This window comes from Biomphalaria glabrata, chromosome 7 (genome assembly GCF_947242115.1).
Source record: "Biomphalaria glabrata chromosome 7, xgBioGlab47.1, whole genome shotgun sequence".
NCBI lineage: Eukaryota > Metazoa > Mollusca > Gastropoda > Planorbidae > Biomphalaria > Biomphalaria glabrata.
The window spans coordinates 3,749,486-3,883,744 of record NC_074717.1 but is presented as its reverse complement, the minus strand read 5'-3'; the positions used below and the strand labels follow the sequence as shown (position 1 = coordinate 3,883,744).

Here is a 134,259-nt window from a genome sequence, read left to right as displayed (position 1 = left end):
AATTTTAAATAGAAAGATTTATTTAGAAAGCTTACGAAAAGCCACGTTCAAACTTCGAATATATCAAAAGTAGTAATCTTATATGTATGAAATTTCTCGAGAAAGCGTTTGGCGGTTCAGTACATATATAGAAAGTATTCACCGGCTTGATCATATAGATTCTAATCATTCTTATCTTATTTCTCAAAGGATTTTCTCTACTTACGCCACACCTTTGCCTTAGATGATAACGTCCTCTGTAGGATAATTCCTACCCAGTCGCCTCCCCTGTTTCGTCGCACCTTGGCCAGAGGACTTAACTTTGATGCGGCCTGCGCAAGATAATATTGACCTCCCCTACATACAAATAAAACCAGCTATACTAAAAACTATTTTTTTTAAATCATCCAGCTTCACAATAAAGCTAGGACGTTTACTACCTATATACATATATAGCCACATTTCTCTACAAAACTATGCCCGGATTTTTCGTTAACCCCTTGCAACAAACGTTCAAATCTTTTAACCCCTTAAGTTCATTCCCCTTTCTCTGACTAGATTTGTTTTTATAATTCCGTGTCCTCTATGCAGTTAAGTTCATCAGAATGAAGAAAGGGGGGGGGGCGGACAATTTATAACTAAACATGTTTATATATGAAATAAGTGCTAAAAGTCAAAGCCTTAACAACAACATTACAGAACGGATTAGAAGAAAATATTTGGAAATAAAAGACTGGATTAAATGACCAGGATATATATAGATATAGAAATTTAGGGAGACTTGGCAGAGTTTAAGTCACTGGTTAGCACGCATGATGTACTAGATTGACCCACGGATTCATAGGACGTAATTATCTTCTTTGAAGTAACGTCTGTAGTTTATAAGATAATGTTGGTCCAAGCCCTACCTTCATCGACAATTCCTTTTAAGATTGAACATGATCAAGATGATCATTGCATACGTTAGCTTGCCATCTCTAAAGAGTAGAAGGTGTCACGCGGTCAACTGTTTGAATTACCAGCTTGTGACGGGACAGGAGAAACGCAGTATGGCCACTCGGAAAAGAGGTGGGGGGGGGAGGTAATTCAGCATAACGCTTCAATCTGAGACTATAAGGCATGGTTGTGGCAAGGTGGTGGGTGAAGCGTAGTGGTCAAACATGGTGGAAAAAAAAAAGGGACTCAAAAAAAAAGTGATCTTGGGAAGGTAAATATAATTGCGTCGACTTATTATCCAGAAATTGAAGTGCTTTTGTTGGTTTATAAAAAAAAAAAGATTATGATTACGTATGTCCTAAGCGTCTCTTTTTTTGGTCAATCTAGTCAGGCATATCAATCAAGAATTTAATCTCTCCCAAGTCGTTGGTTTTCCTGGCTGATTCAGGCAACCCACTTCATATTCTAATAGGACTAGGAAAGAAGGCGTACTTGTACACATTTGTTTTTTGTATGGAACAAGAAATGTGCCTTTATCTTTGTTTCTTCCTGAATGATATATAAATACAAAACAGTCATTTATTCTTTTTATGTAGGGCCTATGTAACTGGCAAAGTACAAAATCTGGCTTTCTATAGAAAGCCTGAAGATTCCAGGCAAATTAGGAAATGATTTCCTTATTTACAACTTTGCTTAGGCATTGTATGGACGTAAAGTTAAAGAAATGACCACCTGCAGATCTTGCGATCTTTAAGTTAGATAAGGTAAAGGTAGCCCAAATGACCCATGGTAAACGAGGGTGTCGTGTGGTCAGCACAGCGACCAACTGCCGTTACATTTCCTCAACTATGGTACCCTTTATAGGTGGGTTTACTCAAAGGCGCCCTAAAATTATGGAAATAAAAAAATACCAGTCGAACGGGACCCATCGTTTCGGAATCACTATTTTAAATTGAGGCTAATTAATTTAGAGGATTATTTGAAACCTAAATTGCAATTTGTATAGGCTAAAGCTGGTATATAAATACTGTTGTTCATCTTGTGATTTATTTTGTCATTTAATAATATTTTCTTTATAAATAACTTTCTAAATAAGCTGTTCTCTACTTTGATCAAACGCCTAGGCAAAGTAGACAATGAGAATCCATCTTGCACTTTGCGGTAACATATAGGCCTATATTACTATCAAGAAAATATATTCCATTTTTTAAAGACATAAAACTAATACTTTAGTTAATAATAAAATAAAAGTTTTAATTAGAACAACTTTATAAGTTATTATTGTTTTTAATCTGATAAATAGACCTACTATATCTATCTCCAACAAATAGCTCTCCAGTAAATACCTTATCTACATGCTTTTTAAAAAATTACATTTCCATCTTGAATGATAGCGTTATTTATCAAAAAATGGCAAAAAAAAAATAAATAAATATCTATCTAGATCTTTTTAAATTGTATTAACTGCATTAATAATTGATGTTAACATGTTAATTACTTATAAATAATCTCAAACTACTAAAAAGAAAAATGTTTTTACCTGCCGTCATTAATGAAAAAACATAGACTTGATAGAACGATAGGTATTTGAATGCGTGATGCCCAGTGACGAAGGACAGTGTCCAAGCCTGTCTTTTATATTTCAATAGCCATTTTGGGGGCAGGGGTCAAGTGGCTATCCGCTGGCCAATGTGACCAAGAAAGTAACCACCTCACTACAATAAAAAGGTGATTCATTTAGACTAATGAATCTAACATTAGGCCTCCTACTTTTGACTATATCTATTTTCGTATCATTAGAAAGGGATCGAGATATATTTTGTTTATGCTCGACAAAAAAAAGATCCCATGTTTCAGGGTGGCCCATCAGGCACAAAAAAACTCTATTTAGGAATAAGGGACACAGTGGATTCCGGCTGGGTTTTAGCAGAGAGAACTTAAGGAGCCGATGTGCGAATTCTCTCTATGACCCAGTATTTTTTAGTTAATTATTAAGCTTCTGTTGAGTACGTGTCCAAAATTTAACCTCAGCACAGAGGCGTAGTGAGCGAAATGTACGCCAGGGACAAGGTATTATATTGGCGCCAACCTCCCCCATTTACCATGAACATATATACAGGACCGGCCTTAGGCCACTTCAACCTATGCGGCCGCAGTGGGTCCCCACAAAAAGGGCCCCGCACTTTCATAGGTCCCGCGCTAATGCTAGGTTAAATTATTAGCTAATATACAACTTATAACAGGGTTTTCGCAGCGACCCGATTTTACAGGAGCTCCTGAAAATCTCCTTAAATTGCAAAATGAACGAAAAGCCCTGGAAATCTGAAAAAAAAATAAAATCTACTGACAAATAGACAAACTTGAGTAGATTGTGTCTAAGCACTTAGTTTTCAATTGCCTGGAATTTGTGACGCACTCGATAAATTAGCTGAAGAGACTAATGATGCGATAATTAAAAGTGAATCCGAAACACTGTATGAAACATTAAAACAGTACAAAGTCTTAGTGTCACTTGTGTTATGGTACGGCGTGCTCTTCCAAGTCAATTTTGTGCGTAAAGAACTGCAAGGTGAAACAGTAGATTTGAGCACTGCAACGGATTCGTACAATTCAACAGCTTGATGACTTGGCTAAAGAAACTGAGAATTGATGGGTTTGTCTTGTTACAGAATATTACAGATATATATTGACGAAAATTGGCAGATGAAATGGGATCTTTAAGGCATATTCTACCAAATACCGCCAAACACAGGTAGAAATTTTAGCTTATCCGTTCACCAATGAAAGATACACTGCTTTCCCAAACTACTTTGCTGCACTCAGAATATTTTTAACAATACCCGTAACTGTGGAATCTTAAGACTAAGACTAAGACTAAGACTGCTTTATTGATCCTTACGGAAATTGTTGTGATTACAAGGACTCGTTTCTCATATAAAGACAACACAACAGAAAAATACACATAAATACAACAGACAACATAAAGAGTACATTCAGCGACTACACACAGGTATCTTGGTGCATTTCATGTTCCCTGATCAATGAGTGGCGGTGATAGAGTCTGACCGATTGAGGTACGAACGAGTTTTTGTACCGCTCCGTTCTTGTTTTGATTGACAGCAGTCGCCCACTTCGCGACGACCTGGCGTAGTTCTGATGGAGCGGGTGGCCGTTGTCTTCCAAGATTTTTTCGATTTTTCTTAGGTACGTTTGTTCAAAAAGTTCCTTTAAATGTGGTAATGTTGTGAGTGTAATTTTTTATGCTTTTTTAATGATGTTTTCTAGACGTTGCAACAGTTTAGATGAGGCGTTGCCTTGCCAACAACTTATTCCGTATGTTAGCAGATGACAAGTTGAATGATTAGGCAACTCTTGTTATTGAGTGTGATCTATGTAGGAAACAAAATTTTGATTATATACTGTATGACTTCGCAAATTTCTTAAAGTAAAGTTAATTTGATCATGATTTTGTCCTTTTTTTTTCTCTCTTCTGTTTAGGATACCTTAGCTTTTTAGCTTTTGACTTCAGTTGTCGATCTGTATACATCCTAGGAATCCTTGGGCTTTTGCCTCTTTTCTTTGCCTCCTTTTTGGGCGTTGCCTCTTTTTTGGGGCTATTGGCCTCTTTCTTTGGCTTTTTTTTTAACAAAAAGATACATATTTTATTAGTAAGCGTTCAAATTATTATATGGTATGATGTCGTCAATCAGCTCCAACGATATAATGATATCGACAACACTTTTGATATTTTTCTGTGCTTTCTTGTGTATTGTCAGGGATAAGGTTGTTGGTAATTTTTAGTTCATTTGGTATTTTTGCTCTTTCTCTATAGCAGTTTGCCTCTTTTTTTTTAACACTACGCTTGACCTCGACACCTACCACCTTGCATTCAAAGAAATGTTTTATTCTGTAATCTCAAGCTTTATTCAAAATTACCCCCCCCCGCCCAATATCCCATTCTTTTCTAAGTGGTCAAGCATCGCCTCTTCTCTCTCTCCCCCAGCTCGGGCTTTCTCCACCACGTGGTTCAAACCCTATAACACGCGACTCCTTTCAACTTGAATAGGTTGCAAGCTTATGTAGTAAAGTCTTTAAAAAATAATGAAAGTCTTGCTAGGGCCAATATTATCTTATCTTATAAACTATAGACGTTACTTCAAAAGAGAAGATATTTTTTGTTACGTCCTACGTGTATCTATGTGTCAATCTAGTCATGCATCTACTCAAGCCGTTGGTTTTCCTAGCTACTGAGGTAGCATTTATACACATTTATCTCTTATTCTCCAATTAAACTAACGCAGTTCCCTCACAAGGTGTGACCTCTATACCGTGTCATATGTCAAGATGCTGACATTACATCTATCGAATCTGACTGTGGTCTGTTGAACTCAATGTGATGGATAAAACAAATAAAGGGGTGAGGGGTGTTCATCTCTAATTCTGGAGATATAACCACACATCTAGACAGACGTCTGGTCAGGGTGAAGTATTTAAGGAATAAGAGATAACTAACCCACTCACATGTCAAGACTAAGCACAGAGTACAAAATAATGTTCCAGCCTTTGTTGCTACGTATGTACTGCACTTTTATAATTAACAATGTAAAGTTTCAATTCTATTTATATTAACACGTTTTGTCTTTGGTGATAAAAGATGTTCAGTGCTTATTCATATATTTTTAAGCACATTATTATTAATTTATTTCATCCTTGTTATCTTCCCTTTCTAATCCAAACCTTTTCCTCTTCTCGCTAGATTTACACTACCACATTGGCAACCACGGTGTCATGTTCCTTCTCTTAGTACGAATGTCAAACCACATTAGCTAATCACAAGTTTACCCTTTGTCTATCAGGCTTGTTGACTCAATCTCTTTGTGTGAGACAATCTGGACTAGTTTCATCTTGCGAGGCAGCCAGACTGTCCCTTCCCCGTTATATAGACCCCGAGGGCACGTCACGCTTGACCAGGTGTGCGTAATACCTCATTCTGGCAAAAGAGAGGGAAGAGCTAATCTTGACCGGATGTCACATTACCTATCTTGGCTTATCACGTGATATATCAAACGCTGTTCTTCCCAATCCTCTGTTTCCGGTCAAGCTCAAGCTTCTCCAATGGCGTGCAGTCGTCTCATTTACATATTTCATTCCTTGTGCTCCCTTATTCTTGTTCTTTTTCACTTGGACCTTAAGGTAAGAATCTATTCATTGCTAGACGTTTTGTAATTTGATATATACTTAAGACGTGCATTGTGTATTTCTCACTTGCGTAAGTAGGAAACATAATTATTTCATGTGTGCAAATTTCATTGCATTAACTTATGTCTACCAGTGTGTTAATATTATTATCTGTAAACAGTGGCGTCACTAGAGTTGGTGTCACCCAATGCGGTAAGCTTGGGGTTTCACCCCCCCCCCCCCCGGAAACAAATAATCTGTCCTTTGAAAAACAACAACCTTCTATTGTATAATTGATTGGTTACACCCGAAAATGATTTTCGATTCTATTTTATAAAGTCGATATATTTGACATATTATCAATAGTTATTACATACATTAAAATGTAAAATTATTGAATTGAAAAAACTTTAAAATTTTTATTAGAGATTATTTAAAAGCTCCTGCGGAAAGGGTTTTTATTTATACTTGTGTTTCTTAGCTGCTTCCGAAAAAGCTATGGACCTCATTCAACAATCGTACACAAACAACATTTAGCCATTGTTTGAATATTTAACATTGATTAACTGAGAGGAGAAGAGAGAATGAAATACACACACACAACAGTGACGCCAACACACACAAAATAAAACCCACAAAAAGATACCAATATATAAGAAAATATTCTTTCTGTAATTGGTTTAAATTTGACAGTCATTAACATTTTGTGTTTTTTTTTTTCAGAAGCCTGATCTAAATAGCTGATTTTGATAATAGCATGGCTGAAACTAAGAACGAATTTCAGCTTGACGACACCGTGTTATTAAAAAAAAACAGCTTCCGGTTATTCGTCAGAGATTCTACACATAAAACTACACACATCTCTAACCACTCCCTAAGCTTGGCAGTTGTTCAAGCTTGTAATTTTGGCCACGCCCATTTACTCCAATTCCTCGTCCAAGACGGCACGCGATTGGAAGTCAGAGACGACAACGGAAACACTCCACTTATGATTTGCTCCGCTATAGGTTTTACGGGCATTGTGGGTACTGCAGGGGTAAACGACTGTATAGAAAATAGAAAATACGAAAATATAAGAGCTGGGCTATTGAGTCTGCTGAAGAGGTATTGTAAGATAAACTAGGGCTCCAACCTCCTCAGATCAATACACTAGGGCTCCAACCTCCTCAGATCAATACACTAGGGCCCCATACTCCTCAGATAAATACACTAGGGCTTCAACCTCCTCAGATCAATACACTAGGGCTCCAACCTCCTCATATCAATACACTAGGGCTCCAACCTCCTCATATCAATACACTAGGGCTCCAACCTCCTCAGATCAATGCACTAGGGCTCCAACCTCCTCAGATCAATACACTAGGGCTCCACCCTCCTCAGGTCAATACACTAGACTTAGCTTACCTCTTAAACAAGATTAAAAACAGTCTACACTTATGAATTGTTTCTGAAAATGAAAATTTAGCTTCGGCATTTCACTTAAAAGAACTAAAAAATATATATTATTTTGAATATAAATTAGGAAGAAACCTAGAACATTCTTTGAAGAAATTAGAAAGAATCTTTATACAAAACTTCTTTTTTTAATAATATTTTGTTTACTTGAGGTCATTGTTTTGAATGTGATTGGGGTATAAATTAATGTATAAATGTAACGTGTGAGTGCAACTGACTCGCATGGCCCGCCCATGAGTTTGCATGCATCACTAACTCCCTTTATTGTCTTTATTTTAATTAATGTAATGTGTGAGTACAACTGACTTGCAAAGCCCGGGCATGAGTAAGCGTGTATCACAAGGCTTCCTCTATTGTCAAGTTGTCTTTATTTTAACCTTTGTCTTCTAAAGATCTATACATTTCTGTTTACATATCTTCTAGCCCAGCTCAAGTCAACTTCTTGCTCTTCGTTGGTTGAAAACACTTACTGACACTAATTGCATGAAATATCTCCAGGGAGATGGCTTCTGTCTTCGCTAACTAATTAATTCTGACCACTGTTAACAAGCTAGGCGTGGGGGCGGGGAGGAGTGTGTATATGAGGGGAGGAGGGGGTAAGTCGAAATGGGACATTTTAGGGAGATTGGACATTGTCAATGTAAGCCCCCAGCAGACGCGAGGGTTTACGTATAGATTAGAGAGTTTCTTGACATAGGCATTGTGGGAAGTGTTTACACGAAGCTTTGAGAGTTTCTTCGCGAGAAATCCAAAAAGTAGGAGTTGAAGGAGACGAAATAAATATGTTATGTTCAGAGGCGATGTTTAACGAATAAAGATGTATTTATGACATCTGCGTATCAATGGCGTAGTCTTTATGGGTCGAAGTAATCTTTTGCAAAATTACATTTAGTGTAACAAAGTTGGGACTTCAGTGAATGGAAGCCCCAGACCACTATAATATGCAATATATGAATTACAATTTTGTTCTTTTTTTTTTTTTTTTTTTTAAAGGAAACCTCAGAATTTGCGCTATTCAGTTTTAGCTTTATCATCATAGGAATCCTTGGGCTTTATGCCTCTTTTCTTTGCCTCTTTTTTGGGCTTTATATGCCTCTTTTATGGGCCATCTTGCCTCTTTTGTGGGCTTTTTTTTTTTTTAATGTTTTTATTTGTAAGTTACCATAATTCACAAGTATTAAATCATAAACAATTGAAAAGTGATTAACCTAAAAATATAATAACAGTAATAGAAATATTATTTAATATCAAAGACATACTACCTAACCAATGAACCCCCTAAAGACAGAAAAATGATACAAGTATACTCTACTCCAGAACAATCAACCCAATATCAGATATCCCTGACCCCCAAAATCAAACTAGATAATTCTCTACCCTAAAGTCCATTATTTTTCTAAATGTTAATTCCAAGTGATTAGGATCAAACACCTTATTATTATGTAGACATTTGAGCCAGGTAGCCCAAACAAGATTCCTGTATTCGGAAACAATAATCAAGTTAAAGTTATGTATCATTTTATTTTTTAGTTTTGGCAGCTTGTTTAAAATAATAGACAAGTTAACATTTACATAATTGCCACAGTTTGCTTCCAATAGGTCCATTACAGTACTTCTAACTTAAAGGAATAATGGTCATTCCAAATACATGTGTTTTTCGTTATCAGCATTTTCAAGGTGGCATAATATACATTCACGGTCATTTGCCCGTCTTCTAACCATAGGGGTCATCCCAAAGATAAGTCTATAACTGATCTCTCTAGCTTTTGGTGGGATATGTTTACTGTGTAGGTTTATGAATGTGTCCTTGAATTCTGTCACCCCATGAACTCTCCCCCACTTAATCCTATTCACTAGGCTTTCCTGTAACAGCTTTTTAAGTGTTGTGTATGATTCTTTAGTTTTGTTGTGTATTAAATGTTCATTACCAGGTAAAACTCTTGAAATAGATCTGTAAAATGGATGAGTGACTGTACCAAAATAGTGAGGAGTATCATTGTGTATTGGAAGAAGACTACTTAATCTTAAACCATAATAGTAAATTGTCAAGGGAAAGTTTGTTGGGTTTCTAACTACTTGACCTACAAATTTTAGCCTTAGCGACTGTATTTTTGTTTTAACATCTTGCAAGTTTATCCCCCCATCCTCTTTGTTTTGAATGAGTGTAGTGTGCTTAATGCTCCTAATAGTGTTTTTAAATATAAAGCTTCTAATTAACTTGTTCAGCTTGTTTATGAATTTAGGAGCTGGCTCTGTAATGTTAGCTAAATAGACAATCTTTGGAATGACCAAACTATTTATCAATACAGCTCTACCAAATATTGTAGAACCTGTGTGCTGATAACGTTTAATTAAGTTTGAGGCTTTGACAAAAATATTCTCCCACTGGTCTTTACAATAGAACAAAGGATTACAGGTATAGACAATACCACAAATCTTGATTTTATCAACAATTCTGAAAGCGCAATTCTCTTTGAATTTCCATTTCCCTAGTCCCATTACAGAGGATTTATTTATATTTATTTTTGAACCACTAGCTTCTCCGAAAAGTGTAAATTTCTTTAGTATATTCTCAATATCTTGCTCTGAAGATGGAAAAAAAGTTGTATCATCCGCATAGGCTTTGACTTTGATGGTTGAGAAGGAACGACCCGGTATATTTATCCCAATAATGGATGGGTCAGATCTTACAGATTCCAAGAAGGGTTCCAAGCAAAGGATATACAAGAAGGGGGATAAGGGACAACCCTGTCTGACAGACCTTTGTATGAGGATACTCCTACTGAGAGAATGATTAATTATCAATCTACTTGTTGCATTGGTATAGACAAGCTTTATATATCTGATTAACAGGGAACTTATTTTACATTTCTCAAGCACCTTGAACAGGAAGCTATGGCTTACTCGGTCAAAGGCTTTTTCTTGATCTACAGATAAAAGAGACACATTGAGGTTTTTATCCTTACTGTACATGATAAAATCCCGTAAAAAATGCGTCATGCCGTCAATGTTTCTGTCCGGGATACAACAGTACTGGTCATGTCCGATAAGTTGGTTTATGAGTGGTTTCATTCTTAGGAAAATCATTTTTGTGAGAAGTTTATAGTCCGTGTTGAGAAGTGAAATGGGCCTATAGTCGCTAGGTGAAGTGTTATTTTCAGATTTCTTAGGTAAAAGTGTGATGTATGCTTCGTTAAAATTTGGAGGAAAATGTCCCAGTTTAATGGCGTCGCTATATAGCCGCAGTAAGAGAGGACCAAGCAGGGGGAAGAAGGTTTTATAGAGTTCAAATGTTAAGCCATCTGGACCGGGTGATTTATTGTTCTTAGTCGAGTCCAGGGCAGTCCTGAGTTCGTCTAGCGTAAATGCACTCCCTAAAAGATCTTCATCTGTCTTGTCCAGCTGGTTGCAAAATTTTAGAAAATTATCTTGAGCATCAGTATATACTGGCTCTTCACTGTATATAGTAGTGAAGTGTTTTGTAAAAATATTCTTAATATCTTCATAATCATCTACTTTATTCCCCTCACTATCTATGATGTTGCTTATTATTTTACTTGATTGTACATTCTGTTCAAACGATAGGAATAGTTTACTAGGACCTTCATTACTTAAGTAATTTTTACACCTAATCTCAGCACCCCTATAAGTATACTTGTTTAATTCCTCTAGTTTTAAAAGAGTTTCTGTTTTAACGATTTCATCATCCGTATGAAATAATGTGTATTTGAGTTGTTCATATTCTTGCCTCCTACGTCCCTGAGCTAATGTAGATATTAACTGGCTTTGCTGCTTGATAGAACTTTTTAGGAGAGGCCATGTCTGTGTTAAATCGAAATGTGGATCTTGTATATCTTGTAAGTAAGAATTTAGATTAGTAGAAACTAACTCCACGAAAAGGGGAATTTCCAACAGAGAATTGTTAAATTTCCAGTGGGATGACTTTCTTTTAATTTCTTTGTTTTTTATGTCCAAAGTAACTAACACCGCTTTGTGGTCTGTGTATTCTAGTGTTTCTTCCAGATGTGACACCCGACTTATATAGAAATGATTAGGAGCATACACTCTATCTAAGCGCGTCGAGACGGGGTATGACCTATGCACCATGGTGGTGTCACGACCCATAGGTTCTAGTGTCCTGTAAGCATCAACTAAATTAAAATTCCTCTCTATCTCCTCTAAGAAATTGAGATTCGGAAAGGTTTTACGAGAGGGAGGACCCACTGCCAAAGTAGTCTGTTTATCTAATGCAGAAGTTGTGTAATTGAAATCCCCCCCTATGATAAGCGTATCCTCTCTATAATTATTGTTTAGTATATCGATTAAATTTTCATAAAAATCCTGTTTTTCCGCGCTCTTTGCTGGTGCGTAGATGTTTGCAAGTGTAAATGTTTGATTTCCTGATTCTACTCTAATGATTACTATTCTTCCCCTGGTGTCATTAAATGCATGCACTATTTTAAACCTATCTGAGACTAGAAAAATAGCTACCCCTCTACACTCGTTACCTAGGCTAAACCAGCCCTCTTTCAGCCCTATGTCGGATGTGTATTTGCGTGATTTATAATGTGTGTCTATATTTGTTTCTTGAATGAAAATGAAGTCTGGCCTGTATTTTCTGGATAGGTGTACAATGTATTTTTGCTTGTTTCTAAGACTACGTATATTTAATGATAAGATTGTAATGTCTGTCATGACTGGGTGTAAAAGTAAATTTAACCAGTTCTAGTGGTTAATTGTGGGTGTTCCCCCCTCATCTATAACCAATGTGGGTGGAGTCTCAGGAATGTCCAATGCACTAACATCAAGACTCGTGTTAGGAGGGCTTACAACTTCTCTTATAATACGCGGGCTCGCGAAAAGATCCTCACACGAGGAGACAGATAAGCATCTCTTCCTTTTCAATTTTGTCGGAGACCCAGGAGCGGACCTAACATGCTCTTTAGAGCGGAACCGCTTTTTTAGTTTGAAGTCTTCGACACTCTGGGGGGGTTTCAACCTCCGCATCAACAGCTATCTCTGGTGTACTGGCAACAACCGATGAAGTAGCTGCATCCGCCATCATAGATGAAGCCGCGACATCCGACACTTTAGATATCTTCTTTGGCGACACTTTGAAGACTCCTTTTTTTCCCTTCTCTACTATCGTGAAGCCATCCTTCTGCAACCATTTTTCGATTTCCTTCTCCTTGGGATTACCTTCTTTGACCGCCTGTGCATAGCTCAGAGGGCCTGGTTTCTCCTTGGGAGGCACAGTTCGAGCCGGGCCGGCCTTTCGGGTGGGGCACTGATTTGACCAATGCTGGTCCAGTCCACAATGTAAGCATTGTTGCCTACGACCTGGTATGGTGACTAGAACTTTATAAATTTTTGGGTCCCCTTCATACCGTAGCTGAATGTAGTGTGGGATGGGTGCATCTTTTTTTGCTTTGATGAAGGAAACCCACTTGTCCGAAGCACCTATTTTCGTCACCTCCACCTTGGATCCTTGCTCTGCAAATGTTTCTATGATTTCAACGATCTTGGTTTTCGCAATTGAAGGCGATACCCAATGTAGGGTAATTTTCAGCCTTTCTTCCTCTATTGGGAAGATCTCAACCTTGAAGGAAGTCTCACTACCGAAAGACTTACCAACAAGTCTGTCTCTTACTTTCGCAGTTGTTGGTACCAAAAACCATGTATAAGGGTTTTCAAACCTATATAATGCTGTTACTTCAGCAGCTGACAACTTGAGAGCCTCTAAAAGGCTCCCAATAGAAGATTTCATGGCGTTATTGCCAGATAGTTTCAACAGGAGAGTACCCTTCGGGTGGACAAGACCACCCTCTAAGTCCTTTTTTTCAATCAAAAACGTCGGATAAGACATTCTTTGAATGAATGCACAACAATAACAAAAGGAACAGGAAATAAACAATAAAGGAAGTATGACGCGATTGGAACGCGACCGACTCGAAGAAAATAACAAATATGAAGAAGAACGCAAATTTAACACTGCAATTAGAAAATTCAACTATATCGATATACTCCCCTGACAACTAAACACAGGAGCAATCAAAACTCCTAAGCCAGAAACAAAGAGCGTCCAAAATCCTGCAAACAATGCATTCGAATTCACTAGATCTAGAATACAGATAAAGCATCCGCCATCTTGAAAAACACATATATAACCCTACGCCACACAATAACATAATTAATTTTTGCATAAAAATAAACTTAATATCTCAGTTATAATCTTAGTAAGAATAATTTGCATAATTTGTTATTTATATGGTTGGAAAAGTTTTATAGAGATGAAGCTAGGGAACCAATGGATTTCCCGATAATATGTTATTTTTCCCATGAAGCATTGGCTCCGTCTTTGAAATTTTAAAGAATGTTGTTAGTTTTAGTTTAGTTTTAATTATACTTGTTTTCGTAAAGATTTCTAGCTTTCGCTGTAGACACGCAATGATTGTACTCTTTTTGACGTTACTAACGAAAATTCCCTTTTCCCTGAGGGATTATAAAGCTTATTATATTATTATTCCCAATACCCATCCTTTTCTAAAACGAAAACACTCCAGGGAGCAGACGATGCAAATTGGTATAAACTTGTTTCTGTGCATTGGCGTAGCTTGGGTGTGGGTAGGAGGGAGGGAGAATTTGACCCCCCCCCACTTTAGGAGGGCCCCTAATCGAGTGTTTTTTCAAATTAAATATTTTGCTAAATGCAGGGGCCTTCAAAGAGGTAGAGCCCCCCGGGCTCCCAAATGATGGAAAATTCCTAGCTACGCCCCTGTTTCTGTGGTGTTGCCAAGTCATCCAATAGTGTTGCATAATTGGTAAGCTTGATTCGATCGGCTTAAGGCTTTTACCCTTTTTTTTTTCCTTTATTTTACCTGTTCTTTCAGTTCCAAGAGCTTAGTGTAAAATATAAAACTCATTATTCTAATTATTAGCCTCGTCTTGTTACTAAGACATGTCTCTAAAACTTCAAACTTCACTTGCATCGTTTTTTTAGCATAATTCCGATAATTTTTAATTGTAAAAAAAAAAATAATAATAATAAATAAACTTCTCCTTTTAGCCATTTTGTTTCGTTTATTATTTTATTCAACATAATTGCTTGGGATATGAAAAACTAGGAATTAAAAAATGTCTTCGATTGATGAGATATGGCACTCTGCACGCAAGAGATTAAATTCGGTTACATCCGGGTAGTCTGCCTCAGGCAGACGCAGACATCCACTCATTTATTTATAGTTTTGTGGCTTTCCCACGTCTGCGCTCTTCTTATCAGATTTGTTTCGCTAAATTAGTCATAAATGAAAAAAATATTGAGGTCGATCCTAGTTGTTCTCAATTTGACGCCTACCTAAAGAAGGAAGGAGACAGGGGCAGAGAAGCGTGTAAGAAAGCTTAGCAGACGACAGGTGATGACTTGAGAGGATAATTAGTGAAATTGATACTAAAAAATAATTAGCAATTTTATAAATATAGACACCCATGAATGATTAAGACTAAGACTAAAACTGCTTTATTTGATCCTTATGGAAATTTGTTGTGATTACAAGGACTCTTTTCTCATATAAAGACAAAACAACAGAAACATACACATAAATACAACAGTTGTCATTTCTTAATCGTCCGTCAGTAGATAATGGTATTTATTGTTAATATATAAATAATATACAGAGGAAAATTTACACATCAGCTATTTCAGGGGCGTACCTATGAATTTTCCATCGTTTGAGGGCCCGGGAGGGGGGTGGGGCTTGACCTCTATTGGGGGCCCCTGCATTTTTTTATTAATATTTAATGTAATAACACTCATTTGGGAGACCCCACAATTGAGTGCACTAGGGGATTTTCAAATTCTCCCCCCCCCCCAGCTATTTCATGAGGCTGTAAAAAACACAATACAGTTTTTTTCCTAAGTATCTATCTCCTACTATCTCTTATATACTTATCTTATACTATCCTTTACATGTTATATGTTCTAGTATTTCATGTTTGATATTATCAAGTATCTCTTATTATCTTATATCTCATATTTACAAAGCCTGTATCAACTCTGTCAGTCTTTCCAGCTGTCTGGTAAAAAGTTTGAACCCGCACAATTATTCATTAGCGTAGACATTACATGAATCAATCTTAGCTGGAATAAACTGGCCAGTGTGCAGCTGAACATTCCGGGCTCACATAGGTCTCACCAGCCACATGAGAAGGCATAAAACCCCAGTGCACAGCACTCAAGACACCTGGATGACAAAAGTGGCCGTCAATGAACCACGATTTACGAACAATATATAGATTCATGAATCAATTGAATTTACTGGTTATAATTTTTTTAGTTGATACCTAGAAGGGAAATTAATCCTTTAGTATTCACAGACATGGCTAAATATGTCGGGTTTTGTGCTCTTAAATAATTGTACACATTATTACAACTGATCGAAGCAGACAGACAGGTAAAAAAAAGGTCGGAGAAATACAGGAGTTTGTTATTGTGTGGATGGATGTCGCTGTTAGAGAGTCTAATTATAATTGATTTAAATGCAAGTAGGATGAATTGGAAATATACAAAACTAGGAATTGTTAAAGTACATATAGTTGTTCGGTAGCCAGAGAAAAGAAACAATTAAAGGATTAATATAAAACAACAACAACAACAAGGATATATACGGTAGAGCTATACATATATTCGAAAATATATATATGTATCAAGTCTTAATTATTGTTGTTGTTACTTTTGTTATTAATGCTATTGTTGTTGTGTTTATTTATGTTTCTGTTGTTGCTATTGTAGTTATTGTTTTTGTTTCGTAGTTGCTGTCGCTACTATTACTATTGTTGGTGTTGGTGCTGCTTTTATTGATATTGATCTAGTTTTATCTTCGTTGCTTTTATTGTTGTTGTTGTTGTTTAGTGGATGCCGTTGTTGCGGTTGTTAGTTCTTTTGTTGTTGCTGCTGCTGCTGCTGTTGTTGCTGTCACTGTTTTTGCTGCTGATGTTTTTGTAGATTTTGTTTATAAACTATGATCTAGCCGGGGAAAATATATTGTCTGCTTTGATTCTACACTTCTATCCCAGACAAAACGACCAGACTCAATGACCCTCTTGTGATGGGGGGGGGGGGATGTTGTTGTTTGTAGTAACAAGATGTTTCGGTTTATTTCACCATAATGCTCCTATGGAGTGTACGTATTTCTGGTAAAATCAAGAGAAAAGGTGGGCGGATGATTTTGGTTGTGTAGGCTTAATAGATTTTGACGATTCGGATATGATTTTATCAGTTTAGTTCTACTACCTGTTTGGAGCTCTAAACCAACGACCAACTTTCAAAAGTCACGTACTAAGATAAAATGCTGATGGAATAGCTTTGAAATTTTTTAATTTTTTTTTTTTTGGAGGGGTAGGAGTTCTCACATGTGCATAGTCTGACAATACTTCACATCCAGCCTTTACATAATTATTGTTACAAAATCGGCTTGTTTTCATAAGATAAAAAGTAGCCGATGCATCAAAAGCTTTGCAAGCTCTATATCATGAAATCAGATTTTTAATGTAGTTTCGAATTATTGAGATCTAAACGTGACAAACGGAAGAACGGACGGACAGGACAGACAGACCACACAAATCTAGTAACGGTTTTTCTCTTTTCAACTTCACTCAAATTAGCGCTAACCAATGTATATGTGTGCATATATAATTAAAGAATATGTGTTTGAGTATTTAATAATACTCGTGTGAAGAAACAAGTCCCTTTACGTTTAAAGTGCCTTTTAATTGTGAAACATTTCAACATAACATATCTACACGGCAAATATTATATACAGATAATCAACTTCACTAGCTGACTTCCTCTCTTCTTGTTTACACACTCGTCACTTCCCGCAAGTCCCCTATCTCTCCGATACCCAACACTTGACCGTGTGTCACGGTTGACCACACACAGTAACCGTGTCACAACAACACGCATATGTGTATATTTATAGTTTATACATCTGTGTAATAACAAACGTTACTTAAGGAGGAGAACTTCACATTTACAGCCACATATCTCAATGATGTAATTGGCTATTTATTTCCCTTTTCGATATTAAACAAAATTAATTCATTATCATCATTAAATTCACTAAATTAGTTATTTATTTAACTGATTCATGTTTTTTTAATAACAATGTAAAATTGTGCACCGTATCTGGGCTCTCAAAAAAGATGAGCACCACCCCCATGGCCATTACGCTCATGCAGAGATAGATGAGCGTCAGGATTTGATAAAAGTTCACGGGGGGGGGGGGGGGGGGAGAGGGCTCCGAGGAGCGACGGGCCTGGATGGGAATGAATGGAAGCGTGTAGGTCCATTTCTCGCTTCGTATCTGTTTCTCGGGCGCGGAGGAAGCGGAAGAGGATTTGCTCCCCTTGTTGAGCATGGCCCAGTCTTCGCTGCAGTGGAACTGTGAGACGGAGATGAGCCCGGAGCTGAGGAGGTTGCCCAGGAGGGGACACGACAATTCGTTCACTGACATTTCGTTCACCGATAAATCGTTCACGACTTTTCGTTCACGCGACTATTCGTTCACCAGACATTTCGTTCACCCGATTCAGAAAATGCGGACGTTCAACTTCAAGGCAGCTTACATGTCACGGGCTCGATACCCGATGAATGTTGTACATCTTAATTTTTTTTTTTACATTTTTCTATTATATTTGGAACTAATGATAGGGGTTTGGTCTTTAAAAAAATTGCATTTTTAGCGGCCCCCGAAAGTGAAAAAGACATTATTAGTTTTGTGTGAAATGTCTGTCCGTATGCCCCGTTTAGATCTCGTAAACTACAAAAAGATAGTGAAAATTCGACATCACAATAATTTAGATCATTCGAAGTTCTGATGCAACGGCTACTTTTTTCTTTTCGGAAAGCGAAAAATCTAATTTTTTAAATCACTTATGCAAGCAGTTTTTTTCATAAAAATACACCACTTTTATAACTATTAACTATTAAACACTTAAACACATGAGACTCAAAATTAGGGGGGGACTAGGCCTATATGGTAGATACTATTAACACATTTATGCAATCGGTTGTAGATTTTTTGTATCGTTAAGTTAAGTAAGTTCTGTTATACTCATACTATATTTACACACAATATTTTTTAAAGAGAAAAAATCTATTTAGTATGCATATAAGCCAAACCTAATTTAATACAAAAAGTAATCTTGTAAACTTGATTTTCTTGTTACTTTATATAGTATGTCGAATTTAGGAATTTTTAGGCAATCCTCTCTTGACAATTCGAATAAGAGATCGACCCTTTTCTTTTTCGAAACTATTACAACAATGACAAGATGTCAATTAGGCCAGGAATGTAGTGGTAGCTGAGCGGTAAAGCGCTTGGCTTCCGAACCGGGGTCCCAGGTTCGAATCCGAGTGAAGACTGGAATTTTCAACTTCGGAATCCTTGGGCGCCTCCAAGTCCACCCAGCTCTAATGGGTACCTGGCATTAGTTGGGGAAAAGCAAAGGCGGGTGGTCGTTGTGCTGGCTACATGACACCCTCGTTAACCGTAGGCCACAGAAAAAAAAACAGATGAACTTTAAATCATCTGCCCTATAGACCACAATGTCTGAAAGAGGAACTAGTTAGGCCAGGTTCAGATCTAAGTTTACATTCACCTATCCTTTGATCTGCTGGACCGTTGGGGCACTACACAAGATCTGTCAACCTTCTTTCTCCATTCTTATCTGTCATTTTTCTTTGATATAATTTTATTCGGATGTTCTTTCTGAAAATATTGAAGCCTGCCTGGGTGGACCACTTCGAGGGCCGATTTTGAGTTTGTGTTTCCACACAAACTGTCTTTGTAACCTTGTTTGTTTGTTTTGCATGTTAAATGAGAGATTGGATTTTATTTAGTTACTTGCTCCTTGTGTGTGAAAATTGTACGTGTGTTTAGTTACGTTAGGTTAAGTCGTTCCTTAGGACCAAAAATATCACTTGATAGTCTAGAATCCCTGCAGGACGGCAGGGAATGGCAGTGGGCAGGATTCGAACTCGGGAGCATTGTGAAGACATCGCAAAAGAAATGCCACACAACCAAGCAGCCATATGAATAAAGCAGCTGCTAACTATTGACTGATGGCTGAGTGGTAATGAATATACGTCAAACAACAGATTGACTCAACAGTAATGATTGTGACGATCACACTTGCCGGGGATTATATTATCAAACTTGACAATTCAATGAAATGAAAGAAATATCTCTCTGTATTTTCTTAAAACATTTTTAATAATACTTCTTCACCTTTCACATAAAATGACTTCTCAATTCAATAACAACTTGACTTGATATTTCATAAATAAAACTTAAAGATACACGAAACTTCACTTAGTATAACTTCAACTTCAACTAATAAAACTTTAATTAATGGACCCGCTAATATCACAAAACGTATTACTAATCGAGAACTAAGCGAGGACCATCGCTCTACAAGAACTACTACAATGCGAGGACCATCGCTCTACAAGAACTACTACAATGCGAGGACCCCGTCTAACTGACTTTCCCCTAATTCATACTTTCTTTGATCGTACATTCCAGAATCATGGAACCTTCTCAGATCATTATTTTAGTAACTTTGACCTTCTAGAAGCTGACGTGTGCTATTTTTTTCCCTTAACCTCTTTCTTTGATTGGATACCTAAAATTAACTTGTTTACGCTGGACACTTGCACTGGTTTGAACTCGCTTCTAGAAACTGGTCGAAATAGGTCACAGACTTGACTCGTGACAATGATTACTTCCTAGTTAGACTGGTCTCTGAAATTATTCTTGCTGTTTTTTTTTAAATTTAACTTATTTTTAATCTTAAACTTGGGGCGTGAGGCAAAACGCATGGCTTCCTAACCGAGAGGGTTCGAATCTTGGTGAAGACTGAGATTTTTAATTCCTGGATTTTTGTGATTTTCTGAGTCCATTCAGCTCTAACGGATACCTGACATTAGTTAAGGGAAATTAAAGGTGGTTGGTCGTTGTGCTGGCCACATGACACCCTCGTTAACCGTCAGCCATAGAAACAGATGACCTTTACATCGTCTGCCCTATACATCGCAAGGTCCCAAAGGAGAACTTTACTTTTATTAAACTTCTGAGTGGAAGTGAAAAACTTGGTTTCGTTAGAGTTTGAGCATTTCCGATTTTTTAAAATAGTTTTATGAAAAAAGTCATTACCAAAACTAGAACTAGTTTATTGATCTATATTGGAAATTTGCTGTGATTACAAGGACAGTATTAGTCCTAAGAGAATGCAGTAGGTAGAAAATGTTTATTATTCACAAGCTGTGTAATATGTTAATCATCATTAACTCTTTCTCTCCATAATTATTTACCACATTCTGCTGGAATCAACGCTGGTATCGTCAGTTAGGTGTGAAAGAGTTAATATTACTTTGGGAGTTTATTAAATTTCATAATTTAAAAGATTTATGTCTCAAGATTTAAAAAAATGTATAGAGAACGTTGGTACTTTAAAATAAATCTTGGTGAAAAAAATAATGCTAGAAGCATGTAGAAAATAAAATGGTGGTGCATAAGCAAAATGACCACCTGACCATTGACAGAAAGATTTGGTCAACAAATGAGATTTAAAGTGTGTAATTAAATAGTGTTTCTTTGAATTTAAATGAAACAAAACAAAATAATTTTAAAAATGTAAAAAAAGCAAAAGTCTGAACATAATATCACTATAGAAAAAAACTTGTTTAAGACATGTCCACTGAGTATATTATATTAAAAGTGCGACAAAAAACTAATGATCAAAATATGGAACTATGTGCCAAGAGGCAAACGAAACGAGGATATCATTGATATGTGTTGGTTTGGATCTGTTTGGATATTTAACTAACAAGTAGCAATAGTACAATCTAAAAATATTTTTAGTATTATTTTTAAGACATTTCAAAATTCTCCCTCTCTCCCTCTCTCTTGTCATGTAGTCTCTCTCTCTTTTTCTCTTTCTCTCTTTAACTATGTAATCTTTCTCTCTCTATTTAATCATTTAATCTCTCATTTTTATTATTTATTTTCTCTCTTTGTGTTTAATCATTTAGTCTCTCTTATTTATCCTTTAGCCTCTCTCTCTCTCTCTCTATCTTTCAAATCATTTAATCTTGCTCTCTCTTTTAAAACATTTAGTTTTTCTCTCTCTCTTTCTCTCTCTCTCTAATTATTTAGTCTATGTCTCTCTTTCATCAATTATCGCTATTTTTTAATCATTTAATCTCTATTTTTAAATTATTTATTCTCTACTTTTTAATCATTTAATTTCTTTTTTTTTTTAATAATCAAGACTCCTTTTTTTTAATCATTTAATCTCCTTTTTTAATTATTAAGATTCTTTCTCTTTGTAATCATTTAGTGTATATTATCAACAACGACATCTACAACAACAACAATCTGCCAGGTTGTGCGGTATGCGCTCTGGACTGTCTTTCGGTCGTCTTGATGGTCCCGGGTTCAAACCCTACCCGTTTCCATTCCCCGTCGTCTAGCTGAAGGTTTGGACTAGAATGTAGAGTATCTTCAACTCTGAAGGAACAATCAAAACACTTGAAACCTTTACACAAAAAAGCCAACAAAAAAAAAAAAAAAACAGCAACAACAATAAAATAAACAATATCAAACAAAAACAATATCAACATCATCATCAACAACAAAGCCATCAAGAAGAAGATGTCAAGTGAAAACCAGAAAGTAAAGACAGGTGGATTTAAACCTTCGACCTCTTGTGTAGATCATCGATTTCTGTCAAGACAAAGGGAAATGCGTATCTTTAAAACAGGGATAATGGAACTTCCCAAGCAGGTGTCATCTCTTTCGATGTGTCATTGTCAACACCCCACGCCCCTCATCCGATGACGCATTATTTCAATTAGCCCACACAATCACTCACCATTAACATGATTGTCAGTCTCAATCATCATACAAAGTTATTGCACAATCAATATCATTCGCTCTCCAGGAAAAACGCTTTGTAAAAAAAAACAATTAAAAAAAAAAGCGCTCTATGCTTTTAGCACCATTTGGACATTTCTAGCTAATAAAAACAAATATGTTTATACAGAGAAAGAAAGACACAAGAAAGAAATTGCTGGAAAACATTTTTTTTTATTTGGATTTTTAATCTACAGTCTGTAGAAACCAGTGATGGCGGACTTATTATAAACCAGTTTCCGAAATTATAATAACTTCGATAAGCCAACAACAGAATATGCATCCTCTGTTTGGGACCCCTCAACTCCAGAAAACATTAAGAAACTGGAACAGACACAAAATTGAGCAGTGAGATTCATAACAAACGAATATTCACATTTGACTAGAGTAACACCTTTAGTAAAATCACTAAATTTAGAAAGCCTTCAGGACAGAAGGCTCAAAAGTAAAGCAGCAATCATACATAAAGCACTGAATCATATTCTTCAAATACAAAAACAAAATTTAATAAAATACTCAGAAAGACACAAAGATAAAGACGCACTCCTCGTCCCATATGCTAGGACAAATTTGTACAAATACTCCTTCTTCCCTAGTGCTATTAGAGCATGGAATGGGTTGCCTGAGCTAGCCAGGAAAACCAGTGACTTGGCAAAATTTACGTCATTGGTTAATATGAACGACAAGATGCATGACGCGTAGGACGTAATCATCTTCTTTTTTTTTTTTGAAGTCACGTCTGTATCTTATAAGATAAGATAAATATTTTATCGTTTTCTAACCAAATTTAAATTTCTTTCATTTTTTTTACTTTAAAAAATTATAACAGTAAAACCAGAGTTTTCCAAGTTTGGTCAATGAGCTAGTAATTCTGTTCCCAACGATATACAGCAACTGTCAAATTTCTAAGAAAATCTTTAGAGCCGTTTTTGAGATTCGTGTCCTCCCACCAGGTTTTAGGTTTTTGAAGTTTCCACGAAGTTTCCAATTGAATAGAGGTAATGCAAAACAAGATAAACATTTAAAAACTTTTAGAGACAATAACTCCTTTATGCAAATTATTGTTCCCCTCTTAAAAATCAATGAATGTTAGATTAAAAAAAACAAAGGAAACAATTTGTGTACACATGAAAACAGAGAATATGAAAAACAATTCTGGTTCGGCAAATGTGGAGATCTTATACATTTTACAATATTCATACAAGTGCTCCTTCTTTAATAGTGCCTTTAGATAATGGAATGGGTTGCCTGAATCAGCCAAGAAAACCAAAGACTTAGCAGAGTTTAAGTTAGTGATTAACATGCATGACTAGATTGACACATGAAATGCGTAGGACGCACTTATCTTCTTTTTTGAAGTAACGTCTGTAATATATAATATTAGATAAGAGAAGCTTGCATTTGGAAATTTCCGAAAGCGATAGTCATTTCAAAACTGATGCCAAATTTAGAGTCTTTAATTTTTTCTTCAAAAATGATAACTAGAGTACATATAAATGTCACAAAGTCAGTTTTAGATATAAAGTTTTGTAGATCCAACGAGATAATAGCTATCAAATCAGTTTTGATGTCTAAAGCCTCCAGGTCAGGTTAGATGTCTAAAGCCTCCAGGTCAGGTTAGATGTCCCAAGCCTCCAGGTCAGGTTAGCTGTCTAAAGCCTCCAGGTCAGGTTAGATGTCTAAAGCCTCCAGGTCAGGTTAGATAGATAGTTTCACTAATGTGGTCGTGAAGACACGAAGGGAAAAGGAATTGAGCTCGCCATACTGTTCACATAATAGAAAGGGCCTGCCCTCTTTATTTTGCTCTTTCTTCTCCTGAACCGCTTAAAGCTATTGCCCGTAAAAGGGGGGGGGGGGGGTGGTTCGTCGCAATATGGTGTTGAGTAATAATTTGAATGGTAGCCATGGTAACGTGTCAAGTGCGAGTGAGTCCTTAATAGAAATGTGAAGTAGGGGCTTTAAGAGATGATGATGAGTGCACGGTGACCCAGCACTTGACGGGAGGTGAATGCTGTTGAGACACCAGGTCGGTAATGATTTAGGTCAAAGTATTTTGGTAGCAGCTTCTTGGGATGGGATTACTTCCGGCCGAGTACTTAATTCGGTTATTTCCCTTCTTTAACAGAAGATCGGAGTATCACAGTTAAATATGTTCTGTCACGTCTGAGGAGTCAAAGATCTAAGCTGTTTCATAGTCTGTTACAATTTGGCTGCTATATGTATACATTTCACAAATTAGAAATTTCATTTTGTATGCAAAACGGACATATTAATTGACTATAATAATTGATACATAGATGCATGAGAGACATGTCCTAACTTGTCTTTATTTATCCGCAGCCTCCCTCAGGTGTCTGCCTATTTATTTGGCATTGTCTGCCTAGTCAACTGCCTATTGCTTTCGTAGTTAGTGCTAGTCAGCACTGCGATCTACTACTTGGCGCTATCGGCTCTACTTGCCTGCCTATTCGACAGCCCACCTGTCAACTTGTTAGGGGCGACGTCCCTATAGACCCAGAGTCTGTGCGAGACGTCATAGCTACGCCAAACCCTCCGCAACTCACTGGACTTATCCTGCTAACGACGCTTCCCAAGGCAGATCAGCTCTGTCCGCAGCACCCTTGTGCCCACGGTAGCCGGCCACCCGCCCTACTGTGCCCACTACAGATATCAGAACTTTGGATTGAGACTCCACAAGAACTGTATCACCGGCGTCCCTCTATCCGCTAGAGCGCCACCTCCAGCTGCAGAACCTCAAGCCAGGACACAGCCAGCTGCGACCCAAGCAGGACAACCAGCTAAGTTCAGAAGACAAAGTGACATACTCTCTTATTAAGTGCAAGAGTGATGATTAAACATAGTATCAATTAGAGATATGCTGGTGATAACTGAGTTTCCGTAGACAGGCGAAACACTGCACTCATCCTTAATCTTGGGAATCAAAGACATTGCCGTTATTATTGATAATATGAAATCAATGTCACCACAACGTGTTCATATTCTAAGCTAGGATTCCAAACCAAGGAAATTTGAGTTCAAATCTCTGAAGAGACTGGAATTTTAGGACTGCCCTGAGTCCACTCAACCCTAATGGGGATCTTTTCAACGTTATGCTGGCCAGTTTACGCCCTCGTTAACCGCCTCACAGCAGATAGAGGTTTATACCCCGTGCCTCTGGCTGCAATGTCAGAAAGGAAGGTTGCGTTTTTTATTTACAGTAACTAATAAGATAAGATGATGAAAATGGGAAAAGGTACAGTAAATGATAAGATAAGATGATGAAAAGAAAAAAGGTACAGTAACTGATAAGATAAAACATTACAAAGATGAAAGGATACAGTAACTGATAAGATAAGAGGAAGCGTTGAAAAGTTACAGTAACTTATAAGATAAGATAAGACGTTCAAAGGATGAAAAGTTACAGTAACTGATAAAATTAGATTACAGAAATGGTTGCAATGATGAAAAGTTACAGTAACTGATAAGATAAGATAAAAGGTTGAAAGGATGAAAAGATACAGTAACTGATAAGATAAGATAAGAGGTTGAAACGGTGTTAACTTGGAGTTTTGGATCATATAACAAAATGACTCAATCATATTAATTTTGTATCTATAAGCATTAGAATTAAATTATATTTTTTTTGGTTACTTGCATATTAAAATATTAGTGTAAAATAGATTTTTTTTGTTCAAACTAATCATAAAACACATGTATTAAAAAAAAAGCGACACAAAAAAATGTGTTCATCTATTTTATTTATTTTGGGCAACATCAAATTTTCTTCACTTATTTTTCCTGAAAAAAAAAAAAAAAAAAAAATGTAAACCATTTTAGAAATAAACTTCCTAAAGACATTACACCAAATAAAATACAATGAAAACATGAAGAATATAGAACCATGTCATTCCATTTCATCTAGCCAAAGTTCTCTCATTTAAGTCTTTCTGATGACTGAATATTAAACTCTCTTATTGATGATTAATCAAAATCATTTAATCAATTCTAAACTCTGATAAATTTCTAAATATGAATGTACACACATCAACTTATAGGAAACCAATAATTAGTATAAAAGTGATCTCTTACTTTTTACGACCAAATGATTTGAAATTTCCCTTTGAATGACTTTTATTTCCTTTCTTTTCTGCAGCTTCTTTGCGTTCCTTATAAGATGGTCTGTCAGAGAAATAATACTTCAAAATTAAATCAAGTTTCAATAAAAAAAAATCTGATTTAAAAAATGAATAAAATCTAATCAGATCCTGAGCAAACTAACTAAATGCATCATTTACTAGAAGTAAAAAGCTCACCCTGCTCTAAACTTCTTCACAGCAGACGTCTGGACATCTGCCAACTCTTCTTCATAGCCTAACTTTTTAGTTTGTTTTCTTTTCTTTTTTTTCTTGCCACTGGGCTTATCTGCAAAGTGAATAAAAGTTGACATCATTTTGTGAATGAAATCTCATTTGGGTACATGAGATAAAATGATGTAAATATATACATCTTTTTCAAATGAGTGGACTTACATGCTAAATATTTAAAAAAAAAAAGACAACCTCAGCATTCAGTGGGATTCAAACTCAAGATTCTCTGTGAGTCAAGTGCTCTTTATCATATGTCCCCTATTCCCCTGTTTTACATCTTCATTATAATTTTTTGTATACGGAGTTCAAATACACAGAGTATTGACACAAAGATTTAATAGTAATAATAATAATAAGGCTTGTCTGAAGATTAATGAGGAACGCAGTATTTCCCATTGCTAGGCAGTCCCAGTTGTGACCTACATATTTTGTCACATCCAGGGCAAATATAACCATTGTCCGCCGGTGGTCAATATAGATTTTCTTTTTGCGGTCTATGCCTGTCCTCGAAGGATTTTCTTTTGGTCTCAAATGTGTATCCTGCGGCCTTTGTAAGTGACCTCCAGCTGTCTCATTCTGAAGCCACATGCAACCAGGCGCTCTGTCAGTTAAGGCAAGTTGGCACCTAAACTGGTCTTTAAGACCTAATGTTTCCCTAAATCTACAAGTATGACTTAGTCCTAATATTTTAGCCTAATATATTGACACTGTTTTTTTTAATCTAGAAACATGTATTTACTTATCTTATCTTATCTTATATAATACAGACATTACTTAAAAAAAGGAGATCATTACGTTCTACGCGTCATGCATCAAATGCATATTAACCAATGACATAATTCTGCCAATTCTCTGGTTTTCCTGGCTGGATCAGGCAACCCATTCCATGATCTCATAGCATTAGGGAAGAAGGAGCATTTTTACAAATTTGTCCTAGCATATGGAACGAGGAATGTGCCTTTATCTTTGTGTCTTTCTGAGTATTTTTACAGGATTTTTTTTTTGTATTTGAAGATTATGGTTCAGTGTTTTATGTATAATTGCTACTTTACTTATTTGAATTTTATCCATTACACTGACTTCAAATGACTTGTCCAGTGTATTGACTAATATACCCAGTACATTTTTTGGAAAAATGAAAACCTTTCCTACCTGATTCTGTCTGCTCTGAAAATATTTTCAAGGGTTTTGCTCTATGTGATTTCTTAGCAGCTCTGATACTGTACAGCTGAGACTTGGTCAGTTCAAAGTTCACCCTATCCTCTGCCTGCAATAGAAATAAGTCTTTCAATTATTGGCAATTCTAAAACATTATCTAGAAGATTTAACGATGTCTTTTATTACAATGATAAAATGTATTTAAATTAGCCAACCTTCCCCCCCTCCCCCCAAAAAAAAGTGGCTGAGTGGTTAAGCACTTGGTTTTTGCATCTCGAGTCCTGGGTTCAAATCTTGGTGAAGACTGGATTTTGAATTTCTGGATGTTTAGGACACCCCTGAGTCAACCCAACTGTAATGGTTACCTGACTTTAAATGGAGAAAGTAAATTCAGTAGGTCATTGTGTCACATGACACCCTACTTGTTAATCGTTGGTTGAAGGAACAGATGACCTTAACATCATCTACCCTACAGATCGCAAGATCTGAAAGGGGAACTTTAATAACATTCATACACCATGGCTTGAACAGCTACAAAATTCACACCAAGACAATAAATAGAAATCTAAACAAATATAATCAAATATGAAAAAGTATCTAGCCTTATAAACATTTTAGACAATTTGTAACTTTTCAAAGTAAAAACAAAAACCTAATTATATTATTTACCTTTAAACTAAGCAAATTTTCAGAGAAAAACAAAACTGAATAAAAATTCATCCATAAATAGAAACTAGCTCACAGTTGACAAAAAAAAAAAAAATATAAATTGCTTGATTACCGTCAATTTTTTCCTAGTCTTTTTAACTTCTTTAGCATCTCGTTCAGATAATCTTAGCTTAGCTGTGAAAACAAATTAAGGACTATTAAAACTTTCACTTCAGGTGCAACAATAAACATAAGCAACTTACTGGGCCAGAAAGAGGCAAGCATGCGAAATGGTAAGACACTGTAAGGAATTTAAGGCCTAATATTATATTTACTTAAAGTTTATCAGTCACTTAACAAGGTGCTGTGGCCAAGCGGAGAAAGGTTCTTGACTTTAAATTCCATTTATGACTGAGATTTTGAAATTTGGGATCACCTAGCTCTTATGGCTATTTGTTGGCAAAGTAGAGAAAGCTTAAAGTGAGTTGGGTAATTATAACCCTAGAAGAATCTTGTCAAAAGTGGTCCCCCCCCCCCCCAAGACTGTCCACAAAATGACTGGATTACTTTATTAGCACAAATTTTGTTCTTCTTTTACCCTTTTCCATCTTTCTCTCTTTATAACTTTGGAACCAGCCCCTCTGTTGGCCTTCAGTATTGCTATCCAGTAAATTTTGAGCTTTCTGCATTTTGTTTTCCACTGCCCTCATCTGACTTTCTTCTCTCTGTTCTGATTGGATGGCTTTAATGTCCTCCTCAAGTTCTGCTATCCTGTTCCTGAACTTAGTGATAACATCTGGTGAAATGAAAGAAAATGACCTTTGAACAAAATTGTAAGTATTGATACAAATTTAAAATATGATCCTGAAAGCCTAATATTTAGTTTCTATATAATATAATATTTGGTCCATATGTGACATTCATAGAAAATCAAGAACCAAACAAAATGGTATTTCTATCTCATGAGGTATTCACATTTCTGGTAAATCATGGCTATGAGGTTTGCTTAATTTCATGAGAAAATGAAATGTGTTTAATAGACATCCTTGTAAATCATAGTAAGGAGGTTTGCTTACAATCAAGAGACTTTATATCATAAATAAATAAAAGTAATAGGATTACATCATCTATTTTCATTAAGAGTTTGAAAGCATTAAACTAAAAGAAAGTATATTCTACACTGTGCTTCTTCAGTGTGTTCAAATAGAGGCATGCCTGAACTCACACGTGTGTCATATCATTTAGGGAGACAATATTACTCTCCAAAGCAAGTCTTGATAATTATTTTATATTAAAACAATGTTACCCATAAGGCTAATGCTCGGAGATAAAGTTTTCTGTTTTCTAAAGTTGCAGTCTATTAAATAAAAAACCATAACCTGAAGAAGGATAATAAATAAACATCTACCTTGTGGTATTATTCTTGTCTTCAAAGGTGTCTTTGCTTGTTTGACAACTTCTTTCAGAATTCTTCTTTCTTTCTCTCCAACTAGAGTGACAGATCTGTTGAAAGCAATTATAGTAGAATAGTAAATTATTTTCTAAGCATTGTCTTTGTAATTCTAATGCCACGGAAAAACATGAATATCACTATTTATATTCCAGAGATTAAACATATGTATATAATGGAATAATGGTACGGATAGAATAGAATGAGATAATATATTACATTGGTAAAAATGTCAACACCCAGATACGAATGAAAACAAAAGGTCAATACCATACAGAGAACTCGGGAGGCACAGTGGCTCAGTGGTAAAGCGCTTGGCTTCCAAAGCAGGGGTCCCGGGTTTGAAGACTGGGATTTTTACTTTCAGGATCTTTGCGGCGCCTGAGTCTACCCAGCTATTATGGTTACCTGACATTAGTTGGGGGAAAGTAAAGGACAGTTTAAGGTGGTTGGCCATTGTGCTAGCCACATGGCACACTGGTTAACCACGGGCCACAGAAACAGATGACCTTTACATCCTCTGCCCCATAGATCACAAGGTCAGAACTTTACAACTATATATAGAACTGTATGGCTATCATAGAGAGTGCATGTTTGTAGTGGCTTAAGATTACGGATGAAATCATCAAGTTGAAATAAGACAGACAAGTGCCTAAATAGGGTTATATGCTGATGACAGGAGTACAATTCAGAGAGAAGTGACAGAGTGTGTGTGTTGTGTGTAGTTTTTAAAGTAGTTCAAGTACTGTGTCAAATAGCTTGACGTTTTATTTCTTTGTGTTTCTACAAATGAAAGCGTGGTCAAGAGGCCAAGTGCGCTTGAACTTGGCTTGGCTACCTAGAAGGGGGCTCGAGGTTCGACACCCGACTTGGGCAGAGCTGTATTTACTGAGCGCCTAAAGGCAGCACGGAAAACCAACTCCTAGACACCCCTCCCCACCACTGGTCCACAAATGAGCTTGGACCAAAAGAACTCTGAGCATGCTATAAGCATGAAAGTAGCGCTACGTAAAAGCTATGGTAATAATAGTGTCATATGTATAAAGTTCATTTTTATTTCTAGTAAAGATTATCAAGTTCTGCTCAAGAGTTCTGTATTAAAAAAAAAGTATTATGCCTACAAAGGTTTAGCTGGACCAGTTGTCCGGAGCTACAACCCTATGACCACCCTACATCACAGTGGCCCTGCTCCCAGAATACAGCACATAAAAAATGTTCTAACTTGAATCTAGCAACTTTCCATTCATGTTGCTCTAAATGAAAGAAATAGTAGCTACCTTCCACTTTTGCCTGCTCTGGCTGTCCTGCCCACACGATGGATGTAATGTTTGATAGTGTTGGGCATTGTAAAATTGATAACCTAAAATGAAAGTAATAATAAGTTAATAATAGTTATAATAATAATTTAATTTATAGAGCGCTGTTAACAAAGAAATGTAGGCTTAAGGTGCTGTGATAACATTACAAACATAAACACGAGAGCTAAAATCACAAACTAATCTAAAAAAGTTTTAGAAAGAGAGGTCTTAATGTTCTTCTTGAATCTAGTAGTAAACAACATTTATTTTACAAACTGCATCACCTTATCTTACAAAATACAGACATTACTTTAAAAAAGAAGATGATTACATCTTACGCATCATGCATCTAGTCATGCATGTTAACCAATGATTTAAATTCTGCAAAGTCATTGGTTTTTCTTCAAAGGAACCAGATGGCTACACAGAATAAGGATGAAATATGCACAGTGCTTAGAAGCAAATTAGTGATTATGTGCTATAGCCATAACTTTGTTGTTGTTATTATAACTGGGAAACCGTACATCAACCACAAATACATTATCAACTCTCTGTGAATAAGGAGAAAAGATTTTTTTAAAGAAGTCCTTCAAAAACAACTACATTCATTGCTGACAGCTTGAACAAACCTGCTAAATACTGTCAAAAACCGTGTCATGCACAAATTGTAAGACAAATTTCTTGACAGGCAATAAAGATGATTTCTATTATTATTATTAACCCTAAATCTCTACAGCATAGTACAAAGTCTTGGGAAGGGATGGGAAGAAAACATAAAAGAATGGACAGGCCTGCCTTTGAAAGAGATTGTATCCAGGACAAAAGACAGAGAGAAATGGAGAAAGATGATCAACAATTCTTGTGTGGTGCCCCAACAGATTAAGGGCTAGGTAAAGGTCAAGTCCAAACAACTATTTCAGTTCCTTGAATCTCAAGTATTCTTAACTCTTTCTCTCCTAATTAACGATATCATTGTTGATTTGACCTCATTAAATCTAATTAACGTTTGGTTTTATAATCTTTAATTTGTGTACTATAAAAAGAGCATGCAGACTCCTATAATTCTAGACCAAAAGTAAAATCTTTTCTCATTACAAACAAAAAATGTTATTTATTGACTTTAATCATAACAGGGTAGAATGTACAAATGTGAAAAATGAATAATTCTGTCAGAACGCTGATAAATAATTACGGAGATAAAGAGTTAACATCAAACGATTTCAAAGACTTTTTTCTTTAAAAAAAAAAACATTTTATTTAAAATCAAAATATTAAAAAAAAAAAAAAAACTGAAAATTTTTAACCTTATGGTGCTGTAGATACTTAAAATAATTAAAAAAGAGAATTAAATTAACACACTCACAGTTTTGACTCCTTCAATGTCAAGACCTCTGGAGGCTAAGTCAGTGGCCAACATCACATCAATAAGACCTTCTTTAAATTTCTTCAGCGTCTCTAAACGCTTAAGTTAGAGAACAAAAAAAAGTTGTTTTTAACCAGAGAATGTTATGATATAGAAACAAGCCATCAAAGAGTTGAAACAAAAATACTCAGAGAGGCAAGAGTTAAAAACTTCATGCAATCAAAAAGGTGACAGTGCAATACATCTTACATTTTTTTTTTTACTTTACAGTGATATGAATAGATTGGTAAATTTAAAATAGATTAAGAAAAAAAAAAAAAAAGAATTATCCTTCACACCCCAGAATGCATCAGCAAGTCAACCTTGAACTTGAACACTCCATCCCTCTCTTAAAGAAGCTGAATGAAAGAGTGGCAGGTGAAGGGGAGATAAAGCTCAGATGTTAATGACAATAAGTCAATGAAGAATCAATGTGTGGCACCTTTGGGCAGGGGTCGGAGTAAGTTGGGGTCACAGGGAGGTGAAGAAATGAAAAAAAAATTCAAGATGACAGTGAGGGAATGTCAAGAAAAAAATGTGGACCCAAGAATGCTGTGGTGGATCAAATTAAAGGACAGAAATATTTCACAATCTAACTGCCATTCATAAGTGGGAAATTTTCCTGTACACTCAATTAGCTGCTAAGCTGTTTGCTACAAAAAGTAGAGAATGAGCTAGACAACAGACAACTTATCCAAAAAGAGCACCAGAGAAGTTGCAGACCAGCTAGCCACCAGTGACCACAGACCCATATTGATCAGTATCGATACCTCCTTCAAAATATCAGAAAACTCCACCATCCCCAGATGGAACTACAAAAAAGCCAACTGGCACCTATTCTCAAAGCTCACAGACCTATACACAACTTCAATAAACTGCAAATCAAATCAGGTTAATAAGTCATTCTCAGCTTTCTCCAAAGCAATCCTCCTAGCAGCTAAGGAATCGATTCCTAGAGGAGCAAGAAAAGATTATATCCCCAACTGGTCTGATCACCTTCAACAACTCCACAATGCCACTATTGAAGCCAGAAACACAGTAGAAAATAACCCTTGTATAGAAAATAACATAAATCTAAAAGCAGCTAACGCAGTTTTCAGAAAAAAATTACCTTTCCCCCATGAGGAAAAGTTGGCATGAAAAAACAGAACAACTAAACGTAGATAGAGATGGCCACAAACTCTGGCGTATAGCCAAATGTCTCAACCAGGAAGAAAACAGAACAACTCCTATAGTAATAGAAAAGGACAACAAACCCCTGAAAGGCCAAGAAGCAGCAAATGAATTCATTAAGTTTTTCCAAAGCGTAGGACAAATACAAATTAATGAAAGTAGAAATAAAGATGTAAACTCAGAAATCCAAGATAAAATTAAAGAAAACAATCCAGCTTACTCCTTGGGAATGACCACTAATCTTAAAATGAAGGAACTAGATGAATCCCTAAAAGTCCTCAAACCAAAACAAGCCCCGGGCCCAGACAAAATATCAAATGACATGCTTCTTCACTTGGGTCCTCAAGCCAAAAGAAAACTGCTACAATTATTCAATGCTAGCTGGAAATCTGGCAGAATTCCAAACATCTGGAAAAAAGCCATTATGATCCCTATACTAAAGCACGGCAAGCCAAGAAATAAACTGGATAGCTACCGTCCCATCAGCCTCACTAGCTGTACTTGCAAACTGATGGAAAGAGTGAAAAATAGAAGGCTGACATGGATCCTTGAGTCAAATAACCTACTCACTGAAGCCCAAGCTGGCTTTAGAAAAGGCAGATCAACAGAAGATCAAATTGCCTTCATCACACAAGAAATAGAAGACGGCTTTCAAGAAATGAAATCAACAACAATTGTGTGGGTTGACTTAGAAAAAGCATTTGACAAAGTCTGGGAACAAGGTCTCTTGCTCAAGCTAATCCAGCATCACATATCCCACAGAATGTACAACTGGATAAAGGAATACCTAAATAATAGAAAACCCTTAGTTTGCATGCAAGGACAAAGAAGCCACACAGTGGGTATAAAAAATGGTGTCCCCCAAGGAGGAGTCCTATCCCCAACACTTTTCCTAATATTCATAAACGATCTAAATCAAAACCTACCAAAAAAAGTTAAGAGCAGCATGTATGCAGATGACCTTGCCTTAATTAGCACAGAAGAATATGTAGGAACATCAAAATTTCGATTACAAGATGCTCTTGATAAACTCAATAATTGGTCCAAAGACTGGGGCATGTCCATTAACACAAAAAAGACAACATATACCATATTCTCACTGTCAACAAAACAACAAACAATAAAATTAACATTAGATAAGGAAGCTTTAGAAAAAAATGACAGCCCTACTTATCTTGGAGTCACCTATGACCCGAGACTAACCTGGAAAAACCAAATAGATAAAATACAGAGTAAAGGCATCCAGAGACTATCCCTCTTGAAAAAATTAGCTGGCACAGATTGGGGAGCCAATCACAACATCCTGAAAAAGACCTATACCAGTTATGTAAGACCTGTACTAGAATATGGTGCCACAGCATGGGGCTCAGCAGCCCAAACCAACCTAATAAAAATAGACAAGGTTCAAAATATTGGTCTAAGGATAATGACAGGAGCAATCAAAACAACACCCATAAGAGCTATGGAGGAAACCGCTGCCCTGATCTCTCTGGATGAAAGAAGAGAAATAAAAATCCTTTCCCAATTCACTAAATTGGAAACCTTGGAGAGGCACCCACTCAGAACAAAAATCCACAAAACTGGCACAAAAAAACGTCTCAAAAGGACCAATTTCATACAGGAATCTCTAAACCTAAAAAAGAAACACCAACTTGAAAAAATTACTCTGGAATCCTTGATACACTATAATGAATCTCCACCCTGGGACGAAAGCCCTCTTCCTACTATAAGGGACCATATTGAAAACATAAAAAGAAAATCTGATTACAGACCAACAGAGCTCAAGGAAATAGTGAACTGTTTTCTACATACCAATTACCCTAGCAATCAGTGGATCAGAGTTTACACGGATGGCTCATCCCATAAAGCCACCACAAATGGAGGAGCTGGAATACTTATCGAATGGCCAGATGGAGGAAAACTAGAAAAATCCTTTGCAACTGGAGAGCTCTCTGACAGTCACAGAGCAGAAAGGGAAGCACTAGCTGCTACCATGCTAGCAAATCATCCAAGTTCCCCTCACAGTCAGATTGTCTTTCTAACAGACGCAAAAACAACCCTCCAAAGCTTGCAAAACTCTGATTCCCCTTATATTAAAAACCTCAGATCAGCACTTACAAAGCTCAACAACAACAGCAAAAAAACTGTTATTCAATGGATACCAGCTCACATACAACAAGCAGGAAATGAGAAGGCTGACACACTCGCCAAGAGTGGGAGAACAAACTCACAAGTAAACTCTGCACTCTATCCAGAAGAAATGAAGAAATTAATTGTAGATAAAATAAATGAGAAATGGACGAGCTCCCATCCAAATCACAAGAATGATGATGCTTACTATAAGCTATCCCTACAAGACCAACGTCTAATCTTTCGACTCAGGACCGGACACAACAGAATGCGACAACACATGTTCCGGAAGCTCAAAATTGGAACCAGTGAAATCTGCCCATGTGGAGTATCACCAGAAAATGCCGACCACGTCCTCCAAAACTGCTCTCTCTACCAAGAGGTCCGTATAAGACATTGGCCCCAAATCACTCCAATAGAAAGAAAACTATATGGAGAGCTCCCTGATTTGGAAACCACTGCGCAGTTCATCTCATATATTGGTCTAGTCATATGAACACTCCAACATAACAATGAGAACGATGAAGAAGAAGAAGAAGAGCTAGAGTAATTCTTGAGATCAGTAATAATGGAAAATTTACCTGAGCTTGTGACAAATTTCCATGCAACTCTCCGACGTTGATACCCAGCAGACCTAGCAGAATGTGCATTCGATGAGCCTGCACCTTGGTTTGTATGAACACAATACATTTATCACAAAAGTTACGAGACACCAAGGCTAAAAATAGAAACACAACAATACAGTAAAATTATCAGACTGTAAAATCATCAGTTAAAAAAAATTAGATCTACAGTATGATTGAAGTCTAACCATGATCAATGTCAATATAATAACATTATAGTCTAAATATAACTCTACAGCTAAAAATAACATGTTAATTGTTTACCTGCAACAATTGCTTCCCTGTCACCTTCCCTATTAGGTCGAATCCTTATGAACTCTTGTCTGAGACCAAGAGCGACCTCCGTACTTTGGTTGACAAAAACTTTGACAGGATCTTTTAACGACACCGCCACCAGCTCTTGAACCTGTGACAATTTATCAACACAGAAAGCTTAGCTATCAATGATATAAGTGCTAAATAGTTCATATTACACAAAGTGTTGAGAAGTATAGAAGATCAGTTCTGCAGACTACAGAGCGGAAGCAAAAGTTGTGGAAGAAAGGAAATGTACTTTTACTGACACAAAATTGCTTAACATAAAAAAAGGTGTTTTAACATTTATAATAAGGGCACTGTACAACATTGGTGTGTTTACCGTTTCTGTCATAGTGGCTGAAAATAACATTGTCTGTCTTTGTCTGGCACACAGTCGAATAATTTCCTTCATTTGCTCAGCAAAATATTCATCAAGCATTCTGAAAAGTGAAAAAAGATTAACACAATTCACTCTGCAGTTAACTCTTGATTACGTAATTTTTTCAGCAACCAACTTAAAACCCCATCTGTAGAGTGATATTCTACTTTTCAATACTAGTTGATACTTTGACTCTACAATGCACAACAGCTCCTGAATCTGGCATTTACTTAATTATCTCCTTTGAAGATTGTTATCTACTAAAACATTTAGTATCCTCAGACTTCTCTAATAAGACATCAGCAAAAAATGTCAGTGAATGAAATTCTATCCAAGACAAAGGACAGAGAGGAATGGAGTTGACAGTGCTTGCATGGTGCCCAAAATGGTCCAACAGATTAAGGAATAGGTGAAGGTGAAGAAGACGTCTCTAAAAACAAAAAGCTGATAATGTTTGTTCAATGTGCAGAAGACAAATATTTTTTTTTTGTCATAAAAGAGTAGTAACATTTTTTTTTTAAATAAATTATTTTAATTGCCAGACGAAAGCAGGGTGTGCAATTCAAGTAGGTAAAGATTGGCCCAGTGATATAAAGATTTCTAAGACTTTGCAGTTCTGATTTGGAGAGAACAAACAAAACATGTCATGTATTTTAGTTTTCGTGCTTTAATGAAAATAAATATTTCTTGAAGCTTTGTAACATGCAAGTATATTAAATGGAGACTTTAGTAAGCAACGTAATGGAAAAGAATAAAGCCTTAAATGAGAAAGGTCAATTTCCAGTTTAATGTCTTCCACATGTCATATATCATTTAGTGGAAAACTTTTGCAAAAGAGCAAGACAAAAAAAGGCTTGCTACAAGACATCTTGCTAAACATAAAGATGATCATTACAGGCATTTGTATGCTATATGTACCTCGAATGTCCCTCACTTTTTAGTATGGGCTGTGCATCCTTCTTTATTATTAAACTTAATTTGACGTGCATTTATGCAGGAAAACCCAGACTCTACTAGCTGGGGAGGGGGTGACCCGAACACCGATTTTGGTAGGGGGACAGAAATCACTGGTAGAAACGTCAAGAAAACGTTGAATTTTATGATGCCCATACATACCTATTTTGAGAAAAAGATTGAATGATTTCATCACCTTTTATATCTACAAAATAAATGGCTTCCTCACCTGTCAGCCTCGTCCAACACTAAAATCTCAATGCTGTTCAAAGTGAAGTTGACACTGTTGTGAAGGTGGTCAATCAAACGACCAGGTGTGGCTATAACAATGTCAGGCCCCAAGCGTAACATGGCTTCCTGAGATTTAATGTCAAGGCCACCTGAAAAAAAAAAAGAAAAGAAATAGTACTTATTAACAGACTAGAGACATGTTCAAAAATCTCTATCAATTAGCACAAAAGTTAAAAACCAAATGATGAGATAAATAAAGAAAAATTATAAAATCACTAAAAAATGTATCATTAATAACATGTGACATAAAGTTTAGTGTATTTGGCAGAAGAACCAAAAGACTGATTCCGAGAAAAGATTGTAAATAAGGTTTTGAGAGCAATCACGAATACACTAAGTGACAATAGACATGATGTGCATTGAGAAGGTAGTAAACACTGGTATAAACCATTAGTCACTGATACATGCTATTTATATTGCATTCTTTTATCTGCCTCTAGACTTGAAAGTCTATTTTTATTATTGACTTAGATTAGACAAATGAAAATTATGTTTTTTCCATATATAACTTAACCAATCTTAGACCACCTATCGTAAATTTGTAGTTCAAAATAAAACTGATTTATATTTACCAATATATAAGGATAAAACCTAGGTTTAAAAACAAAACATAAAAAAAAAAGTATATTGTTTCATTCATAAAAGTTCTTTCAACTTTTACTTTTGTAAAACAAAAAAAAAACAAAAAACAAAAAAATATGAAGTTCAATGTCAAACCTGCAGCTAAACAAATATCAACATTAGAGTGTTGTGCCAACTTCCTAGCCACTGTGTGAACCTGTACTGCCAACTCTCTGGTAGGAACTAGGATTAGAACCCTGGTGGAGGCTGTGGCCTTGGGTCTGTACATCAGCCTCTCTAATATAGGCAGCATGAACGCTACAGTTTTACCTGAGAATACCAGCAACAGATTTACAGAGAGTGTAAAACTAGCTTAGTAGTAGTGCATAGTAGAAGGGGTCAACTGAATATGCATGATTTACCAGTCATAAATATGTATTCTGTAAAGTGGTATGATGAATGTGTACATTTTACAATGGGACACATAAGATGGTATGAAAAGAAACAGTTCTCATCTGTTGATTAAAGTTCATGATAATTGTTTTGTTTAACTAATGTAAATGCTCATAACATTAAATTGACAAACTTCTATATATATTTTATTACAAGTTCAGCGCATGAAGGAGGGGAGGTGGCTGAGGGGTCAATTGCTTGGCTTTTTGAATCAAGAGGTCTTGAGTTCAAATCCCAGCGAAGACAGACATTTTTTTAATTTGGGTGTCTTTAGCGCACCTTTGAGTCCACCTAGCTCTAATAAGTACCTGAAACTAGTTGTGGGAAAAAGTAAAGGCACTGCCCTATACATTGCAAGCTCTGAAACAGGTACTTTACTTTTTTATACTTCAAATGATTAAACAAACAGAAGCCTGTGTAGAGCAATTAAGCTAACAGGGAGATAAATCCAGTACTAAAAGTGAGGTAAATTTGGTACTAACAGTGAGGTAAATCCAGTGCTAGCAGTGTGATAAACCCAGTACTAACTGAGATAAATTCAGTGTTAGCAGTGTGTTAACTCCAGTACTGAGATAAATCCAGTGCTAGCAGTGTGATAACTCCAGTACTAAGTGAGATAAATCTAGTGCTAGCAGTGTGATAAACCCAGTACTAAATGAGAAATCCAGTGCTAGCAGTGTGATAAACCCAGCACTAACTGAGATATATTCAGTGCTAGCAGTGTGATAACTCCAGTATTAACTGAGATAAATCCAGTGCTGGCAGTGTGATAACTCCAGTACTAACTAAGATAAATCCAGTGCTAGCAGTGTGATAACCCAGTACTAACTGAGATAAATCCAGTGCTAGCAGTGTGAGAAATCCAGTATTGAGATAAATCCAGTACTAACAGATAAATCCAGTGCTAGCAGTGTGATAAATCTGGTACTGACAGAGACAATCCTAAGGTAACAAAAAATGTCCCCTCAGTTTTGAGACACTTTACATTTCATGACATTTAAAATTTTCAAGACACAAATAGCCCCTACCTGACCCAGTGACAGCACAAGCACATATATCTCTGCCCAATAAAGCTATTGGTATACACGCAGCTTGTATAGGAGTTGGCTTTACAAACTCCATTGAAGATAGACCCTGAACAAAGAAACATATCTTTGCATGATCCACTTAAAGAAATACTTTTTCAGACATTAAGTACTAAGTTAGAAAGTTTGAAACTATGTTGACTTTGAAAGATGTGAGCATAGGTACCTTCAAAAGAGGACGTGACAAGTTCATCTCTTGGAATGTTAACTTCTCATCATATGTGTCTATACTCTCAGAGAACTGAACTTTCTCACTCTGTAAAAAGATACAAAATGTTACTGTGTATTTGCATAGCAGAAACATTGCGTGGACTAATTATAATAATAATAATGTCAAAGACTCAACATATTTATTTTTCTGCATCTTTTTTTTTTTTCAGGTGGCCTTGACATTAAGTCTCTTTAAAAATATAGTCTTGCGTTTAAGTTAAATAAAGAGATCTAATAATATTGAAGTAAATACCTGGACTTCCTCCTCTTCCCCTCTCTTTCTCTTTTTCTTCTTTTCCTTCACCGTGTCTGGATCAACAAATGAAAACACACACTTTAGTAGATCACTATGAATTATACAAGGGACATAACATGCACACAGAAGATTTATATTATTCCTGAGTCTTTTAGTGAAACATGTCTCCTTCAGGTTATCATTAAATCTTATTATTTTTCAAACATTTTTCTAAGTGTGATTTCAATAAAGTACAATTGTATGAAGTGTTAATTAAAAAGGAAAAAAAAAATATTTAGACAATGACTTGGAAATAAAATAGTTGGCTGCTATCTTCCACAGCATGACAATAGCAACAGACAATCAATCAAAACCTGTAAATACTCATTCTTAGACTAACAGTTTAGAAAGAAATGGATTTACGATACTAAACACATTTTTTATCTGCCATGAACAATTTGTCCACTAACAATTAGCACATAGTTGGGTTTTTTCACTAGGGGCCATTAAATGATAACTTTGTATTGTACATGTTTGCAGAACTTCTTCAAGTAAGTCTGCTGTAATTCCGAGTCATCTATTTTCATAAGAACATGTTAATAAGCTAGCATTCTTGTGGTGCAGGGAAATAATGATGTCGCAAATGAAATATAAAAACTTGAATAACAAAAGAGTTACCCATTTTTAAATCTTCATCCTCTGAGGAATCAATATCCTCCTCGACACTCATGTCTTCTTCCTCTCCTTCAAGTTTACCATTCTTCTTCTGCAGTCAGAGAAAACAGATTTTTCATAAATAATAATAAAAAAAAATATATGTATTAGTATAGAATCTTTCTATGATACAACTTAGACAAGTCCAACAATGTTCTAGTTTCATAAAATTTTGTATCAACACATACCAATTTTTGTTTTCGAACTTCTAGTATTTTGTCATCTAACGAAGAGACTTTGGACAATCCTTTTGGCTTATAATTGACTACATTCACCTTTGGCTCTGGTAGCTGTTAACAAAGAAGATCAAATTAGTATCAATGTTACACAAATTGGAGAATAATTAGCTTGCATCTAGGTTCTAGTTTTAAAAGAGCAGGACATTTTTATATTTATAGTTTACATATTAGGACCTTTTACATAGATCTATCGATTCTGAAAAGTCAAAGACTGCGCACACCCTGTTTTAGGGTTAGGGTATAGCCATACATACATTATAAATTTCCAAAACATAATCATGTTCTTGCATTAAAAGAATTGAAAAAAAAAAACTTAAAAAGAAGAAAACAAAAGATTTGGTTCAAATTCTCTTACTGTGTTTCCATCCTCAAATTGAAAAGAATTGTTAAAGAGAACATTCTTTCTGTTTAATCTTCTCTGCTTTACTGAGACCTGAGATACGGAAGAAAAAAAACAACAATAAATAAATAACTTCTGCGAGTTTTGTCTACATTCTAAACGCAGGCTACTTAATAATAACAGCCAAAAATGTGCCAAAAAGGATTGCATTTGAACAATGCCTGCACCCATTCCCTGCCATCCTCTTAGAGATTTGGGTTAGAGAGTCAAACGTTTTCTCAAGAAACATCTGACTGAGAAGTCATAAGGAAGGTGATGTTAGGCTGATGTGATGATCTCATCTCTTGTCTTTAACTCATTTTTAATGAGTCTAGCTCTTGGTAAGTTCTCTTAGTACTGTTACGCTGGACTCTTTCTCTAGAAATTAAATCTAATGTGTGTGTACATATATCTACTAGTAATATATTAATAATAATAATTAAATTTAATAATATATTTACTAAAAAGTAAAATAGATCTATACTATATATATATATTTTATATAAATTACTTTAAATTAATTAGCCTAAGGCCTAAAGCTTTTATTAAAAAGGCTAATGATGTTAATAATAGTAAATAGACATATATATATATATATATATATATATATATATATATATATATTTATATATTATATATATTATATTAGATCTATAGCTATATCAGTATATGATAACTTCATAAATTAAAATTTTAGTAGCAGGCAAATACATTTATTTAATTATAAAATAATTGTTAGATTGCCATATCTAGAATTCTAGATCTAGATCTAATAAAATTTAATATTGTTACACAATTTAGTCAGTTTAGAGTTTAGAGAGGGTAGACCTACATTTGTATAGTTCAAGTAACTAGTTTAATCTAGTCTTGATTCTAGAAGTCTTAGAAGATCTATTATTAGTATTATCATTATCATTCAATGAACATCTCATGATCTCTGTTCTATCTTAAAACTTAAACTTAAGATTTAGAAACAAGAGATTGGCTCTGCCTCTGGTCTGTCTCAGAGTTACACTCAAGTTAAATGGATACCAGCTCACATACAACTAGCAGGAAATGAGAAGGCTGACACAATTGCCAAGAGTGGGATAACTAACTCACAAATAAACTCAGCACTCTATCCAGAACAATTTAAGAAATTAATTGTAAATAAAATAAATGAGAAATGGACGAGCTCTCATCCAAATCACAAGAAAGATGACGCTTACTATAAGCTATCCTGACAAGACCAACGTCTAATCTTTCGACTCAACGGACACAACAGAATGCAACAACACATGCACCGGAAGCTCAAAATTGGAATCAGTGAAATCTGCCCATGTGGAGTATCACCAGAAAATGCCGACCACGTCCTCCAAAACTGCTCTCTTTACCAAGAGGCCTGTATAAGACATTAGCCTCAAATCACCCCAATAGAAAGAAAACTATATGGAGAGCTCCCTGATTTGGAAACCACTGCGCAGTTCATCTCATGTATTGGTCTAGTCCTAGTCATATGAACACTCCAACTTAACAATGAGAATGATCTCAATGAAGAAGAAGAAATTTACAGTCTGGTCTGCTCTACACTAAGTCTAAGACCTCTAAGTAGGTACTTTGATAAAAAATTCATCTTTAATGAATCTAAATGAAACTAGTATAGTTAGATAGATCTTTTTGAATGGAGTTCATTGATACCTCATTTATGCTTCTAGGTTAATTAGAATATAAGTTATGACCATTTTAGTGTCGGAGAATTAGCCTATTAAAATACCCAAAAAATTGTGACCGAAAGGAGGAGCTTATATTTATACATTTAAACTGCTATAACTTTTTAACGCTTAAAGATAATGTAATGAAATTTTCCATAGAAATGCGCAATTATGTTCTGATAATTATGACAATTTTAAATCTGGGATATCTATTAACACTTTTTTGTGTTAAGCCCTTGCTTGATGTAGGGGTAGGTGTTGAAAAACGACAGAAACAGAATACACATTCACACATAAATGGTCATAACTTTTAAACCAATAGAGATAATTGAATGAAATTTTCAACAGAAATGCATGTTTATGTGTTATTTATTTCTTCTTTATAATTCTGAGATAGAAGTTGAAACTTTTTTTTTTAATTTCTTAAATGTGGGTCGACATTTCGAAAACGACAAAAAAAACAACAAATGTTGACACTTAAATGGTTATAACTTTTTAACCAATAGAGATATGCAAATGAAATTTTCAACAGAAATGCATGAATATGTGTTATTTATTTATTCTATTATAACGCTGAGAAAGACGTTTAAGAAAAAAAAATTTTCTTTGTTAACGTGGAACGACGATTTAAAAAACGACCAAAATTTATGTTGGTCATAACTCTTTAACCAATTGAGATATTTAAATGAAATTTTGAACAGAAATGCATGATTATGTGTTATTTGTTTATTCTATTTTAACACTGAGATAAGATTTTTTTTTAAAATTTGATTTTTGATAAATGTGGAATGACAAGTTTGAGTTTTTTCGACAAAATATTATGTTGACACTTATGGTTATAACAACCAAAATTTATGTTGGTTATAAATTTTTAACTAATTGAGAAATTTAAATGAAGTTTTCTACAGGAATGCATGCATGATTATGTGTTATTTGTTTATTTTATTATAATCTGAGACAGAAGTTTTCATTATGTTGACACTTAAAATGTTGCAACTTTTTTAGCTGTAAATTACTTTTTAGGCTTTTAACTGAAATGAACAACTTTATGCTGATACTTATAATAAACTTTGGATGAATAACATGTTGGAAAAACAACACAAAAATAAAAACCAAAAATTTCTACAGTAGAGGCCTACTGAGTCTACTCAGACTGTCACTGTCAGTCACTCACTCACATAGCACACTGTGACTCACTGTTACACTCACAGTGTGACTGTTGACCGTGTCACTCACTGTCAGTAGTTGAGTAGTGTAGTGTTACTGTCTGTTAGTAGTGTTAGACTACTCAACTGAACTACTTGAAGTACTTGTAAATGAAAAAATGTAACTAGATAATAGAATAGATCTAGATTCTAGATCTATAATGATGTTATCATCTACTCAAATTCAATTTACTCATTTTTTTTACTGACTTACCGTTATTACTGTATTATCTAATATTATAATTAATTATTAATAATTTTAATACTATTAATACTAGATAAGTAGATTACTAGATCTAATATTTCTAATATTAATAATAGTTAATAGAAAGAATGAATTTTTATTCTAATGGTATTCCAGATCTAATAGTATAAACAATATTTTTAAAACGTGCATACCGCTTCATCACCAGAATCTGAACTGTCTTCACTGAGCGGTATATCATCATTTTCTTCAATAGTTTTTATTAATCCTAAATCGCTAAATATTGGCATCTTGCTTTCCCTGGAGGCTGCCATTTTAGCGAAGGGAGATAGCTCGTAAATATTTTTTTATATTGCTAAATATTTTAGTTTCGCAACAACTAGACGTTAAAATAAAGTTAGATTTATATTAATGTGTTAACATGTATTAATTTTCGTATTTGTTAAAATTCACATAAATTACAGTAATCAAAATCATCTTTTAAGTATTTTGGTTGTAAATAGTAAATCAACTAACCTGACCAAAGTTCGAAAATATCTATTCGACCTAAGTTGGCGGGGAATGGTATTGTTTGTTTATATTTTAAGACGTTTGTTTACAAAGACAATTTCCATATCTCTTGACTGCTACGGCTACAAAAATAATATGGGAATTACTGGTCTTACAAAACTCTTGGGTGATCATGCGCCAGCGTCAATGAAAGAATATGATATTAAACACTTTTTTGGTAATATTTCATACCTTCATAAATAGTCAACATTTTACTGCACTCACTCTGACTCTGTTAAATTAACTTTATTTGTTAAAATAGTTAAATTAACTTTATTAAGTGACAGTATTATTAGCGCCCCCGAAAGGGGAAAAGACGCTATATTAGTTTTGTGCGAAATGTCTGTCCGTCCGTCCCGTTTAGATCTCGTAAACTAGAAGAGATATTGAAAATCCGACTTCACAATATTTTAGACCATTCAAAGTTCTGATGCAATGGCTACTTTTTTTTTTTCCTGAAAGCGAAAATTCTAATTTTTAAAATAAATTATGCAAGCAGTTTTTTTATAAGAAAAAGCTAATTAGTATGCATTATATGTTAGACCTAATTTAAGACGAATAGTAATCTTATAAACATTTCGTGAACATTTTTTCTAAATAGCGATAAGGAATTTTTTTTTTTTTTTTTTTTTGAGGATTCGAATATGAGATTGAGCCTTTTCAAAACAATTAACTTATTTAGTTCGAACCGAGGGTCCCTGGTTTGAATCCTGGTGAAGACTGGGATTTTCAACTTCTGAGTCTACCCAGCTCTAATCATACTCTAATGGGTACCTGACATTAGTTGGGGAAAAGCAAATGCGGTTTGTCGTTGTGCTGGCTACATGACACCCTCGTTAACCGTAGGCCACAAAAACAGATGAACTTTACATCATCTGCCCTATAGACCACAAACTAGTTAGGCCAGGTTCACATCTAACTTTACATTCACTTTCACGTATCCTTTGATCTGCGGGACGGTTGGGGCACTACACAAGATCTGTTAACCTTCTTTCTCCATTCTTATCTCTCATTTGTCTTTGATATAATTTCATTCGGATGTTCTTTCTGAAAATATTGAAGCCTACCTGGGTGGACCACTGGTCGTGCTGTTTGCGCGCTGGACTGTCGTTTTGATTTATCGACGATCGAAGGTTCAAACCCTGCCTGCTCCCATCCCCCGTCGTCCTGCGGGAGGTTTGGACTAGGAAGTAAACTATCTTCAACTCTGAAGGATTATCCGAATTATGTAAAACATTTTACTTCGGGGGCCGATTTTGAGTTTGTGTTTCCACACAAACTGTCTTTTGTAACCTTGTTATTAATATTATTGTTAAAATAAGTTAAATTTAAATATTAGAATAATATAGTCAATATAGATTATTATAGATCTAGGATTCTAGGTTAATAATAGTGTTATAAATGGGTAGCGGTACTGTTAATAGTGTTAAATACTATATTCTATAGTAGGTAGAGCATAGTTACTATATATATATACTATAGACTACTATAGAGACAATAGAGTTATAGTTATAGAGTATATAATTAAGTATATATAGAGTCTAGTATTTAATTATATAATAATATGATAAATATCTAGTCTCAAGTCTGTTTACAGTTTAAAGTTTTATATTTTCGTCTTTATTTAGACATGAAACTGACATGACTGTCCTGAGTCAAAGGCTCAAAGCTCTAAAGTAAAATCTAAAAGTTTTAGATCTATATAATAAATTGAATTGCATAAACTAAAAGTACTATGAATAGTATGAAACTGTCAGTATGTGACTATCGGACTATCCTGAGTATACTAAATTACTAGCCTAGATAGATTATAAATTAAATGTAGTATTATATACTATACTATAGACTATAGAATAGTCTATAGAAGACTATAGAGCATATATATATTATATATATATATATATATATATAGAGAGAGAGAGAGAGATTGTTTATTTGTAACAAGTAACAACTATAAAAAAAAAAATAATCTATTTGTCTTGGTCTTGTGTACAAGTATGGACCCCTCCACGCACCCCTGCCTCCCTGTGAGTGTGAATTATTAAATAATCTCCTCTCTCTTCCCCCCCCCCTTTTTTTTTTGGTCAGCCAGCTAGGAGGTCTGGGGAAATGACCATCATTATAATGAATATAATGTAAGCAAACTTGATCTAGATAACTTGATCTATTTGTTCCTGCATTTTGAGCTTTATATAATAAGATCATAGATTATATTCTATGTAATGTAATAGAAAAGCTGTTTGTAGAGGAAAAAATTAACAATTAATACCATAACTTTATGTTATACTGATAATTTAAAACTTCATAGAGTATACATATATATTTAATCTATTAATTTAATGGTTTTTATATTCATATCATTGTTTATATCAACTTTTAGGAAGAAAAGTAGCTATTGATGCTTCAATGAGCATCTATCAGTTTTTAATAGCCGTACGTCAAGATGGTTCTCAGCTAACTAATCAAGAAGGAGAAACAACAAGGTATTTTCACTAATGATTAATTAATATTTAGTAATTAAAAGAAAAACGTTTTTAAATGTCCAGATTTTGTATGCATTAAATGTTAAAATAAAAAAAAATCTCCAGGTTAGTGTCCTGATTAGATGTTAAATGAGAAAAAAATAAGCCAGTTAGTTCTATTTCTTTCCAGTCACTTGATGGGGATGTTTTATCGTACCATCCGGATGGTGGAAAATGGAATCAAACCTGTTTATGTTTTTGATGGAAAACCTCCAGAAATGAAATCCGGGGAGGTAATAACATATTTCTCTTTTTTTTTTTGTTTTTAAGACTAAGACTGCTTTATTGACCCTTGGAAATTTGTTGTGATTACAAGGACTCTCTTCTCACCTATAAAAACAATACAACACATACATTTTAATTTTTAGTATTTTCAGTTAATAAAAAGGAATTAATTTTACCTTTCTTTGATAACAATTAAGAATAATTTGGAAACTAAATATGAAATAAGATGTAGATTTTATTGTGTAATTTTTGTCTTCTCAGTTGGCTAAAAGGAAAGAGAAAAGAGAAGAAGCACAAAAAGAACTGGACAAAGCAGAAGAAGCCGGTGAGATTTTCCCTTTAAGAATTACATGTTTTGTTTGTACAAAAAAAAACCCAGCTCCTATTGTTTGTAAAATGTTTTATATGTGGGAAGCGTGGTCGAGAGGCTAAGTGCCCTTGAACTTGGCTTGTCTTGGCTACCTAGAAGGGGGCTCGAGGTTCGACACCCGACTCGGGCAGAGTCGTGTTTACTGAGCGCCTAAAGGCAGCACGGAAAACCAACTCCTAGATACCCCCCCCCCCCCCCTCCCAACTGGTCCACAAATGAGATTGGACCAAAGCGCTCTGAGCATGCTATAAGCATGAAAGTAGCTCTATATAAAAGCTATATATATATATATATATATATATGTTTCGGATGTTCCTTCAGATAGTTTACTTCCTAGTCCCAAAAAATCTGTATAGATATAGTTCAAAATAAATCCTTGTTATATGTGATACTCAAAGTGTTCTTAAATTTAAAATGTAGTTTGTAGTACAGATGTGTAAGTTCATGTGGTTACTTTTGCAGGTGATGAAGAGAATGTAGAGAAATTCAGCAGGAGGTTAGTCAAAGTCACCAAAGAACACAATGACGATTGTAAGAAGTTGTTAACTTTGATGGGTATTCCATTTGTGGAGGTAATGAACGTTTTTGAGCTATACTCACGAAATAAACTCTTCTGAACCTTTGAACGTAAATGTTAAAACTGAGCTGAAAAAATGTGTGAATCAGGCAGAGAAAAAATGTTTGTGAAAAATGATACCAAGTTTATTTATAAAATATTGTAAAAAGTGGCTGTGAGGTATGTGCTTTGGACTGTCATCAAAAGTAGTGTTGCCATCCCCTGCTTTCCTGCTGGAGATTTGGGCTACAATCTAATAATCTTCATTTCTGAAGGAACATTCGTCATCATCTTCTATCCCTTTGCTGTAATAGTTCATGTAACCAAATCCATTTCACTTTTCCCGGTCAGCAGCTATTCTTAACAGGATAGTAACAGTCGATTCTTTTACATTGTCCAGCCAGCTTTTCTTTGGTTGTCTTCTTCTTCATGCTTCCTCCTCTGTGCCTTGAAAGATGACTTTTGACAGAGAGTCATGTCTTGAAGTATAACCGAACCAACTCAGCTTTCGTCTCTTCACAGTATTGAGTTCATCCTCTTTGCCATCCAGCTGGTACAAACTCATTTGTCTTCTCTTGCTGGCATATGATACCCAGCATTTTTCTGTAGCATTTACTCTGAAAGGCTCAAATTCTTCTTTCATTATCCATCTTCCACAATTATATATTGGAGTACGAAGACCACTAGGGAAAAATAAAGGACACTTATAACAACAAGAAAGAAAACCCACTGCATTATGGTATTGCTGTTTGGTATCGATATAAAGATGAGAGGAGAAGCTAAACGTTATTACAATGATTGGTTTATTCAGACATAAAGTGATTAAGACTAAGACTGCTTTATTGTTGTGATTACAAGGACACTTTTTTTCTCATATAAAGACAATACAACAGAAACTTTCATATAAATAGAACAGACACAACATAAAGAGTTGATGGAGCGACTTCACACAGGCATGATCCTTTTCATGTTTCCTGATCAGCAAGTGGTGTTGATATAGTCTGACGGAATAAGGAACGAACGAGTTTTTGTACCGCTCTGTTCTAGTCTTGATTGACAGAAGTCGCCCACTTCGCTGGGGCTTGATGTAGTTATGATGGTGCGGGTGGCTGATATATATTATCTATATATATATTATATTATCTATTAATATATATTATCTTTGGCATCTGCATTATTGAACAGAAGTTCAGGTAGCGGAATTGAATTTTACTTTTTAAACTATTGTAGAGCTTTTGAAGATAAGACAAAATTGTCTTCTTTGAAAACATAACAAAATTGACCTTTGTTCTGTAAATTATTATTATTATATTATTATAGCTTTTATATAAGTATATAATAACAACAAGTATCTTTCCTTGTTGAAGTCTAAGTATATTTTTCATTCAAATGTGTTTTCTTAGGCACCATGTGAAGCTGAAGCTCAGTGTGCCGCATTAGTAAAGGGAGGTAAAGTTTATGCCACAGGGACAGAAGATATGGACTCGTTAACATTTGGCTCCAGTGTCGTGTTGCGTCATTTAACATTTAGTGAAGCGAGGTAGGTATTTAATAGTTTGAATGTTTTTGAGATTGTATTCTTGGAGTCGTCTTAAGTCCCGAATCATGAAATTCACAATGCTGAATTGTGTCCATCACGCTTTGATTTAGTTTGACCTAATCTTTTTCATTTCTAAGAACATAAAGTTGTTACTATTAATATACATAATTTTTTAGTTGCTAGTTGTGTTTTTTGGTATTGTTTGCTGATGGAATTATGTTTTTGATTTTAAATAAATTGCAAATGCTAAACTTTTCTTTGATACTAAAAATAGCCATCACATGACTTGCCTTCTAAAAACATAATAACATGTGAAAGCCCCTTGGGTAGTTCCTGTTTTTTTAAATTTCTTCAACACTGGCTGATACAGACATTATTGAAACAATAGTGTTGTGTTTGACAGAAAACTAAAATAGACATTTTGATAAAATATGACTATTTATTACCCACTTAAGCTTGAAAAGAAATATTCTTTTAGAATACTTTTATAGTTATTATGAAAAGCCATATAAATATATTATTCAAAATAGGAAAAAATTGACTTCTTTTAATCATTTTAAGAAAATTTATTACACTTGAAAAAAAAATAATTTTTAGTTGTACAGGTTTCATTGATATTATTCTTTAATTGGCTGCATTCATTTTCATTTTTCAACTTCCTATGAAGGCCATTATGAATATTCTTCTAGTTTTCTACATAATTAAATAATTGCTTTCTTACTTTTCCCCTAAATTCCTAAGAGAAGAATGACTCTGAAGAGCATTCACAACTATAGTTGATAACATGAAACAAAATTAAGCCTTTCTCTGTGTAGGTAGTGGCTTTTCCTGATTGACTCCTTCCTTGAATGTTTGGTGGTAGAGGGTTTTAATAACCCCCTCTCCAATTATGATCAAACTTTATATTACTGTTACTTCTATTTATCATCAATGTTGTAATTTGTGTAATTAAAGACATTTTTTTTTTGTTTTATTTTTCAAAGTCTTTGAAGATTTTCAAGTTCAGTTTTTTTATTTTGTATTCCACAGAAAGTTACCAATTAAAGAGTATCAGCTGAGTAAAATTTTAGAAGATTTAAACTTAAGTCAAGATGAGGTTTGTTTCTCTTCAGATTTCAAAGCATTAAAATTAGGCTTACAGTTTTTTTAAATGCATGAAAAAAAACCCTATAATTTTACAATTTCAACAGTGATGCTAAGTTATTGGCTTAGGTTTAGGTAGTTTTTGTTTAATAAAAAAAAAAGAATGAAAAAAATATTTTTTTTTAAATATCTGTTTTTCTAAACTAAAATGTAACAAAGATAAAATTAAAGATTTGATGGATACTACAACCATTCACAGTTATAATTTATTCACAAAAAAAACCCTTAACAAACATTCTGTTTCTTAAGTAAGTTATCAGTCTTGTCTATTTTTATAGTTTTATGGGCCATTGTGACAAATGAAACATTATTTAATTTAATGAATTCAATCCAAAAACAAATGGCTTGACAAGACATATTCAACACAAGAATACTTGTACAAAAGTTTGTTTTATTTTTGTTTGTCAGTTTATTGACCTTTGTATTCTGCTTGGCTGTGATTATTGTGACTCTATTAGAGGCATTGGTCCAAAGAGAGCGATAGAATTAATCAAACAACACAGAAATATTGAAGAGATTATCAAACATCTGGACAAAAAGGTACTTTATGTTTTTTTGTTTTGTTTTTTTTTTTTTTTTTAAATTATTTTTATGAAAGAAGCTGATATGTTTGAGTACAAGTGATTCTTGGCAAAATTTTATCCTTTTTTTTTAAACTATGGCATTTATGCATTTGTATAATTAGTACTTTTTTTTTTAATTTATATCCATTCCTAAAGTTATTCATTACTTTAACAAATTGTAAAAATGAACTATGATTGTAAGATGGCAAACAATTTAATTTAATTTTAAACAAGTTAAGTTAAAAGATTTTTGCATTTCATCCCCAGAAATACACAGTTCCTGATGATTGGCTTTTTAAGGTACACAAATACTTCAATAATTGTTTTATTTTAAAAATAAACTTAAATAAATTAAATTGGTTAAATACTTAAGATAAAATGATGAAAAATAACTTTTTTTTAATGATTTAAGATATTTTTTCTTTTAAAAATTGGCTGTTAGTTTGAAAAATAACTTGTTTTCCTAGAAAAATTTTTATTAAAATTTTCAAGGCTAATTTAAGTATAAATAAGAGTGATAAAAACAAGCTCATGATTTTTTAGCTTTTTTTTTTTTCAGCCCTTCATTACAAATGTTTTTAAATTTAGCATTTTGTAAATTTCAGGAAGCTAGAAAATTATTTCAAGAGCCAGAAGTCACTGACCCAGAAAAGTTAGAGGTTGGTAAACAACTTATAAACAAACTTTAAGCTGATGTGTGTTAGAATTATATTCTTTGTTTTCACAAAACTTCTGCCACTAGTTACAAGAATATCTGCAGATAGTTATAAGAACAGAATTCTGCTCTTTGTAAAAAAACAAACAAAAAAAAACATAAATGAAAATTCTTGATATTGGCTCATGTTTTTTTTTTAAATTTATGTCTATATATCTATCATGTTTTTTTTTTTCTTATGTATGCCCCACATTCATAACCTCTTATCCTAGGCTGTCTTAACATATCCCTTTTACAATGTTTACCTGCCACATGTTTAACTCTTGTGACATTTAGCTCTTATATAAATTCATTAATTTAATGTCTGTCAAAACTTAATAGCAACCTTCATTTTTGATTCATCCAAACTAACCCAGAAAAAGATAAATTCTAATTAGACTCACACAAGAAGAAGATCATGTTATAATGCTAATTGTTAAAATAAAGTACAATTGTTATATTGTTACACATGTGAAATTATTTATATTTATGACCTATTAATCATGACCTATATATATATATATATGTGCATATATTTTTAGCTAAAATGGACTGATCCAGATGAGGAGGGTCTAGTAGAATTAATGGTGAAACAGAAAAACTTTAAGTAAGGATTGACTATTTTTTGTTCTCATTAGTAGTCTTTTTGTTCATGTTGGCTACAATCTTATTATTAGTCTTTATATTTCCTAGGGCTCTTCTTTCTTTAGCTCCGCTTTCTTTAAAGATTTTCTTACTTTAGCTCTTCTTCCTTAGTCTCATCTTTCTTTAGCTCTTCTTCCTTAGTCTTTTTTTCTTTAGCTCATCTTTCTTAGGCTCTTCTTTTTTCAGCTCTTCTTCCTTAGTCTCTTCTTTTTTTTTTAAGCTCTTCTTAGTCTTTTTTTTTTTAGCTCTTCTTTCTTATGCTCTTCCTTCTTAGGCTCTTCTTTTTTTCAGCTCTTCTTTCTTAGTCTTTTTTTTATTAGCTCTTCTTTCTTAAGCTCTTCTCTCTTTTTTTTTTAGCTCTTCTTTCTTAGTTTCTTCCTTCTTAAGCTCTTCTTTCTTAGTTTCTTCTTTTTTTTTTTTAGCTTCTTTCTTAGGCTCTTCTTTTTTAGCTCTTCTTTCTTAGGCTCTTTTTTTTTCTTATGTTCTTTTTTCTTTAGCTCTTCTTGTTCTTTCCTAGTGAAGAAAGAATACGTAATGGTGCTAAGAAACTGCTCAAGTCCAGGCAAGGTACAACACAAGGCAGGATGGACTCATTCTTCTCTATAGTTTCCACATCTAAAGCTACAACAAAAAGAAAGGTAACTTGTTTCATTTACTTTAGAAAGCTTCTGATTGGTAAAGCATTTCTTCTTGTGGCCATAAAAGTCCTTTATTTTATTTTGAGTATGCATTTTTTTCTGCATACTTTGCATTGGCGCAGCCAGTACTTTCTGTTTAGCTTGCTTTTTCTTTTTTAGACGAGATCATTGCTACTTTATTGTGCATTGATTGTTTGGCAACCACTTCACTCCACATGGTGTGTCTAGAGCTATGTCTTTCCAAGCATTTATATCTATGTTCACAAGATCTCTTTAAGACTGCTCATATGTAACTGAATGTAGTTTTTATCTAACTTGTTGACTAGCATCAAAGTAAGGTAAAAGTAAAGTGCCCCTTTCAGACCTTGCGATGTATGATGTAAAGGTCATCTGTTGCTAATTTACTTTGCTGATTTCATGGTCAACGTGGGTTTCATGTGGCCAAGGCAAGACCTACCAAACTATGTCAGGTACCCATTAGAGTTCGGTGGACAAAAATAAAACAATAATCCCATTATATACATTTCTTTTTTAAACTTAAATGGGAGTGTTTTGTTTTTCTAAATAACCAGATATGTATCTTTTTTTTTCAAAAACAATTTTTTTAAGCTGCTAAGTAGGCAGCAATACATATTTCTAATATATATGAAACTGTATTGGATAAGTGCACTCTGTATATAAATATCCATTTGTATTTTAATAGGCTGAAGAAACTAAAGGACCCCAGAAGAAAAAAGGAAAAGGGACATTTAAGAAAACCAAATAGATTTCAGATGCTGCTACTCTATAATGAATTGTACAACACATTGAACTCAAAACTGATTGGAACAGAACACAAGTTTCAAAGAGAAAATAAAATATAAAATTTTTATGGTCCTGTGCTTTTATGTTTGTCTCTTTTTTTAAACTTCATAGAATATAATGCTGCATTAATCAGACTAACCATCCTTATTTCAGAATGTGTTTGGATTCTATTATAGTAACTCCACTATATGGCATTCTTGAAAATTATTTTTTAAATAGGTTTAGCATATTTGCATATTTTGTTCATTCCACAATGAAAATGACTGAAAAAGAATTTTCAATAACAGTTTATTTTTCTAGATAGAAATGTCAGGCTGCTCTCTTGTAGGGGCTATTAAGAAATTTTGAACAATAATTTTGGTTTAATACTCTGGCATGTGCCTGTAAAGTGTTGGCCATTAAAGGTCTTACTTATCCTTCTCTTCGACTCCCAAAATAGCTCTACATCTTGACTTCTCTTGAGTAAGTTTGAGGCAGTTTGCCATTGAACTGGCCACTTTATAATATTGAAGTCACAATGACATGTACTTAACACTCATTGCCCAATTTGAATCTATCCCTCAAAAAGACTTCTTCAGACAATGTAAAGAAACTTTAATTAAATTACTCGTATGATACTTCCAAAAAGACAAGGAGACTGAATTAATGAAAGCCATTGATGTAATATTTATTAGAGTAAAAAGCTTACATCACTCCAACTGCTTGCATATGCTCAAAATATTTTCCTCATTTAAAAACAAAAAATACACTAATAACCACACTTTAAATTTAACATAACATTCGAAGAAAACAAAAACACCAATATAATAAATAACGTTCAAAACAAATCATATAATTATATCAAGAAAACAGATTCATTGGTTTCTTGCACAAATCACAAACAAAGGAAATGGTTTAAAAGTTGATTTGGTCCAAGGGCTACATGTGATAGCACCTAAAAGTACTACAACAATTATGGCACTGTCGTCAGTGTCAACTTAGGGAAGAAAAACACAAGGGATGCTTGAATCAGGGGGAAGAAATCCTAGCAGCTAGGAACCACTAAGAGCATTTTAACCCTGACAGTGAAAGTTATTTCCCCTTTCTTGTTGCTTCACACCCTGCGCATTTATGTTTAAAAAAACAACAATCTGTTACAAAAATTCAGTGTATCCATGAATATCACTGGAAAGGTACTTTACACAGCCTCTGTTATTAATGTGACCTAAAGTTCTTTGAATGTGGTGGTATCACTTATAAATCTGGGGGCAAAAAACTTATAATAACAATAAACATATTATGTTTAATTTTAGAAATGAAGCAATAAATAAGAGATGACTTTGATTATTTTTAGATCCAGTTTTCAGCATCTTGAATGTCGACTCGACAAGTTGAGCACAAATGCTTTGAGCACTTGTAAGAAATGTTTCTCTTTTTTATTTTGTGTATTCATTTTTCTAAACAGTTATTTTAGCACATTTTTTTTTTACAAACAGGCCAACTTTAAGAGTACTCTCAATACATAAATTGAATTTCCATAACCATTTGCCAAAGTTTTAGCAATAAACTCAAAAGGTCAAACAAAAACAATATTCAAGTATTAGCTGAGAAAAAAAAAATGAGTCCTTGACACAAATGGCAAATGCAGATACCTAGAGCATAGACTAGACATTCTGTATAGACTGAATATACAAACATAGACATGCTTTGATGAACTGAGTGATGCCCTTTTATAAACTGTTGATTAAAAAACGCTACAAAAGTATTGCAAGGGCAAACATTCAATGACCCAGGCCATTTAATGACACCCCCCCCCCCCCCACCCCGACCATTGTCAAGTAAGCAGGTACATTTCTAAGAAACATTATATAAAGTAACCTCGTGAGATGCTTCACTAGACAAAATTCAGTCCATCCAACACAAAACAATGATTGGCTTTAAGACTAGTACAATCAAATATGTGGGTAAGACTAAAGGTAGCAAAGGGGAGAAAATTTACAGCATAACAAGGGGAAATAATGAACAAAGAACTGGATGTGGAAGTTTTACAGCATTTAACAACAATGTGTAACGCTCAATGTAACACTCACTTCCAGCATTCACCATAATGTGTAATGTCAGTTAGTATAGCATCCACTGGGATGTATCACGTCAGTTACTAGCATTCACCAAGTCTAAGATTCAAGCCATGGAATGAACATCGTACTTAGCACATCAACGTATGAAGTTAGACTGAGGTTTGGATAGAACATGAATACATTAAATGTAAGAAGAAACAAAACAATATAACAAAAACAAGATTTTTTTAGTAATAGCTTATCTCAATGGTAAAGATCAACTCAGGTGCTATTTTGCCCTCACTGACATAGAGGAAAGCAGCTGGTCTTTGAAATAGACAACTGGAGAACTCTCACGAAGGTCGTGGTACACCATTTGAGACCTAAAAAAAAAAAGCCCTTGCTGAAGACAGGAGCAGATAAGAACATTTGAATAGACCCCCCCAGGGGGACAACGACTTTGTCTGCATCAGATGTGGTAAAATATACAGGTCGCAACTGGGTTGGCTTGGTCGCATGAAATACTGCAATCATCCTTTATCTTTGAAATTAATATCCATACTTGAACCATATAAAATGGAACTATACATAGCATGTAGAAACAAATCTTTAGGTGTCTGTGTCTACAGAAGAAACAAACAAATCCAACTTCAACATAATTGGCTCTAGTTTCACAAAAAAAACTTGGCACATTTTAAATCACTATACACACACACTGAATGAAGTCGTGATCAAGACTATCAACACACACACACACACATGAACACACTCCCAACAACACACTCACACCAATACACTCACTATAAACTTGAATTGTTTATTGGCTTTTTTTTTTGTTTTTTAAGTTATTCAAAACTATTGGTCAATTTTTGCCACAAAAATAATAATAATTTCAAAACCTTGCCATGTAACACACAATCTTCCCTACAATGGAAAGATGTATTGACTATAGTCACTATAGGTATTAAAACAAAAGTCAGCTAAAAAAGTGTCTCTGGGTCACGCAATTAGTCCTATGATCACAGCCTAGTTTGAATGTCACTGCTAGTCAGTTATGTGTTGCTCATGAAATATCCGCAAGCGTGATGATGCTGGGGGTCACATGCTTCTGTAAGATCATCTGCGATTGGTCAGCACTAAATGTCACAAACACTGATAGGTTATTGAGATTGAAAGTGCCAGGTCGGGTCACCCCAGCCTTCAAAGCCAACTGGGTGCTCTGCCCTTTTCCCAGGGTCAAGGTGGACTGGGTCAGTCCTATCCATCTCACTGCGTGCGTGGAAGGTGAGCTGAGCACATCGGTTGGATTAATACAGGAGCTCAGACTGTCTGGGGATTTACTCGTGTCTATCATGACTCGGACTTCTTTCTCAGTGTGGTTCTGGACCGTCAGTCCAACTGGTACCACGCACATACCTTTTGCAAATGGATGGTCTTTCTGGTGTGGGTGCGTGTATGAATATGAAACCAGCCTTGTGGTCACTTCTGGGTTCGGTGCCGGGCTCTCTTCCAGCTCGGAACCTTTGATAAACTTGAGAATCGGCTTGGTGACGGGGACCAGAGGTATAGGGTAGGAAATAGCCACAGTGTTTAGCCGATCCACATGAACGTGGTGCTGGCCCACAACTATCTTCATCTGGCCACTTTCTTGAACCACATACGCTTTCCATAAAAACACCAGAGTCAATTTGACCAGGATAGCGGCATCCAATGCTGCTGTTGATTCTGCTGCTGATTTCTTCAACGCACAGTCTGACCAGTCCTCTCTCTCGGGTGGCGTGTTCCCTGTGATGGCCTGGTGACAAAGCCAGCTGCGGACAAAGAAATCTGAGCAAGGGCTGCATGAGGTATTGACTTGATCCTTGTCAAAAGCAACTTCACTGAAGACTAAGTTCTTACAACCTAAACGAAATGAACACAAAAGCTTATGTGAGAAAAATTAAGAGCATCCCTGAAGATTTGTTTAGAATGTTATTGTCTCCCTTTATATTTGTGCCTAATCTAAAAAAAAAAAAACAACCTAGTATTTGAAAAAATGTTACTGTCTCCCTTTATATATATGTGCCTAATCTAAAAAAAAAAAAACAACCTAGTATTTGAAAAAATGTTACTGTCTCCCTTTATATATATGTGCCTAATCTAAAAAAAAAAAAAATATTTGAAAGAATGATTTTGTCTCCCTTTATATATGTGCCTAATCTAAAACAAAAAACCTAGTATTTGAAAGAATGTCAAGTTGTAGAAGATTTGTGTCCCTGAGCTATTCTTTGCTTATATGTATCTATCTCTATGTTCTCACAGACGAACTTTCATCGTTATATGTTAAGTGATCTCAAAACTATTTAAACTCCCTGATGTAAGCTAAAATAAACCTAATAAGGAAAGAACAAGATGGAAAATCTATCACTGGATTGCCGTAACTATTTCATGAAACAAGAAAATACCTTCTTCTTGTTCTTGCCTTAGTCCTTTCAAGACCAACTGAAGTGTTTCTCGACTGCCTAAACGCACACCTGAAAAAAAAAATTAAAAAGATTTGTATTCCATTTTGTAACAAACAGAAAAAAAAAAAATTAAGAAAAACCAAATTACAGTTCAACTTACCAGAGTGGTGTTTAGCTCCTAGACTGACCAATGTCCAGTTTGGGCTAACACATGAAACTTGAGTGATCTGCAACTCCTGCACATGAGGACGTTGTACTTGAACCTAAAGATAGAAGGATTATTTTTTTTTTATTATGATCTACAAGAACAGGACTATCTTAACAGGTTCATTGCTAAGGAATTCAAGGAATGTTTTCATCTGAATCACCGACCTGACTCAAGTTCTCCAATTCACAAGCAAATATGCAGGAGTTGAGTTCCTGACCCCTGATAGATGTCACCCGAGCTCCGGGACGAGATACAGTTGCTCTAACACTCAATGATTCGACTGTGTTCAATGAAGCCCTGTGTCGTATGACTCTGTGCCTATAATGTCAAAATGGGATCAATAATATCGCAGTTAGAAAAAGAAACTTTGAAATACAAAAAAAATAAGATAAGATAAGATAATTTTTCTTGATCCAATCAAATGGAAATTCAGTTTGACTACAATTGACAACCTCAGTGTAACTACTGTAACAATAACAATATAGATGCAAATATGAACAACATACACAAATATCAAGAACAAATAGTATTCCTGTTACATGCACAGCATAGTGTGAATGTGGAATGGTGGGAATGCATGTTTACCTGACAGTGGATGTGGGTTTGACTGGCTCGTAGTAAAACAAAAAATCTACTTCATGGATGCCACCTATATCATCCCCTCTCAGCCACATGGGAAGTGACACTGACTCGCCAGGGTTCAGAACCCCATTGACAATAGGAATGTCCAGCACATCGGGCAAAGAAAGAAATTCATCCTTCCCAGGCAGAGTGCTGGTCAGCGTTGAGCTGATAGAGCTGCACTGCGAGGCCCGCATCTGAAAGGTGTACGGGTACTTGGGCAGTTCGGCGCTGCTGCCAAATGTGAAGAACCTCGGATGAGTGGACGTGACCCTGAGGGATGTCAGTGGGCTTCTGCCAATGTTAGTAAACTTGATTTCTATGCACTGGACCTCGCCACACAGCAGGTGCTCAGGGAAATCACAGAAGACAACCTGAAAAGTGTAGGTCATAAAGTCACAACTATGTTGATATCTGTCATCTTATTTGTTGACTTATTGTGGTGAAAGCGCCCCTTTTGAGCTATGAGGGCAGATAATGTAAAGCTAATCTATTTCTATGGGCAATTGTTGAAGAGGGTATCATGCGGACAACACAATGATCAACAACGTAAGTCGGTGAACTCAGGGGCTATCCTAAGATTCCTAACTCCAATCCCAGTCTTCACCGGAATTTTAAATCTAGACCCTTCAGTTCAGAAGCCAAATGCTTTACCACTCTGTTACAACACTCCTGTTAACTCTATCATTAAAAATACTTTGCCCAAAAGCTCCTTATTTAAATGTTGCAAAACATTTGTACAAATGCTAATGATGAAGAAATCAAACAGTCATCTCATTGGTTTACTCATTTCTCTATTCTTAACTTTTTTTTTCTCCCCAAAACAACATTTTTTTTTAAATGTTGCATACATTTTTTGGCAGAAGAGTAAAGGATATTTTAAGTCTTCTATAAATGAGGATTATAATGAATAATAACATAATATATAATGGTGACGTGATAACAGATGAAGAAGGATAAAAGAAAAGATGGATTGAGCATTTCCAGGAGCTTCTTAGCAGACCTACTCCTGCAAACCCACCAGAGACACCGACAGCTACAAGAGACCTATCCATCAAACGCAGTGCACCCACCAAGGAAGAAATTTGCAGCGCAATCAAGCAATTGAAGAATGGTAAATCTGCAGGACTTGACAGCATCCCATTCAAAGACAGACATTTATACCAGTGTGAAGTTACTTCACCCTCTCTTCTGCAAGATATGGGAAAAAGAAGAAGTGCCTACAGAGTGGAAGGAGGGCTACCAAAGAAAGACGATCTTAGTTCCTACTCCAACTATCGAGGGATATAACTACTGTCCATTCCAGGCAAAGTGTTTAACCGCATCCTGTTAAACCGAATGAAAGATGCTGTAGATCCACATCTCCGTGACCAACAAGCTGGCTTTCAAAAGAAGAGATCATGCACAGATCAGATAGCGACACTACGCATAATTTTGAAACAGTCCATGGAATGGAACTCCCCTTCTCTACATCAGTTTTATAGACTATGAGAAGGTGTTTGACAGTGTGGACAGACAGACCCTCTGGAGACTTTTGAGACACTATGGGGTGCATGAAAAAATTACAAATATCATCAAGAAGTCCTATGAGGGGATGACTTGCAGTGCATGGCAGACAACTGACAGAGGCATTTGAAGTCCAAACAGGAGTGAGACAAGGTTGTTTACTCTCTCCCTTCTTGTTTCTACTAGCCATAGATTGGGTCTTGAAGACAGCAACAGACCAGAAGCGGAATGGTATACAGTGGACACTGTGGAAACAGCTTGACGACCTTTGCAGATGACTTGGCTCTTCTTTCTCACACACAGCAGCAGATGCAGGAAAAGATAGGCGCCGTTGCGGACAATTCAGCTAGAATGGGTCTTACCATAACCAGAGGGAAGAGCAAGGTGTTCAAGCTCAAGGCCTCCAACAATACACCCAATGCAGTCCAAGGTGAGGCGCTGGAAGAGGTGGAGAGCTTCACCTATCTCGGCAGTATCCTAGACCACCATGGAAGAACAGATGCAGATGTCAGAACATGCATTGGTAAAGCTCAAGCAGCCTTCCATCATCTAGGGAAATAAGCACTACCACCAAGATTAGGCTCTTTAACACCATTGTTAAGCCAATACTACTTTATGGAGCTGAGACCTGAAGAACCACCTTCACCACCATTAAAAAAAATTCAGGTATTCATCAATTCCTGCCTGAGGAAGATTCTTATGATCCGCTGGCCAGAAAAGATCTCAAATGACAAACTGTGGCAAAGAACAAAACAGCAGCCCGTTGAAGTAGATATCCTTCAGAGATGCTGGAGATGGATAGGTCACAACCTTCGAAAGCCTGCATTCAATATAACAAGGCAAGCCCTAACCTGAAACCCCCAAGGAAAGAGTAAGAGGGGACGGCCCAAGAATACATGGCGCAGCGATCTGGAAGCAGATGCCAAGCAGATGGGTAAGACGTGGGGACAGTTGGAGGGACTCGCCCAGAACCGAGATGCCTGGAGGAAGCTGATTGGTGACCTATGCCCCAGACGGGACCACAGGCAGAGATGAACATAATATTCAAGGTATTAATTTTGTAACTAAATGAGAAAGCAAGGTGGACTCAAACAAGGAGGGAGTTGAATTACTTCTAAACTAGGCATTTCTTCCTGAACAACCAGATCCAATCGTCTGTCTGGCCCATACAATTTCTGTGTGCGTTCCTCTTTGGTGCCATTCAACCTTTGACCCTGGGGCTCAAGTTTCTGCTTTCCTCTGACAACAACGCTGCTGACGTAGCTGGGCTTGTGCTGGTTAGCAGCTCCCTGGCTGGCATCTTGCTGCAGTGATGAATTCTGGGCCATGGAGCTGGTACCCAGATTGTAAGCCAAACCAACAATCCTGAGCTGGCCTGGTTGTCTGGGTGTCAGAGTTAGTTGAATCTAGTCAACAACAAACAACAGATAGACAATATTAATATCTGGCCTATTCTGTTCTTAAAATAAAAATCTAACCTAATTAGCATAGTCTTAATAGTAATTCAACCAGTTCAAGACATTAATAAGCTTAATATTACATTAGTGTTTTAATGTAAAATGACCTAAGAAAATGTAAGCAAATATGTGTGTTTGATTCAAAGTTTATTTCATATATCTTATTATTATTTATGGGCTTTTTTTTAATCACCAGTTGCCAGGATGGATTACAAGAATAAAAAATCAGGATATTATGAAAGCTTTTGATTTGACTTTAGTTAACATGAAGTCTATTTAATAGTATCATGCTTTCAAGAAGAACACAATGAAGGGTTGACATATAGCTATAAAGCTATCTCAATGGACCTGGCTATAAGGGATGACATAACTTGAGTTCAACCAAATAATAAAGCAATCTCATCAAAAGACCTGGCTATGTTAACAAAGGCTTCATCTTGACTAAGAGCCCTAAATAGAGTTAGTGTTTTAAAATAGTAAAAACAACATTCAAAAATGAGAAAGTTAATTCCTTATACTTATGATTAAAAAAAAACAACTACGTACATATTCACTTTGAATCCCCTGCACAATGACTTCTTTAATAACAGACGTCTGGATAATTTCATCTGCCAGGTTATTCTACATGTAGTGAGAAGAAATGAAAAGTTGTTAATTGTCTATTTGAAAAGGAAATGTACATCCAATTTTATAATATCACAAATCAAACATTAAACAAACTTTAATAATAGCCCTTTAATGTAGAAATATTCAAAAATGCCATCACTGAAAACTTATCAATAATAACAATTATAGATTTTATATAGTGATACTTTCATGCTTATAGCATGCTCAAGGCGCTATGGTCCAATCTCATTTGTGGACCAGTGGGGAGGAAAGGGTATCTGGGAGTGACTGGGAGAAGGTTTTTCCATGCTGCCTTTTGGGCGCTCAGTAAACACAACTCTGCTCGAGTCGGGTGTCTAGCCTCAAGCCCCCTTCATAGGTAGCCAAGCCAAGCCAAGGTCAAGCGTACTTGGCCCCTTGACTCCACTTCCCACAAAACCTATCAATAAAACATTTCTTCTTAGTGTAGTAAACAATTATTTTCTTTAAGAAACTTAACTGACCTTAACCCCAGATGTGACCTCATTGGAAATGACCTGCGGTGGATCAGGTCCTTGCAGAGCGGGAACAAATGTCCAGAGTAGTGAAACATCAGACAAGACCAACATGACCTGTAGAGGGTTCTCAACCTGAAGTTCAATGGCAATGCATTCTGAAAGAAAGACAACTAGAATATTACAGGACATGTGATGTGGGAGCATGGAACTTGGAGGAGCAAAGCTTTACAAATCTGCAGATTAAGTAACAATACAGAATGTGTAAGACTTGACAAATGTGGTCTCTTAAGTCACAATCTTACTGACTACACTGACTTAAGCATCGAAATTTAACTATGTTGTCTATTAAGACAAATCTTAACTGACTACGCAGCCTATTAAGACAAATCTTAACTGACTACGCAGCCTATTAAGACAAATCTTAACTGACTACATAGCCTATTAAGACAAATCTTAACTGACTACGCAGCCTATTAAGACAAATCTTAACTGACTACGCAGCCTATTAAGACAAATCTTAACTGACTACGCAGCCTATTAAGACAAATCTTAACTGACTACGCAGCCTATTAAGACAAATCTTAACTGACTACGCAGCCTATTAAGACTAATCTTAACTGACTACGCAGCATATTAAGACAAATCTTAACAGACTATGCAGCCTATTAACACAAATCTTAACTGACTACGCAGCCTATTAAGTCCAATCTTTACTGACTATGCAGCCTATTAAGACAAATCTTAACTGACTACGCAGCCTATTAAGTCCAATCTTTACTGACTATGCAGCCTATTAAGACAAATCTTAACTGACTATGCAGCCTATTAAGACAAATCTTTACTGACTATGCAGCCTATTAAGACAAATCTTAACTGACTATGCAGCCTATTAACACAAATCTTAACTGACTATGCAGCCTATTAAGACAAATCTTAACTGACTACGCAGCCTATTAAGTCCAATCTTTACTGGCTATGCTATTAAGTCAAATCTTTACTATGCTGTCTATTTATTAAGTCAAAATTTTACAGACAATCTGTATGTAAAGTCAAAACTTAACAGTCTACACTGTCTATGTCATAAATTGACAAGTTAACTGTCCATAAAATGACATCTTTACTGACCATTGTGTCTAAAATAATAAAACCTTACAATGTTGCTGCCTACAAACTATATTGTGATTTTATTTGATGTACAAGATATATGTCTTCTTAGGCATGTTGCTATTTTCGCTTTACATTTCATTGGTACAAACATAAATGTATCTAGAACAATTGGTGGCTATGATTCCTCAACACTCACCTCCAACAAATGCTATGGGACTCAATCTGTTATCTGATCTGTTTGTAAATAGCTGAGCACTGGGCTTCAGGGACTTGCCTGAGGCTTGGATCAACTTCTGCTCCAGCATCTCCCACTTCTGGGGATCTTCACCGTCACTGTCAAACCACATTCCTGTGGCCAGACTTTTTCTGCTGCCTTCTTCTGAAAGCAAAATAAGTATACTATAAAAAAAAAGAACTGAAATATATAAAATTCTGTATAAATATGATTAAGCCATAGCCTAAAGAAGGGGCGGAGGGGGAAGCTGGTGAGTGAATAAGTAGCATATTTTTCTATGCCCTCTTATATAGTTTCCCTTTCAGACCTTGTGATCTATAGGGCAGATGATGTAAAGGTCATCTGTTTCTATGGCATACGGTTAACGAGGGTGTCATGCGGCCAGCACAACAACCAATTGCCTTTAGTTTTCCCCAACTAATATCAAGTACCCATTAGACCGGGGTGGACTCAGAGGTGCCCAAAGATCCCAGAATTAAAAATCCCAGTCTTCACCAGGATTCTAACCCGAGACCCAGGTTCAGAAGCAAAAAGCTTTACTGCTAAGCCACAGCACCTCCGCCCTTTTATATAAAACACTAAATAAAAATGACATTTCATTTTTTTTAAATATCCTTGAAATAAGACAGTCTATAAGGACAATCCTGGTGGTAGAAGTGATACACTAAATAAACAGCACTTTTCAGACCATGAAAATAAAATCCCATCACAAGGTTAGGGTGAGAAATAAAAAAAACTACATCAAGTTAGAGATATCAGCTTCTGGACCGTTTTCAATATCAAAGGACCAGAACAAAAATGTTATAAAATTCTTTTAGTTCCTTAAAAAAAAATATGTCATATTTTATTACAAGACATAAACTTCAGAAGTGAGTTACCATTTTCTTTATGGGATGCAGCTAGAAGAACTTTTGTAGCATTGCTGTCCACTAGGGGAAGTGGCAGCTCTGGAAGGTGGCCGTAGGTACTGCTGTCTCTCTCTTCTTGAGTCAGTAATTGCTAGGAACATGAACATTCTATGTTAACCATGAACTACACAATGCTAAGACTGAATCTGTCTTGTTGAGTTCAAAGTCTTTACAAATTGTGGGCACAGAAGGTTTAAAAAAAACAAACATATGATTAAGTAGCTAAGATATGTAACTACATGATTTCTATCTAGAAATTTCAACTACTGATTAAAATCAAGCATAAGTGTGATAGGAAAACTTTTAAAAAGTGGCAAAAATTTAAAATAAAATCAATAGTAATTTTGTTCTTAATCTTTTGAAGTTAAAAATAAAAAAATTAAAAATGAAATCTTGTCATCTTTTTTTTTTTTAAATAAGTTTTTTTTTCCTCATAGTTCTCAGTAATTTTTCTAAAGCATGCTTTGTTACAATGAAAATGTTGACATTGAGATATTAGGATTTCCGCAAGGTGATAAGAAATTTTTATGGCTTTAAAATTTACAGTTTGACCAGAATGCCCCCTTTTTTTATTGTTCAATGTTTACTTAAAGCTTCATTCAAATGTTTCTCTTATGTTCTTGGCCAGACACAGAATGAAGACTTACCTTATAGACAAAAAGATATTCCCTGAGAAAAGCAGCTTGCTGGGAAGTTGGCTGCTTGCTCTCCGCTGTCAGGAGGTGCTTAAATGCTGCTGCTGCACTCTCCAGTTGCTTGAGGTTGAAGGACTGTCTGCCAATGGTGAAATGAATGTGATCCTGGAAGATGGAATTAAATAAACAAAAGTCAAGAACCTAGTCACATATTATTTCATTAACTTCCATATTAAAACAACATTTCAAGAACAATTCTAGTTTCTAGTCTGTTAGAAGTTGGGCAACATTTGTGTGATTATATTAGAGATTATAATGAGACACAAAAGAATGAATTAAAACAGGCATGAATGAGTGTACTTATCCATACGCCTTCTCCTTCACTTCTGACTTGTGACACACACATGCAACACCTTTTTTTTAAATTATTATTTAATATACTAGGAACTAGGAACTATTTAGGGGTGGTACAGAGAAGTAATATGGTGGAGTTTTCCCAGTGTGCTCGGCTTTTGGCCTCACTTGTAATCTGAGGTTCTTGGGATGTGAGCCTTGGAAATAGGAATGCAATAATTTACATCTGCTTGGATCTTTCCCAGACAGAAGTTTGTTCAGACAGGCTGATGGAGGCAAGCTTTCATAGGTCTAGAGTTCCAAGAGTCTTGGAAGTTCATCAATGTTATCCCTTACAGAAAAATTCACAAAACACAAGGACAAACCTCTGCTATGGACCAATGCTTGGCTTTGTACACTTGTAGGGCTTGAGTATAACATCTCAAGGAATGTTTCCTCTGTTAATAGGTAGTAGAAAAGAAATCAATAGTTAAACAGTACAGCACTCACCTATGTATCATTTCAACAATATATGTAGAATACTTGGTGAAAGTATTTTTTTTTTTAATAATGAAGCAAAAAAAAAAACACAAATAATAATGTTTATGATGAATTAATGGTTTTATACTTTGTATTGCAATGTCAACTTTTTAAAAAAATACTTTGAATATTGCCAGAAACAACAGCAATAGCTGAGCAATAGAAAATAGGCAATGGACTGTACAAACACTGACTGCTGTTTTTATTCCAGTCTTCACATGGGTGCACCAGTAAACCATCCTGATGTTACCTACCTGTCCTGCCTTGTTAAATCTGTGGCCAGCCAGTATCATGTGGAATGAATATTTCCTCACCATGGGAACTTTAAGTGCCAAGAAACAATGTGCAGCTTGCTCCAAGAACAGAGCACTTGTCAAATCAGAGTCCTAAGAGACACAGAGAATGTCAGTAGGATATTATTATTTTAAGTACAAAAATAAAACATTCATTTACACTTTTATTATAAAAAAATAGCTACAAATAATTCTGTAATAAGACTAATAATAATAATAATAATAATAGCAATGTTTTTGATTCTAAGGGGAAAGTGTTTCACATGACTATGCAAATAAGTCTATATTATTAACATATAACATTATTAGTTCAAGTTTGTGTCCCTAATTAACTACTTTCTAGTCAATTAACCACAAACAGTAAATACATAAAATATTACTAACGGTACACATATTTATGAGTGAACATAGCAGACTATGAAGTACATGTCTTCTGAAACTAGGAGTCTTAAGTGAAGATTAAAATTTTGAATTGGAATTTTTAGGGCCTCTGCGAGTCTACCTAGATTCAATGTTTAAATCACACCTTGATTCCATGTTTTACACATGTTTTACCCACACCTAGATTCTATGTTTTAGTCACACCTAGATTCCATGTTGGACATTTTTTAGTGTGAAAAGTCAAGTTGGTTGGTCATTGTGCTGGTCATGCGACACTTTCATTAACAAATATCAGCAAACTTTACAATCATAGACAATGGATCCAATTCTCTTCAGCCCATAAGTTAAGAGCATTTAGTTTAGTGGCCAACTGTTGAACATAGCATACAGTCGTGGCTTACTAGAAGAAAAGTTTCCATTCTTGCAATCAGCTCAACAAGTGATTAGCCCAACAAGCCTACAGCAAACATGGCTTAAATACTCCCTCTCTCCCTCAGTCATTCTCTAATGTGACATGGATTAATTATCATATCTTTTGTAACCATGAGGTCAAGAATAAATAGAATTACAAAACTACTGGCACAGACCTCACTGGTCATCTTCAGGAACTGAGTGGCTGCTTCATTGTACATGCCACGCTTCTTCAGACACTCTGTACTGGTCAGCGTTGCCCTAGTGGCATAGTGCAGATTTCTGGGGAGAAAGAAAATACCATTTCTAGTTAGAAAAACAAAGCTGTACAGCTGCATCCCATGGTACAACAAAATGTTTGTAGTAATTAAGATTGTAAACAAAGAAAATTTTTTTTTAATAAGGATTACTGGTACATTTCTGTCAATAAAATAAAATTCAAAGATTTAAAAAGTGACATATGCTGTAAACAAAAATATACAAAGAACCCTGTTATGGCTTTAAAAATAAGAAAAAGCCTAAGTATAGTTAAGTGGAAAAAAAAATGGTTTGGTTTGGAAAAATAATTTAAGTAAATATGGAACAAAAAACTAATTTTTCTGGATTTCTGAAATGATTCCTCACTTTTTAAAATGTATGTTTGTTTTGTCACTCTACGTAATTATTGAGTTAGAGGTAAATATGAAAATAATAATAAAGGACATAAAGCTTCAACATAACTTTCCTTTTGTGGTTTAAGGTCTATTGTGTGCCTAAACACTTCTTTGCAATAAAAAAAAAAGTGTCACCTGCATGAGGTTAAATAAGTAGATATAGCAGTCTCCATGTAATGATGTGGATATTGTTTCTGACTTTGGTTGCCCTGAAGAAATATTGATAAGCAAGCCATTTCCTGAAGAGTAAAAGATTAACATTAGATGGACTGAGACTTATCTTGAGCTGTGACTTAGAAACATCTACCAAAAAAAAAATAGTTTTACCAAAGCGCCAGCAAAGTGTAACCAAGCCTGGTCATTGTTGAAATCTTTCTTGGCAGTGTGGTAAGTGTTATAAGCAAACTCATACATTTGAAACAAGAATGCAAGATCTGCCAGACGCCTTAGTTGTAGTTCAGGGGCATCTTTAGTGTACCTACAAAAAAAGTAGTCATATACTTTTAAACTACATACAAATATTTAATAGTTATAAATACACAATGACCTGGTGCTTCAATAAACCAACCATTATTAGCATTTCAGAATTTTCTAAGACTAGTCTATAAAAGTTTTATATGTCTACTTACACAATAGCTGTACAAAGCTAAAGTTATGTCTACTTACACAATAGCTGTACAAAGCTAAAGTTATGTCTACTTACACAATAGCTGTACAAAGCTAAAGTTATGCCTACTTACACAATAGCTGTACAAAGCTAAAGTTATGTCTACTTACACAATAGCTGTACAAAGCTAAAGTTATGTCTACTTACACAATAGCTGTACACAGCTAAAGTTATGTGTACTTACACAATAGTAGTACTCTGTGATGCAGGGATCGCTCCAGAAGGTTTAGTACCAAACCATTTCTTGGTGGCACTCAGAAAAGATCTGTGAATACCTTTTCTTGATGTCAGCTATAGTTAAAAGAAAATGTGAATTGTGAAGCAAATTCAATCACTCATGACTCAAACATCAGAACCTATTGTCACACCATTGTTTGTTAGATATTGTGACATGAACTAGTCAGGAATCACAGAGTACACTTAAACTTCATGGGTAACATGTTTCACATGAAAGTTTGCGTGGAATGATGGGTAAAAAGTCTTGTTCTGAGAGCAGAAGAGTGTTAACATTTTTATTTTTTTTATTTTTAAGCAATCAATACTTGATTTACTTTTGTTTGACATAAAAGTTATTTACCTTTGACTTGAACATTTTTTGGATGCAATGTGTACAATCTCTAAACAACTTTTCATTAAATGAGCAATATTAATCAAAAATAGAAAAGAAAAGTTTTACAACAAAAATCTTCTAAAATCTAACCTGCTCATTCAAAAGTTTCATCTGTCTTTCTGCCCAAGGGATGAGGGCTCTGACCACAAACTCATGCATGAATATACGCAGGCGATCGTGATCACTCGGAGAAAGGCACATACCATGTGTCCTATTCTGGGGACGATCAACTGCATTCTTGTAGTGACTAGAGTACAGAGAATGACGTCCATCTCCTGAAACACCCAAAAAAAACACCACTTTCCTTAAAGTTGGCCCGTCTTTGACATGAAACTATTGCACAAAAGAATAATGAAATGAAGTTGCAAAACTATAGTTCAAGCTTAATGAGGGACAAACCTTGATAACCACTGGCTGCAGCTGTGGGGTCACTGTCAGGTGAGGGTGTGTTACGACTAGGTGGGGTTGTCGGAGAGGCCAGTGGGTGACTAAATGGGTCGCAGGAGAAAGAGGATGTTATGCCAGAAGAGCCTGAGAAGCGGACAACAAAAACTTTTGTTAAAAAACTTTCGCAGTAATTCTTGAAGGATAACGAAACAAAACAAAACAACTACTGAAATTTAATGTCAACAAAATGAACTAGATGTTTGAAATTTAATGTCAACAAAATGAACTAGATGTTTGAAATTTAATGTCAACAAATGAATTAGATGTTTGAAATTTAATGTCAACAAATGAACCAATGTTTCAAATTTAAAGTCAACAAATGAACTAGATGTTTGAAATTGTAATGTCAACAAATGAACTAGATGTTTGAAATTGTAATGTCAACAAATGAACTAGATGTTTGAAATTGTAATGTCAACAAATGAACTAGATGTTTAAAATGTAATGTCAACAAATGAACTAGAAGTTTGAAATTTAATGTCAACAAATGAACCAATGTTTCAAATTTAATGTCAACAAATGAACTAGATGTTTGAAATTGTAATGTGAACAAATGAACTAGATGTTTGAAATTTAATGTCAACAAATAAACTAGGTGTTGGGAAATTAAAGTTCAGTAGTTTGAAAAATTTAACAACTTATTTAAATAAATTAGTCACAGTCTTAGCTACACTATGTAGTATATTTCAATCACATAATTTATGTTATTTTTTCAGACTAATGACAAAATTGTCACTTATGGAACAAGAATGCTGAAAATGACAGAATGTCTTACTCTAAGCATGTAATGCAGTTTTCAGTTTTCCTATGAAGCTAGCGACCTTAATTTCCTCAGTTACAAAGCAAGTAAACCAAACAAAGCAAGAATGTGCACACAAATAAAAAGCTCCAAATCTCCAAGCAATATTAGTGGCCAGGAAAATTAATGCAAATGTAGTTTGATAACATGTTTCATTTAAACTATTATTTTATATAACAAAATAAAAATTAATGGAAATGTATTTTGGTTATAATTTTCATCTAAACTATTATTTTCTCTAACAACACAATAACAACAAATAAAAACCAAAGCTGTACTTGTTCAAATAGTTGTCAGTGTGTGATGTGAGACTTGGCTAAAGTAATTACCCACCAGACTCTTCCATGTTGTTGTCATAGAAGGAATCAGTCAGACCATTGTTTGAACCATTGTCTGGGTTGCCCTCAGAGAGATGGGATGGGAAGACTGGGGACTCATCCAGATGGTCATAGTCCATATTTTCCTGAGAAATGAACCATTACAGATAAGTCAACAAAGCAATTTTTATTCCAATGGAGCTTCAAGATAATTGATCCATCTTGTCTTATTTTATTATCTTGCAGGACTTAACAGTCATAAAAAGTAAAAGTTTCCCAGGATTTCAACCAGGAACCCTTTGGTTTGGAAGCCAAGCCCTTTACCATTAAGCCAGCATGCATTGCCATTACAGTATCAGGCAAACATCAACCTCCAGATAAATATTGATAAAATCGAAGTTTAACATATTGGCTACAGGTCAACTAGCAAGTATTGGCTTGGGGACAACTAGCAAGTATTGGCCATGGGTCAACTAGCAAGCATTGGCTACAGGTCAACTAGCAAGTATTGACAACAGATCACTATGGGTCAACTAGCAAATATTGACAACTGGTCACTACGGGTCAACTAGCAAGTATTGGCTATGAGTCAACTAACAAGTATTGGCTACGGTCAAGTAGAAAGTATTGGCTACAGGTCAACTAGCAAGTATTGGCTATGGGTCAACTAGCAAGTATTGGCTACAGGACAACTAATAAGTATTGGCTAAGGGTCAACTAGCAATCTTGTCAATGTTAGGCATACAGAGCTTGATGAAAGAGAACTTTTCACCTGTTTAGACAATGTTATCACAATGCATGTCATGATGTTGCATGTCTAAAAAGAAAAGCAGGAGCCGTCCATCAAACACTACAGCCTATTGGGGCAAAAAATAAGTTAACTTGGTGACTAAAAGCCATATCCCAATGCAATCATTGTCCCAACGGCCTGCTACGCCATTGACACGAAAGCATAAAAAAGAAAAAGAGGCTAAACATGGTGATGGCTGAGAAAATTTCCTAGTTCTTCTTCTTCATCGTTCTCATTGTTATGTTGGAGTGTTCATACGACTAGACCAATACATGAGATGAACTGCGAAGTGGTTTCTAAATCAGGGAGCTCTCCATATAGTTTTCTTTCTATTGGGGTGATTTGGGGCCAATGTCTTATACGGGCCTCTTGGTAAAGAGAGCAGTTTTGGAGGACGTGGTCCTAGTGATAACATGCAAAAGATGATGTCACCAATACAGAAATCCTTTCCTACATGAGCACTTGTCTCAGAGTGAAGTGGTGACAGAATGTTGTACGAGATTCATTGGACAAGTCCATAGACAAAACTAAACATCTTTACCAAAGTGTGACGTAACATGGAAGCCAAAGAAAGAAGGCAGCCTTTATTGAACACCATCTCAGAAGAACAAAAATCTATGGGCACTAGCTGGGAAGCTGCCTATGACTAATCTCTGATTAACCCTATCCCTACGCACCAAACAGCAGAACCTATTTAAAGTGTTTAGAGCATATCAAAAATTACAAATCTACATTTAATTCCTGTCTTATATGTATATAAAATAAGGTCTAAAAAATTATTTTTTTTAAAGTAGCAGTGAAGATAATTTGTACAGGTGACATTATGCAGCAGTGTATAAAGTTTGTGAATTATCTTCTGAAGATTTACAAAATTTGAGGTGTGGAAATAATTTAAAATGACTTTCTTGTATTGCCTGAAATTTATTTTTTGCTGTTAACTACTTGATTTAGACAAATTGTTTTCATAAAATAGAAACAATATATCTAAAATATCTTTTTGAATTGTCTTCTCTTTTCTTATATATATATATATTTCTGCTGTCAGTAAGAGAAAAGTATACAAGGACAATAAATAAATAAAGATATCAGTTTAATGCTTCCAAACACAATAACAAATGAAATATATATATATACATATTTTATGCTACCAGTGAAGCTACTGTTATTTTTATTGTATTTCTTTGTAAGCTTACTCCTTAGTATTCATTGATTCAGCCTTTAAACTATAACTCTTCATACAAGGTGGATACTAAGGAGTTTAAAAAAAAAAGTTGAAATAGGTCAGCATAATATCAATTATAGTTCAGCTGATTACCAGTGAGTGGGAAGTCTTGGTAAGAAATTGACTCCAAGGGTCTGGCTGTAATGGTGCTCCAGTCCTCATAGAGTCCAATGTGTTTTTGGATCTGGAATTGATCTGCAACAGGTGACAGATGTGCACCCCAAATGTTGCCTTCATGCTTTGGTAGATTGCTTCTGCTCTGTAAGACATTAAAAAAACAACAACATGCATTTATATTAATAAACTTAAAATATCCACAATGCATAGCTGCTGTCAAGAAGCTTTTTAAAGGTTACTAAAGAACTAAATCAATATACAGTGAATGTACATCACAAAAAAAAACTTTTACGAAATACAAAACCCACATTAAATTCACAACAGTTGCAAATAATTTAGACTTCATACAAATACTTATTAATGTAACTGCCTTCTAAATCTTGAAGACAGAACTTTTTTTTCCCCAGGCACAGAGTAAAATGTACTGTTTAAAGATGTTAGGTTTTAAGTTCCAGTTATCACAAAATATTGATAAAACCTGCTCCCATCAAATATCACATAATAAAGTTTTATTATATATATATCATAAAAAAATCAATATGTGAATGACTCCTCAATATTTTGATAAGTGAGTATAACCAGTGTGTAGTTTGTAAATAAAGGGCAAGTAGACCTGTAACTTGTAGCAAGAAGCCATGTTGTTGAATTAAATACTGTTGGCCTAATGTCAGATGTTAATTCTGTTGTTAATAACCATTGTCATCATCTATCCACTTTTAGTGGGTAAGTTAATTGTATTTTTTCTTATTAGAGCTTGGTTTATGCTACATTTTCTAGAGGATGTTGATTAGTTTGTTAGAATTAGACTATATCAATTTGTAACAATGTTACTGTTATAGGGGCCAGTGACTGTGTGTTATCGTGTGAGAAGATGCAGTAACTTTGTATGATCCAAGAATTGAACTACACGCACGAGAAGCAGCTGATGAGTTGATAGTTGTGTACCTTTATATTGATGGAAGACTACTGAGTTACTTCGCCATAAAAGACAAGTTTTTGTAATGTCAATATAGTCATGTGTATTTTTTGTTAAATACTGTTAGCTATTGGTGATTAACCTATAGAATTGATTTTCATTTTCTTTATCATACTAATTGTATTATTATTTTCATTGTTCTATTATAAAAAAAACACTTATGTTCATGGAAACACCCCTTGGCATCAATTATTTTTATTATAATTGGTTTCTATGTTCCTAACACCAAGTAATCTAAAATTTATTTCCATTTTAACCTAACATGCTCTCGTGATTTATATGCACAGTTAAGATAGACACCTAATTCATAATTGCCACTGTCACATACACTGATATGATTTATTATCCTCAAGGAAACATGTCTTACAATTCGCATCATACCTAACAAAACATGTCAGTTATAGAAAACAGAATGAACATTATGTATAGGTACTTGTGGAGATGTTAGTACTACCTGGATTGCTCCCCATCAACAACGTCGTGAAGTAAGACATAGTAGTGCAGTATACCCTGGCAGAACCAGCGCGGAAGTTTATTCGGATACTGCTGCTGCTGAGTGACCTGCTGGTTGGCTAGTGACGTGAATGTGCTCAGTGGATCCCCGTTGCTAGAAGCAACAACAAATATGCCTGGCGTTGGTTTAAGGAAAAATGTTTTTGTAAGTTAAAAGCTGAGCTATAGTACAATATTTGTTGTTTTTTTAACTTATCGCTTATCTACTCTGGCCACATTGTGTGGTTGTCACATGTGTACAAGGATACATGAGAGACAGTGGTTGAGATACTCATGGTCTGATGGAGGTAACACTTGAAAGTACACATCTCTCCAGTTCTCAAACCAAGGACTTGATGCTAAAAAACAATGACAATTAAACAAAAGTAAAATTATGTCAATATCTTGGAATGACTGTAAAAAAAAAAAATCCCCTTTTAACCTTGCAAACCATGGGACAGATAAGCTAAAATAAAATTCATTTGTTTCCATACAAGGCAATTATGACTAAGACTGCTTTTTATTGATCCTTACTGAAAATGTGTTGTAATTGCAAGGACTCTTTTTCAATTAAAAAAAAAAATAATTCTATAAAAGACTTGATTGAGTGACTACACACAGTCATCTGAATCTTTTTTTTTTGGTTATGTAAAAACATTCATTTATAGAGATTTATATTAATACACAAAATAACAATAACTGCTGAATATTTCTTATCAATTTTTGCATCATTCCAACAACGTAGTTAAAAGCAGTAGAGAATACAATGTAATGTAATTATATTTAAAGTAACTATTAAATTATAACTTCACTAACTAAGAAAAATTGTAAAGGGAGCCTAATTAAGAATCAAGCTACTCACAGTTCAACTGAAGGTCATAATTTCCAATAGAAATTCTGTCATTAGCACCAGGTTCCTGTGTGAGACCATACGTAGACGCAACAGCATCATTCAGCTGCTTTTTAATGACATTTTGTTGAAGAGGCTGGGCAGCCATGTCACAGGCACTAATGCGTAGATTGTGAATGGAATGAGTTCCATTGTTGGCATCTCTGATGTGAACTATGACAAAAAAGGATTTGTTTGTTTTTTTGTTTTTTTTACATTTATGTATTAGAAGTACTTGATGCTAGTATTTTTATTTTTTATAGACTTAAATTTATTAATAAAATTTTCTTTTGAAGTTTCTTAAGCATTACAAAATTATAGCTATGTTACATTCAAACCAGCCTTTGAAATAGTATTATATTATATAATATTATATATTACCCCATTATTTTACCATTTCTATTACCTTGGCTTCATCAACTACAATAATGTGCTACTGGTTATAGATCTAGACATTAACAAGATAGCTTCTATCAAAAAGGCAATGGTTGCAGAAAAAAAGTTTGGTACAATGCTTTGCTGACTTTCAAGACAAAACCCTAGTCTACAGGACCTGTGTATTAAGCACTCTGCTATATTATATATAGTGAAACACGGTGCACCTATTCCTGGCAGAAGAAAAAAAAAAGCTGAATACCTCCAATGCTTAAGGGAGATTCTTAAAATTAGGTGGCAATAGGAGGTCCTATAAAGAGTAGGATGTCATGGTTTGAAAATATTCAGAATGCCATAGGGTCAATATATATGTACTGGACAGATCCACTAAGATGGGCAATCTTTAAGTAGGGGTCCGGGATGGTAGATGTTGTATACACCAGAAGAAAGAAGAAGGCTGCAGCATCTGGTGATTACAAATATGCCTAACATGTGAGTGCAAATGTGTATCTAGGATTGACTTCTTTAATCAGATGAAATACATGTAGCAAAAGGAAAAGATTGCCTAAAGTCACAAAATGCTAAGTTCAGATCTGAAGGAGGTACATTTTTTTTCCCTTCTAAGTGGGACCAGTAAAGTGGAACTTTTTAATACAAATGAACCTAAGTTATAAGGCTACTAACAATCAATTTGATATAGCTAGAGCCTAAACTATACAAATTATAAAAAAGATAAAGATGCCCCATCTTACAAACTTATATTCCTTTTAGACATTTTAATCATAATTACTAATTACTCCTATTGCCATGTATGTAAGGCGGAAAACAGATTTGTAACTAAAAATGCAATTTTGAAGTTCAACATTCATTTTTTCTGTAAAGCTACTACCTGTCATGTATTTGTTTGTTGTTTTAGATAGAGCAATGTTTGTGTAAGCTGTCATATCAATAAATGTTTTAAATTCATTTTTATTATGAGTTTGTGCATTTGACAGTATTACAAAGTATAGAAATTCAGAGGAACATAATTCAATTTTAACTTCTTTGTGTTCTTCTTTGAAAAGGTAAGAAACATATTTTTTTATATTATTATATGTAAATTTAGCATATTTATGCTTAAAAATGAATGTTGTAAATATTGTTACACAAGAAAATGAAAAAACATTTACCTTGTCTTAAATAAAATTTAAAAAATTACCTTGAGTTGTGACCTAATTTGTCCGTCCTAACACAAGGCTAGAAAAGAATATTCCCCAAAAAATAAAATACTTCCAATTTCAATATAAAAACACGTTTTTTAGGCCCTTAAACATGTTTTAGATAATTTGGGGGTTTTAAAGTACTGTTGTTTTTTTTTTTTCCTTTTAGCAAAAGTGCCTGCCCGGATGTCCGTCTCAGAGAATCAAGGTCATTTGAATCCGATTTATTTATTTTTTGTTCATTCTCCCAGGAAATTTCAATGTGAGAGCATCTATACAACGTGCATTTTCAACAGTTCTAATATAGAACCATTTGATTCCAATAGGTCTTTAATATTAAAATAGTTCTTTTAAAAGCTTTATTGTCCAACTTTATTCTATAGTTTTTTAGTTTAGAAATGTTGTCAATGCTTATATGTGCGCGGACCACATTTAGCTATGTCTTGATCTAGTAATCTAGATCTAGATGTAATTTTTATCAAAGGTAATTATAGACTGTAGTTTCTATACATTATTCAGTTGAAAATATCAATTTCGTAAGTAATTATTCTGCTTTAATATTAATTTATTATAATTCCTAATCGTGCCATAAAAATAATAAATATATACAATTTTTAAAATATACAAAGATTAACATTCACAAGGTATAGTCTACATCTATTCTAGTCTACAATTGTAAGATCTAGATCTAGATTCTAAATTTAGCAAAGGCTCACTTTCTGATATTCAATGCATATAAATTTAATGTAATCTAGCTTGACAATAGGATTATGTAATAGTAATACCACTCCTAGATTTAGTAGATCAGATCTAAATATAGTTGATATTCATTTAATAAGTATTTTGATAAATAATATCCTAATTTAGATCACATCTATCATCAAAAATGTAATATTATATAAAAAATAACATGATGATAAAGAAAAATGTAATTTTTAACTGGGACGGTGGCGGGTGAGGGGCTTATTTATTTGAAAATATTAATAATAAGCTGTTTTTTTTTAAATCTTCTATAAGTATACTTTTCTTTGTGACTCATTTTTCTGTTTTTGTGGATTTGTGAAATTCATGGATTAATAGAATATATCTTCTGTGAGTGATGGATTTTTCAATATTAGGGTAAGTGTGTTTGACCTCATTTTTTATGTTAAATACTTGTGACTTATCTGATGTTAATGATTTTTTTTTTAATTCTACTGGTCTTGGGCATTAAAATTGATATATATAACATGTTGAAAAAGATGATGTTTTTTTATTTAGGGGGATATAAGGTATAATTTGCAACCTTTTTTTACTGAAGAGGTGGGGTCTGGGTAGGCTCAATTAATAGACATAAATGTTTTGTAAGATAAAATTATAAATTGTGGCAAATCATGTCATTGCTAGTGATTAGGAATATCATTATCAGATCTCTAAAAATCAAGCTATCTCTAATCTGTTACTAGTACTACTGTTAGTACTATTATTCTATAATTATAATTAACTATTATTCTACTCATCAGTAATTGAGTAATGATCAGTTAATATGTACTTGAAATAAATCTAAATAGTCCACAATCTGTACACTAGTATCTAGATCTAGTAGTACACTACACTACTGACTACATTACCCATCACATTAGTCATTAGTACATACAAGCAGATCTAGATCTAAATCTAGTACAGTACTGTGAGTGCAGCCACAGGTCAGCTGTTAACCTTCCCTTTTTTTATGTTTATTTCTTTTATTTACTTAGTTTTACTTTTACTTACTATTAATCTAGAATCTAGATCTATTTAGCATATGAACATTAAAAGTTAAGTTGACAGATTCTTATTGAGCATGATAACATAATGTATGGTCTCAAATAATAAGTATTGTATACTATAGACAGTATAGACAATTGAAAATAGACTAGCGATATTCTCAGTAACTTTATTACTTACCTTCACTGGATAATCGACAAAATGGTTGGATAAGCTGCACAAAAGTCAAATTATTTTTCTGGCATAACAACTGTGCATCAGCACTGCAAAGCACAGCTATGTGTGGGCTAAATGTATTCTGAATGAATTCACTTGCACTTTCTTTACACTGTGACATGGCTCAGGTTATCTTGAGGACACAAGACGATGGGGTTATATTTGATAACATTAGTTTACCATTTCTTGTGTTGTATCCAATTCACTGTCATGCGCCATTTTGACTGACTCCGCCACTTCCGGAATATTACGTTTAGAAAGATAGATAAATATGAGGGTCAGAGGTTATCACCTATAACCGTTTGACCTTAAACAACCCTTAACCTCTCCAACTTAACCAAGCCAGGAGGCAGAAGTTTATGGAGTGTGACCATTTTAGAGTGCACTAGGAAATTTCGTGTTTTGAAATATTATAGCAAGGTCTAGATCTAGAATTTATATCTAGGTCAAACTCTAAATCCATGCTGTAGTCTGTAGACTTCCTTTCAATTTGAAATACAAAAACAGTAGTAGATCTATAGAGTCTAGAATCTAGACTTTATAAACAATTTTTCGGTCAATTTTTCTATCCAACATGATGTTGCGATCGTCAACAAAAATCGTAGGCTTGTCAAACAGACGATTATGTAATGTTGAATTGCTAGATAAAATCTTCAAAAGATGTAAAGTTTTGACCATCGACAATATGAACCCCCATGTTAAAAATATTGAATATGCAGTAAGGGGTCCAATTGTGATTCGAGCTGGTGAACTAGAAAATGAACTGAAACAGGTTTGTGAAGGTTGTGAAAGAATCTAGAAACTTTAAGACATAAAATATTAATTATTAAAACTAATTGTGACATAATATTATTATTAATAAATAATTAATATTATAAGACCTAGATCTACAGAGTATAATATAGGACTATTGCATCCCGAAAATCATTCTCTACGGACAACTTGCATCTTGCTTAAGACAAACTGAAATACTCTATGGCTGACTGGTCATGCAGTTTGCACGCTGGACTGTCGTTCAGCTTTATCGATGGTCCCGGGTTCAAACCCTGCCCACTACCATCCCCCGTCGTCCTGCGGAAGGTTTGGACTAGGAAGTAATTATCTTCAACTCTGAAGGAACATCCGAAACATGTAAAACATTTTACAAAACTGGTCGCCCCACCTCCATTACGTGGATGTAATAAAACAGGGCCTAAAAAAAAAAACAGTTGACATTGATACAGACCATTATAGCCCTAGACCCCACTGGTTGGAGAGAGACGGTGACCAAGTAAGTTCTGGACAGTGAAAATATTTTGGGCCTAAGATCTGGAAGAAAAGCATGACATACAAAAAATGACCAGCTCCTCTACCACCAAAGTGAAAGCCAACTTAACCTGTGAAATATGTATATTAGATACTAAAGTCATTAAAAGTCTAGAACTAGAATCTATGGTTACTATATTTTATTATATATATATATATATATTTAAAGAGAATGGGGCCGGGCCTAACAATCGCAGGACCCTCAGCAAAAAGGAATGTGTGGGGCCCAGTCTGGTTAGGCATAATGTCAAAATTAAGATTTTGTATTAGAAAGTACATTCGTCTTTGCCAAAAATTTTATTAAATGAAAACTGACAATGCCAGTTTTTTTTTATCGCGCTTAGGATTGATACCCCAAAATGACAATGTTATCTATTTTTCAGGAGATTTTAATAATTTCCAGGACTTTTTTAAAAAAAATATATTTTTCAATTACAAGAGACGCCCTGGAAAATCAAGAGGCCATGGAAACCTGTTATTACATATAACTTATAATGGTTTAATTTAATAATTTACACCTAGAATTAGTGCAGGGCCTATGAAAGTGCAGGGCCCACCGCGACCGCAAGTCTTTAAGTCTTAGTAAATGTACTAATTTTAAAAGTTGAGTGGCAGCTCCCCTTTGCTGCCTGTTTGAACAAACTTTTGTTTGGAAGGATCCCAAGCATCTTATAATTTTTCAGCACTAGTGTACATATCCCAATACGCTCAGGTTGGAGGTGAGGCTGAAGGCTGAGCAATCCAGGGAAACTCCCCCATGTACTTACTCTATACCACATCAGCTGTGCAGATGTCTGCCATAAGAACAGCCCCTTTTTGGAATGGTATGTGGATAGTGTTTGTTTTACGGTCTTTCTTACACCCCTGCCAGTGCAATAAACTCAGACCTAAAGCACCCAAACAGGTTCTATGTTGCTTCCCTTTGAGTCTCCTCTAACCACTGTTTCCACCCAAGGGCTACGTTGAGACTATGAAGCCCAGGATAGTCTAGATTTAGATCTACCATCATCCAAACTGAATATTGTGGTAACATTGAAATATATTATAGATCAAAAGAAATCTTCGGACTCGAAGAAAAGCCATATTATTATTATTATTATTATACATCTATATAGACTGTTATTTCTTTCTGATCTGGAATAGGCTTTTAAATTGGAGCCCACATATTAGATCTATTACACTTTTAATTGTATAGATATGCCTGTTGAAAAACTATAGTAAATCATTAAACTGCCTGGTTAGTTGGAGACTAAAGAACAATGTCACTAAACTAATTTAGTAAAGTATCACACTGGTGTCTGCTGTATTGCACAGAATAACGTCCTAAATTTAGTAAAAATCTAGATGTTGTAAAGATGTTATGAACTTTCTAAAGCCAAAAACTTTGTTTAAAAATTAAGTGGTGACCTTAAACTGTCCCATCTGACTAAGATTTCAAATACAATTTGTTAAACTTAAAGTAAAAACATAACTCATATCATCATACTGTGGAAGTATCTAATAGACCACTTCAAATATCTTATACAGAAGATAAGAACATAGGAGATCTGTAAGACTTTTTTTCTTTTTTTTTTTCTGTGTCTTAGATAAAAATCTTAGCAAAAAAGATAGCTCTAAGCAGGGCTGGTCCTACAGATTGCAGGGCCCTGTGCGAAATGGATTGTGCGGGGCATTAAAGTAAATTAAGTATTGGAACTTCCTGTTTTGGTTAAAACTCTCCTTATTATTACAGTATGATTAAGTTAAAGCTGACATATCCTTTTTTTTTTAATCGCTAGTAAGATTGGCATTTTCCATATTGAATGACACCCGAAATGACAATTTTGTCTATTTTCAGGTGATTTGTATAAGGTTTTCAGAAGATTTTAATAGTTTCAGGAGATTTTCATAACTTTTTCATTTATTTTTCAATTTCTGAGGATTTCCAGGAGTTCCTGGAAAATCAGGAGGCAGCTGAAGCCCTTTAATATTAAGTTAAAAAGGTTTATTTTAATAATTTGCACCTAGAATTAGCGCGGGCCTATAAAAATGCTGGGCTTACGCTGTCACATAGGTTGCAGTGGCCTAAGGCCAACCCTGGCTCTGAGACAAGTATGTCTGCCATCTTAGCTAAAAACTAGTTTAAAACATGGTTTGTCGTACTTGAAGGATCTTCTGTAAAACCATAATGATGTAATGCGTAGTTATCAGGTGTGGCATGGCATCAAACAGAAATCAGTTATACTTCTAAAATGTTGCCTTTGTGGTACACCATAAGCAAGACATTTTAATCTGATGTTGCTAAGGTTCCAGTCATATTGCAAAGGAGTTTTCGTATTTTTGTTTGTAAATGAGACACAAATTGTAAAAAAAAAAATGTTACTTCTGAATGACATGCATTGTGGGCCTGTAATAAGATTGTCCATACAATATAGAGTATATGGCTATGAGATTGTCCATACAATATAGAGTATATGGTCATGAGATTGTCCATACAATATAGAGTATATGGCCATGAGATTGTCCACACAATGTAGTGTATATGGCCATGAGATTGTCCATACAATATAGAGTATATGGTCATGAGATTGTCCATACAATATAGTGTATATGGTCATGAGATTGTCTACACAATATAGTGTATATGGTCATGAGATATAGTACATGTTGATCAAAACAGGTGTTTATTTGCACTTTAATTTAGCTATTTATATTCTTCTGCCTTGACTCTGAAAATAGGTGCTAGATTTTTTTTACCTGACAACAAAATCAGTACAATACTATCAAAAATTCATAAAAGCACTGCCTAACTAGAACCTTACATGTCTGTGACATTGCTCTTGGATATTCTCTTTTGGCTTGCAATGAGTGCAAGAATTGATTGTATGGTGGCTACATTTGGTCACCTGAATAAATAATGAAATGCCCCTATTCATTTGGGAATAGTCTGTTCTGCACTCTGTAAATTCGCCTCTGTTAGTTTCTCTTGTTTTATTTTTGCCTGTGATGCCATTTAGTACATCGGGCAAAAGTCTTTATTGAATTCACAAAAACCACCTACTCCACAACTTTTATGAACATCTCTAAGGCCCATATGTTCAAAATTTCTTTGATTAGTTGTAATTAATATTATAATTATTTATGTATTTTGTTATTTTTTAATATTTTTTTTTTGTTCTGACACAATGTTAAAAATATTTTATGTATGTCATTAGTTGTATTTAATGTCCTGCGTTAGGTTTTTTAATGCACTGTTAATTATATTATTATTTATTTTTATGTTTTATTTTTTTTTTTTTTTTCATATTTTTCAGGGTGTGAAGAAAAATTTTACTTGTATTACACGTGCCAATATTGGGGATTGCCATGCTACAGGACAAGAACCATTAACTTTTCTGAGACAGGTATTCAGGATTTTACAGATTGAAAGTATTGCCACTAGCTGTATATTGGGTTTAGTGTTAGATTTTCATTCTATTTCAGGTTTGAAAATAGCTGCATAACAAAATGAAGTTTATTTACAAATTTTGACTGTTTTCTTGAATTCTTTTTCATTCTATGTATCTTTGCTCTTATTGAGTCTATAACAAAAAAACCTGGTCCACTCCTTAAAGTCTCTTTATCGCTTGCTGCCACTTGGCACAGTACTTTTTTTTTTTTTAAATTGTTTTTAAAAAGCTTTTTAATCTTGTGACATATCCATTTTATCTTTTTGGTCTGATAATACTGACAAAGCATCTAAAGGGGTAAATATAAGTTTTGAGTTATATCTTTTCTTTCAAAATCAAATCAAACAATAAATATGTCACTTTAGTTTTTTTAAATCCTAGAATAAGACCAGAAAAAAAAAAAAGATGCAGCTCTGGTAAAAACGAACTCTTTCAATCACTCTTTTGGCTCTTAGTTAATGGCAATACTTTGTACAATATTTTTGCTTGTAATTGTACTGATAATCACATATTTACACATAATATTTATATGTCATTTAATGTTTAGGGCACTTAGTTTCACATGAGTATTCAAATTTGGCTCCAGTTGCAAAATGTTTTTGAATGTAAATATATAAAAAATAAAAGCACTGTTATAAACATAATAATACAATAGTCGAAAACCATCTCCGCTTACCATGGCTTTAATTCATTAAATGACTACACAACACACATCTCTAGCATTTCGTGAACATATTCTCACTGACGAGTTTCAAGCACATTTGGCACCCGATACAATAAATAATTTTCCTAACAAGCACATTTAATTAAAAAATTATAGATTCAAAATTGTTCGGCTCTACTAGGTTGTAGCTCTCTGTGTTTATCCTCCTTTGATGAAAGATCCAAGCTTTCCGGATGATGCCAAGCAACGTGCTGACAGAATTCTCAATTCTTGTGGAGGAAGAAGCCTCGGTAAGTTGCACTTTTTTTTTTTAGTTCTAAACTAATACTATTTTCATTATTAAATGTTTCTTTAATATCATCTTTTGTATAGTTTATAACTAATTTGCAAATAACTAACTCCAATGATGGCTCTGATATGTTACAGGTGCCTACAGTGATAGTGCGGGTGTTCCTGTCATAAAAGAAGACGTGGCAAAATATATTGCTGAGAGAGATGGAATACCTGCTGACCCATTGAACATATATTTGTGTGGTGGAGCTAGTGAAGGGATTAGGGTAAGACTCATGTATCCATTGTGAATGTTTTCAACTATCCTTGAATATATTTTACCAAGCTAGAATTAAAGTGGAGTATATTTGGTTGCAATAATTTACATAAAAATTGTATTTTTAAATTCATTATTATTTATAAAAAAAATTATTGTTTATTAAATAAAATGTATTTCATAATTCATCTTTAAATTTACAATTTTAGTTAATAAACTCTAGTCTAGTAGATAATAATAGCAAGGAGATAATGTTTCTAATTCTAGAGCAGATACAAGAAATAGACAGTAGTTATGAATTAATGTTTTGTTTTGTAAGTAATCTGTCACAGTCAATTAACATTTTGTTTTGTAAGAAATCTGTCACAGTAGTCAGTTAACATTTTGTTTTGTAAGCAATCTGTCACAATAGTGAATTAACGTTTTGTTTTGTATACTAGTAGCCTTTCACAGTAGTGAATTAAGGTTTTGCTTGTCACAGAATGTAATGAAGCTGTTGATGACTACGCTGCCTGGAAAGGAAAGAGCTGGCATCATGATTCCTATCCCTCAGTACCCGCTCTACACAGCGTCCATTGCTGAATACAATGCCGTCCCAGTAAGATTAAAGAATTGTTGTTTTTTTTTTCAGTACAAACAAATATTTGTAGAATCTTTGTATTTCTGTATGTATCATTGAACATAACATTATCAATCTTTTGTTATCATCATCATCACTCCTTTGAGTTCCTCATGGAACATAGGGCCTCGACAAAAACACGCCACTCTCCACGGTCTCTTGCTAGTTTTTTTATGGTTTCCCAGCTCTTCCCGGTCTTCTCTGCTTCTTCAAGTACACTGCGTCGCCTTGTTCTTTTTGGTCTTCCTCTGCGTCTTGTTCCCTGGGGGTTCCAGTCTAAGGCCTGCCTAGCTCCGTTGCTGGTATCTTTTCTTTTGTTATAAGGTTATGAATATGTCTTTATCTCTGATATTTTGTTAAATAAGTAGTGAGAAAATTTTTATTTTCTCTAGGTTGTGCTTTATTATAAATAAAAAGCAAAGTTCAGTTCACTTTTCATACCTTGCAATCTATAGGGCGAATGATGTTTTTATGGTTGACAGTTACTGAGGGTGTCATGCGGACTGCACAATGACCAACCCCTTTACTTTTCCCAACTAATGTCAGGTACCCATTAGAATTGAGTGGACTCAGGGGCGACCTAAAAGTCCCGAAATTTAAAAAATTCCAGTCTTCATCAAGATTTCAATCCGGGTCCCCCTCAGTTCGAAAGTTAAGGGCTTTACGATTCAGCCACTATGCCATCAAAGTTTTATAAGTATTTATTTGGAAATTAGTTTATTTCATTAATTTTCAATTTGCTTGATACATTTCTTTTTATAGGACATAATTATCTTCTTTTTTGTAATATAAGATAAGGTATGTGCATAAAGTTTGACAGTGTGTCCTAATCAATATTGAACATTTTTGTGATTTGAATAATTCAACACAAACACTGATCTTATCTCAGTTATAAGTCTATAAAACCTTGTATATGTTTAAGACAATTCTTTTTAGATTGAAATACAATCATTGTATATGTTATTTGTTCAAAAACAATTTTAGTATAAAAAAAAAATTCATCAAACATTTCTGATTATTTCTCAATTTCTGTTTATTCTGAATTATTGCCCTTGAAATTTGGATATTAACGCTGAAAGCGTTTGTTGAACTTCAGATTGGTTATTACTTAAATGAAGCAGACAAATGGTCACTCAGCGTTGATGAATTGAAGCGTGCTATCACGGAAGCCAAACCCTTTTGTAAACCTAGAGCTATATGTATAATAAACCCAGGAAACCCAACAGGTAAGTTTAGTTGATCCATGTCATCAAATGATAAGAATCCTTCCCAGTTTTTTAATATGAGCACCTTCAACCATTTGTCCTCGTATCTATTTCTGTAGGCCAAGTGTTGACCAGACAAAACATTGAAGACATCATCAAATTTGCTAAGGAAGAAAATCTTTTTATTATGGCTGATGAGGTAAAAAAAAATTTTTTTTTATAAACAAAGCTGTCTGTCTGTCTGGTAAAAAGTTTGTACATGATATTTCTCCGACACCCAATCTTGAATTAAGCTGAAATTTTGCACAATTATTTCTTTAACCTGACAACACAAAAATCAATATAAAGATTAACACCAATTAGTTAATTAACTATTGGTAATTAATTATTTTGTTTGGTATCTTGAACAAGGGAAAAAATGGTACTTGACTGAGGTGAATTATAAGCTGAATTAGTACCATTTATATGTCACTGCTTTAAAGTAAGTTTGAAAAAACAGTAGATAACTATACAATCTTCTATTTTCATACACACCTTATTAGCGGAGTGGTTAGAATGTCTGCTTGAGGAGGCTTGAGTTCGAATTCAGGTTGTTTCTTTTTTTTTTAAATGATTTTAAAAAATGATCACAGTAAAATTCACCCAGACATCTCTTTCTCCCATCCCTATTTTCCCAGCTGGTCCAGATTAGGATCATAGCGTATTGAGAAAGCATGAAATAGTGCTAAACAAATCAAAAAATATTTCTAATCACACAAATATATTCTTATTGGTCTATAGATCTATTACAAACTTAATTACTTGACTGATCCAAACTAATTGATACAACTATACTTTGTATAAGCTTTGTTTGTTGTTGTTTTTTATTTTTTATGTTTAAATTGTTTTTAAAAGTTAGTACAATAATTATGAATAAAACAATTTTTAGTAACTTTTTAAATTTTGATATTTATCAAATATTTATCAAACAACTGTAGATTGATCCAGAGACTACTTTGACTTGCAATTATTTTTCCATACTAACTAAGCCCTGAGACACTTGCACCTGTCCCTTAATTAGTAGATCACATAGTTTTATAGCATTCCCTTGATGTTGTCTCCCATCACTTCTTTTGTCTGCCTCTCTTTGTTTTCCCTAGTACTGTTTCCTGTCGAAAGGTCTTTGTTAGCGCTGAGGATCTACTTTTTTTTTTTTTCTTCTTCCTCGATCTCATTTTTATGTTTATTGGTTCAGATGACTAGATCAATACATGGGATGAACTGCGCAGTGGTTTCCAAATCTGGGAGCTCTCCATATAGTTTTCTTTCTATTGGGGTGTTTTGGGGCCATTGTCTTGTACGGGCCTCTTGGTAAAGAGAGTAGTTTTGGAGGACGTGTTCGGCATTCGCTGGTGATACTTCACATGGGCAGATTTTACTGGTTCCAATTTTGAGTTTTTGGTACATATGTTGTCGCATTCTGTTGTGTCCGGTCCTAATTCGAAAGATTTCATGTTGATCTTGTCGGGATAGCTTATAATAAGCATCATCTTTCTTGTGATTTGAATGAGAGCTTGTCCATTTCTCATTTATTTTATTTACAATTAATTTTTTCATTTCTTCTGGATAGAGTGCAGAGTTTAATTGTGAGTTTATTCTACTCTTGGCAAGTGTGTCAGCCTTCTCTTTTCCTTTTAGTTGTATATGAGCTGGTATACATTGAATAACAGTTTTTTTGCTGTTGCTGTTGAGCTTTGTAAGTGCCGTTCTGAGACTTTTTTTATAAGAGGAATCAGAGTTTTGCAAGCTTTGGAGGGTTGTTTTTGCATTGGTTAGAAAGACAATCTGACTGAGTGGGGTACTTGGATGATTTGCTAGCATGGTGAGGATCTACTGATATTGCTTTACAATATTAGCTTGCATTTTTGACAAGAGAGAGTCATCTTATCAATAAAGTATTTTATTTTCAGCACTCAGTACTATAATATTAGATAATAGTATAATTGTAAGTTAGTGTGTGTCAGGTTCAGGGATGGATTTAAGGCAGGGCGGATGAGGCTACAGCCTCGGTGCCTCCACAAAAGAGAATTTAAAGCCACATGTGGTCTTACTCTCCACAAACTCACAAACATACAAAATAAAAAATTTTTTACTAAAAAAAATTTAATATATAAATATTTTTACTTTTTTTTACAGTAATAAAATGAGATTAAATGTACCAGTACTGTCTTTTTTCTAAAATATGGCTTGCTATTAGATAGCAGTATATTTAGTGATAAGGGTTAAAAATAGGATTTTTTTTTTAACTCTTTCTCTCCGTAATTATTTACCACATTCTAGTGGAATCAACGTTGGGATCGTCAGTTAGGAGAGAAAGAGTTAAAGCTGTCAAAAAAATGTTTGGGTCTCCACATAATTTAATCCAGCCCTGGTTAGGTTTATCAGATATATTCAATTATCAGGACTTAAGGTTTTATATTTTCACAAATGTTTTTTGTTTTTTTTATTTGAAGAAATATATATCGCTTTGCCAGTGTTCACTTGGTATAATGTGTATTTCTATTTCCAGGTGTATCAACATAATGTGTATGCAAAGGATTCAAAGTTTTATTCTTTCAAAAAAGTGTTGACAGAGTTAGGTCCCCCTTACAGTGAAATGGAGCTAGCATCTTTCATGTCCATCTCGAAAGGTTACATGGGAGAGTAAGAACAGTTCTTTTTTTCTAGGTCACTTCTGCCTCAACTTTTTAGCTGCACTACTTGAGAATTTTCTTTTTAATTAAGGATACCATCGCAAGGTCTGAAAGGGGAACTTTACTTACTTTTACTGTGTGCCAAAGTTTCATCTTAAATTAAGTAAAAAAGTAAAGTTCCCCTTTCAGACCTTGTGTTCTATAGGGCAGATGATGTAAAGGTCATCTGTTTCTGTGGCCTATGTTTAACAAGGGTGTCAGGTGGCCAGCACAACGACCAACCGCCTTTACTTTTCCCCAACTAATGTCAGGTACCCATTAGAGCTGGGTGGATCCCGAAATAAAAAATCCCAGTCTTCACTAGGATTCGTCCCCTGGTTCAGAAGCCAAGCTCTTTACTGCTCAGCCACCGTGCCTCCATCCTTAATTAAGCCTAATCTGTAAAGTTGTCAACGAATACCAATTTTCAGGCTACAAGATGAATAGCAAGTCTCTTAACTAATTGTTCAGAAAAAAATTATGTCCAGTTTTACAGATGGTTTGTGAACTTGGTGATTTGGTTTTCCCTAATTAAAATAATTGTTTACTTTAAAAAATATGTATATATTTTTTAATTAACTATATTGTGACTAAAATAACATTTAACCTAAATTTCTTAATTATATTTTTAAGAAGCTTGACAATAAATCTTGAATTGCAGAGCTTAAAATTGTATATTTCTTTAAATTTCTGATCATTTATTCACAAATAGTTTGCTTTAAATACATTTTCTTTTGTTACTATTATACAAAAAGATATTATTGTGTACTGAACTTTACTCTAGGTGTGGTTTCCGTGGAGGCTATGTTGAAGTGATCAATATGGATCCAGCTGTTAAGGCCATGTTGACCAAAGCTATTTCTGCTAAGTTATGCTCTGCTGTTACTGGTCAGGTTAGTTTTTTTTTAATTCTTTTCTTCCAATTTTTTTTATTTCTTACCTTGTGCTAGAACTTTTTTCTTTTAAATTTAACCAGCTTTGTGGCAAATAGTTAGCAGTAGGCCATGGTAATACTTTATAACATTCAAGTTATAATAATAGTTGGAAGCTAAGATGAAAACTTAAATGTTTCTTTTAAGCAGATTAAAAGAAAACATATCTAGGCGATATTAATCAGGTCTGGAGGAGCGTTGAAGTCAGTGTTTATTAGAATAAAAATGGCGCGCCCAAATTCAAGTAAAAACGATTGACAAATAAGAAGAAAGTGAAAGATGGCCTTCTCGAGATAAGTTATCTGCGGCATGATCTTATGTATTCTTATCATTCTCATCTCTCAAAAGATTTCTACTATTTCTACCACACTTTGGCCTTAGATGATTTCATTATGCAATATGTGCATCATAATATTGACTAAATGGCAAAAGAAGTAAATAGTTAGCTGTAGGCCATGGTAATACTTTATAACTTTCAATTTATAATAATAGTTGGCAGCTAAAAAAAAACAACTTAAACTGTTCTTCTATATAGTTATTGATAATAAAGCTTAAGTTTTTTAAAAATAATACATTTTTAAATATACACTCTCAACCATTTAAAGTTAATTGTTCAGATATTGTATAAAAATTAAATTTTTCATTTTTTTATAATCAAGTAATTGATTTTAAGATAAAAAAGATGAAACTGTTTGCAAGTTAATTACCTTTAATCACCATCTAGTTTGTCTTATAAATCTTTCTATTCCTACTTAAGATCCTGAGTGTTCTCTTTTTCTTTTATTTAACTTGAACATTGCCAGAATAACTATCTTAAAGTCAGTCAGCTAAGGTGATGCTTCTTTGTTCTCATTTTTCCTGTTGGAGGGTTCAGTTCAGTAATCCTAGATCTGAGATGAACTTCGCTGCTATTTCCAGATCAGACAGTTCTCTGCAAAGGCCCCCAAGTCTTTCTTTTACAGGAGGGTTTCAGTGTCTTGTTCAGGCCTCTTGATTGAGTATGCAGCTTTGAAGGGCATGGTCATCAGTCTCTGGTGGTGATCCACCAGGGCAAGTTTTATAGCTTCCAGTACATATGTTGTCTCATTAAGTTGTGTCTTTTTCTGAGGTGAAAAATTATATATTTATTGTGTTGGGACAGCTTGTAAAGGGGGATCACTAGCATTGAAATTGGGCTGAGAGCTGATCCATTTCTTGTTTATTCAGCTCTTTATTGTCTTCTTCACTTCTTTCAAGAGCTATGGGGGATAAAAACATATTTGTTTATAAAAAGACAGATGGGGTTATTCCAGCATGTTTTTTTCCATTATATTTTGTATTCCATCACTGAAAGATTAAAACATACAACACATATTTCAGAAGTATTGAGTGCACACATTGATATACTGAATTTATAATAATCTTTTAGTAAATAAAAAAGTGCAATATTTATTGTATATTTTGTACAAACCTAACAGAATTTGAAATTTATTTATAAGATGGATGTTGTTAGGAATTTTGAGCTGTTTTCATCATGTGCATATACAAATGCTCTAATATTATATTTCTCATTATATATACAGGCTGCATTAGATGTTGTTGTGAACCCACCTAAACCTGGGGAACCTTCTTACCCCCTTTTTAAACAGGTACTTCTTTGATATTTCTTTAAAGTTTTCTGACAATCTAGCCCTATAATAATAATTATATTAAGTATCGCTTTTATATAGTGCTACTTTCATGCTTATAGCATGCTCAGAGCACTATGGTCCAATCTCATTTGTGGACTGGTGGAGGGAGGGGGTATCTAGGAGTAGGTTTTCCGTGCTGCCTTTGAGTGCTCAGTAAACACAACTCTGCCCAAGTCGGGTGTCGAACCTCAACCCTTCATAGGTAGCCAAGACAAGCTAAGTTCAAGTGCACTTAGCCTCTAGACCACGCTTTCCTTTCTCATTTCTATATACAAAAAAAAAATTAGCATTTGAAAGTACCTTTTATTGAAAAGAATTTTTTTTTAATTGTATAAAAACCTTTTCTGTTTTAGTTTTTTAAGCATTTGTTGTTTTTTTTAAGCAAAAGGAAAAAGTTCTTGGCGACCTTGCAGAAAAAGGACGCATGACAACAGAATTGTTCAACTCCATTCCAGGAATATCTTGTAATCCAGTCCAGGGGGCAATGTATGCTTTCCCTAAACTTGACATTCCAAAGAAGGCTTTAGAAGCAGCCAAGGTACAACAGTTGACTGACATTTTGTTCTTTTTTTTCGGAATAGTATTAATGCTTGTGTATTCATTGTTTAGATAAGAGACTAAGATTTTTAAATCAGCATTTCAATTATGTCTCTAGTTTTTCTCAAGTGCTTAAAGACATCAGAGAAACTTCTAAGAAATAACCCTCCCCCAGATTACATGAAGATAGGTTATATCTGTCTGTGGAATTTATGTCTGAAGACATCACTATTTTCCCCTTTGGCTGCCTTGTCATGTGGTATGCACTCTGGACTGTCATTTGGATGTCTCGACGGTCCAGGGTTCATACCCTGCCTTTTCTCATATCCTGCAGAAGGCTTGGACTAGGATGTATTTGTTTTATCTTATATAATACAGACGTTACTTCAAAAAAGAAGATGATTATGTCCTACATGCATATTAACCAATGAATTAAATTATGCCAAGTCACTGGTTTTCCTGGCTAGCTCAGGCAACTCATTCCATGCTCTAATAGCACTAGGGAAGAAATAGCATTTGTACAAATTTGTCCTAGCATATGGGATGAGGAATGTGCTTTTATCTTTGTGTCTTTCTGAGTATTTTATTAAATTTTGTTTTTGTATTTGAAGATTATGGTTCAGTGTTTTATGTATAATTGCTACTTTACTTTTGAGTCTTCTGTCCTGAAGGCTTTCTAAATTTAGTGATTTTACTAAAGGTGTTACTCTAGTCAAATGTGAATATTTGTTGGTTACGAATCTCACTGCTCTATTTTGTGTCTGTTCCAGTTTCTTAATGTTTTATCTTCAACATCCGAAACATGTAAAAATTTTCTACAAATTTCTCATTTGACTTAAGATGCCAATACACATGCATGGTCGCTTATTTAGTGTTATAAGCAAATCAAATAATAGACAGGAATAGACATACACTTAGATAAGTCTGGGATGTAATTATCTTCTTTTTTAAGCAACATCTGTTATTTATAAAAAGATAATCAAATACAAAAACAAAATCTAATAAAATACTCAGAAAGACACAAAGGTAAAGGCACATTCCTTATTCCATATGCTAGGACAAATTTGTACAAATGCTCATTCTTCCCTGGTGCTATTAGAGCATGCAATGGGTTGCCTGAGCCAGCCAGGAAAACCAGTGACTTGGCAGAATTTAAGTCAATGGTTAACATGCATGACGCTTAGGACATAATCATCTTCTTTTTTGAAGTAACGTCTGTATTATATAAGATATATTATGTTTGTGTCGAGACTATCTCAAACTATGATTTTTACCAAAAGGCGGCTAGTTCTTTACATTTGTATTCCTCGTTAAAAACTAGCAGTGTTTTCTGCTAGTTCTTTAAATGATACAGCTTTAGATCACTATGGCACCATTGTGATGGCTAATTGTAATGAATAATTCTGATTATGCTTTAACACTTAACAAAATTAGGCCAATGAAAAGCAAAGATAAAATGATATCATAATTTATTAATTTTATTTCCTTTTTCTTTTTTTTTTTTTTGCTTGAAGTATGATCAGTGCACTAGGGTTCAATCTCCTGTATAAACATGTGGGGGGGGGGGATCTGGGAGAAGGTTTCTTTTAGGCGCTGGGCAAGGTGGAGTCAGGTTTCGAACTAGAATGCCTGTGATAGGGAGCTAAGTGTTTTTCCCACTCAGCCACACATCCCACGCTATAATATAGTGGGGATATTGTTTTTTAGCTGTCTGTCATTATTTGCTAATATGTTGATGAAATCAGAAAATGATAAGATTCTTTTGTTGATACAGATTAACAAATTTATAACAAATTTTTTTGTTGTTTTGTTTTTAAGGCCAAAGGCTTAGCCGCTGATGCATTTTACTGTTTTGCATTGTTGGAAGAAACTGGCATATGTGTTGTACCAGGCAGTGGATTTGGCCAGAAAGAAGGGACATGGCACTTCAGGTCAGCAATGAGACATTTCTAAAAAAATGTTCATTTTGTTTGATTTAATACAATTAGATATTCTTTCATTGGTGTTCAGATTCAAATTCTAGTCTGGCTCCATTGACATTATTACACATGATTTGATGGTGTTCCTGAACTCCTCCAGTTCTGTAAAAAGTTAGTCTGTTTATAGATTGCTCATAAACATATCAATTCAACTGGCTTATCTAATGAACAGCTAGATCTTTAGAAGTAACTATAATTATATTTGGTCTCACTTTAAGCTATTCCAATTAATTTAAATTTGTATTTATTCCTAAAGATTTAAATTATAATAAAAAAAACACTAAAAATTAGCTTGTCAACAAAAAACTTATAAATAAAAACTCATGGCTCCTAATTAGCTCGAAAGGGTTGCTTTTAGTTACACAAGGAAAGAGGATTGAAATCATATGTTTTTCTTTTACTATCTTTTAAATTTTCAAAAAAAAACAATTCATTTGATTCTTACAAAGTTTTTAATTTCTTTATCTCAACCTCATTTTTTAGGACCACCATTTTGCCACCACTGGACCAGTTAGCGGACATGCTTAAAAAGTTTGAACGCTTCCATGTCAACTTCATCCAGAAGTATTCTTAAAGAAGCCGTGGACCTTATCCTAACATTTTTAAACTGCTGTCAACTTTTTTTTTTTATTTCAGTTGTACTTTACTTTTTTTTAAAGTAAAAAAAACAACACATTTTTACATATATATGAGGTGTTCTTTTCATATGTGAATTCCTACTAGACAGTTGACCAGGATCATTCTTATTTAATTTGATCCACATTGCTTACTTACAGTGGCTAATCTGTTATGATCTCAAAGCTCCTCTAGTCTACACTATGTGTGTAAATAGCATCAATTATTATTTTAATTATATTTTTAGTACTTATGGATTACTTAACCTCTGTCATAAGCAAGCCACTTTAATTTTCTTTTTGCTAGTTCTATATCTGAAATAAACTGCATACTGTTCTCTAGATCAGCCAGTTTTCCATTGAGAGGACCTCAGCTTGCATTGTCCTATTTAGAGGCAAGTAGCTATGTGTTGGCCATTGCATTGTCCTATTCAGAGGCAAGTAGCTATGTGTTGGCCATTGCATTGTCCTATTTAGAGGCAAGTAGCTATGTGTTGGCCATTGCATTGTACTATTCAGAGGCAAGTAGCTATGTGTTGGCCATTGCATTGTACTATTCAGAGGCAAGTAGCTATGTCTGGCTATTACAAGTGAAAGAGCCAGTGTGGTCAATTTGGTTGTTAGTTTTCTTGACAAGAAATATCCGGTGCCTTTTTAAAAATTTCCTTGTGTTAGAATAGACTACAACCTTTCACCTGACCATTTTTCAAGAGGCTTTCTTTGTAGTGCTGCCTATTGTTAATTGCCTCTCTATCCCCCTCACTTCTCAAGGCAGAATTCATTTCCTTGGTAGATTATATAAGGTCTCTAATCATAAGGATACTGTATTGCGGAGTCTTACAATTTGGTTTGTACTGTGTGAAATCTTTCTTGATCTGTATTTTCGTTTGTATATTTGGAGATGAATTATGCTTTAGTAATACAAGAAATAATTTGTTCTCCACCTAGGAGGCTCTTAGCTGCTTAGATCATGACCAAAAAGGCATGAACTTGTGGCATTAAGAAGTCTAAAGCTTCAAAATAATATTTTACTTGCCTGTTTTGTCCAGTAGCATCATTAGGTTATAATAATCTTTGAACTGGGAATTCGCATATGAAAATAAAGCACCGTAACTTTACTTTAGATTTAAGATTTATCAAAAATGATTTTTCAAAGTTAACAGAACAAATTTTTGTTTGTCCTGACATTGAATAGAATTCTTTTTTTTTTCCAAATTCAATTCATTTAATGTAATTCATTATTTCTTTTCTGTTTTAACTCTTTCTCTCCTAATTAACAATACCATCCGTGATTTGACCTCATTAAATAAAATTAACTTCTGTTTTATAAAGAGCATGCATTCTCTTATAAATCTATACCAAAAGTAATGTTTTCTGATTACAAAAAAAATGTTATTGAGGTTTAATCATAACAGGGTAGAATGTATAAATGTGGAAAATGAACAATTCTGTCAGAACAAGGAAAAATAATTATGGAGATAAAGAGTTAAGTTTTTTTTTAAATTATATAATGCTATAATTTGAGATCTCAAGCAATTAATTAACGGTAATTGTTGTGCATGATCTTCCATATTATTTAGTGGTATTTTGGTTGCGGTTGTTGAAATATTAATGCATTTGTCTTTACAAAAATAATGTTTCAAAAAAATCAGTGCAATTGTGAATTTGTATTTAGTAATATCATTATCATTGATCTAACTTCTTATAGAGGAAGTTATAGTTTCTAGATTGGTATTTTTTATATGCATAACACTTATTGGTGCAGATAATTAACATAAGTGTAGTGTAGTCAATGGAGATTAACACATGAGGCAACAGAACATTTAAAATGTAATGCAGACGTTAGCAAACTGCCATGTTCTTTGTGATAATTTTTTTTTTATTTAAGGATTGTATGTATCCAACATGGTTGCTTTAAGTATGTCAATCACATTTTAGAAAAGAAAACGTATCTAAATTAACAAATGAAAAAAATTCATATAAAATATACTCTTAATCTAAATTTAGTAGAAAAAAAAAAAATTGAAATGTCTTATGAATGTTCAGAAAATATTCCCATTTCTAAAAAGGTCAAGGAAAAGTTAAAGAAAAACTACCCTTTAAGATGATTTTAAAAAATGGATGCTGACCTCCTTAAAGTTGGCAATCAGTTATAGTACTAGTTATAATGTATTTGCTTAAGAATATTTCTATACAGCTTGACTGAAATACTTAATACATTTTTTTGACACGTTCATTGCAATGTTATAAAACTAATAAGAAGTAATTAATATTAAACTGAACCCATTTAGAAGCTTCACTAAATGTAGTATTGTTATTGAAGTTACAGTTCGATACTACATGTAGTATTGTTATTGAAGTTAGTCAGATACTAAATGTAGTATTGTTATTCAAGTTGCAGTCAGATACTCATGACACATTTGCTCACTACAGTACTGGTATTGATATTTTATTACTATTTTTAAACCTCCATAGTAGAATGTAGTTTTATTAGTCATCTGACATTGGTGTATTAAAAACATTTGCTATAGAACAAAAAATCAGATATTATGTTTGACTTAAAATGGAACTCTCCGCTGTAAGAGATGGACTAAATTCTAAAGGACCTAATGATCTGAATACAAGTTTTTTTTGTTGTTGCTTTTTTAACTCTGCATAAAATGAGTCATGTATTAAAGATGGCATTTAAACATTTTGTTTGTTGAAGAGTCTTCTATCTACTTCCTCAGAATTTGTTTTTGTCAAATTGACTTATGGACCTAGTCTTACACTTTTTAAAACTTAATTTGTATCTTTGTTGATCTGCTTTTTCTATATATTTTTTTATGACATGAGATTGAATACTGCTGCTTTTGGGTCATTATTACAATATTATCCTTGCTTTGAATATGTGTATGCCAGTATATTAATGTTAAGTATTATATGAACTCTGAATTTTAAAACTTTAGTTCTTGACTTCATGTATATGTTATCCTATATTTTGATCTATTTGACCAAATGTTCAGGAAAGATGTATAGCAATAAAATAGTTCATACTGAACATTATTGTTCACTTATTGTTTTTTTATCTATTTGAATATGAATACAGTTCAAATCATAATTATGGTTTTAGTTTTAATTAAGAAAGTGAAATTTTAGAAAATCAAGATGTAAATGTGGCTGTGTCCACTGCAAGGGTGGCCGCCTGGTCGTGTGGTTTGTGCTTTTGAACCCTGCTCACCATCGTCCTGGTGGAGTTTTAGGCTAGCTAGGATGTAATGATTTTCAAATCTGAAGGAACACCCATAACAGGTGAATAAAAGATACAGATATGTCAGTGATGTTTGAAAGCCCTACATTGAAAATATATATATATATATATAACAAATAGGCCTATCTAATATTCTTAAAAAATCTTTTTTTTTTATATCAGACAATCGATATTCAAATTTTCAACACTGATGTCTTTGAGCTGCTTTTTTGTGCGTTTTGAGACCTTCTTGGACCCGGAATGTTCCTGCTCGAGTGAGTGGCCTTGATTTTCTTCTCTGGCGCTTTTCTTCAGTCAAGGCTGCCTTCTCGTCCTCGACTATTTTGGCGCCAGGTTTCACATCGCGGCGCCACGCATGCTCTATCCTTTGCACCCGTCTCCCAATGTCCATGTTGAAGTTTCTCATGGAGGCTTTGAGGGTGTCCCTGAAGCGTTTTATTTGACCACCTTCGGCTCGCTTTCCATCCGTCAGCTGGCTGTAAAGGGACCTTTTAGGGGCGTGGCAGATGTCCATTCTGCCAATCCCAATAGACCCATAGTTTTGTCAGGGTTGAATGGATGCTATGCGAGCCTGCTCTTTTGAGAACTTCGGTCAGGTACTTTGTCGATGCAACTTAACGTTCAAAATTTTTTTAGAGGAGTGGGAATGATTCAGTTTCTTTGCATACCATCTATATAGGCCAGTGCTGTCCACACTTTAGAGGCGTAGACCAACGAGTTGAGTATAAAAACCCAATAGACCCATAGTTTTGTACAAGTGGTGATGCCTCGTCTGTTCCACACATTTATGGACAGTCTGCCATAAGATGCACCGGTCTTGGCAATTCGCTTGTCAATTTTGTTACCGTTTCTGCAAAGTATAGGCCCATAGCTAAGATATTTAAATCTAGCCTATCTACTGCATTAATTATCAGTTCGTTTAATTTGATTGTTGTCTGAATAGGCTTTTCCTGGGGCTGACAGGTAGGCCTAAAGAACCTCCGACTTTTTAGGACTTCTCTTTCAGAGTTCTCTGCTTGCAGATGTTAGATACACATACATTGAGAACAGGTCAGTATTTTGTGTGATGTCCTTATAGCCTACCTGCAAGCTCGTGTCGCGGAGAAAAGAAAGTATGCAATAACTCATCTAAACATAGGAAATGTCGGCCCACTGTGTTTTTTTTTTTATGTTTTAGTAAATAAATATTTATTTAATTCACAATTTAAAGTGTACGCGTTAACCATAATCATGTTTTATTTTACACTGCAGCTAGAAAATGTGTTAACTTAAGTAGGCCTAGGTAACTGTTGGTCATTGAAATGTCGGGAAGTTTTTAGACACATATGCCACTATTTTGTAAACAAATGAGGCAGGTCAACACAATATGTCATGAAAGTTTGTAGGAAAGGCCAAGAATAACGAAATCTTCTAGAAACGTCTTTTAAAAGACTATAAAGGGAAAACGATGCAAGATGGGGTTATAGGTCAGTAGGCATAGTCATTGGTTAGTAGGCCTACTAGTAGGCCTAGCCTAGTTATTTAGTGCCTTATCTGTCTTAGTTCATTGGTCAATTGATCAAGATTGATTTATTTTTGTTGGTTATGCTACTTTAGTAATTTTTATAAGGGTTTACACATGTGATCTATATTTAACGTTACTGTTAGTTCATAGCTGGATTATCCATTCCCTTTGATCGAGTTTTAAAGATATCAAACTCAATTCCGACATTGCGTTTCTTCAATGAGTTACACACGGAACCTGCAAATGTTTGATTGGATTGAGAGACAGCTGGAATAATAAACATTGCAGGTTAAATGAAAACACAACCCACATCCATTTATACATTCAGTGTTTCCACCTTGTTGTAACCCTGGGCTACACTAATAGAGTGGTTATATTAACGATACTTTGTTAATCTTTGGTAGCAGGTCAAATCCTGCTACTGATTCACTATTTCATTGTAAATAATAATAACAACAGCTTTGACGAAGTTATTTAGGCCTATTTGTGTATTATGTTATCTGTAGAAATCTAAATCTAGGTTTAGACACTGAGCTGACACAAGAATAGGAAAGGCTTCTGCAGCAATGGGAAAACTCTCTAAGCGCGTGTGGGAAAATACCAAATTGACTATATATATGGCAAACAAACTTCTAGTCTACAATGCCTGCGTTCTGAGCAGACTTCTATATGGCAGTGAGAGCTGGTCGACATACATGCGTCAAGAGTACAAATTAAATAGCTTTTACTTTACGCTGCCTTCGACGCATAATGTGCATCTCCTGGAGGGATTATGTCTCCAACAAGGACGTTTTGAAACTGGCCAATGTGCACAGCATCCAAGCTCACCTGACACAGAGAAGACTTCGCCGGCTCGGACATGTCACTCGCATGCCAGATGGAAGAATCCCTGAAGACATCCTATAGGTTGAACTTGCGGAGGGAGTCAGACCCAAGTGCCGCCTAAGACTAACCCATAGAGATGTCTGCAAGCGAGACATGAAAACCACAGGCATCTACGAAAGTATGTGGGGGTGGGGAGATAACCCAAGACCGGACAGCACGGAGACAGACGTGCTGGTACGAACTTCGCCGAGCGCAAAAGAAACGAAGCTGCATCAGTCAAGAGAAAGAAGAAAGCCGCCCCCGTCAGCCATCCCTAGGACAGATGCTATTGTTGTGGCAAACTCTGCCGCCCCAGAATTGGTTTGATTAGTCACTCCAGATTCTACCCCGTCTTAAGACGGAATCATAACAGTGACTCATCTGGGCGCTTCCATTGTCTTCTGAGACAAAAGGAGCCATAACTGTCTGAATAAAGGCACATTCCTCGTCCCATATGCTAGGACAAATTTGTACAAATACTCCTTCTTCCCTAGTGCTATTAGAGCATGGAATGGGTTGCCTGAGCTAGCCAGGAAAACCAGTGACTTGGCAGAATTTAAGTCATTGGTTAATATGCATGACTAAATGCATTACGCGTAGGACATAATCATCTTCTTTTTTTAAAGTAACGTCTGTATTATATAAGATAAGATAATAACATAGAGAAACTTGAACCATTAAAATATTGATAGGTTTTGTGTATGAAAGTTGGTCTATGCACAAAGATGGAGGCACATTTCTTATTACATATGCTAGGACAAAGCTGTGCAATTCTTCCCTAGTGCCATTAGAGAATGGAATGGGTTGCCTGAATCAGCCAGGAAAACCAACGACTTAGGCTAGCAGAGTGTAAGTCACTGATTAATGTACATGACTAGATTGACAAAAATGCATAGGACATAATTATCTTATCTTTTGAAGTAACATCTGTAATATATAAGATAAGATGTCTAGTGGTGCATTTATTTTTTAAATTGCTATCTTCCTTCTTCAAAAGATGGGAAGTATTCTTTAGAAAAAAAACTAAAATATAGTGAGTGAAAGAAAGAAATAATTCAACATATATTTTAAGAATACAATCAAACAAATTGCATTATGGTTTACAATGTATTTTATTGTGAACAAATCTGGGGTTGGTATACATCCCTTCACAACCTGACATCAATCTTACAGCAAGACAGTAATGAAACCTTTACAATAAATAGCTTATTCCAGTCACACAGTAACATGTTCTAGATCAACTTAAATAATACATACAAAAATATAAATGCATAAAGTTTGTAAAAATTGATAATATGAATGAACAAAAAACATTTTTATCCACAACTGAATTGCCAGATTAAAAAAAACAACAAGCCATTCTTGAATATCATTATTATGATATGTTTCATTTCTGACAGAAAAAGGCATGAACTAATAACAAATAAACATGATCTAATGAATAACATCTAGCCCTGGCAACCCTGTTAACAACAATGTACTGTCTCTAGCCTAACAATATAAAAAAAGATAAATTGTTTTACAAATAAAACCTAGACATTTGAACTTAGAGTAAATATTTTGAGCAAAAGTATCTTTAAGCTTTTTTTGTTTTCAGAGTTTGTTAAGTCAAATGATCATCCTTCTGGTTTATATACTTCAGAAACATGTTTAAATCTTAAATTGGAAAGACTTTTAGATCTGGGTAATTATCTTCTTTTTTTGAAGTAACATCTGTAATCTACAAGATAGAATGCATGATGAAAACAATGCAAACATTTTTATTTCACAACAACTAGGAAGTGACCAATTTACTGCAAAGTTTGTAACCTAAGGGTTAAAATTATGTCCACTCACTCTTAACTTTTCTTTTTTTTTTTTTTTTTGTTGTAATTTTTGAACAAATTTGAATATTAAACACCACATTAGTAAACCTAAAAAACAATTATTCAGCCTTAACATAAATTATATATCTTTGATTCCACTGGAGGTAACTATATACTTAATTTTTGCTTAACTACTTGAAATTTGAACCCAACGTGTAGACATTCTTGATGGCGTGACCTTAACAAATTTTTGGTCGATACTTGTATGAGATAGAAGGCCACAGTAAACTGATACCCGCTAACACTCCAGCCAGTATGTAGATGTTGATGACAGTACTCTCTTTAGGAAGAAAACACTGGAAGGCTGTGTGGTTCACACTGTTGACTCGAAGCTAGGTCATGAATAAATAAAAGAGAAAATGAATCTGACTGAGGCTAAGTCACATATAAGAGAGGAAATAAATCTAACTAAGGCTAAGTCATATGCAAGAGATATAATAACTGACTGAAGATAAGTCATATGCAAGTGAGGAAATAAATTTGAATAAAATAAGTCCTATATGCAAGATAAATATAAAGCAATAAATCTGAATAAGTTCAATCATTAGGCAATAAATCTGAATATGTTCAATCATAAGGCAATAAATCTGAATAAGTCATATGTAAGAGTAAAGAAACCTATCACAGAATATAAAAAAGTGTACACAATAAAACACCACAACATGCTTACACAGATAAGATTTTTTAAAATATTTTTTTTTTACAATCTAACAGTTTCCAAAAAAAATTTTTCTTACCATCAAAAGTGTTGGGTTGTTCCTATTGCGCCAACTAAAAGATGACACACTCCATTCAGGGATATTATTGCTATGCACTATATAGCATCCATGATGTGTGTGAGCACTGATAACAAGGCGAGGTTCCAAGGATGAAAACAACTGAAAGGAAAATGTGTACAAAAAATACTTTTACTATTATATAACAGTAGCTAATATAGTAGTTAAAAATATAATGACAACTAAAATCTACTAGTAATACTAAATTACGATAGAATAGCTCATATGCTCTGATATAAAGGATTGGGGAAATAATGATGATGCCAAAATATAATAACTACGTAAAACATGCAAAACAGCTTCGGCTATGTTGTAAAACTGAGCTGAAGATTAAGTTTGGTCGAATGGGATAAAATGTAACAGTAAAATAGTCTCCAGTCCAAGTCCAGCTTTTTGGTTTGTTTCTCTCATGCCTTTTCTATTTTTAACTTTCTATTTATTTTCCCAACCGTCACTCTTCCATTCTATTGCAACAGAGACAATATCGTTATATTCAAACACCCTAATGGAAAATAGAATGCAAAGTGATGCCTAACAAACAAGATAAGACTTTTATTTAAACCAAGATTTTTACTTTAGATTTGGTTATGTCCCTGGGTTGGCTCAGCAACATAATACTGTTTGTTTGTTGAACACTTTTTAGATGTTTCTTCAGATTTTAAGATAATTACAATCTAGCCCCTACATGACAGTGGGATGGTTCAAGGCAGGGTTTAAGCTCGAGACCATTGTGAATATCAAACAACATCCCAGAGCACATACCACATGACCAAGCAGCCATCCAAAACTTGGATAATAAGTAGCCCCCTTAGAAACTAATTAGCATGAATTGGCAAGATTGAGAACTAGATTCTAATGCAGTTCCATTAACATATAGTCATTGAGTAACGAGGTTTTATTCAATTAATTGAAAATTAGCCAAGCGCTTGACCCTATGCATGCTTATACTAAGAGTAAAAAGTAAAGTTCCCCTTTCAGACCTTGTTGTCAATAGGACAGATAGTGTAAAGGTAATCTGTTTCTGTGGCTTACGGTTAATGAGGGTGTCATGTGGCCAGCACAGCAACCAACCACATTTTTTCCCCAACTAATTTGAAGTATCCATTAGAGCTGGGCGGTATCAGAGGTGCCCAAAGATCCCAAAATTTAAAATCCCTAGGTATGTCACTCAGCCAACAGCCTCCAACGAGTGGACATTGTTCTGTGTTATTTCATTGTTGAAGTTTATTTCTAATTGACCTTAAAGTTGTATATATATATATATATATATATATAATATATACTAAGAATAAGTGATATAAAACAAGCTTCTTAAAAGTAAATGAGACATTACCAACTTGGATGACCTTTGGTCAAGACTATCATAGCGAGGTTGAAATGGAATGTCTTTTTCATCTGCTGGTGCTGAGTCTTCTGTGTTACACTGCGAGTCAGATTTTCTGTACATGGGGAAATGCTGTCAAGGGAAGTAAGCAAACAAATTTAACAGGAACTCATTTATTTTCATTCAATTTCATGTTAACTGAATAGTTCAGATATACTGACAATGATGTGAAAATAACTCTTTAACGAATACTGAAAATTTAATCAAATTAAAAAAGTACCTGTAAAATAATAGGTCTTGAATAGGGCTTTCTTACACTTTTGCATGAATCATCTTTATGCTGATAAAAAAAGATGTTAAAATTTGAATTCAAAGAAAACAATCTACCTTAAAACAAGGTTACAAAGATAGTTTGTCTGGAAACACAAACTCACAATCGGCTCTCGAGGTGGTCAGCTCAGGCAGATAAAAAAAGCAGGTTTCAATATTTTCAGAAAAAAAACAAACAAACTATGAACTAAAAACTATCAACATCTACGACCCTATCTCCATCGATAAAGAATGCTTGCTGTTATACTAAGTTGAATAATTAATTCTGTTTAGAATTTTATGCTGGAGAATAAGTTGCAATGAGTGGGTCGGTGTGAAAGGAAGTATAGAATATGGATACTGTTCATGGGTTTATGAAAGAATACATAAGTGGCTGTCTGAATACATGAATAAGGACAAAGGACATATTAAGAGGTTGTTGTGTTTTTTTTGACATATCCGATGAAGAAGGAAGCAAAGTGTTTTAAAATAAGTGTTGTTATATACATGCTATTACCACAATTTAACATAACGGATGTAGACAGATTAATAAGATGAAGATCATGTGCTAATGATAGTAATCACTAAATATGACTATTCCTTTAATTAAGAATGTGTAACCTACTGAGAGACAGACGTGTCTCACGTTTGAGTAAAATGTATTGAGTATTATGAACATCTAAGTGATAATATTTTCTATGGATGTAGAGTGTATATAATTTGGAATAATTTGTGCTAGTGATTGATGGCTGAGATTGCCTATTTTGTGAACTGATATTTTATTTAATAAAGTATATGTCTGCTAGCAAAGTATTCAGTGATCATTTAATATGTGTTGTGGTTGAATTACATAGTTAGCACAACTATAATACAAGAACATTCTAACATGGCCAGAAGAGGCCCTAATACAACTCAAGAACACTCATACTAAAGAGATGTGACAGAATGCCAATGTTAATAGAAAAGCGCTAGAAGTATGAGAGCCACAGTTACAGAATGAAGCCATGACAAATTGAAGAAAACACTTTCTTTATATTTTCATTTTAAAGCTGCATCCCTTGATGAGTATTTCCTGTCTTTCAATGCATAACTACTTGAAAATTTGAACCCAACATGTAGGCATTCTTGATAGCATAACCTTAACATATTTTTGGTTGATACTTGTAAGAGATAGAATGCCACAGTAAGGTGTTCTCATTGGATATCATGAAACCCAACATGTAGGCATTCTTGATAGCATAACCTTAACATATTTTTGGTTGATACTTGTAAGAGATAGAATGCCACAGTAAGGTGTTCTCATTGGATATCATGACACAAGTAGAAGAATAACATTATTGATATTTGTGTGGATTTTGCTTGTACACAGCAGCAATCATTTAATTTTTAACTTCACAAGTTATTTCATTTTTTTTTTGGTCATTTAGTTGAAAATGAACATTACATTTAGATGTAATATGATTATCCACTATACGATTGATAAATGAAAAACTTGTAACTGTTTTTAACACAAAACAAATCAATTTAAAAATAAAAAGTAACAGAACAAATAACGAAATATAAACTTGAGAACTGCTTCCCCTATTTTCAGATTAACTCTTGATTTGTTCATACCTTCTCACATTTCTGTCTCAGGGCTAATTCATATGAAATTTCTTTAACCTTTCTCTCTGCCTGTACACACATTGTGCAGTGGTCCCCTTCCATGGCCATGGAGTTTATCAACACAAAAGTATTACCCTGTATGTCCACCATTCGTACAGATGGTGAATCAAAAGCTCTTTCAAACCTCTGGTGCTTGTGTTCAGTTATCCTTTTTTAAAAAAAAAATATTTATTTAAAATCATGATTTTAATTCTTTTTTTTTTTTTTCATTTTTAAAGGTCATTTAAAGGGAAACTCCGAAGGTTTTTCAAATTTGAGTTATTGACATATTTAAATTCTGCGTAAAAAGTTGTAATAGTAAACATTTTACCATTTTGTATTTAAATGCTTAGAAACATTTATATTTAATAAATTAGTCAGTAAATTCTTGACATCTCAAGAAAAAAAAAAAAAGGGTTCTTTGAGATTTTGTTCTTAGCTCAGTCAAATGTCACTTCCCTCAACAATACTGAAAGAGAAACTACAATTAACCAATCGTATCGCTTCATTTTTACAGTAGCTGTTAGGCTTAGTGACGGCCTAGTCCATAGCTATGGTACAGTTATATATATATATATAGAGAGAGAGAGATCTAAAAGCATTAGGATAACCAACTCGAGAAAAAAAGTAACTTTTTTATCTAAGACCCTCCCTGTCCTAAAAAGTAAATAGCTCGTGTGTTTGACTGATTCTAACAAACTGGTCAGTGTAAAGCTAGTCTAGACTACGTGTAGTCGGTAATGATAGACAACCAAGCGATAGTGTTTGTGTGTGTTGATTGGTCAGGCGAGAAAATACACACTGCCGTGGTTAGTCATGCATGTAAATCTACTTTCAACACACATTTTTTTTCTTTGCTTACAAGATCTAGATCTAACTGCATCATCATCATTCCTTTGAGTTCCTCCTGGAACATAGGGCCTCGACATAAACACGCCACTCTCCACGGTCTCTTGCTAGCTTTTTGATGGTGTCCCAGCTCTTCCCGGTCTTCTCTGCTTCTTCAAGTACACTGCGTCGCCATGTTCTTTTTGGTCTTCCTCTGCGTCTTGTTCCCTGGGGGTTCCACTCTATGGCCTGCCTAGCTCTGTTGCTGGTATCTTTTCTAAGGGTGTGACCAATCCATCTCCACTTCCTCTCTAAGATCTGCACTTCTATATTTTTCTGTCCACTCATCTCCAACAGTTTGGTGTTTTCTACTTTGTCATACCAGTGTATTTTTAGGATATTTCTCAGGCATCTGTTGATGAAGGTCTGTATTTTTTTTGTTGTGGCTTCAGTTGTTCTCCATGTTTCTAACTGCATAGACGAAGATATATTTCTTTTACAAGAATGTAAACTTTGCTGTATGGTCTCCCATTATACAGTAAGTCAATAGACTAAATTAATAGGTTAGTGTGACGTCACATAGAAACCCAGTAAAAATCTGATCATTTTGGATGCACAGGAAAATAACACCAGAAAAACTTCAATTACTAAGTTATTATATCAAATAAAAAAAAAAAAGAATAATACATTCATTATCTATAAATTAAAACTCAATATTATATAAAAAATTGTCAAAACCATCGGAGTTTCCCTTTAAATCTACTACAACATACAACACTAGGAGATATACTGTATTAAGATTTTGTTTTCTGTGACGATATAAAATATTAAACAAAAAAAAAAAAGGGGGGGGGGGGGGGGTAATTTATCTTTTCACTTTAGATCGCTATAGGTGTGAAAGGGGAACTTTACTTTTTTATTAGTATTTGGATCAAGGTATATCGAACATAAATCAATCAATCAATCTATAAATGCTAAGCAAATAGAACACAGACCTTTATATTTATAATAAATGAAATAAAACAACAACATTGTTACATTTCATGAAATCCTTCATCGTGATTGCCAGAGACAACATGAAGCTCTGTTCCCTCCGGCACAGCGAACATTGACTTGAAGCGAGTCACATGATAGTTGAACTCTTCATCGCCACACCATTTACCTTCATCTAATAAGTCCCCTGCAGATAATATAATAAATGTTAAATTTAAACTTATTCCATTCGTACAATGCTCTAACACACTAAGAAAACATGTCTCACTAGTGAGTTTAAATGTAACAATAACTTTTAAAATTTTTGTTATTTAAAGTGTGTTTTTGTCTACTTTCCTTTCATTTTGTACTCTGTCCGATAAGCTTCAAAGTGCAATGTAACTAAATCAAATTTTAATTTTAGAGTTTTAAAAAAAAAATATAAATACTAATTGTCATAGCTACTTCTCTTCCTATTGCTGAACTTTGAACTATTTTACAAACTTGGACAGATTATAGAATACTACATTAGATTGAACAACTCACCCAACACAAAAACAACATCTGGTTTATGTATCAACATGCTGGTCTGGAATGCCTGCCTCATTTGCCATTCTCTACATACAGAGAAAGTAAAAATAATTAGGTTAAATGGGATTTTTATTTTATATAAGGAACTAGCCAGCAATACTTCAGAAATATAATAACCTAGCATCGTAAATGCAAACAGCAATGATACAAGCATAATTAAATTTTTTGCTGCCTTTGAGCAGTGATCAAACGATATCTTTTTGTTAGCATGTGGTTTCTGGCAACAATATAAATATTTTAAAATCAAAACTAGACCATGGCACAATGTTCTCTGGGAGTATGCAACTGATACTTCACCTATTTTAGTTCTAGACATCCTCAACTTAACTGTCATAAAATGTGAGCAATGCTTCACTCCATTGCTCACCCACTGCTAGCCTTACCCCACAAAAAAAGAAACATTTATTTAGTTTGATGTGGTTATAACAACAACCTTACCACAGCAGCTAACATTATTATGATTATTACCTGCGCAACTTGTCAAACCAATGTCCATGCCTGAAGCCTAAAAGATGAGTGTCCGCAATGACAAGAACTTTGAGATCAGGTGTCTCTTCCAGGGATGAATAAGTTTCATGTGTTACAGATGGCCAGGTGCATTGTAACAGAACAACAATGTAATGTATAACCTGCAACAATACATTCAAGTATTCAGTTGTTACATACCAAGTAACACATGGCAATATAGTTAAGTATACAATTCTTACATACCATGGCAATATATCAAAGTCTACAATTTTATATACCATGTAATACATAGCAGTATATTAGCATATAGAATTGTAGTTTTAGCAAAATTAGTGGGAAGCGTGGTCGAGAGGCTAAGTATGCTTTAACTTGGCTATCTGTGAAGGGGGCTTGAGGTTTGACGCCCGACTTGAGCAGAGTTGTGTTTACTAAGGGCCTAAAGGTAGCATGGCAAACCTTCTCCTAGATACCCCTCCCCCCACTGGTCCACAAATGAGATTGGACCAAAGCGCTCTGACCATGTTGTAAGCATGAAAGTAGGGCTATACAAAAGCTATATTTAATTTTATTCAAAGTTACAATCAACCAGAAAAAAAAAGAAGTTTAAAAAAATTATGCATCAAAATGTGAAAAAGTTTTCTAATGTAAGTCAAGTAGTGTCCAACAGAATGTATGGCTGTGAATGTGTGGTGGGGAAAGTGGTTCTAAAGCTGTAAATTAAGAAAAGATTTACAGGCGGACAAATCTGGGTGGAAGGCATAAAAAAAAAAGAATTTCCACCACATTGAGATATGAAAAATAATTATTGCTAATAACTCCTTAAGTCCAAACTCTCAATAAAGCAATGCTAAACAATTTTATCAATCTTAGGGAACCAAAACCATCATAACAGATATGGTAGATATTTATTGAATAATGGTCATAACCTTCAGAATTAGGGCCTAGAAATCAAGACTCGACGTGACATTTTATACGTAGAAATCTTACCTCACAATAAATAAAAAATAGAAGTAATATGAGTATTGATCGTAAAATCTTGCTCGACAAAGATGCTACAATAATCTTTTTCCATGCCTCTCCAGCATGGTAAAGTGGTATCATGTTGTTACTGATAAACCGTGCATGAGGAGCTGCATTGTTAGACATCAACTCATCAACTCGTTACCTGAAAATATTTTCAGCTAAGTTTTGTTACTGCAATTTATATTCATCTTGCATTATAAAGTGGTGGTGGCGCTGTGGTTGAGTGGTTAAGCGCTCGGCTTCTGACCTGGGGTCCTGGGTTTGAATCTCGGTAGATTTTAAATTTTGGGATTTTTAGGGAGCCCCTAAGTCCACCCAACTCTAATGGTGGGTACCTGATGAAAGTTGGGGAAGGTGGTTGGTCGTTGTGCTGGCCACATGACACCCTGCTCATTAAACATTGGCTATAGAAACAGATGGCCTTAACAACATCTGCCCCATAGATCACAAGGTCTGAAAGGGGAATTTTACTTTACTTTATATAATGGTATTAAAGTAAAAATTGTAATGCAACAAATATCGGAAGAGATTCAGGTCCAGCATTTACTACAAAGCATGACTTCAAATTGGAAGAAGAAACGACCCAGTTACTACAAAGTGTATCCCTTCTCCAATTGTGTATATAGAGAAGGAAGAATGATGTGATTAGCCAGTTACAGGACCAAATTGTGGCTAAATGCTTTATAGCAATTGTCTTCACTATTGCCTGTGCATGTGTCACAACAGGTGTCTGGAAGTCAAGTGATACCTCCACTACCATATTCTGACAAAATATGGCACCACACAACACCCAGTAGGGAATATATTAAAAAAAAGTAAGTTTCCCTTTCCCTTTGAGATCTATCGGGCAGATGCATGATGTAAAGGTCATCTGTTTCTGTAGCCCAAGATTAATGAGTCTGTCATGTGGCTAGTACAATAACCAACCGCCTATATTGTCTGGCAGAATTAATACTAATGCCAACAAATGCCAGGTACCTATTAGAGCTGGGTGGACTTGCACCCAAAGATCCCAAAATTAAAAACCCCAGTCTTTACCAAGATTCGAACACGAATTATTTTATTTCACATAAAAGGAAAAAATAATTAAAATGTATGCTGATAAGTTGAAATCAGATCTTAAAAAAAATAAAAATTCAACGTATACTGTACATACTCAAAGCACTATAGAAGAAGTATTTGTACAGATTTGACCTAGCATATAATAAATAATAATATGAACAAGGAATGTGCCTTAAGCTTTGTGTCTTTCTGAGTACATTTTATTAGTTTTTTTTTTTTTTTTTTATGTTTCAGTGTTGTATATATAGTTGCTGCTTTAATGTCTTCTATCCTAAAGGATCTCTACATTTAATGATTTTTCTAAAGGTGTTACCCTAATCAAATGTAAATATTTGTTTGTAATGAATCTCACTGCTCTATTTTGTATCTGTTTTCTTGAGTTGCATATTGATATTCTGGCCTAATAACATCTCATATCTTATCTTATATAAAATACAGACATTACTTCAAAAAACAAGATGATTACGTGTTATTGGCCTAACCAAGGACAAGGTTAAATAATATATATATAATATTTTAGTTTTTCTTAAAATTTTTATTTATAGAAATTATTTTATAATAATAAAAACCTAATCACCCTAATGCTTTGTTTGATTTTTTAAAGAATTTCATCATTATATGAATTCCATGATAGTCTTTCATTTATAATAAAAAAAACTAAAACATATTTTTGTGATTTAAAAAAAAAGGGCTTTTTAGGCTTTAGGTCAGTTTAGGTACTTAAAAAAAGTTAAAGTTTAACTTTAGTTTAGACTTAAGACTTAACTTAATCCTTTTACTTTAGATTTTAGATCAGACTAGACTAGAATCTAGTGTTCTAGTCTAGATTAGCCGAATGCTGATAGTCAGTGATAGTGATAGAAGATTCTAAATAGAGAAATTCAATAGACGATCACAATTCAATAATAATAAATAAGGCGTAACTTAGTAGTAGTAGTGACTATTAGTACTATTACTATAGACTATAGCCATAGGCTATAGCCTAGGACAAAGGGGGCATAGCATAACACTTCATAACAGTACAACATTTTAATTATCATTTAACATTTAATAAGGCCTGTCTTGAGTCTAATAAAAGACATTAAAAAGTTGACTAAATTTAATTTCGATTATAGTTTATAGATCTAGATCTAGGCTACTAGGACAAGTCTGTCACTAGATCTAAGTGAACTAAGTAAGTGTCACTCACTGTGACTAAGCTTTCATCAAGTAAAATATATAGAATCTAGTGACAATCTAGTCTATATCAGTGAGTATATCTAGATCTAGATCTATATATATAGATCTTATTGATCTAAAATAATCTAAATGGCGAACTAGAATTAGATAAGATTAGAAACAATTATGCGAAACTATAAATTAGAAAGGACTGTCTATCTCACTGAACTATACATACATTTTTCCATAATTTAGATCTAGATTCTAGATCATAGATGCATGGACTAAAATGAAAAATAAAAAACGATGTTGGTCACGCCCACGGCTCCCTTACCCGCTGCCATCCTAAACCGTCATGCAAGTGCAAGAGGTTTGGGCTTCAACCTAGCCCAAATCTATAAAATAAATTAATCTTCATATCTGAAAGAGCGTCTGAAACATGACGTAAAACAAAACGTAAATTTAGGATGTTCGTCCCCATTCAGATTCAAATTATAGTATAGGCCTAAATAAACTCTCGAATGTTTTCCATGTAGATGTAGGTATCTCTCGTTTTTACGATTTTTGTGTGTACAGTAGGTAGGCCACGGGAAATACTGCACTCCTCACTAATCTTCGGATTTATTATTATTATATATCTTATATACTATAAGACGATCGAAAAAGGGTTCTATCGTTCTTTTAATAGAATATGATTCAGTGTTGTTCTTTTTAACTCTAAAAATAGAAGTAAAAAACTATATATGTCAGTCACAACATCATGAACACTGCTTAAATATTTTTAGAAATGCATCCCTAATTCAAAAGTGCATTCAATTAGATCTAAAATTAAAACAAGTCGCTAGCAAGAAGTGTATTTTTTCTTCTAAATTAATATATAGATCTATATAGTTCTATATACATGTAACTAGATTAGTTTACACTTTTTTTTTTATCCAATCATAACAATCGTTTTATTGTCTGCTACACTTGTTATTGATGTTTTCACTTCCTGTGCCTGAGTCAGAGTCAGTGCATTTTGTGTGTATTGAATTATTTTCAGCTACTGTTCAGTAAGGATTATTGATTTTATAAGTAAAGACACCACACAAACTTTTAAGACTCTATTTCGCCTTAATTTAGCCCTAAGATGAGTCTCTTAAAGAAATTGTTCGGAGATGGAAAAAAAGATAAAACCCCAACTCCACAAGAAGGCATACAAAGACTGAGAGAAGTTGAGGAAATGCTCATGAAAAAGTCCGAGTTCTTAGAGAAGAAAATTGAAGGAGAAATAGCCATCGCTAGGAAAAACGGCACAAAAAATAAAAGAGGTTAGATCTGGTTATTTGTATGTATGTATGTTCTAAATTCTAAAGACTCATTGGATTGTAAAAACTAAAATGGGTATTACAAATTTAAAATGTGATCAGATGTACTAAATCTGCTGAACCACCCCGACCCCATGATAATCTAATGATTGGCATGATTCACTGATCCTGATGATGATGGCGAGATAAGTAGATTTAGATCTATAGATTAAAATTAATTCTAGATAATAATAATAATAATAATAATTTTATTTATAAAGCGCTGTTAACAAACAAAATGTAGGCTCAAGGCGCTGTAACAACATTACAAACATAAACACAACTGCCGAAATAACAGTTAATCTAAAAAAGTTTTAAACAAGTAGGTCTTAGTGTTCTTCTTAAAAGTGGTATAGCATGTTGTCTGTCTGAGATCAATGGGGAGTGATAAGTAGATCTAGATCTATATTATATATTCAAAATAAAGGCAATTTCCGCAATGAGCGTCAATATTTACAAACTGCAACTGTTGCCAGATTGGCTTGGTTGGTTACCAATAAATTAGATATATACCACTCAAACCAAAAAATAAATTAAAATGAGTTCTCTTTTGTTGACAACTATAAAATATAGTTCTGAAAAAGTTCGATAGCGTTTGAAAATGTAGATCCATTTTATTTAAACAACTCATACATTTACTAGATCTAGTGCAAGTTATAGAGCAAATGTAGATTATTTCTAGATCTAACTTTTTTTTTGTAATGATTTTTTTGTCTATACTCTTAAGAATTAATAAGTCTTAATAAAATGTTATGGATCTGTCTTTGTGTTTTGTTTTTCTTATTTCTGTTATATGTTAATGTAATATATTGTAATGCATTATTTCATTAGCACGTAAACGTGTGTATGGTACACTGGTACTGGTATGTTTATTATTAAAATTGGATTTTTTTTTTGTTTTGACAAGAGTACAGTATAGAAGACTTGCGCCAACAGTTACTGGCACAAAAATCAATAGTTTCAGATAGATGTAGATAAGACTTATAGGCTAGTAGGCCAATTTAGATCTCAACTTTATTTAATTTAAATCGTAATCAAAATATTACTAAATAGATCTATTTAAAATGTTATCATTAGTCTATATAGATCTAGATGGTATTTAAATTGGGTTTTTTCTTTCACACAAACACACACACAAATCTAAACCTAGTCTATATCAAATAACGGTACTATATGATAGATCTATACATTTTTTTTATTGATCTATGCCCACTACTGTATGTAAGGAGCAAACTTGGAGATGTCTGACATGGCTAAACACATGTGCCCCATTCTGCTGTTAGGGGTTAGCATGGGCTCAATTAAGGGGCACTGATGAAACCCATGTGGGGCCAGTAAGAGGGGTGATCATTGAGGGGCCTGAAAGTGCTTAATTTATGAGCTCCATCTGGGGAACGAACATTGACCCAAACAGGTGCCCTTAGGGGTGAGCTTGGGCTCAGATAGTGGCACAGATTGAGAAAGCTGAAAGAGCTGTAACTCATGGGCTCTATTTGGGGGATGAAAATTGGCCCAAACAATAGGGGTCCTTAAGGGTGAGTTTGGGCTCAGATAGGGTCCCAGATGAATTCAGGATAAAACCCATGCGGGGCCAGTAAGAGGGGCAAACCTTGAGGGCTAAACACATGGGGCCCATTTAGGGATTAATGTTGGCCCGAAAGGGTGCCCTTAGGGGTAAACCTGGGCTCAGATGAATTCCTGATAAACAGACATGGGGCCATTAACAGGGGAAAACATTGAGGGGCCTGAAAGGGCTAAAGACATGGGCCCTATTTCGGGGGTTGATCGTCGCTCAAATGGGAGCCCTTAAAGTGCGATTCTGGGCACAATCAGGGGGCAAAGATAAAGCCCTAGTGGAGGCCAGTAAGGGACGAACTTTAAAGGGCCTGAAAGGGCTAAACACAATGGCCCCAATTCACTGGCGGATCCGGGGGGGGGGGGGGGGCGAGGTAGGAGCAATCGCCACCCCCACCCCTCAGCTCCCCCGCCCCTTCGGGAACGAATTTTAGTAAAGAAATCACACGATCTTTGTACGAATTTATTAATTATGTTAATAATATATACGAATTAATTATTTTTCAACCTGCTTCTAGATTATTTCGCCCCCTCCCCCATTTAGTATGTTGGCCAATCTGGTGGGATGGGGAGGTGGCGATGGCATAAACTTTCGATCGGGGGGGGGCCCATTAGCTTTATGACGTTCAATCTTTCTAAGGCTTTTTGTCGTACTTCTTACAAATGATCAGACATGACCAGCTTAGGATCCAGGGCCGTGGGTCCGATTCAAGCGTGGTCCCATCAATTTTTAGATTTATGGCTGCTTGGTGGATGTCTTTTTCCCAATATGAATAGGGTCTGAACTGGGGTTTTTTAGTACAATTTATTTCCATTTTCCACATACGGGTAAAGAACGAAATCGTGACGAGGTCACGTTGGATTTCCGCCGTGAGAGCTGCAGCGGATATCCCGGTCTGCCAGATGAGCAGGTCGTCAGCGAAGAGCAGAGATCAACATTTCAATCGTTCAATCAGATCGTTTATATAGACTAAGAAAAGCGTACATGATAATGATGAGCCCTGCGGTAAACCTTGCTCAAGTGTTCTTTTGCGAGACACGCTAGATCCGTAGCGCGACTGGACTGTCCTGTCTGTTAGGAAGTTTTTTAGTCACCGATACATATTTGAGCATACTCCGAGGTTCATTCATTTTAGCAATAATCCTTGTCTCCAAACTCTGTCATAGGCTTAAGATCTAAAAATACTGACAGTGTCAATTCGCCCTTGCGTCTTACCGTACCTCTCGGGAAACCGTCAGCTACTGACTGCATAAACACCATCGCTTGATCATTTGCACTTTTATGTTGCCTGAACCCGCCCTGTTCAGGTGCGATGATTTTGCTTTCTCCCAAGTACCACATGAGCCTTCTGTTTATCACTCTTTCAGCTATTTTCCCTACAAACGATGTTAGGGATATTGGTCTATAGCTGTCAGGTCGGTCGGCCGCCTTTCCTATCATGGACTATCGTGGCCACTTTCCAGGCCTTTGGTAATTTCCCTTACGTCCAGGTCCGATTGAGCAAGTCGCATAATTTACTTTGCACTTTTTAATAAACGGGCCATGCTTTAACGATCAACCTAACATACTTTTTGAGCCCGAGAATGAATGTGACTTACACTGCAATGTCACGGCCCATTCTCTCGTTCTTTCGCTCTCTAGGTCCCTATTTCTTTTTTACCCGCGCAGCGTTATTCCTCCCACATAGTCTTTTGACATAATTTGGAAAAACCCGCTTTATAATGCGCCCCCGACGCTGAACCGACAAATAGCGCGGACAAAATAGCGCCGACATAATTTCCCGACAAAATAGGGCATACTTAGGCTATATATAATGTGTATAAAAGTACCGGACTTATTTAAGTGAAGGTCCTGAATAGCATTTTTGTTGTGGTCTCTATCTTCTTCAGCATTAGTATTTCTAAAAGTATGCCATATTTGCAGAGAAAGAGAGTACTTTAACATTTACTTTCCATCACAAAAAATAAGCAGCTTATTATAATTCTTGCATAATTTGCGCATATGTTAAATTTAAGAATTTTTTTTCACGCCATTTTTTTGGCGGCGCTATTTTGCTCCCGCTATTTTGTCGGGGAGCCGCCCCCGACACATACACGCTCTCATATTTAGGGCCCGTAAATATTTCCAAAAGTGTAAATCAGGGGTAGGCAACCTTTTTGTATCGAGGGCCGCATTAACAAAATTTTGGGAATGGGGGGCCGCATATATATATATATATGTATATATATGTGTGTGTGTGTGCATACATACAACTTAGAAAAATACGCTAGTTAACTGTATAATGTCTTTTAATTCATATTTATACTGTATTATACATTCACTTTTCCTTTTTTTTCACATTCTAAATTGAGGAATTACTAGAGTTAGCAATTTCTGAAACCAATTTAACGATTTTTTTTAAATTTGCTATTGTCTTTTCATATTACAACATTTCACCACAAATGTCCAGTTGTACTTAATGTGAGGAATTTAACTATTTACACTCGTGCGTAATGTTCCTGAATTGTGGAACTAGCTTTCTAGTTGTTATACTTGTGACTGCTGTCAAATTATAGTCATTCACCATCGACCTGTGATTACACTTGTTTATTTTCCACAAGAAAAATACTTGTTCACATATGTATGTGTACCAAAATAATTTGTAGGGAAATTTAGAATTATTTTTAATAGATTAGCATTTTTATATGTATATACTGTGGGTACACATAATTTCTGTAGGTATTCGCGGGCCGCATAAAACAATTTGCCCACCCCTGGTGTAAATTCTTTATCAACGTCTAATAGAACAGAACAAATAAATTATATGTCATAGAAACCCAAATCTTTTTTTTTTTCGTAGACCCCTTGGAAGTCTTCGTGGACCTCTGGGGTCTATATAGACCACTTTGGAAGTGACTGCTTTAAAAATTGCACCATGGGCGTAGACGGTGGAGGGGGTGAGGTTCAGCCCACCCCCGGAAATGAAATCTCCAGTGGGTGGTGGGATTTTTGTGACATTATTTGCTTTAATTTTGTTTATTTTAGTTAGATTGCTTCGCTGGCAAGGGCGGGGTGTCTACACTCTATACATTAACTCCAGGAAGAACATATTGTAGGGTACAATAAAAATCTTTGGGAAGAATGAAGGGTCATAATGTAATAGGGATTAATTATGGACACCACACATGAATGGCGAAGTGGGGGGGGGGAGAACCCCCGAAAAAAAAAAGCATGAGTTTGGGCCAACGTTCATCCCCTGAATGGAGCCCGTGTATTTAGCCCTTTCAGGCCCCTCAATGTTTGCCTCCATCACTGGCCTTATGTGGGTTTCATTAGGGTGTTATCTGGTACCCCTGACTGAACACAGACTCACCCTAAGGGCCCCCATTCATCTTCCGAAAGGGGCCCATGTGTTAAGCGCTTTAGTCCTCCTCCAAGGTTTGACTCTTACTAACCTTCACTATAGCTTCATCTGGTCCCTTATTGAGCACACTCACCTCTCAATGTTTGCCCTCATCCCTGGTCCCACGTGGGTTTTATCAGGGCTTTATCTGGGTCCCCTAATTGAACACAGACTCATTCCTAACTAGCCCCCATTCATCCTCCAAAAGGTGCCCATATGTTTGCACCCATCACTGGCCCCACGTAGGTTTCCCCAGTGCTTTATCTGGGCCCTCTAAATAAACATATACTCACCCTAAAGGCCCTCATTCATCCTCAAAACGGCGCCCGCGTTAAGCCCTTTCAGGCACCTTAATGTTTGCCCCCATCACTGGCCCCATGTGGGTTTCATCAGGGTTTTATCTGGGCCCCATAATTGAGCACAGACTCACCCTATGAGCCCCCATTCATCCTCTAAATGGAGCCCATGTGATTAACCCTTTCAGATCACACTAGCCCCATGAGGAGTCCATCAAGGCTTCATCTGGGCCCCATAACTGATTCCAGACTCAGCCATAAGGGCGCCCATTTGGGCCAATGTCCATCCCCCAAATGGGTCCCATGTGGTTAGTCCTTTTAGGCCCCTCAACGTTTGCTCTATACTAGCCACATTAGGTTTCCATCAGGGCTTCATCTTGGCTCCCTGATTGCGCCCAGACTCAGCCCTAAGGGCCACCCTTTGGGCCAATGTTCACCTCTGAAATGGGGGCCCATGTGTTTGACCCTTTCAGGCCCCTAAATGTTAGCCCCACACTGGCTTTTGAGGGTTCCATCAGGGCTTCATATGGGCCCCTGAAATGAGCCCAGACTCAGGCCTAACGGGCCCCCATTTGGGCCAATGTTCCCCTCCAAAATGGGAACCCTTGTGTTTAGCCCTTTCAGGCCCCTCAATGTTAGCCCCACACTTACTCCACGAGAGTTCAATCAGGGCTCCATCTGGGCCCCCGAACTGAGACCAGACTTGACCCTTAAGGGCCCTGTTTGGGCTTTCATTAATTGCCCCCAAAGGGCCAAGTATCTTTGGCCCTGTTGGGGCCCACAAGTCCTTCCCCTTACAGGCCTCACACGGGTTTCACAAGGGGATTTTCTGGGCACCCTAACTGATCTCAGACTCAGCCCTATAGGCGCCTGTTCGGGCCAATATTCGTCCCCCAAATGGGGGCCATGTGGTTAGTATGAGCTGGTCCAGTTGGGGCCCTTACCTGGCCCAAAATCTTCGCTAATAATAACAGGGATCCACTCATCCGGTTTATCCGGACTTTATTTGGGCCCTCTAATGAGCCCAAACTCACCTCTAAGGGCTCCCATTCATCTTCCGAATGGTGTCCATGTGTTTACCGTAGGTTTCATCAGGGCTTTATCTGGGCCCCCTAATTGAGCACAGATTCATCCCTAACGGCCCCCATTCCTCCTCCAAATAAGCCTGATTGCGCCCGTTTGGGCCAACGTTCATCCCCCAAATGAGGCCCATGTGTATAGCCCTTTTACGCCCTTCAGTGTTTGCCCCACAATGGCTCTATGAGAGTTCCAATAGGGTTTCATCTGGGCCCCATAACTGATCCCAGACTCAGCCCTAAGGACGCCCATTTGGGCCAAGGTTCATCCCCCCAAGTGGGGCCCATGTGGTTAGCCCTTACAGGCCCATCAACGTTTGCCCTATACTAGCCCAATTAGGTTTCCATCGGGGCTTCATCTGGGCCCCCTGATTGCGCCCGTTTGGGCCAACCTTCATCCCCCAAATGAGGCCCATGTGTATAGCTCTTTCAGGCCCCTCAGTGTTTGCCCCCCAATGGCTCTTGGAGTGTTCCAATAGGGCTTCATCTGGGCACCTGAATTGAGACCAGACTCAGCCATAAGGCCCCCCATTTGGTCTAATGTTCACCTCCGAAATGGGGCCATGTGTTTAGCCCTTTCAGGCCCCTCAATGTGAGCCCTACACTAGCTCTATGAAGGTTTTATCAGGGCTTCTCTGGGCCCCCAAACTGAGCCTAGACTCAGCCCTAAGGATTCCCATTTGGGCTAATGTTCGCCTCCCAAATGGGGCTTATGTGTTTAGCCTTTTCAGGCCCCTAAATGTTAGCCCCACACTGACTCCATGAGGGTTCCATCAGGGCTTCATCTTAGCCCCCAAACTGAGACCAGGCTCAGCCCTTAGGGCCCTCATTTGGGGCAATGTTCATCCCCAAATGGGGCCCATGTGGTTAGCCCTTTCATACCCTTAACATTTGCCCCATAATAGCCCCATTAGGGTTTCTATCTGGGCTTTATCTGGGCCCCTTCATTGTGCCTAGACTTGATCCTTAAGGGCCATGTTTGGGCTTTCATTAATTGCCCCCAAAGGGCCAATTATCTTTGGCCCTGTTGGGGCCCACAAGTCCTTCCCCTTACAGGCTTCACAAGGGTTTCACAAGGGGATTTTCTGGGCCCCCTGACTGAGCCCAGACTCAGCCCTATAGGCGCCTGTTTGGGCCAATGTTCCTCCCCCAAATGGGGCCCATGTGGTTAGTATGAGCTGGACCAGTTGGGGCCCTTACAAGGCCAAAACCTTTGCTACAAAAAACAGGGATCCACTCATCCAGCGTTGAAAGAAAAAAACGATGCTAAATATTGTCTATTGAGATTTTAATAGGCCCGAAGTCTAAAAGAAATATGATCACAATAATAATGTCCATTTTAAGTAAATGTTGACAGCACCATAGGTGAAATAAAAATATAATGTCGTATTTTACTTATTTCAACATTATTCTAGACAGACATATTAAGAAATGTTGCAGTAGTCCTAGATTTATTTAAATACAATATTGATCTCAACATTATTTTATTTAAATGGTAATCAAAATATTACTAAATAGATCTATTTATAATTTAATCATTAATCTCTATATAGACCAAGATGAAGGTGTATTTAAATTCAGTTCTTATCACACACACATTAACACACACACATAATCTAAACCTATTACCTAGTCATAGTCTATATCAAATACTGCTCTCTTACATCTGTCTGAAATAATGTTTTTCCTCATCTAGATCCACTACCTACTGTACCCGTATGTAATTATTATACTTATAATTTAATGTTGACTTCATTAACATTTGACTAGATAGACGTCCCGGTATGCGTACAGCTATTTAAATTCAATATTAATCTCAACTTTAACTTAGAAATATTACATGTTGACAGCACATTAAATTTTAATCCAAAAATTCTGCACCTAGACCTAGTCTATATCAAATACAAATGCCACATCTAGATCCACTATTTTTTCTGCAATTATTGTAATTTAGATGTAATTAATAAGAATATATTTATTAATTATATAATAATATACTATTCTCTCCTCCCCCTATTCAAAACTACTGCTAGTAATAGTGTATATTCTTAGTTGTTTATTCAATCTTCATAGCTATCCGTATTTACGGTCGGTATTTTATATAGGTCTGTGAGCTCTATTATTTCTATTAGTTTATTTTCTCTCTCTTCCTATCCGTGATTGAAGTATTTAAAAAACAACTAGGTTATTCCCCCTTTTGATAATGCTTTTGGTCTTGATCCTGCTCCTTGACAACGCAGAAAAATGGCCAGGAGTGTAAATACCGACGCTCAATGCGGATATTGCCCAAAATAAATATATAAGAACATAAACTATCTAGTTAATAGTTATGTAGAGCTTGCTGAGAGGTTTACAATGATACCAAATTTATTTTTCTATTTTATATAGGAGCAAAGTTATGCTGTTTTATGTGTAGAAAAATGGACTATAATATCCTATAGACACATGAATTCTACTCAAACCTTTAAAAGTGAACTAGATCTTGCTTTGCTTCTACCAGAGAACATTCTGTTTAAAAAAACAACTCACAATTTAGTCCCCTCCCTCACTTAGTACTTTTTTTTTAGTCAGTATTGTAGCCAGTACTTGTTGCTTTATTATACTGAGAGAAAAAGTAAATTAGCAAGCTTGTTAAATGCAATATATATTATCTTATATAATTCAGACGCTACTTCAAAAAGAAAAGTGATTACATCCTACGCGTCATCCATTTAGTCATGCATTAACCAATGACCTAAATATATGATTTGATACATATAAATACTCAGCCCTTGTGTTCTGTTTTAGTTGCTCTTCAGGCATTAAAGAGAAAGAAGAGATATGAAAAACAACTTCAGCAGATTGATGGTACATTGTCTACCATTGAGTTCCAGAGGGAAGCCTTAGAAAATGCCAGTACAAACACAGAAGTCCTCAGTGTGATGGGTGTAGCTGCCAAGGCACTTAAAGGGGCTCACAATAATCTGTAAGTCCTTTCCTACTATTATACTTTCAATACTTTTTTTTATATACGTATAATATTGGTCATTATTATTTTACAAGTAGTTATTTACATTTTTTTAAATTAAAGAAATATAATGTAATGCCTTTTTTTATGTGATTAAATTTGAAAAAAAGAAAACTGCTCCAGTCTCTGGTTATTTGATAAACTTGATCAGCAACACTTTTTATTAAATGAGATTAAATGACAACTGTGATCTGCTAGGGGGTTTAAATATTTGCCTTTGTGTTACCTGCAAAATGTTCTATTTACATTTTTATAAAGTAACATTGAGACCATTACATGCTGGTAAAGTAAGAATGGTACCACAACATGGTGTCATTAAAAGTGATACAGGTATAAATAGTATGCATTAACATTAAAGATTTCAGGCTTTAGTCTAGATTATTATTTAACAGATGGTAAGAATGTTTATTTCAAATTAATTATTTTAAAGTTAAGTAAGCTTACCATCATTTCACTTCCAACTATACTCTGACCCTTCTTCTTTGAAAAAAAAGGGGGGCAAAAATCTATTTTCATTGCAATGAAGTAACTGTTGTATGCCTTGTTGTTCTTTCTTAGGGATGTAGACAAAGTCCATGATTTGATGGATGAAGTTGCTGAACAGCAAGATGTTGCTAATGAAATTTCAGACGCCATTTCACATCCTGTTGGCTTTGGTCAGGATATGGATGAGGTAATGTCAAATAATTGTTTGAGAAGGCAAAAATGTAGAGTTCATTAACATGGCTATTTTTTTGTGTTTAATTATTTAATTCAAATTTCCAGTGTCAATAGACATTTTGCACTTGACAAAAAAATGATGTCACTCGGAATGAAATGTCGCTTAGAAATTGTTTTTGATAATAGCCTTATTGGGCTTTAAGGATTACTTTTATATATAAGTATCATTTATCTAGTTAAATCAGCAGGTCATTTGTCCTGTGAAATTTTGGTCATTGTCAAATTTTGACACACTTCCTATAAATCCTGTTTTGTACAGAAAGTTCAAGATAATTCGTCAAAATTTTGAACAATAAATAAAAACCAAAGAGTGCAGAAACTTCTAAGAAATGGAAAAGTCTTTTGGAAAATAATATAAAAATTTGATCACTCATTGCCTATATTTCCAGTATGAACTTTTGTCATGTTCACTATCTATAGACTTGTCCAGTTGTGAAGTGACTTTGGATCATCTCATAAAAATGATATGAAAGGCTGGTCAATAACTATAGTCAAAACAGTATTGCCCATGCAGCATTCCCCCCCCCCCCCCTTCAACACAGTTGTTTCCAAAGGAACTGCAGGTGCCAAATACAGTGATCATTGGTATCACAGATTCTATTAGGGTGTAGTTCAGTGTGCTGCAAGCTGCTTAGGGGCAACAGCTCCTGATTTTTCCTCAGGGTTGACTCTCACATGCTCAGGTATAGCCGTAAGGTGGCACATGTTTGAATTCAGCTTCTCCTAGGTGGGTAGCCAGCTACTGCTAACAAGCCCTCTTCCTAGAAACTTACTAGTTCAGCCAGATCCAGTGTCTACGCCACACTTGAGTTGGTTGTCTGAGGCTGTTAGAGACACATGCCATTAGAGGCACTTCCAGCAATTACAACCTTGAATTGTCAGTTATATTTATAACAAACATTTTTAGCAAGCCCCATGCACTCTGGCTTGTGTTATTTTTCTCTTTGCTTTGGTTTCTTGATTTAAAAGACAATCATTGATTAAAATACCAAATTCAAATTTTCAGAATCCATTTAAATTCAAATTGATACCTATAAGTTGTTTACAAAGCATTTGACTATCCCATGAGATACTCATTTAACGTTCATCTTCCCTTTTGACACTACAGCAGCTTCTGTATATTTAGCTAAAAACTCATTTTATTTCATATTTTAATTTTGTGCTATTTCTTCTGTCCTCTTGGGTGTTTTTTCTGTGTTCTCTTCTGTTTTTTAAAAAGTCTTTATCAGTGTTGCTGAAGAGCCTTTCTTGGGCAGAATCTAGCTGTCTTGATTTCTCTTTCTTTAGTCATTCCTACTTGTCCTTCATTGAATTTGTCACATTAATCAAATACAAATACAAATTTATACTTTTTAAAAATATTTGTATTTTTTCTTCATTTTTTTTTAGGATGACTTATTGGCAGAGTTAGAAGAACTAGAACAGGAAGAGTTAGACAGACAGCTATTGGATGTGGAAGGAACAGAACATTTGCCAAGTGTTCCTACTGCTGAACCATCAGATTCAAGAAAGGCAGCACCAGCCAGAAGTAAGACTTACATTTCAATTCACATGTACAGATACAGTAACATACAAATAGCCTTGCCTTCCTGAATGTCAAAGTGCTTTATTATTCTGAAATTTGTTTTGTTTTACAACTTTTGGAAATTTCTTTAAAAATGAAGATTGTTACAACCTAGCATAAATCTCCTACAGGACGGCAGGGCTGGATCTCGGGGCCATCATGATGACACGCCTACACTTTTTAGTTTTGGACATGCCCTCAAAACCTGCTGCAGGACTTCCGGCAGTGTTTGATCAAGGGTCAGTCAAGATGACTGTCTGAAGTGCGTACCACATGACGAGACACAACAATATTTCTAAAAATGTAGTGAATCCATTTAAAATTTTGTACGCTGCTATGTGCAACTATCAGGGTGTCCGTGGTCTCCTGAAATTCCAGGATATAGATTTCTAGATCTACAAACGACACTAAAGCTTTTTGTTATCATTATAAAAAAAAACAAATTATCATTTCAAACATTGGTAAAGCAGCACTTAAATCGCATCTGAAATCTGATAAGCACAAGCGAGTCAAGTAACTCAGATGGCTGCCGTATTTGTCAAAAGGGCTGCCACAGTCTCAGTGACTGTCACTTGTACTACACTGACAGCTAAGCCAGTAACCCAACAAATTCATAGTTTTATATTACTGCTAAGAAGGCAGTCAACACAAAGTCTTTTGAGCACCTTAAAGGCTGTTTGCCAAAATTGAAATCTTAATCTCAATTGCAAAGGTTTTGCAACCTTTTCTAAAAAAAATATCAATCAGATGCACTACTGTTGGTTGCCTTTTAATGCTTTATGGCCCAATACTTCTTTAGCATTCTGCAGTCATTTTAGCAAAGACTTATAACACCAGCTGTTTTCAAAGAATGTACTTATGTTGCAGCACTGCTTATTGTAGATTTGACAGACACCAAAAATCTTCTAAATTAAAACTAAAGCCAGTGTTAGTGATGTTTTAAATTTCTAGATGGAAAGCAGAAAGTTTCTACTGACAACAGTTCTCAAACTCGTTGAAAAATCTCCATTAAAGAATGCTATTCGCCAGAGTTTAAAATGGCGAAAGCTCAAATACCCTTTGCAAGATTTTGATAGCTCCTTAAATGATTTATATGCCACTTTGAGCATCTTGGTTCTGCTTGGCCTTATCAGTGCAGATGACTGTGATAGTATTAAATCTGAATTTACACAATTGCACATTTCCATTTTAACTAATAGACTGGATAATTTCTATAGCCAGCTTGTGAACACTGAATTTTCTAAACTCTGGACAGTGATGACAGGAATGTATACCATAAGTTTGGTAATTTAATTTTATTATTAAACCTACATAAATCAACTTTGACTATTGTTATGTAATATTTTGGCACAAATTTTATGCCTGGAATTTTAAAATTTCTCCTGGAAAACTCCTGGAATTTCATATTGACTTTGGTGCAGAAACCCTCAACTATTATTTCTTCACATTTTTGTTTCGTGGTCTGTCGTCTTTCTTAGAATCTGGAGTAAGAATCTAGACCTCATTAAAACATGTGTTTGCCTAATGTTTCTTTGTAGGTCAACAGAAAGATGATGACGATGAGGCCATGCGGGAACTGGAAATGTGGGCGTCCTAGAGCTGTGCAGGTCAGGACCTAATCAACTAAATGCTGTGGTAAAAGAACCCTGAGAGAAATGCAAATAATGTTCTATCTCAATACATGTGTATCATATCATATGTGATGCTTTAGTCTCTTTTTTTTTTTTCTCTTACATGGGCCAAACAGACGTCTCTTTGTTTTGTTTGTTTTCTCTCTTGCATTTAATGCTACAAGTATACTAACTGTTTTCAGCAGCGTACAAAAAAGCTATGTCATTGCTTCATAATGAAGAAAATAAGTCGTCATAGCAACGATAGTGGGGCACTTAAGGAAAGGGGGGGGAGGAGGCAGTGGTAATTCCATTTTTAGCTACACAAAGGTTTTCATGAATGCAAATTGTGATAATACTAAAATCAAGTTTATGTATTAGATTTCAGTCATGCATGTTTTTACGCTTCAAAATTTATTTTTTTAATATGTAAAATCGTGATCTCTTGAGTATCATATACATTAGAAGCTGTTAATCAGTTTTTCTGTCATGTAAACATTACCAACTATTTCTTTAGAAATTACGCATTAGTCACAAATCAGTCAAAAACCATTTGAACTACAATGCAGTTGTTTGTTTTGTATAAATATGTCTTAAAAACCATAAGTGTAATTACATCTTTTTTTTTTTTATTTATGTTATACTAGATCAACTTTTGAATATTATTGACAGTTCGCTTTTTCAATGTCTGAGCATTTTAAATTCAAATAAATTTTCAGTTTTACATCTTGATTACTTAAATTACTTAAATTTCGATTTCAGTTAGGAGTTAGGGTTTAAGAAAGAAAAAAAAAAAAAACAGCCTTTGAAAAGTACAAAGAAATTTGCTTTGTCTACGAAGTTCAATGTTCAACTATTAATAATTCACTGATTAATATCACAAAAGGTCATCGGAATTGGTTGTTGTTTTTTTTTTCAACTTTGATAGAGATTGTACATTTTCTTTTGAGATACCTATCATATTATTCATTGAAGATTTTTGTTTAGAGAAAAAATTAAATTATGCAAATTTTATTCCTATTTTTATTTATTACAAAATGATGTTGGTTGTTATTGATCTTTTTTAAAAAAAATTACTTGTCTGTCTTATTTTTAAATTTAGACAAATGTTTTTCCGATTACAGTGCATCCTAAACTCTCTAAGGCTCTACCCTCTTTCTGACCCAAATGTTTTAGTCACTTCTAAGATCTACATTTAAATCAATAACTGTTGGTGGCAGTTAAAAAAAATTAATAATCAAAGTGAAATGATATTTGGTATGAATAGAAAGAGTTTAACTTGGACTTTGCAGCATAAAAAAAGAAAAAAATAGTTTTATGTCTTGCTCAAAGACTCATTGAAGCTTTTAAAAAATTATTTGTACTAAAATAATTCATAGGAATTTTCTTTAAGACAATCAGTATTCCTCCTCTCAGACCTTGTGATCTATGGGGCAGATGATGTGAAGGTCACCTGTTTCGGTGTCCCACAGTTAATAAGGGTGTTATGTGGCCAGCACAATGACCGCCTTTATTTTTCCCCTACTATTGTCGGGTACCCATTAGAGGTAGATGGACTCAGAAGTGCTGTAAAGATCCCGAAATTAAAAATCCCAAGATTCAAATCCGGAACATCTTTGTTTGGAAGCCAAATGCTTAACCTCTCAGCCACTGCGCCTCCAATTAATACTAAACTTATAGAAAATATTATTATTTTTATCCCTCTTTGAAAACTGCTGCATGCAATGAATTTGTCCACATCCAGCGTCCAATGTGTTGTCTGTTGGCTAGGACAGGGGGTCGGCTTAGCGGGTCTAGGCTTTGTGTGTTTCATGATTGGAAAGAACTTGTGTGAGTTCTGTTTGAGAAATGATTTTATAATTCACACCAGGCTTTGAATGAAAGTTGCGCTGTTGTACTTTGTCTCTTTTCAAACTATACATCATTTTGTATTATCTAGCTCAGCGGTTCTCAACCTTTTAAGCCAGGTGACCCCTTTTTACAATCCCCCACTCTGCCGTGACCCCCTCCACACACACACATACAGCAATAGAAGAATAGACAAAAACAATCAATATTTTCGATGGTCTTAGGCGACCCCTGAAAAATTGTCATTCGACCCCCAAGGGGGGTCGCGACCCACAGGTTGAGAACCCCTGATCTAGCTGAACATGTATCTTCTGTTGTGTTAAAAGAATAATGAAAGACTTTCATACTGACATTGCTTTCTAGTTGATCATGCTAAATTGACGTGATTGTATTCAATTTCTGTTGTACTGGGTTCATTCAGCGAGTCACTCTGTATGAACTTGTTTCTTGTTTGTGTGTACATATAAATATATGGACGCTGGTGGCTACATGTCCAATAATATGTCAATGTTTTAGAATATTGTTCAATTTGTCTTACAGTGAGGACTAGGGTATAAGGCATGGTGACTCAGTGATGATACAATCCTTTGGATATTTGGTCAGAATAAGAGTTGGCAGCAGCTCAATTATACCATATTAAAATGGCATGCTGGATAAATTCTAATTGTTTCCCCTGAGTTACTCAGGTCTGTGAGATTGTTAAATGCTCTCTTAACACTTTGATTCACTACTAAAGTAGTTCTTATTTTTCTTCTTTACTTTTGTAGTGATAGAAAACTGATTATTAAGATGTTTAATGATCCTTAGGTTTCAGTATACAGATTTAGATATATGGAAATATAACATTTGATAAGGGAGTCCACTCCTAAGTTTTCTTTGTTTTGTTCTTATAACCATTGTGATGAAAATGTGTGAACTCTTCATGATTTCTTTCCATTCTTTATGTATATTATGTAATTAAACAAAATTGAAGTCATGCATTTTATTTTTAATAGATCCTTTTTTTTTTTAAAGCATAGATTTTAGATTGTACAAAATTGTTGATTCAATTACAAATACAAACATTTGTGTGAAATCTAAAGAAAAACATAAAATATAAAAAAAAATTAAACTTATATTATTATTATTAAGCGTAATTGTATCAATTAATTTTGAGCAGTCGTGTAATTAAATTTTTCAGTAGATCTAGATTCTAGACTAACAATAAAAAAGCATTTTAAATAAATAAATAAAAAAAAAAAGGGAACAACCTGAATGGAACTTGTGGGCTAAAGCCTTCTTATTGGTGACCAGCGAAGAGTCTAGGAACATGGAAGATTGTATAGTTATCCATTGTTTCTATTTCATGTTTGTGTTTACTAAGCCTAAGACAGCATCCTAATATCAAGGGAACTAATTCAGCGTTTACCACCACTTCAGTTGAGTAGTGTTTCTTTCCCTTGTTTGAGGTACCAAACAAAGTAATTAAAAAAAAAAATTGATTCTTGTGTTGTCAGGTAATAGAAATAATGTGCAAAATTTCAGCTTGATCTGAGATGAGATGTGAGAGAAATATGTGTACAAACTTTTGGCCTGACAGAGTGAGTTGATATAAGCTTTGTAAAAACTATCTTACAACAAAGAAACATTTTAAGTTCCAATAGAAATCAAATGTACTGAAGAAAACAATTAACCAGAACAAATGAAAAATACAATCGTCAAGTTTCTCACCAATGAAATTTTCAGTAGTGACACTGCATGACAGAAGATTAAAATGTAATTGAATAATAGGCCACAATACACTGAACTATAACTTACAATACAAAAACACATCTTAATAAAACATTCAGAAAGTTAATCGCAGATTTCTTATTCCACATGCTGAGACAAACTTGTGAGTGTACTTTTTCTTTCTGTCCTTAAAAGTATGGAGCAAGTTGCCTGAATCAGCCAGAAAACCACTGACTTAGCAGAGTATAAAGTCTCTAATTAACATAGTGCGACTAAATTCCGTCGGCTTCCTTGTGGAGTGAAATGAGATGAAAGCCTGGGCATTAGCTTTGTTCGGAACTAAGGGAGGTGACTAAGGCGCCAACACGGCAGTTCTCGTCAAGGGTTACGGGCTCCTGATTTCCACTTGGAGTTGACTTCTGATGCCTTTCCCGTGTTTGGATATAGATTCAAAGCAGCAGAAGTTTGGATAATGTTTTCTTTCTAGGTGGGTAGTCTGACAAGCCCCTCCTGCACGAAGTTTATTGGTTTAGGCTTTAATTGCTCACATTTGCACATTCTCCTTCTCCTAGCTTCTCTCTTGTCTGATTACCAACAAGAACATGCATTGTCTTTCTTGCTTG

The 134,259-nt window shown here is 34.9% G+C and overlaps 6 protein-coding genes across 11 annotated transcripts; 3 read left to right on the top strand and 3 right to left on the bottom strand.

Moving 5' to 3' along the window:
• Positions 1–26,264: 26,264 nt before the first annotated feature.
• LOC106079168 (probable ATP-dependent RNA helicase DDX27) lies at positions 26,265–45,999 on the bottom strand. The gene is made up of 21 exons (XM_056035889.1): positions 45,865–45,999; positions 42,546–42,623; positions 42,140–42,241; positions 41,916–42,003; positions 41,256–41,311; positions 40,959–41,048; positions 40,736–40,841; positions 39,411–39,584; positions 38,632–38,782; positions 37,410–37,509; positions 37,037–37,178; positions 36,731–36,867; positions 32,808–32,906; positions 31,424–31,506; positions 30,105–30,199; positions 29,295–29,492; positions 28,830–28,891; positions 28,043–28,157; positions 26,837–26,945; positions 26,613–26,702; positions 26,265–26,321 (listed from the first exon to the last, which is right to left on the bottom strand). The coding sequence occupies exons 1-21, from the start codon at positions 45,982–45,984 to the stop codon at positions 26,309–26,311; spliced, it is 2,208 nt and encodes a 735-aa protein (XP_055891864.1). The 5' UTR covers positions 45,985–45,999; the 3' UTR covers positions 26,265–26,308.
• Positions 46,000–46,200: 201 nt separating this feature from the next.
• LOC106079169 (flap endonuclease 1-like) lies at positions 46,201–55,986 on the top strand. Its single transcript, XM_056034540.1, has 13 exons — positions 46,201–46,397; positions 48,600–48,702; positions 48,872–48,974; positions 49,228–49,291; positions 49,799–49,908; positions 51,296–51,432; positions 52,462–52,528; positions 52,984–53,115; positions 53,406–53,438; positions 53,744–53,797; positions 54,375–54,439; positions 54,995–55,115; positions 55,819–55,986. The coding sequence occupies exons 1-13, from the start codon at positions 46,232–46,234 to the stop codon at positions 55,879–55,881; spliced, it is 1,218 nt and encodes a 405-aa protein (XP_055890515.1). The 5' UTR covers positions 46,201–46,231; the 3' UTR covers positions 55,882–55,986.
• Positions 55,987–58,427: 2,441 nt separating this feature from the next.
• LOC106079171 (trafficking protein particle complex subunit 8-like) lies at positions 58,428–81,904 on the bottom strand. Of its 3 annotated transcripts, none has more exons than XM_056034536.1 (25): positions 81,617–81,904; positions 78,090–78,290; positions 77,497–77,586; positions 77,190–77,364; positions 75,736–75,901; positions 73,647–73,776; positions 72,467–72,598; positions 72,158–72,342; positions 71,642–71,748; positions 71,118–71,268; positions 70,926–71,029; positions 70,314–70,419; positions 69,307–69,438; positions 68,899–68,970; positions 68,192–68,344; positions 67,515–67,635; positions 66,598–66,780; positions 65,301–65,449; positions 64,738–64,812; positions 63,847–64,140; positions 61,193–61,602; positions 60,772–60,925; positions 60,560–60,662; positions 60,400–60,468; positions 58,428–59,857 (listed from the first exon to the last, which is right to left on the bottom strand). In XM_056034536.1, exons 1-25 carry the CDS (start codon positions 81,771–81,773, stop codon positions 59,019–59,021), a joined length of 4,458 nt encoding a protein of 1,485 aa, XP_055890511.1. In that variant the 5' UTR covers positions 81,774–81,904; the 3' UTR covers positions 58,428–59,018. The 3 variants fall into 3 exon arrangements, with proteins under 3 accessions (XP_055890511.1, XP_055890512.1, XP_055890513.1); XM_056034537.1 differs by having other exon boundaries at positions 66,598–66,777; XM_056034538.1 differs by lacking the exon at positions 72,467–72,598.
• Positions 81,905–82,215: 311 nt separating this feature from the next.
• Positions 82,216–100,903, top strand: LOC106079172 (alanine aminotransferase 1-like). The gene is made up of 13 exons (XM_056034541.1): positions 82,216–82,424; positions 86,251–86,340; positions 87,231–87,339; positions 87,476–87,606; positions 88,078–88,194; positions 89,312–89,441; positions 89,540–89,619; positions 91,969–92,102; positions 92,916–93,024; positions 94,626–94,691; positions 95,116–95,271; positions 97,089–97,201; positions 97,733–100,903. The coding sequence occupies exons 1-13, from the start codon at positions 82,227–82,229 to the stop codon at positions 97,821–97,823; spliced, it is 1,524 nt and encodes a 507-aa protein (XP_055890516.1). The 5' UTR covers positions 82,216–82,226; the 3' UTR covers positions 97,824–100,903.
• A 3,671-nt stretch (positions 100,904–104,574) lies between these two features.
• Positions 104,575–116,034, bottom strand: LOC106079176 (metallophosphoesterase 1-like). Of its 4 annotated transcripts, none has more exons than XM_056035135.1 (10): positions 115,836–116,034; positions 113,246–113,423; positions 112,259–112,419; positions 111,746–111,816; positions 111,266–111,407; positions 109,370–109,568; positions 107,727–107,786; positions 107,456–107,578; positions 106,084–106,224; positions 104,575–105,678 (listed from the first exon to the last, which is right to left on the bottom strand). In XM_056035135.1, exons 2-10 carry the CDS (start codon positions 113,402–113,404, stop codon positions 105,526–105,528), a joined length of 1,209 nt encoding a protein of 402 aa, XP_055891110.1. In that variant the 5' UTR covers positions 113,405–113,423; positions 115,836–116,034; the 3' UTR covers positions 104,575–105,525. The 4 variants fall into 4 exon arrangements, with proteins under 4 accessions (XP_055891110.1, XP_055891109.1, XP_055891108.1 ...); XM_056035134.1 differs by having other exon boundaries at positions 115,740–115,892; XM_056035133.1 differs by lacking the exon at positions 115,836–116,034 and adding an exon at positions 115,533–115,685.
• Positions 116,035–116,471: 437 nt separating this feature from the next.
• LOC106079177 (charged multivesicular body protein 4b-like) lies at positions 116,472–132,904 on the top strand. The gene is made up of 5 exons (XM_013240318.2): positions 116,472–116,811; positions 125,965–126,142; positions 126,743–126,857; positions 128,294–128,432; positions 130,007–132,904. Exons 1-5 carry the CDS (start codon positions 116,631–116,633, stop codon positions 130,063–130,065), a joined length of 672 nt encoding a protein of 223 aa, XP_013095772.1. The 5' UTR covers positions 116,472–116,630; the 3' UTR covers positions 130,066–132,904.
• The last annotated feature ends 1,355 nt before the right edge of the window (positions 132,905–134,259 follow it).

Coding starts and splice junctions, on each gene's coding strand:
- LOC106079169 (XM_056034540.1), top strand. CDS start 46,232: ATGGTATTGTTTGTTTATATTTTAAGACGTTTGTTTACAAAGACAATT. Junction 46,398..48,599: donor TGATATTAAACACTTTTTTG/GTAATATTTCAT, acceptor ATCAACTTTTAG/GAAGAAAAGTAGCTATTGAT. Junction 49,909..51,295: donor TGGGTATTCCATTTGTGGAG/GTAATGAACGTT, acceptor GTGTTTTCTTAG/GCACCATGTGAAGCTGAAGC.
- LOC106079177 (XM_013240318.2), top strand. CDS start 116,631: ATGAGTCTCTTAAAGAAATTGTTCGGAGATGGAAAAAAAGATAAAACC. Junction 116,812..125,964: donor CGGCACAAAAAATAAAAGAG/GTTAGATCTGGT, acceptor GTTCTGTTTTAG/TTGCTCTTCAGGCATTAAAG. Junction 126,143..126,742: donor AAAGGGGCTCACAATAATCT/GTAAGTCCTTTC, acceptor GTTCTTTCTTAG/GGATGTAGACAAAGTCCATG.
- LOC106079168 (XM_056035889.1), bottom strand. CDS start 45,984: ATGGCAGCCTCCAGGGAAAGCAAGATGCCAATATTTAGCGATTTAGGA. Junction 37,510..38,631: donor GTGTTGGACGAGGCTGACAG/GTGAGGAAGCCA, acceptor TTCACTTTTCAG/AATGCTTGATGAATATTTTG. Junction 28,892..29,294: donor AGAGAGAAAGATGGAAAAGG/GTAAAAGAAGAA, acceptor TTGTTTTCACAG/CTAAGCTAAGATTATCTGAA.
- LOC106079176 (XM_056035135.1), bottom strand. CDS start 113,404: ATGTCTAACAATGCAGCTCCTCATGCACGGTTTATCAGTAACAACATG. Junction 107,787..109,369: donor TGAGACAGAAATGTGAGAAG/GTATGAACAAAT, acceptor TTTTTTTATCAG/CATAAAGATGATTCATGCAA. Junction 105,679..106,083: donor ACAACCCAACACTTTTGATG/GTAAGAAAAATT, acceptor TTCATGACCTAG/CTTCGAGTCAACAGTGTGAA.
- LOC106079172 (XM_056034541.1), top strand. CDS start 82,227: ATGATGTTGCGATCGTCAACAAAAATCGTAGGCTTGTCAAACAGACGA. Junction 94,692..95,115: donor CTTACCCCCTTTTTAAACAG/GTACTTCTTTGA, acceptor GTTTTTTTTAAG/CAAAAGGAAAAAGTTCTTGG. Junction 95,272..97,088: donor AGGCTTTAGAAGCAGCCAAG/GTACAACAGTTG, acceptor TTTGTTTTTAAG/GCCAAAGGCTTAGCCGCTGA.
- LOC106079171 (XM_056034536.1), bottom strand. CDS start 81,773: ATGTCACAGTGTAAAGAAAGTGCAAGTGAATTCATTCAGAATACATTT. Junction 75,902..77,189: donor GTTGATGGGGAGCAATCCAG/GTAGTACTAACA, acceptor AATGTCTTACAG/AGCAGAAGCAATCTACCAAA. Junction 69,439..70,313: donor TCCTGAAGATGACCAGTGAG/GTCTGTGCCAGT, acceptor TGTGTCTCTTAG/GACTCTGATTTGACAAGTGC.